A 144179-nucleotide genomic window follows, 5' to 3' on the forward strand; every position below is an offset into this window, starting at 1 on the left:
GGTACTTGGAGGCACATGATAAAATTGGCCGAAGTCAATGGTTTCTTTAAGGGAAAATTTTGCCTGACAAATCTGTTGGAATTCTTTGAAGAAATAACAAGAAGGAAAGCAATGTAGATCTCGGTGGATGTTGTGTACTTTTGAAACCCCCTAATACTCGGAGTTACACTTGGATTTCCAGAAGGCCTTTGACCAGGGGCCACACATGAGACTGCTTAACAAGTTAAGAGGCCGTGGTATTACAGAACAGATACTAGCATAGATAAGGCAGTGGCTGTTTGGCAGGAAGCAAAGAGGGGGATTAAAAGGGAGCATCTTCATTTTGGTTGCCAGTGACTAGTGGTATTCCACAAGGGTCTGTGTTGGGACTGCTTCTTTTTAAGTTATATGTCAATGACTTGGATGATGGAAGTGATGGCTTTGTGTCAAAGTTTGGAGACGATACAAAGGTAGTTGGGGGGGCAGGTAGTATTGAGGAAGTAGAGAAGCTACAGAAGGACATAGACAGATTAGCAGAATGGGCAAAGAAGTGGCAGCTGGAATTTAATGTTGGGAAGTCTATGGTCATGCACTTTGGCAGAAGGACTAAATGGGTAGACTATTTTCAAAATGGAGAGAAAGTTCAAAAATCTGAGGATTTGGGAGTCCTTGTGCAGGATTCCCTAAAGATTAATTTGCAGGTTGAGCCTGTGGTGAGGAAGGCAAATGTGATGTTAGCATTCATTTCAAAAGGACTGGAATATAAAGTCAAGGATGTAATGTTGAGGTGTTATAAAGCATTGGTGAGCCTTTATTTGGAGTATTTTAAACAGTTATTTTAAGCTCTTATTTAAGAAAGGATGTGCTGACATTGGAGAGGGTTCAAAGGAGGTTCACAAAAATGATTCCAGGATTGAAAGGCTTATCATGCGAGGAGCATTTGCTGGCACTGGTCTTGTACTCACTGGAATTCAGACAAACGAGGGATGACCTTATTGAGAGCTATTGGATGTTGAAAGGCTGTGATTGAGTGGATGTAGAGAGGATGTTTCCTATCGTTGGAGAGTCTAAGACCAGAGGACACAGCCTCAGAATAGAAACATAGAAACATAGAAAATAGGTGCAGGAGTAGGCCATTCGGCCCTTCGAGCCTGCACCACCATTTATTATGATCATGGCTGATCATCCAACTCAGAACCCCGCCCCAGCCTTCCCTCCATACCCCTGACCCCCGTAGCCACAAGGGCCATATCTAACTCCCTCTTAAATATAGCCAATGAACTGGCCTCAACAGTTTCCTGTGGCAGAGAATTCCACAGATTCACCACTCTCTGTGTGAAGAAGTTTTTCCTCATCTCGGTCCTAAAAGGCTTCCCCTCTATCCTCAAACTGTGACCCCTTGTTCTGGCCTTCCTCAACATCGGGAACAATCTTCCTGCATCGAGCCTGTCCAATCCCTTTAGGATCTTATACGTTTCAATCAGATACCCCCTCAATCTTCTAAATTCCAACGAGTACAAGCCCAATTCATCCAGTCTTTCTTCATATGAAAGTCCCGCCATCCCAGGAATCAATCTGGTGAACCTTCTTTGTACTCCCTCTATGGCAAAGATGTCTTTCCTCAGATTAGGGGACCAAAACTGCACACAATACTCCAGGTGTGGTCTCACCAAGGCCTTGTACAACTGCAGTAGTACGTCCCTGCTCCTGTACTTGAATCCTCTCGCTATAAATGCCAGCATACCATTTGCCTTTTTCACCGCCTGCTGTACCTGCATGCCCACTTTCAATGACTGGTGTATAATGACACCCAGGTCTCGTTGCACCTCCCCTTTTCCTAATCGGCCACCATTCAGATAATAATCTGTTTTCCTATTTTTGCCACCAAAGTGGATAACTTCACATTTATCCACATTAAATTGCATCTGCCATGAATTTGCCCACTCACCCAACCTATCCAAGTCACCCTGCATCCTCTCAGCATCCTCCTCACTGCTAACACTGCCACCCAGCTTCGTGTCATCCGCAAACTTGGAGATGCTGCATTTAATTCCCTCATCCAAGTCATTAATATATATTGTAAACAACTGGGGTCCCAGCACTGAGCCTTGCGGTACCCCACTAGTCACCGCCTGCCATTCTGAAAAGGTCCTGTTTATTCCCACTCTTTGCTTCCTGTCTGCTAACCAATTCTCCACCCACACCAATACCTTACCCCCAATACCGTGTGCTTTAAGTTTGCACACTAATCTCCTGTGTGGGACCTTGTCAAAAGCCTTTTGAAAATCCAAATATACCACATCCACTGGTTCTCCCCTATCCACTCTACTAGTTAGATGGGCATTCTTTTAGAATAGAAATAAGGACTAATTTCTTTAGCCAGAAAGTGGTGAATCTGTGGAGTCTTTGCCACAGGCAACAGTGGAGGCCAAGTCTTTGGGTATATTTAAGGCAGTGATTGATATGAGTAGTCAGGACAGGAAGGGATACAGGAAGCAGGCAAGAGATTAGGCTGAGAGAGATCTGCCATGATGAAACGGCGGAGCAGACTCGATGAGCCAAATTGCCTAATTCTGCTCCTATATCTTATGGTTTTATGAACTGAGAATGCTCCAGTAGGACTTCTGCATCTCTTTGCACGAGAGCAGCATTGCAGCTAACTTTTTCAGCACCAGATTTAGTGCTGGTCTGCAATGCTGTTTCACTGTCCCAGAGCTAGCTGCAGAGCAGTTTGCTGGCAACAACCCTTTTTTCCCCAATAGTTCGGAATTAGGTTTATTATCACAGATATATATTGTGAAATTTGTTGTATTGTGGCAGCAGTACAGTGCAAGACATAAAAATTATGATTAGTTACAATAAGTAAATAAAAATAGTGCAAAAGATGAATACATTGAATGTGTGTCTTCAGACTCCTGTATCTCCTCCCCTGTGGTAATGATGAGACAAAGACATATGCTGGATGGTGAAGGTCCTGAATATCAGGAACTGCCTTCTTGAGTTGCTGCATTTTGAAGATGTCCTCAGTGGTGGAGATGGTTGTCCCTGAGGTGGAGCTGGCTCAGTTCACAACTCTTTGCAGTTTCTTTCAATCCTGCACATTGGGGCTTTCAGTGACATAACCATTCAGAATGCTCTTCACTGTACACCTGGAGAAAATTGTGAGAGGTTTTGGTGACATACCATTACAATATTAAAATAAAACTAGAAATTACTTGAAGTAATCAACAGTTCAGACAGCATTTTTGGGAAGAGGTGAGAGTTCATGTTCCATGTCAAAGAACCACAGTTTATTGCAGACAGCCTAGTCCATGTTTCACCATATTAAAGTGAACCTTATCAAAATCTGGACAAATTAGTCACTAATTCATATTTCTCTCTTTTGAACACCATTTGAATTCAATAATATTCCTGCCTCTGTAACATATTCATGCATCATTAGGTTCTTACCTATATCTGACTTATTAGTAATCATTAAATCTAAAATGGCTAGCTCACTGAATGGTTCTATGACCTGTTGTTGTAGAAGACTACCTGAAACAAAGAATTCACAACCTTTGTGAAGGACAGTGTACCTGGTCTACTTATTCCAATGTGTATTTATCATTCCCCATTAAAATATTCTGCATTTGCAATACTGTTTCTAATCTAAATGCAGTGATCACTTTATTCGGTACAGCTGTACACCTGCTCGTTAATGCAAATATCGAATCAGTCAATCATGCGGCAGCAACGAAATACATAAAAGCATGTGGACATGATCAAGAGGTTCAGTTGTTGTTTAGATCAAAGATCAGAATGGGGAAGAAATGTCATCTGTGACTTCGACTGTGGAATGATTGTTAGTGTCAGGTGAGCTAGCTTGACTGTCTCAGAATCAGCTGATCTGCTTGGATTTTACAAAGAATGGTGCAAATAACCAAAGAAAAATCTGGTGAGCAGCAGTTTAGTGAGGGAAAACACCTTGTTGATGACCGAGGTCAGAGGAGAATGGCCAGACTGGTTCAAGCTGGCAGGAAGGTGATTGTAACTCAAGTAACCATGCGTTACAATAATGATGTGCAGAAGAACATCTTTTGAGTGCACAATACTTCAAATCTTGAAGTGGAATGGCTCCAGCAAAAGGAGACCGTGAACATATACTCAGTGACCACTTTATTGGGTATCTACTGTATGTAATAAAGTGGCCACTTGGTGTATATCTTTCAGTGCTTTAGACATTTGGGTTTACAAGTTTGAAGACACATGATTCAGTGGATATTTGTTTATTGGTAACATAAGGGGCTATAGATAGTGGAGTCTAGACAGTAACTGCTGAAGGAACTCACTAAATCAGGCAGGATCTATGGAGAGAAACGGACTGTTGACATTCTGGGCTTAGACTCTTCATCTCAACTGTACTTTGTGGACTTGCAGCTGAGTAGATTAATATCTCCTAAGAACCAAGATATTGCGTGTTGCTGAATGGACCTTGCCCACAAAATATGGAAGAGAGTGCAAGTAGAATGCAAGAACGTAGAAGTTTGTGAAGGAGAGGTTCTCTGGTATGAAATCAAAATCAGGGATCAGAAGGGTAGAAGTAGAGGTATCAGGTAAAGGCTGCCTGTGGGTTAGGGAGGTAGAGAGGCTGTGAGAGAGCTAGCTATTGTGGCTGGATAGTGACTGGGAAATTGTTACTTGGGAAAGGCTCAGTAATTGGGAAATGAGGATTGGTGATTGAAAAGGGTTCAATAGTTCAGTCAAGGGAAAGTTCAGTAGTTGGTGGGAGAATTATGGTTGTGGCCTGATGATGGGCATCCAGCCTGTAGAGTTTGGGGTCTCACTATCAAGGGTGGGTAGTGGTGGATGGTTGAGGACAAGGTTTAAGTCCTACAGCAGTGTGATTGACTGATGTTCTGAGGGCCCTTTTTCTGACCTGTGTTCACAGACATTGCAATTCACACAGAATTTTCTAGATTTTCTGTTTCAATTGTTCTTTATTTTGAAATTGAATCTGATAATTCACAAAAATGTGGCACTACATTGTTAAGGCCAAGTACAAACTCTGCCATAATTCATGTTCTGCGTGGGCAACAAGATACAATCTAGCATCACAAATGGGAGAAAATCTGCACACGCTGGAAATCTGAGCAACACACTCAAACCAACTGAGTAAAGGGAATAAAGTTGATGAGTTCAGCATAGGTGCAAGAAGCAACGCCAATGCAGTCGTCGATGTAGCGTAGGAAAATTGCAGGACGGTCACCAGTGTAGACTTGGAACATAGACTGTACACTTTCTGATTTCAGATACTGAGCATCTCTCCATAATCATTTGTTGCCTGTTTGTCTCTACACTTCTGTCTCTCACCTATCACAAGAGTGGGCCCAGTTTATTTTTATTGGCTGGTTATATATCCAAGGAATATCGACCAACCCCTCTCCGTGACCTTGCTCATTCATTTTTCCTAATGTCTGAAATTTTACCATGTAGGTAATCCTTGACTTGATGAGATGGGTGAAAAATGAGAAAATAACTTGGAAAACTTGACATCATAACCATTCCCAGTAAAATGGGAATAGATTTGAATGGTACACTGCAGGTGACCACTCACAGGTGAACATTAAAGGAGAGGAAACATTTTGTTGTTGAGCAAACAGCTGGCTCAGTGTGAGGGTTGCACAGTCACAGTCAATCAGAAAGTGAACTTAGGGAAACTTGTAATGATACTCCAGACTGAAGCAGAGACTGACACCATCTATTACAGCCTGAGAAGATCTCAGAGTGAATAAAACAGGAGTCGCAGTAATTTTCACAGCTGCAGGGTATGTATAGACAGCTGGGAGAATGGGATGTAGCTCACCCTGTAAGAAGTATACAGGTCACTGACTGCCTAGCGAAGCACAACTTCTTGATGCAGGAGGTTGGTGAATTTTGGTCTTCAAGCCCTCAGAGGGACAATTACAATCAGACCTTTAGCTTCTCAGTGGCCCAACTGGAGTTTCCAGAGCTTCCCCATCCTGAATTCCCAGGACCTACTTGTACCACCAAATGATTCTACCTTTCTATTCTCTACTGACAGCTCTGAACCTTAGCTTTAATAATTTGATGACCCTGATTTTCCCAGATGAGTGCATCAAGCTAAATGACAGTAGGTGTAAAATACTGTAGGTGTAAAAATGTGGCAAATGCTGAGCTCTAATTTATGAAATGGATGAGGCAGAGTGACTTAAAGCCAGGCTTGAAATGTGCCCCAAACATTCATCACACTAACTAACCCATAATTACTCAAGTTATCATTTTCTTCTCCCAAACTCTGTCAACGCTACATCAGAGACTGCATTAGTGCTGCCTCCTGCATCCATGGTGAGCTCATCAATTTCATCAGCATTTTCTCCAACTTTCAACCTGCCTTCAAATTTGCTTACAAGAGAAAATCTGCAGATGCTGGAAATCCAAGCAACACACGCAAAATGCTGGAGGAACAGCAGGCACGGTAGTATCTATGGAAGGGAGTACAGTTGATGTTTCGGGCCGAAACCATTTATCAGGACCTCCAGCATTTTGTGTGTGTTGCTCCATCTCTGACACCTCTGTCCTCTTTCTCAATCTTATACTGGGTGTTTCTGGAAAACTGGCTTGTTAGCCACTGGCTTGTTCACCTCTGGCTAACAGGCGCTGGATTCTGCGGTGATAATCCTACCTTTCTCCGGCTTCGTACATCTAAGGTGTGAACAACTTTGGTCCTACCAAATCTGTGAGGTTGGGACGTCTTGCCCACTCAAACCCCGGTTTGTGTGAATGCTGAATGATCTATGGCCCCCAGCAAGAAATAACAGGTCATACACTGCATTCCATTAAAAAGAAGTATATTTAAGAATGTTAATTTAAGCAAAAAGTTATTAAATGAAAGAAAGAAAAAAACATAAAGGGCCAATTACTGTTAAACAGTCAAGTGTGCACTTAGTTGGAGCTCTTCTTGAATTTACCTGTCACTCACATGCTGGACCCTTGGTCTATGTGTAAGCACACACCATCTTCTGAATGGTGCTCAAAATCCATTTCGAACAAATGGGTCTCCCACGGAAGTATTGGGTATTCCTTCTTGAAGCCATTCATCTGCACAAAGCACCTTGTGCAACAGGGACGGCACCCTTGGCCATCTTTCTCCCGCTGTCTCCTTCCAGCTCCTGCCAACAGAGACCTCTCCGCCGGCATCCTCTAGAACCTCCTCCCAAATCCACCATCCTGATTAGCTGACACCACATTCCTAAGTTGAATAACAAAGCTTCTTATCTCAGCACAAACCCAAACAAGCTGAGAGCAGTACAGACTGCTTTTACAGACCTGCTAAAATGAAATAGCTACAGTCTAGCAGTAAAAATCCTAACCAGGGTATTACACTCAAATTTACTTGGTCCATTTCTGACACCTCTCTCCTCTTTCTCAATCTCTCTGTTTCCATCTCTTAAGACAAACTATCTATTGATACATTTTATGAACCTATTGACTCTTGCAGTTATCTTGACTCTACATCTTCCATCTTCCCACCCTATCCTTTTTAAAGTTGATATTCCCTTTTCTTAGTTTCTCTGTCTCCCACACATCTGTTCTCAGGATAAGGTTTTTCATTCCAGAACATCTGAGATTTTCTCTCCTCCACCATTGACGCTGCTTCCATTTACATCTCTTTCGTTTCCCAGACGTCTGCTCTCATCTTCCTTGTACTATAATAGGGAGAGGGTTCCCTTGTACTTACCAACCACCCCATGAGTCTCCACATCTAGCACATCATTTTCTGTAACTTCTGCCATCTGCAGCGTGATCCTATTACTAAGCACATTATCCCCTCCTCCCTCCACTATTCTCTACTTTCCATAGGGATGGCTCTCTAGGTGACTTGCTTGTCCGTGTCCCTCTCCACTGATCTCCCACCAGGCACATATCCCTGCACGCAGGGCAAGTGGGACACCTGCCCTTACACCTCCTCCTTCACCACCCTTTCAGGTGAGGCAACCCTTCACTTGCAAGTCCATTGGGATGATCTACGGTATCCAGCGCCTCGTAGATTGGAAGAGTGCTTCATCGAGCACCTTGCCTTTTTCCGCCACAAAAGGCAGGATTTCTCAGTGGCCACCCATTTCAAGCCAGAGAATTTTACTCAGGGAGGAAAGGGCTAATTCAAAGGAGCATATTTTAGGTGCTTGGAGGGAAGTATAGGTGGGATGTCGGCGATAGGTTTTTTACACAGATAGTGGTATGTGCCGGAATGTGCTGCCGGGGTGGTGGTAGCGGCAGATATATTAGGGACATTTAATAGACTCTTAGATAGGCACATGGATGAAAGCAAATTGAGAGCTATGTGAGAGGGTAAGGTTAGATTGGACTTGGAGTAGGTTAAAGGGTCGGCTAACACTGATGGTTGAAGGGCCTGTACCCACTACGTTCCATCTTCAACGAATGATCCTGAGAGCAGGTCCCAATCCCGCAAAGAACTGAACTTAGCGGGTAACTCCAGGTCAGGGTCTTCAAAAGAACCTTGAAAAGGAAAAAAGAGATATCAAAGATAGAAATAGAGCTGTTTCCAAAGATGCAAGCAAAGGAATTGTTGTTTAGCGCTATCTTGACTTTGCTCCGCCCCTCCAAGTCAATTTTTTGATAACATCTATATTTCTTAAGCTCATTAACATAGTCATCCCAAATAACTATTCTATTTGGATTACAGTATTGTCTACTAGTTTCATCTGTCATTACTGTTGCTCAGGAAATAAACCTGGAGCGTGGCAGTTACGGAACTGGACGAGCACATTGGGAGATAGGGATCTAGTACTCACTGAGTTGCGGGGTCAGAGGCTGGAACTTGGGCAAAAATTAGACGAAGGGATAGAGGCGAGGTCACCGATATGGTTATAAGTGTAGGTACGGTACAGAACAGCATGGATCAAGTACATGCACTCTCAGAACAGCATGGATCAAGTTTCTAGCAATACTCCAAAAGACCTTTATATAGGCAGGGATGTGAGTGTTACAACAATTCCAGGTTTTATTTGTCATAATGTACAACCGCACTCAAACAGTACTTATTGCATATCAATTTGGTAAAAAATACATTTCTGTTGTATAATGCTGAGAACACAGCCTTATACAATACAATATCTTGGTAATATTTCTTCCTTTATGAAATGTGTATGTATAAACTCAACATGGTTATATACCAAAGTCCTTCATTGCATTTCTTGAAGGACAAATAGCATTGTATGTGGTTGAGTACAATTATTCATAAAACTAGAAACTTAATTGATAAAAATATTTTAACATTGACAAGGTGGTTCTGTACATATCAAAAATTGTTCGATTTGAGGGGTGGAAACGTCCTTTAGAAATCTCTTGATGGTTTGTGTGCTCGGCAGGCTGTGCTCTAAGTCACAGATTTCTGCAAATATTGTTACACTTTAAGTTTTGACAAATTATATTTTGCCACTTCGACAAGATTTAAAATTAAGTAAGATTGCTGAGGGTAAAGTCAGGATCTTTTTTTACTTTTGCACCTGAGTTCAATGGGAAAAGCCTCTCAATTTCCTTGTGAAAAGGGCTGTATTAATTTGAAGATAACCTTCTTTCATGCTTTGGTGAAAATAACATTGCAATCAAGTACTTTAATCTGAACTTGTGATAGTCATATGGATTCAAAGCCAGGGTTAAGAGATTGCTTGAGTTTGGATCAGTATAGATCTCATGTACAGTTTGAGCTGTAATTTAAATTTCATTCTCAGGAGCAGCCTCTTTCTAATCTGGAGAGGATAATATTGCTACGCTGGTGGCTGGAAGATACTTTCAGTCTTTTAGAGCAGGTGACATCGATTTCCCTCACTCATGTAGCACATAATAGTGCTGAGGCAATTTTTTGCTTATCCAGTAACAACAATGTACCCTTTAAAATGACAAAATTATGTTTTTTTTCTTGTGACTCATGGGGGAAAGAATATTGCGGGAAATGATTCTCAAGTGAAAGACGATATTTTAATACTAATAAGAATATGATATGTATTTATGAAGTCATTACGACATCCACTTTCCTTTGATTTTAACTTATAGTGGTGGTTGGCTTGGCAGAGTGTTAGTTTTCTAAGGCTCAGGGGAATACAGCAAAATACTCTACACTGTCCCTCAAAATGCTCTTAGGTCTGGTATAGCAACATAGAACAGCTGCTGACTGTAACTGCTTCCATGCTGCACCATCAAGCATGCCAGGTCAGGCACGGCATGCTATAGACACAAAGTAAAACATTAACCTCATTGCCTTGGGCCTGCTTTTTGCACTCTCTTGTAATATCCTACAATAAGCAATTCAATGTGTTTTGATACAGCACATTTGCTGGTTAGGGCGAGCATCAAGAAGTTGTATATGGGCTGCTCAGGATGCTCAGTCCGCATTAACTAATCAATGGAAAACTGATATTCTCCATTGGAATGATTTCCTAATTTGTATCTCAGCATTTGAAGCCAATGTTAAGAGCACCCCTTCAGAATGCACGGCCCTCCTCTCTCCCTGCACCAATTCCAACCTTACCATCGAACCCTCAGACAAAGGGGGTGCTTTTGTAGTGTGGCAGACTGACTGCTACTTTCCTAAGGCCAGGTGGCAACTCTCAGACACCTCCTCATATCTCCCCTTGAAGAGAACCCCACTCTGGACCACCAGAAAACTGTCTAACACCATCACTGACCTCATCGACTCTGGAGAATTCCCATCAACTGCCACCAAACTCATGGTACCCTCACCCCACACTGTTGCTTCAACCTCCTACCCAAGATTCACAACCCTGACTGTCCAAGTAGGCCCATTGTCTCTGCCAGCTCCTGCTCCATTGAACTCGTGTCCTCATACCTTGACTCCATTGGATCCCCCTGGGTTCAGTCCCTTCCCAGCAACAGCCATGGCACTTCTCATGCTCTTGATCTCCTCACTAATTTTTAATTCCCTGGCCCTGCCAACCTCATTTTCATGATGGATGTCCAATCCATACAGACTTCTATCCCTCATCAAGAAGGACTTGAAGCTCTCCACTTCTTTCTCAATAAAAGAACCAACCAGTTCCCATCAATCACAACCTTCCTCCATCTGGCAGAACTGGTCCTCACCCTCAATAGTTTTTCCTTTGGCTCGTCCCACTTTCTCCAGACTGCATAGAATAGTCCATGCTCCAAAACTTCTCCAGTAATACTCTCCAACTCTTCTTCCGCTACATTGAAGACTGCACTGGTGCTGTTTCATACACCCATGCTGAGCTTCTCCATTTCATATTCATTGCCTCCAACTTACACCCTGCCCAGAAATTCATCTGCTCAATTTCTGACACATCCTTCCCCCTTCTCGATCTCTCTGTTTCTATCTCTGGAGACCTCTCAACTGACATCTTTTATAAATCTACTGATTCTCACGGATATCTTGACTGTACCTCTTCCCACCCAGCCTCCTGTAAAAATGCTAATCCCTTTTTTCAGTTCTTCATTTCCGCCGCATCTGTTTCCAAGATGAGGCTTTGCTTTCCAGGACATCAGAGATGTCCTCCTTCTTCAAGGCTAGAACTTGCGGGTGTGAATTGGGATGATGTTTTTGCAGGGAAATGTACTATGGACATGTGGTCGATGTTTAGAGATCTCTTGCGGGATGTAAGGGATAAATTTGTCCCGGTGAGGAAGATAAAGAATGGTAGGGTGAAGGAACCATGGGTGACAAATGAGGTGGAAAATCTAGTCAGGAGGAAGAAGGCAGCATACATGAGGTTTAGGAAGCAAGGATCAGATGGGTCTATTGAGGAATATAGGGAAGCAGGAAAGGAGCTTAAGAAGGGGCTGAGAAGAGCAAGAAGGGGGCATGAGAAGGCCTTGGCGAGTAGGGTAAAGGAAAACCCCAAGGCATTCTTCAATTATGTGAAGAAAAAAGGATGACAGGAGTGAAGATAAGACCGATTAGAGATAAAGGTGGGAAGATGTGCCTGGAGGCTGTGGAAGTGAGCGAGGTCCTCAATGAATACTTCTCTTCGGTATTCACCAATGAGAGGGAACTTGATGATGGTGAGGACAATATGAGTGAGGTTGATGTTCTGGAGCATGTTGATATTAAGGGAGAGGAGGTGTTGGAGTTGTTAAAATACATTAGGACAGATAAGACCCCGGGGCCTGATGGAATATTCCCCCGGCTGCTCCACGAGGCGAGAGAAGAGATTGCTGAGCCTCTGGCTAGGATCTTTATGTCCTCGTTGTCCACGGGAATGGTACCGGAGGATTGGAGGGAGGCGAATGTTGTTCCCTTGTTCAAAAAAGGTAGTAGGGATAATCCGGGTAATTATAGACCAGTGAGCCTTATGTCTGTGGTGGGAAAGCTGTTGGAAAAGATTCTTAGAGATAGGATCTATAGGCATTTAGAGAATCATGGTCTGATCAGGGACAGTCAGCATGGCTTTGTGAAGGGCAGATCGTGTCTAACAAGCCTGATAGAGTTCTTTGAGGAGGTGACCAGGCATATAGATGAGGGTAGTGCAGTGGATGTGATCTATATGGATTTTAGTAAGGCATTTGACAAGGTTCCACATGGTAGGCTTATTCAGAAAGTTAGAAGGCATGGGATCCAGGGAAGTTTGGCCAGGTGGATTCAGAATTGGCTTGCCTGCAGAAGGCAGAGGGTGGTGGTGGAGGGAGTTCATTCAGATTGGAGGATTGTGACTAGTGGTGTCCCACAAGGATCTATTCTGGGACCTCTACTTTTCGTGACTTTTATTAACGACCTGGATGTGGGGGTAGAAGGGTGGGTTGGCAAGTTTGCAGACAACACAAAGGTTGGTGGTGTTGTAGATAGTGTAGAGGATTGTCAAAGATTGCAGAGGGACATTGATAGGATGCAGAAGTGGGCTGAGAAGTGGCAGATGGAGTTCAACCCGGAGAAGTGTGAGGTGGTACACTTTGGAAGGACAAACTCCAAGGCAGAGTACAAAGTAAATGGCAGGATACTTGGTAGTGTGGAGGAGCAGAGGGATCTCTGGGTACATGTCCACAGATCCCTGAAAGTTGCCTCACAGGTGGATAGGGTAGTTAAGAAAGCTTATGGGGTGTTAGCTTTCATAAGTCGAGGGATAGAGTTTAAGAGTCGCGATGTAATGATGCAGCTCTATAAAACTCTGGTTAGGCCACACTTGGGAGTATTGTGTCCAGTTCTGGTCACCTCACTATAGGAAGGATGTGGAAGCATTGGAAAGGGTACAGAGGAGATTTACCAGGATGCTGCCTGCTTTAGAAAGTATGCATTATGATCAGAGATTAAGGGAGCTAGGGCTTTACTCTTTGGAGAGAAGGAGGATGAGAGGAGACGTGATAGAGGTATACAAGATAATAGGAGGAATAGATAGAGTGGATAGCCAGCACCTCTTCCCCAGGGCACCACTGCTCAATACAAGAGGACATGGCTTTAAGGTAAGGGGTGGGAAGTTCAAGGGGGATATTAGAGGAAGGTTTTTCACTCAGAGAGTGGTTGGTGCATGGAATGCACTGCCTGGGTCAGTGGTGGAGGCAGATACACTAGTGAAGTTTAAGAGACGACTAGACAGGTATATGGAGGAATTTAAGGTGGGGGCTTATATGGGAGGCAGGGTTTGAGGGTCGGCACAACATTGTGGGCCGAAGGGCCTGTACTGTGCTGTACTATTCTATGTTCTATGTTCAAAGAACAGACTCTTCTGTCCTCTATTCATGATGCTACCCTCACCCGCATCTCCTCCACTTCACAGATATCTGTGCTTGCCCCATCTTTCCACCTCCTTAACAGCAATGGTGTTTCTCTTCTCCTTACCTACCACCCCATGAGCCTCCACATCCTATACATCATTTTCCGCAACTTCTGCTACCTTGAAAGGAATCTTACTACCAAACACATCTTTATCTGCCCGCCCCCCCCCATTCTCTGCTTTCCATAGGGATCGTTCCCTTCGTGATTCCCTTGCCCATTCCTCCCTCCCCACTCATCTCCTTGCCAGCTCTTATCCCTGGAAGTGACTATGTGTAGCAACACTTCACCTATGAATCTGCTGGACTCGTCTATTGTATCTGATGCTCCCGATTTGGCCTCCTCTATATTAATGAGACCTGTCGTAGACTGGGGGTCCGCATCATCAAGCTTTTCTGCTCCATCCGTCAAAAGCTGAACTTCCTGGTAGTCCAACATTTCAATTCCTATTCTCGCTCCTGTTCTGACATGTCAGTCCATGGCTTCCTCTTGTGCCATGGTGCGGTAACCCTCAGAATGGAGGATCAACACTTTATATTCCATCTGGATAGCCTCCAATCTGATGGCATGAACATAAATTTCTTCTGGTTAACAATAACTTCATTTCTCCTCCCCTCTTGTTATATTCCCCACTCTGGCCTCTGAACTCTTGCTACCTGCCTATCACCTCTTGCTGGTTTCCCTCCTCCCCTTTCTCCTAGGGTCCACTCTCCCCTTCTATCAAATTCCTTCCTCTCCAGCCCTTTACCTTCCCACCCATCTGACTTCATCTATCAACTTCAAACTTTCCTTCTTCCTCTCTCCCCACCTTTTTATTCTGGTGTCTTTCCCCTTCCTTTCCAGTCCTGAAGAAGGATTTCAACCCAAAGTGTTGACTGTTTATTCCACTGCGTAGATTCTGTCTGACTTGCTGAGTTCCTCCGGCATTTTGTGTATGTTGCTTTGGATTTCTGTCCTCTGCAGAATTTACTTTTCTTGATAACTTTCCAGTATCTTAGATTGACAATGAAACCCAGGACTGATGTTGAAAACAACTTTTGCAATAGTCCATTAGATAAAATATGGAGCAGAATTTTCCTCCAATAAGGAAAAAAATTAACCCTACAGATGCTGTATTAAATACCCCATGTGCAATATACCCGCAAAATGAAAAAAAGAACAGGCATAGTAAGTTTACACTTCTAAACTGCAAAGACATCTGGATGATCTGGTATTTAATGAGTTCATCTGGTCTCCTGCTTCTCACTGGAACTAGAGATAGCAATGATTGCCAGTCACGGAGTTGCCACTCATCTGCTTGTTAGATCATCACAGTTCACATTAAGCTGACAGTTCTCGGTAAAATACCATAATAATGTTGGAGTGAAATCAATAGTAGGTATTGACTCCTCCGAGGGGCAACTGATATGTACAATATCCATTCCATAGAGACAAAGCAGCTGCTGTTTTCTCTTTAAGTCCGGCTGTTTGACTACAGGTGAATGTGCTACTAACTAGCTCCACAGGATTTAGTCTATTGCAGTACTGTTGTCAATACATCTAAAACTATGCACAATGGAAGCGAATGCCTCCAGGTTAGAGTAAAGTATTTTCAAGTATCTGATGTTGGCAGAACACCCTTGCAGCGCAATTCATTCAAGTTAGGAAAACTCTAGAGACACTAAGAAATATCAGTCACAGGGAGAAATAAAGCACACTGAAAATATCAATCTCATTTCCGAACACTGGGGACAGAGTATATGTAACAGGAGAATATCGGAAGGTGGAGCAATAGTAGAAGGATATGAAAAACACAATAACATTGGGCAGAAAAATATATTGTATTCAGTCAAATATATTTCCTTTAATTATGTACTTGACCAGGTTCCAATCTAGTAGAGGGAAATGTATGTAATTTAAATAACTTCTTTTACAGAACTGGGATTACCATTTATTAAAAGTGCACAATAACAATATTCTGTAGCTACATTATGTAATGACTCAGCGATTGACCAGAAGATGTTCCCCTGCTGAAATGAATTGCTTCCTAGTACCTGTTGCTATTTTGGAGATCAGAAGTATATTGTACAACCATTAATGTGAAGCATTGATTTTCATTTGGGAGTTTTCTTACGACTCAGTGAAGAATGGCCTAGTTTTTGTGGTAAAATAAAATCATAAAAGCTTCAGATTTAATACTTGTTGTTACGTACCCCATAACTGGGTTGCCAAACCAGCAGAAATGGATCACTCAGTTGGAGTCTGGATTACTAGAACTAAGAAAGTTTTATTAAAGAAACAAGCAACACAGTAATCGAAAGGATAATAAATGCAACAGTTCAGCAATGATAAACACACATGTGCACAGAATTAAGATAACAGCATCAATCAAGCTCTATTGTCTAGGGATAAATGACCAATTTCAAAGTGACACAAAGTTCAGTCCAATTTAGTAGTTCAGTTCGCAGTAATCGTTGCCATGGCGATGGACAACGTGGGGGGAGAGAGAGAGAGAAAGAACGGGAACGACTGATCATTCAGAAACGGCTTCCACTCACAGACCGGCAATATTGCTCACAAGCAGCTTTCCGGGCGGGTCCTTTGTGATGTCACCTGAGGTCACCGACTGTGACCCCTCCTCCAGATGCGGTCGATCCTCTGCAGTGAACCTGGCACCCAAGCGAGGGTGGACACACACCGGGTTCCCGCTGATCGTACCTTTCCACCCTGTGCGTTTAAGGTCCGGTACTTCCCACCGACTCGTGAGAGGCGCACCGCTTCCAGGGTCTCGTTACCTCGGGTGTCGTGTGTGTCGCCTTAGCGAAACCTGTCCCTTTTTATCCCCCTGCTGGGGTATCGCCTGTCCATCACTTCAAACAGTTCAGGGTTCAAAGGGGGAGCCGCTCCAGACAGCTCTCTCTCCCGTCCCTTCATTACACATCTCCAGATCGCCTGTCCATCACTTCAAACAGTTCAGGGTTCAAAGGGGGAGTCGCTCCAGACAGCTCTCTCTCCCGTCCCTTCATTACACATCTCCAGAAGCTGCTTCATTGTTCCTTATCTCTCCTTCCCCCTGAGGACAGGTGGCAGACCAACTGCTGATGCCACTGATGCTAACCCAGGCCAGCAAACATCTTAATTTTATGTGTATTCTCGTCACACTTCCCCCCTTTAAAGATTTTTACCGGGAGGTAAAAATTACAAACATGAATACATTATTTGATACACACACAAATATACATCTTTATCAGCTATTTGGCTAACACAGCGAGTTTGAAGTTGTCAACACCTTGACAGACTGTCATCACATTTTCTGTCCCTTTTATATGTGTTATTAATAATCCCTTAGACCAGGCTCCAACTCAGCAAACTTCATAGTGGCCAAAAACACTGATGAATTTCGATCAATGTAACCTCTCATTTGGTTTTGTCCCAGACCACAATAACAAGGGTTGTCCCATTCCGACTTCGTTTTCTCTCACAAGGGCTTAGTAGGAGGGGGAGGGGTAGTGACCGCAGAGTTATTGCAAAACTTCCTACAGTACCCCACCATCTCCAAGAGCCTTCTGAGGGCCCTCTTGTCTGTCGGGGTTGGGAGGTCAGCGATAGCCTGCACTGTAGCTTGCATCGCTGCCAGCTGCCCCTGTGTCACCACAATTCCCAGGTAAGTGACCCTCGTGTGGCCGAATTCATTTTCTTCAAGGTTAACTATCAAGCTGGCTTCAGACAGCCGTATTAAATTGCCAATACACACCTCTGTGTTCGTCAGCCCTTTAGTCACTGAATTACTCATTATATACGGATGTTGTTTACTAGGCTAAACTATTGTAACAGACATCACCCAACGTCCCAGTTCTTTGCATCGCCTCGGGACAATCAAACCCACGGGCACGAGTCGTTTAATTACTCCTGCTAAAGAGTCGCTTTGTTCGGGGATTAAGGGAGAGACCTTATCAGTAGACCTGGCCAAAACAATAGCCTTCTCCCATCTGATCGATCCCACACTAATCTTTTCAAAATGGTTTTTTTCTCTTATCAGGGGGCCCCTAGCTTCATTGATATCCACGCTAACATCGACTAGGTTTGTTAGCATATCAAAAGCCGGTGACCGTCTCAGTTCGCGTCGGTCATGATCAATAACATCCTTCCTCCTGGGCAGTCGGTAAACCTCTTTCATGATTCCACCAACTGTTTCCTCCAGCACCGCAAAATGTCCACCGGGGGGTACCTCATGGGCCATGTTAAAAACCTCATCCCCATAACCCTTTTGCACCACCCCCCACTCCTCATCTGCGGGTACTGTACTTGATTTCCCTTTTTTCCTTAGCACTACGTCCTCCACACAATAGCCTACTAGTTCCCTTGTTAAAGCTGTGTCAGAGAGAGCTGTCTCTGCCAAAACCATCAGCCCCTCGTCTCGCTCCTGCGTCTGCACAAATTCTTTCCTGGCTACTGCTACGTCTGTCCCAGCTCCCTCACTGCCTCTTGTCTCACTACACTCTTTCTTTTCATTTTCTACCCTCTTCTCGTACAAGGTTGGCAGAAACGTTTCAGCTAAATTCACTACTGCGGTCCCGTGATGAACCTGTGAGTCCATGGGCGGGGCCTCAATGCTGGCAGGCTGACCTGTCAACCTCACGACTGGGAACACGATTCCCCCGGTGATGTCATTACCGAGCAAGACTTCCACGCCTTTCATCGGTAATTCGGACCTCACCCCGATCGTGACTAGTCCAGAGACCAGGTTGGTTTGTAAGTGTATCTGGTGCAAAGGGACTGACTCTGTCCCTTCCCCAACACCTTTGACCTCTACCTCCCCAGTCTGGGTCTCTGAGCTAAACTCTAATACACTCTTCAGTATTAGTGACTGACACGCTCCCGTGTCTCTCCAGATCCGCACTGGAACTGGTTTTAACCCCTCCTTCACTGACACTAATCCGGCCGAGATAAACCTCTCGCGCCCTTCCTGAACTTTGGCAGACCTGACCTTCCCTAGCGGTTCGCTTAACAGCTCGATACAGCCATTCAAAATTGCCGGTTTTCCTTTTCCCGTCTCCTTCTTTGGGGCAAAGCACCTGGACGTAAAGTGTCTGGCTTTCCCACAATTATAACAGACGACCCCAGGAGACTTCCTGCCAGACTGCTCCCAGTCTACCTTATCCTTCTCACTAGTCCCCGGTTTACTTTCTGACTTTTCCGGCGGACTCTCCCCGCCGTCCTGACTACCCTTCTGGTAGCCTTTACTCGGGGCAAACTTCATTTTATGCGTCAACGCATACTCATCCGCTAACTTAGCAGTTGCGGCTAACGTGGCTGCCTCTTTCTCATCGAGGTAGGGTCTCATACCCTCAGGGACACAACCTTTAAACTGCTCAATCAGAATCAGTTGTAGCAGTCTGTCATAATCCCCCTCTACCCCCTTTACGGCGCACCAACGCTCACAATATGTTTGCATCTCACGGGTAAACTCCGAATACGTGCGGTCCCACTGCTTCCTCGCATTCCGGAACCTCTGCCGGTATGCCTCCGGGACCAACTCATAAATCCTGAGGATGGCCTCTTTTACCACCTCATACCTCTGGGCATCTTCCTCGGACAAAGCGGACTAAGCTTCTTGGGCTTTCCCTTTCAGTACACTCCGAAGTAACACAGCCCACTTATCCCTCGGCCAGTCCTGACTTATAGCCACTTTTTCGAAATGGAGGAAGTACCGATCCACGTCGGTATCGTCAAATGGGGGAACCAGCCTAACCTCCTGGGTTGCCCGGAACCCTCCACCTTGGTTCGGCACGAGCCCCTGCTCGGCCCTTAACCTTAACTTCTCCAATTCGAATTCCCTTTCCCTCTGTTTCTCCTCTCTCTCCAACTGTCTGTCCCTCTCTTTCTCTTCTCTCTCCAACTGTCTCTCTCTCTCTCTTTCTCTTCTCTCTCCAACTGTCTTTCTCTCTCTTTCTCTTCTCTCTCCAACTGTCTCTCTCTCTTTCTCTTCTCTCTCCAACTGTCTTTCTCTCTCTTTCTCTTCTCTCTCCAACTGTCTTTCTCTCTCTTTCTCTTCTCTCTCCAACTGTCTCTCTTGTCTTTCTACCTCTCTCTCCTTCTCTTCTCGCTCCAACTGTCGTACCCGGAACTCGTGCTTGAGTCTCAGTTTTTCAAGCTGCACCTGTACCGCGTCTCCAGCAGGTTTTTCAATAGACACCACCCCCAGCTCGCCTTGGGGAAACACACCCTTAGATACATAGTGCTCTACAATAGCTCTGTGTATCTCCTCTCTCCTCATTGTCGACTTCACCTTAGCAAGATTCAACTGTTTGGCCACAGCTACCAATTCCGATTTCCTGGCATCCTCTAATGCATCCAAGGTCGGCGCCTTTATAAATTCCTCAGCCTCCATTTCTGCTGTTTGTCTTTTCTTTCTTTCGGGAATTTTAACCCAATCAATTTACTCTGTCCCAAATTTAGCGTTCAAAATCGTGGACGAGAACCCCACTTATGTTACGTACCCCGTAACTGGGTTGCCAAACCAGCAGAAATGGATCACTCAGTTGGAGTCTGGATTACTAGAACTAAGAAAGTTTTATTAAAGAAACAAGCAACACAGTAATTGAAAGGATAATAAATGCAACAGTTCAGCAATGATAAACACACATGTGCACAGAATTAAGATAACAGCATCAATCAAGCTCTATCGCTGTCTAGGGATAAATGACCAATTTCAAAGTGACACAAAGTTCAGTCCAATTTAGTAGTTCAGTTCACAGTAATCGTTGCCATGGCGATGGACAACGTGGGGGGAGAGAGAGAGAGAAAGAACGGGAACGACTGATCATTCAGAAACGGCTTCCACTCACAGACCGGCAATATTGCTCACAAGCAGCTTTCCGGGCGGGTCTTTTGTGATGTCACCTGAGGTCACCGACTGTGACCCCTCCTCCAGATGCGGTCGATCCTCTGCAGTGAACCTGGCACCCAAGCGAGGGTGGACACACACCGGGTTCCCGCTGATCGTACCTTTCCACCCTGTGCGTTTAAGGTCCGGTACTTCCCACCGACTCGTGAGAGGCGCACCGCTTCCAGGGTCTCGTTACCTCGGGTGTCGTGTGTGTCGCCTTAGCAAAACCTGTCCCTTTTTATCCCCCTGCTGGGGTATCGCCTGTCCATCACTTCAAACAGTTCAGGGTTCAAAGGGGGAGTCACTCCAGACAGCTCTCTCTCCCGTCCCTTCATTACACATCTCTAGACGCTGCTTCATTGTTCCCTATCTCTCCTTCCCCCTGAGGACAGGTGGCAGACCAACTGCTGATGCCACTGATGCTAACCCAGGCCAGCAAACATCTTAATTTTATGTGTATTCTCGTCACACTGTGTTTTTTATTCTCGCTAACATATCGGGTACTACAACATCCTTGACTGGAAGGGTTACACTGTACTTCTAATGCTACTCAGCCCTGCTGGTGAACAGAATTTGGTAAATTTCACACACTCACTGGTTGGTTCTGTCCAGTACAATGCTGCACACTTCGTGACTCTGGCATAAGATTCAGCTGTGCAATGTAAATATTCAGCCTACACAGTACAGTAATTAACCCTTCCCCTAGTTTCCCATCATAACCCAGTCTAATTTATTCCCTGACATTGAAAATTAATAAATCAAATATACATGAACCAAAAGGGTATTGTACACCAAGCTTCGAGCTCAACAGGGAAGCAAATTATTCAGGACTGTGATGCCAGGGTCAGGGCAAATCCTCCAGCCATCCATCACAGATTGATCTGGACTATTCCTCTTCTCACCCTGTCTCTTGCAAAAATGCCATTCCCTTCTCGCAATTCCTCCGTCTCCGCCGCATCTGCTCTCAGGATGAGGCTTTTCATTTTAGGACGAGGGAGATGTCTTCCTTTTTTAAAGAAAGGGGCTTCCCTTCCTCCACTATCAACTCTGCTCTTAAACGCATCTCCCCCATTTCACGTACATCTGCTCTCACTCCATCCTCCCGCCACCCCACTAGGAATAGGGTTCCCCTGGTCCTCACCTACCACCCCACCAGCCTCCGGGTCCAACATATTATTCTCTGTAACTTCCGCCACCTCCAACGGGATCCCACCACTAAGCACATCTTTCCCTCCCCCCCTCTCTCTGCATTCCGCAGGGATCGCTCCCTACACAACTCCCTTGTCCATTCGTCCCCTCCATCCCTCCCCACTGATCTCCCTCCTGGCACTTATCCGTGTAAGCGGAACAAGTGCTACACATGCCCTTACACTTCCTCCCTTACCGCCATTCGGGGCCCCAAACAGTCCTTCCAGGTGAGGCAACACTTCACCTGTGAGTCGACTGGGGTGATATACTGCGTCCGGTGCTCCCGATGTGGCCTTTTATATATTGGCGAGACCCGACGCAGACTGGGAGACCGCTTTGCTGAACATCTACGCTCTGTCCGCCAGAGAAAGCAGGATCTCCCAGTGGCCACACATTTTAATTCCACATCCCATTCCCATTCTGACATGTCCATCCACGGCCTCCTCTACTGTAAAGATGAAGCCACACTCAGGTTGGAGGAACAACACCTTATATTCCGTCTGGGTAGCCTCCAACCTGATGGCATGAACATCGACTTCTCTAACTTCCGCTAAGGCCCCACCTCCCCCTCGTACCCCATCTGTTACTCATTTTTATGCACACATTCTTTCTCTCACTCTCCTTTTTCTCCCTCTGTCCCTCTGAATATACCTCTTGCCCATCCTCTGGGTCCTCCTCCCCTCCTTGTCTTTCTTCCCGGACCTCCTGTCCCATGACCCTCTCGTATCCCCTTTTGCCTATCACCTGTCCAGCTCTTGGCTCTATCCCTCCCCCTCCTGTCTTCTCCTATCATTTTGGATCTCCCCCTCCCCCTCCAACTTTCAAATCTCTTACTCACTCTTCCTTCAGTTAGTCCTGACGAAGGGTCTCGGCCTGAAACGTCGACTGCGCCTCTTCCTAGAGATGCTGCCTGGCCTGCTGCGTTCACCAGCAACTTTGATGTGTGTTGCTTGAATTTCCAGCATCTTGCATCGCAGATTGAGATGATTTGCTTTCTGTCACATTGCTACCTTCACATGCAGCATAGTTTAACTCACAGTTGTAAATTAATTCACTCAATGAAGCAGTGAGCAAACACTAAATAATTGCAGTACCTCAGAAGCTCCCTGAATTATCATTTTGCAATTCTATATTACCAGGAATCCTTTGAAGTACATAAAATTAGAACTTTGTGTAGAATTAAAGAGCTGTAACACCACTTCTAATTCTAATATATTTCTAAATACAACACATCCAACATAATTCTAATAGATCCTTGTGTCAGCACTGTGAAATGCACCATAATTTTTTCAGTTGTTTCTGCCTTCCACAATCCATGTGTGATATCACTTAACTGCTGCGCTTACAAATGTGAGGAAAATGAAATTTTCAACTTGTCAATCATCTTTTCAATTCATGGCTAACCAGTTCTAAAATAGTCTAAATTTTCAAACAGAAGCCGACTTCTTTCCACCACAAAAGAGAGCTCAGGGTTTAATAAGCAATCAGACTGCAAGGCATCATTAGATTTTACCTGTTTTCTTAAATAACCACCCAGGTGGTTTCCTGTGTGTGTCCACATAGACTGATAAAATTACAAACCTTACGATCAGTGAGGGAAGAGGCCCTTGGGTGATTTTTAGCAACTTGGCTGTCTGCATCCTGCTATGTAGGCAAAGCTAAAATTGACACTACATAAAGATTATTCTTTCTAGATCATAAATTGTATTCATCATTAATACAGAAAATGATGGAAACAATCAAACGTTTGGTCAGCTTCTGTAGAGAGGGAAATAGATATAACTATTGAGAGTAATGGCTTTTCATCAAAAATGAATCTAATTATTTTGTAGAAGAACCTAAGACCATAAGACCATATGACATGGGAACAGTATTAACACACTCAGCCCCTCAGGTCTGCTGGGCCATTTCATGATGGCTGATCCATATCCCTCTCAAACCCAGTCTTCTGCCTTTTCCCCATGTTCCTTATTGCCCTGACCAACCTCCGCCTTAAATATACCCAATGACTTGGCCTCCACAACTGCCCGTGGCAACAAATCCACATTTACCACTTTCTGACTAAAGAAATTCCTCCTCATCTCTGTTCTAAACGGACATCCCTCTATTCTGAGGATGTGCCCTCTGGTCCTGGACTCTACCGCTACGGGAAACATCCTCTCCACATCCACTCTACTGAGGCTTTCAATAGTTGATAGGTTTCAATGAAATCACTGCCATTCTTCTAAATTCCAGTGAATAAAGGCCCAGAGCCATCAATCGGTCCTTGTATGATAAGCCTTTCACTTTTGGAATCATCCTTGTGAACCTCCACTGAATCCCCTCCAATATCAGCCCATCCCTTCTTAAATAAGGGGCCCAAAACTGCTCACAATACTCCAAATGAGGCCTCTCCTATGCCTTATAAAGCCTCAACATTACACCCTTGCTTTTATATTCTAATCCTCTAGAAGTGAATGCTAACATTGCATCCGTCTTCCTCACTGCCGACTCAACCTGCAAATTAACCTTCAGGGAATCCTGCACGAGGACTCCCAAGTCCCATTGCACCTCAGATTTTTGAATTTTCTTCCATTTAGAAAATAGTCTATACTTACAGTCCTTCTAGCAAAGTGTATGACCATACACATCCCGACACTGTATTCTATCTGCCACTTCCTTGCCCATTCTCCTAGTCTATCTAAATCCTCCTGCAGCCTCCCTGCTTCCTCAACACCACCTGCTTGCCTACCTATATTTGTATAGTCTACAAACTTGGCTACAAAGCCATCAAGTCTGTCATTCAAATCATCAACATAAAATGTAAAAAGAAGCAGTCCCAACGGTGACCCCTGTGGATAACCACTAGTAACTGGCAGCCAATCGGAGAAGGCTCCCTTCATTCCTACACTTTCCTTCCTACAAATTAACCAATGCTTTACCATGCTAGTGTCTTTCCTGTAGAGCCATGGGCTATTATCTTTCTATACAGACTCATATGTGGCACTTTGTCAAAGGCCTTTTGAAAACCCAAGTACACAACAGCCACTGATTCTCCTTTGTCTATGCTGCTTGTTATTTCCTCAAAGGATTCCAACAGATGTGTCAGGCAAGATTTTCCCTTAAGGAAACCATGCTGACTCTGGCCAATTTATTGTGTGCCTTGAAGTACCCCACATCCTTAATAATTAACTCCAACATCTTCCCAACCTCTGCAATTTTCCAATCCTCTGGAACTATGCCAGAATTTATTGATCCTAGAAAGATCATCACTAATGCGTCCACATTCTCTTCAGCCACCGCTTTCAGATCCTGGGGTGTACGCCATCTGGTCCAGGTGACCTACCGACCTTCAGACCTTTCAGTCTGATGGAAACATAGAAACACAGAAAACCTACAGCACAATACAGGCCCTTCAGCCCACAAAGCTGTGCTGAACAGATCCTTACCTGAGAAATTACCTATGTTACCCATAGCCCTCTATTTTTCTGAGCTCCATATACCTGTCCAGGAGTCTCTAAAAAGACCCTATCATATCCGCCTCCACCACCATCACTGGCAGCCCATTCCACACACGTACCACTCTCTGCATAAGAAAACTTACCTCTGATATCCCCTCTGTACCTACTTCCAAGCACCTTAAAACTGTGCCTTGAGTGTCTTATGGACTTGGACACCAAGATCCCTCTGATCCTCCACACTGCTGAGAGTCTTGCCATTAATACTATTTTCTGCCATCATATTTGACCTACCAAAATGAGCCACCTCACACTTATGTGGATTGAACTCCATCTGCCACTTTTCAGCCCAGTTTTGTATCCAATCAATATCCTGCTGTAACATCTGACAGCCCTCCACACTATCCACAACACCTCCAACCTTTGTGCCAGCAAATTTACTAACCCATCACTGCACTTCCTCATCCAGGTCATTTATAACAATCACGAAGAGAAGGGGTCCCAGAACAGATCCCTGAGGCACAACACTGGTCACCAACCTCCATGCAGAATATGACCCGTCTACAACGACTCTTTGCCTTCTGTGGGCAAGCCATTTCTGGATCACAAAGCACTGTCCCCTTGGATCCCATGCCTCCTTATTTTCTCAATAAGCCTTGTATGGGGTACCTTGTCAAATGCCTTGCAGAAATCCATATACACTATATCTACTGCCTACCATCGTCATGTGTTTAGTCGCATCCTCAAAAAATTCAATCAGGCTCGTAAGGCATGACCTGCCTTTAACAAAGTCTTGCTGACTATTCTTAATCAGATTATGCCTCTCCAAATGTTCATAAATCCTGCCTCTCAAGATCTTCTCGATCAAGTTACCAACCATTGAAGTAAGACTCACTGGTCTATAATTTCCTGGGCTATCTCTACTGAATTAAGGAACAATATCTGCAACCCTCCAATCCTCTGGAAGCTCTCCCATCCCCATTGATGATGCAAATATCATCACCAGAGGCTCAGCAATCTCTTCCCTTACCTCCAAAAGTAGCCTGGGGAATATCTTTTCCGATCCTGGTGACTTATCCAACTTGATGCTTTCCAGAATCTCCAAGCACATCTTCTTTCTTAATATCTACATGCTCAAGCTTTTCAGTCATCCCTACAATCACCAAGATCCTTTTCCGTAGTGAATACTGAAGCAAAGTATTCATCAAGTACCTCTGTATCTCCTCCGTTTCCATACATACTTTTCCACTGTCATACTTGATTGGTCCTATTCTTTCACGTCTTATGCTCTTGCTCTTCACATACTTGTAGAATGCCTTGGGGTTTTCCTTAATTCTGCTCGCCAAGACCTTCTCATGGCCCCTCCTAATTTCATTCTTAAACTCCTTCCTGCTAGCCTTATAATTTTCTAGATCTCTATCATTACCTAGTTTTTTGAACCTTTCATCAACTTTTCTTTTCTTCTTGACTAGATTTCAACAGTCTTTGTACACCATGGTTCCTGTACCCTACTATCCTTTCCCAGTCTCATTGGAATGTACCTATGTAGAACACCACACAAATATCCCCTGATCATTTGCCACATTTCTGCTGTACATTTCCCTGAGAACATCTATTCCCAATTTATGCTTCCAAGTTCCTGCCTGATAGCCTCATATTTCCCCTTACTCCAATTAAACGCTTCCCTAACTTGTCTGTTCCTATCCCTCTCCAATGCTGTGTTAAAGGAGATAGAATTGTGATCACTATCTCCAAAATGCTCTCCCACTGAGAGACCCAACACCCGACCAGGTACATTTCCCAATACCAGACCAAGTACAGCCTCTCCTCTTGTAGGCTTATCTACATATTGTGTCAGGAAACCTTCCTGAACACACCTAACAAACTCCACCCCATCTAAAACCCTCGCTCTAGGGAGATGCCAATCAATATTGGGGAAATGAAAATCTCCCACCATGACAACCCTGTTATTATTGCATCTTTCCAGAATCTGTCTCCCTATCTATTCCTGAATGTCCCTGTTATTATTGGGTGGTCTATAAAAAACATCCAGTAGAGTTATTGAACCCTTCCTGTTCCTAACTTCCACCCACATAGATTCAATAGACAATCCCGCCATGACTTCCTCCTTTTCTGCAGCCGTGACACTATCTCTGATCAACAGTGCCACACCCCCACATCTTTTGCCTCCTTCCTTGTCCTATCTGAAAGATCTAAAGCCTGGCACTCTAAGTAGCCATTCCTACCCCTGAGCCATCCAAGTCTCTGTAATGGCCACAACATCATAGCTCCAAGTACTGATCCATGCTCTAAGCTCATCTGCTTCATATATCTGAAAAATCTTTTCGCATTCTCTTTAATATTACTGGCTACCTTTCTTTCATATTTCATCTTTTACTTCCTTATGACTTTTTTAGTTGTCTTGTGTTGGTTCAATCCTTTAACTTCCCACTAATATTTGCTTTATTATATGCCCTCTCTTTTGCTTTTATGTTGGCCTTGTCAGCCACGGTTGCATTTTACTACCTTTAGAATTCTTCTTTGGTATGTGTTTTTGTTTGCGCTTTAGGAATTGGTCCCAGAAACTCCAATGATTGCTGCTGTGCTGTCATCCCTAATAGTGTCCCTTTCCAATCAACTTTGGCCGGCTCCTCTCTCATGCCTCTGTAATTCCCTTTACTCCACTCTAATCTTGATACATCTACCTTTAGCTTTTCCCTCTCACACTGCAGGGTGAATTCTATTATATTATGATCACTGTCTCCTGAGGTTTTCTTTACCTTAAGCTCCCTAATCAAAACCAGTTCATTACACAACACGCAATCCAGAATAGTTGATGCCCTAGTGGGTTCAACCACAAACTGCTCTAAATAGCTATTTGGTAAGCAATCTACAAAATTCTTTCTCTTGGGATCCAGCACCAACTTGATTTTCCCAATCTACCTGCATATTGAAATCCCCCCATGACTCTTGCAAAGTTGTCCTTTTGGTGTACCTTTTCTATCTCCCATTGTAATTTGTCGCCCATATTCTGGCTACTGTTCAGAGGCCTGTATATAACTCTCATTGGGGTCTTCTTTGTTGCAGAGAACAGGCGAACCCAACCTCAGGAGACTGGCACGGAGATAGAGTTAGGATGCAGACGAGGGCGTGAGTGTGGCGGGAGCTGAACGGCAAACAGGAGGGTGAATGGAAAAGCAGGAGGCAGGCAATACTTATCTTGACACTGAGAGACAGAGTTACACAGGTAAACCTCGGTACTGAAGTAAAACTTAGAATACACAATCTTAAGCGGCTGGGAACGTGAATTACCACACTGGCTGAAACAACGATGTGGTGAAGAGTGGATGCAAAGCCGGGATATTTATGCTGCAGGTCTAGATGAGAATCAGTTGTGCCGCAATCAAAGGGAATTAGGAGAATATGGGGAATTAACGGTCGGGACTGTGACACTTTTTACCCTTGCAGTTTCTTAACTCCACTTACAAGGCTTCTACATCTTCTGATCCTATGTCACCTCTTTCTGAGGATTTGACTTCATTTTTCACTAGCAGAGCCATGCACTCTACCCCACTGCCTATCTGCCTGTCCTTTTGATAGAATGTGCATCCTTGGATGTTAATCTTCTAACTATAATCTTCTTTTAGTTTTGACTCAGTGATGCCCACAACGTCATACCTACCAATATTTATCTCTGCTGCAAGATCACCTGTCTTACTCTGCACACTGCATGCATTCAAATATAACACCTTCACTCCTGCATCCATCACCTTTATCGATTTTGTCCCCTTTTTTACACTGCAACTCATCCTACTAGCTGCAATTTTGCTCAATCATCTGCCTATCTTTCCTGAGAGTGTCATTACGCACTGCTTCTGCTTGGAAACCAACACCCCTGTCCTCAGCCCTATCACTCTGTTTTTTTTTTATCCTCCTTCAAAATTAGTTTAAAGACTCCCTAACAGCTCAAGTAAGCTTGCCTGCAAGGATATTTGTCCCCTTGGGTTCAGATGTAACCCATCCTTTTTTTACAGGTCATACCTTCCACAGGAGTCCACAAATGATCCAGAAACCTGCCAGCCCCATTCACCAGCTTTTCAGTCACACATTCATCTGCCTAATCATCCTATTCTTACCCTAAATGGTGCATGGCACAGGCAACAATCCAGAGATGACTACCCAGGAGGTCCTGCTTTTCTGCTTTCTACCTAGCTTCCTAAGGATCTCCTTGCTCTAGGACCTCTTCACCTTTCCTACCCATGTCATTGGTGCCTATATGTACCAAAACTTCTGGCTGCTCACCCTCCCTCTTTAAACTTGATCTGATCTGAATCGTCCTTGACTCTCACACCTGGGATGACGGGGAATGGGAGGCCAAAGTTGATGAGACAGATTTGGTGTGAGATATAATATGTATTTAGCAACATGAGATTTATGGAGAGTGAAGAGCAGGAGCTCACCAAGAGAGTATTAGAAAAATCAAACCTGGAGATTGATGAGGGTATAGAAAAAAATTGAATGTGGAGGGAGACTATACTTATATAGAAATTTAACTTTATGAAAAATAATTTTTCAATCTGAGCAGCAATCCGTCAATGACACTTGGAAAGACTTTAACAATGACAAAGAATCCTCCTGCCATGAGACTGTTGTCTCTCCTGACATTTTGAAGAGATATTGTAAGAATTATAAAGTGTTTTAAGCAGTCAACAGAGGTATTGCAAACAAGAGAAAATCTGCAGATGCTGGAAATCCAAGTAACACACACAAAATGCTGGAGAAACTCAGCAGGCCAGGCAGCGTCTATGGAAAAGAGTACATTCGATGTTTTGGGCCAAGACCCTTCAGCAGGACTGGTATTAGTTGTGTTAATGATTGGTTTAGTTGTATAACATTTTACCATTTTTATCTTCTAGACATCTTTTTATATGTGAGCACATCTGGTTAATAATCTAGTTTGCAAAGGGTGGTCTTTTTTATTATAGTTGATGGGGGAAATTTCAGCCACATCAGTAGGAGGCATCACCTTCATGCATTCAAGAGAATGAAAGCCTACAAACATTCATGTAGATGCTCTGTCCATTCCCTCTCACCCCATTATCACGTTTCAGGCAGGCTATCACTTGCAGTTTCTTTCAGGCCCATGTGTTTCCAGCCACTTGCAGTGATGTAGGTCTCCAGTCAGAGAGACAACCATCTACTACTGCTTTTTGACTGCTCCTACAAAACCAATGTTGAATCCAATTTACTGCTTCATCCTGAATGCCAAGCAACTGAACCTTTTTGACTAGTGACCCATGCAGGTGTTTGTTAAAGGCCATGTAGTCTATATTCACTGTTTTCCCTTCATCAACTTTCCTGGTAGCCTCCTTGAAAAGCTCTAAAAGATTGGTTAGACACTACCTACAAAGCCATGTTGACTATCCCTAATCAGGGCCCATCTATCCAAATACATATATATCCAGTTTCTTAGAATACCTTCCAATAATTTACCCACTAATGACATCATGCTTACTGGTTTATAATTTCCAGCCTTACTCTTTGAGCTTCTCTTGAACAACAGAATAAAATTAACTATCCTCCAATCCTCCAGCATCTCACCTGTGGCTAATGACATTTTAAATACCTCTGCCAAGGTCTCTACAATTTCTTCATTGGCCTCCCACAGGTCTGAGGAGACATCTTGTCAGGCTCTGGGGACTTATCAACCCTAATTTGTCTCAAGAGGGCAAGCACTTTCTCTTCTATAATCCCTAGTGCTGTTTTGCTACAGTTCTATAGACTCTATGTCCAGCTCCCAAGTCAATGCAGATGCAGAAAATCCATTTAAGATATCCCCAGCTCTTTTGGTTCCAAGATGTTCACACTGATCTTCAGGTGGATTTATGTTGTCCCTTGCTAACCAGCAATCTCATTCCCTTTTTATCCTCCTGATTCCCCTCTGAGGGGTTTTCTTTCATTTCTTATACCAAATGCCTCATTTGTTCCATGCTGCCTATATTGGCTAGACATCTTCTTCTTCATCTTAACCAGGGCCTCAATATCCTTTGAAACCAAGATTCTTTAACTTGGTTTGCATTGCCTTTTATTCTAACAGTAACATAAAAATTCTGTACTCTTGTCAGGACTGCACAAGCAGGCATCTCTCAGTCTCTACCCAGCTAACAGGAGTCACCTGCCACTCATTTCCAACCCATGACCTACAGCTATTTAAACCCATCTCGCACTCACAGTCCATTGTTCACCCATCGAACCAGCCATCCTCAACCAGTTGCTCCTCGCCTTTAGTTAACTTGTTGCCTGTTATGGTTAGTACTGTTCTTTCTTGCTATGTGGCCCCTCATTGCATATTATTTTGCAGCTTACTGGTAAAGTATCATTTATTGCTAAATAATTTCTGCTGTTCTGCTTTTGGGTCAAGCTTCCTCTACAAATCCTGACATTGCCAATGGCACAGCAATCTCTTCCCTTGCTTCCCATAGTAACCTGGAGTATATCCCATCTGGCTTTGGGACTTATCAATCCTACTGTTCTTCAAAAATTCTAACGCTGCCTTTTCCTTAAGCTTGACATGTTCCACCATATTAGCCTGTCCCACGCAACCTCACATTCATCAAGATCCCCCCCACTGGTCAACACTGAAGCAAAGTATTCATCAAAGATACATCAATAAACCTCTATCAGATCTCCCCTATTTCTGTTGACTCCAGGCACATGTATTTAAAATGTCCTTATCTCCACGGGTGAGGTGCCAGAGGATTGGAGGACAGCTAATGTTCTTCCATTGTTTAAGAAAGACTCAAGATTAAGCTGGGAATTATAGGCTGGTGAGCCTGACATCAGTGATGGGTAAGTTATTGGAAAGTATCTGAATAGACAGGGACTGATTAGATGTAGTTTGTATACATGGTAGGTCATATCTAACCAATCTTATAGAGTTTTTCAAGGAAATTACCAGGAAGGCTGATGACAGTGAGGCATTGAATGTTGTCTATATGGACTTCAGCAAGGCCTTGACAAGGTTCAGCATAGGAGGTTTGTCTTGAAAGTTCGGTCGTTTGGCACTCATGATGAGGTAATAAATTGGATTGTCTTTGTGGGAAAAACCAGAGAGTGATAGTAGATGGTTGCCTCTTTGACTGGAGGCCTGTGACCAGTGGTGTACTGGGTCTGCTGTTGTTTGTCATTTATTTCAACAATCTGGATGATAATGTAGTAAACTGGATCAGCAAATTTATAGATCCTTGCTGAGAAGGGAGTTAATTCATGCCATAACCAACCTCTCAAAGCACTTCATCATCGTAGATGTGAGAGCTGCTGAACGATAGTCACCAAGGAAGATCACCCTACTGTTACCCTTTTGAAGCAGGTGGGAACTTCTGACTATGGCGACGAGAGATTGCAAATGTCTCTGAAGATACCCGCCAGTTAGTTGGCACAGGTTTTCATAACCCTACCAGGTACTCCATTGGGGCCTGTCGCCTTGTGGGGGTCCACCCTCTTGAAAGACAGTCTGACATTGGCTTCGGAGACACAGGTCAGATGGTCACTGGGTGCTGCAGGGATCCTCCTAACTGTAGGTTTATTCTCCTTTCAAAGTAGGCGTTGTGCTCATCTGTGAGTGATGCATCACTGCCATTCATGATGTTATGTTTTGCTGTGTAGGAAGTAATGGCCTGCAACCCCTCCTAGAATTGATCTGCATCTGATTCCACCTCCAACCTTGTTTCAAATTGTCCCTTTGCCATTGAGATTGCCCTTCATAAGTCACACCTGGTTTTCCTGTACAGTCCTGTGTCACCAGACTTGAATGCCACAGATCTTGCCTTCAGCAGACTATGAAATTCCTGGTTCATCCAGAGCTTTTGATTTGGCTATGTACAGTATGTTCACATCAGCACATACTCATCCACCCAGGTTTTAATGAAGTCAGTGACAATTGTGGCCTTCTGATTCAGACTCAGAGATGAGTCTCTGAATACAGTCCAGTCCATCGATTCAAGCCGTCCTGTAAGCACTCCTGCACCTCCCTTGTCCGCACCTTCTTGCTCCTCACTACTGGTGCTGCAGTTTTCAGTCTCTGCCAATACTCAAGGAGTAGAAGTACAGCCAGGAGATTGGATTTTCCAAAGTGTGGTTGTGGGATAGCACCAAACCTGGATCTACAGAGCACCTGCAACCTGATCTGCATCACCAGGGAGATGAATGAAAGACAGTGTTCAATACACCCACCAGCCACTACAAATACTTGCTGATGCCTTCCAGATTTTCCTTCAGAACAGCCATTTTCCAACCCTTCATCAACAAAATCCTCTGAGACATGCTACACAGGTATGTGTTCATCTACCTTGATGATATCCTCATCTTCTCCAAGGATCCCCAAGACCATGTCCGTCACATCCATTTAGTCCTTCAGTGTCTCCTTGAAAACCAAATGTACTGCAAATTCGAACAATACCAGTTCCACACCCCAGTCATTTCCTTCCTGGGTTACGTTCTTTCACCCCAACGCATAATGGTGGGCCCAGAGGAAGTGAGGTTTATCGTTGACTGGTCCTGACCACACTCCCTCAAACAGCTACAGTGCTTCCTGGTCTTTTGTAACTTCTACCACTGTTTCATCAGGATCCTCAGCCATATTACCACTCCTCTCACTTCCCTCACCAAACCACGTTCCTCTTGGATAACTTGGTCTGCTTTCGAGGAGCTCAAGAGATATTTCACCACTGCTCCCATTCTCCGCCATCTGAACTTCTCCAGTCATTTTGTGGTGGTGTTGGATGCATCTGATGTGGGCAGCTGGTCTCCCAGCGAGGACTGAATGGGAAGAAATGCCCTTGTGCGTTCTTCTTGCACAAGGTCAACTCTACCCAGCACAGTAGGAGTAGGAGATAGAGAGCTACTTCACCATCTCCTATCGACCTGGCTCCAAGAACACCAAGGTGTACACCCTGTCACAACAGTCTGTCCCAGCTGAATTGGGATCGACTTACGGCCCATCATTCTATCTGCACAGATCATTGTCCCAGTCATCAGGGATCTTAAGAAGCAGATCTTCCAGGTCCTACAGCATGAGCCTGCTCTAGCTGGCACACCTGAAAACCGAAAGTATGGGCCTTGCATTCTGAGCCTTCCAGTGGCTCACTCCTCACCTCTCTCCAGCCATCCAGGCGCACGATGGATCCCAGTTTTTCTGTGGGCACCAGTTCTGGTGACCCACCATAATCACAGATGTATGTCAATTCATTGCTGCCTGCCCTCAATGAGCCCAAACTAATTCCACCAACCAGTGGTCTTCTGAGATCCTGTGGCCCTTACCAGTCCTCCAATGTCAACGGTCTCACATCACCATAGACTTCATCATGGGTTTACCACCTTCCAGTGGGGCCACAGTGATGATGACAGTGGTAGAATGGTTCTCCCAGGCAGCCCACTTCATTGTCCTCCCCAAACTTCTGTCAGCTACTGAGATGGTGGACCTGATTTTCCAATACGTCGTGTGCCTCCATGGTTTCCCTCGGGTCACTGTGTCAGACTGGGGCCCACAATTTGTCTCCTGCTTCTGGCAAGCCTTCTGCTCCTTCCTCTGCACGTCAGTGAGTTTGCCATCTGCCTATCATCTGCAGGCCAATGGTCAATTAGAAAGAGCCAATCAGCAAGTGGAGAAGTGTCTGTGATACTTTGCCACCTTTAACTTCCCATATGGAAGAAGTATCTGCCATGTGCTGAGCTGTCCTGCATTTGTGCTACATGCCTCACCTGCCACAGGTATATCTCCTATTGAAGTGCTTCATGGTTATTAACCCCCATTATTCCTCACAGAGGAGCCAACATTAGAGGTTCTGTCCACCAGAGCCCTGCTTCACTGCTGCCAAATTGCTTGGAAGATGGCATGGAGGGCCACCCTAGCTGCCAACTGTTCCTATTGCTGCCAGGCTAAACATGCCAGCCTGGGGACTATATCTGAGTGTCCATCTCAGATCTCCCCCTGTGCACCGACTCCCGCAAGTTCTCACCCTGATTTATTAGTCCCTTTAAGGTTACCTATCGCGTCAACCCAGTCACTCACTGTTTCCAGCTGCCACTGTCACTCAGGATCTCACCCATCTTCCATGTGTCCTGCCTCAGGTCTGTTGTCCAAGGACCAATCAACACGCCTGAGCCTGCACACTGGGAGCCTAAGATGGTGGAAGGTGGTCCAGTGTACATGGTTTGCCAGTTGTGGCCTGGGTGTTCAGTATGTGGTTGACTACAAAGTGAACGGCCCACTTACAATCATCCCTTTGTCAGAAATCAACCTCACCCAATCCATAGTTGCAAGATCCTTTCTGATGCTGTCACAATTGGCCTTGCTTCAGTTTATAAGTAGTATTCCAAGATGGTGCTGAGCTGTGACCTCTGTTGTGACTGCAGCCCAATTTTAGTTGTTTTAATTGTATTTTGGGTTCATGAGAATAGTTTTGAAGACAGTGAGCAGTTTTAGGGGTCAACTTGGGGTCTGGAAACAGTAATGTGGGGGAACTGGAGAACACGGCAGAGTATTAAGTCTCTGCTTTATGTTCGAAGGCCACTGACATGGACATAGGACATCTGGGATGTCTGGTTAGATGTTGGAACAGCAGATGCGTGTGGACGGAAACTGGTTGTCCCTGCCCCCCAGGGCGAGTGAGTTGTCAACAGGTTCCAGAGACTTTGACTTCTGTGTGGACAGGACGAGTGAGGACCCCTCTGGGTTTGCGAACTAGTGAGACTGCAGTTCGATGGCTAATGTTCTGTGTCCCTTATCGGCAGGTCTGGAATTGGAGGCCTGTTTTTTGGTAGTTAAGCAGTTTAGTCAGCAGTTTCCTGGGTCAATGCCAAATCTGATGGCCTGTTTTTGGGTTAGAGTACAGTGTACGTGCATGGATGGGAAGGAGGAATGGGGCTTGTTTTGCTGTTGTTGTTGTGTTCTGTTTTGTTCTGCTGAGCAATGTGGACATGCTACATTGGCACCAGAACGTGTGGCAACAGCTGAGGACTTCCCCAGAACAACCTCAAGTGCGTTGGTTGTTACTGCAAATGACGCATTTCACCGTATATTTTGAATATAAGACCACAAGCTATAGGAGCTTGATTAGGCCACTTGGCCCATTGAGCCTGTTCTGCCATATCATCATGGTTGATCCATTTTCCTACTCATCCTAATCTCTTGCTTTCTCCATATATCCCTTCATGCCTCTGCCTTAATTATACTGTATCCAATCACTTGCCTGTGGCCATGAATTCCACAGATTTACCACCCTCTGGCTAAAGAATTTCCTCCTCATCTCCATTCCAGAAGGACACCCCTCTATTCTGAGGCTGTGTCCTCTGGCCTTAGACTCCCCCATCACAGAAAACATCCTCTCCATGTCCGCTGTATCGATCCATTCAATATTTGATAGGTTTCAATGAGGTCACCTGTCATTCTTCTGAATTCCAGTGAGTAGAAGCTGAGAGCCATCAAATGCTCCTCATATGACAAGACTTTCAATCCCAGAAACATTTTTGTGAACCTCATTTGAATCATCTCAAATGTCAGCACATCCTTTCTTTGATAAGGAGTCCAAAACGTGCTCACAACACTCCAAGTGAGACCTCACCAGTGCTTTATAAAGCCACATCATTACATCCTTGTTTTTATATTCTAGTCCTTTTGAAATGAATGCTATCATTGTACTTGCCTTCCTCACTACTGACTCAACCCGAAAATTGACCTCCAGGAAATCCTACACAAGGGCTCCCAAATTTTCTTGCACTTCAGATTTTTGAATTTTCTCTACATTTATAAAATAATTTATCCTTTTATTTATTTTACTATAGAGTATCACCATACACTTCCCAGCACTGTATTCTGTCTGCCACTTCATTGCCCATTCTCCTGATCTGTCTAAGTCCTTCTGTGGCCCTTCTACTTCCTCAAAACTACCTGCCTCTCCACCTATCTTTGCATTGTCTGTAAACTTGGCCACAAAGCCATTAATTCCGTCAACCATGTTATTGACATATAATATAAAAAGAAACGGTCCTAACACAGACTCCAGTGGAACATCTCTAGTCACCGTCAGCCAACCAAAAAAGGCTCCCTTTATTCCCACTCCTTGCCTCCTGCCAATCAGCCAATGCTCTATCCAGTCTAGTATCTTTCCTGTAATACCAAGGGCTCTCAACTTGTTAAGTAGCCTTACGTATGGCACCTTGTCAAAGGCCTTCTGAAAATCCATGTAGACAACATCCACCGATTTTCCTTTATTTATTATGCTTGTTATTTCTTCAAGGAATTCCCACAGATTTGTCAGGCAAGTTTTTCCTGCCTGCCTACCTGCCTGTCTGTCTGTCTGTCTGTCTATCTATCAGGTTATCTATCATGTGTTTTGATGCACAAGTGATAGCTAAACCAGAGTCTTGAATCTGGTTTCTCAACCCAAGGACCAGTCCTATCCTTCCCCATAATTATCTTGAAATATTTGGTGCAGGATCGTAGGAGCTGAGAACATGGAATAGGACAGTGTGTGAGCTTATAAAGGTTTATAAAACAATGAGGGGTATAGATAGGATAAATGCGCAATCTTTTATCCATGTTTGAGAGAAATTTAAAAGACATTTGAGGGGTAAGTTTTTCACGCATAGGGTGGTGGTTATCTGGAACCAGTTGCCAAAGGAGGAGGTGGGCTCAGAGGTACCTGAAGCACTTATAAGGTATTTGGGCAAATACTTAAATAGGAAAGATTTAGAGAGATATGGGCCTAGTACAGACAAATAGGATTAGCATAGATAGACATCAAGATTGGCATGGGTAAATTAATTCCAGGTCAGTGTCCTTCTGTGCCCTGCCTACTCTATTTTAAGTCCTATCCAAATGTAAAACATAATGATTGTACCTATCTGATGTCACCATATCTTCTGATAACAGGTTTTAAATAAATATGATTCTCTGTATATAAAAAAAAACTTTACTCTCAAATCCACATTAAAACTTCTTTCTCTCACCTTAAACCTATGTGTTTCTGTTTTGATATTCTCTACCAAGGGGAAAAGATTCTAATTACCCATCCTATATAAGCTTCTTATAATTTTACATAACTCTGTCAGGTTATCTCAGAGCCTCCTTCACTCCAGGGAAAACAAAACCAGCCTATCAAAACTTCCCTCATAATTAAAATCCTCTAATCCAGGCAACATTACATTGAATCTCTTCTGCTTTCTCCTAGCACTATAATTTTCCTTCCGTGTGACCAGAACTGCATGCATACTCTAAGTACTCCAATTCCTGACATTTTGAGAAGGTAAATAAGTTCATTTATCTAGTTCTTACGTAATTTGTTGGTTTCATTTATTTAGAAAACTTACTATTTAAATGATTTTTAAATTTGTTACATAGGTTTCAAATCTTGGGCAGAATGTCAGATTCCATTGTGTGCCTTGGCCATTGGCCTTTGGTGTATTTCAGAGATATGCTGCCTGAGGGTTATTCACTTCTGGAGTCTTGCTGTGCCCTGTTGAATGCTTCTCATATCTGGAACAGTAGTGGAGTGGGAAAAGGTGGGATTAATGGAAGATTGTTTGGCCCTTTGTATTTTGCCCAAGAATGAGCAGTGATTCAGCTCAATCGGTGTATTCTTTTTCAAACAATTCCCCAATTATAGCTTCTGGGACTCCAAAAAGACTTATCATTTCTAGGTTCTCAAACCCACCAAGAGAATATCAAGGGAGAAGGAACACTGTGGAGGGAAATCCCAATATGGTGGCTTGGTTGGGAAACCAGTGTTCAGGCATTTTCTCAAGAAAACCAATCTTCAAATAATTCATTAGTTCTGTCTTGTTGTTTTCTTAACTTGGTTGGTCTTGTTCAGATTTTGCATTAAAACAGGTGGATTACTGAATGAAATGATTGTAACCTTGTGTGCTGTAATACCAATGGATGTAATTAGGAAATTAGAACAGATAAAGTAGCCAGCTTCAAATAATGTGGTTATTCAATCACTGAATAATGTCATAAGAACTCATTACATATAGCTCCTATTTTAAATCTGATATGCAAATGAGGCTGCAGTCTTGTTGGAATATATGTCTATAAATTCAAGGAATTTATCCAGCCATGAAAAATAATTTATTCAGCTTCTACTAAGCTGTTCTAGTTCTTATATTTACAATTGCCCTATATGGCAATGCTGAAAATGTGAATTTTCAACAGAGCCTAGAATCTGGACCTGGCTTTCATAAAGTAAGTAATTTCAAAACCTATCAATCCAGTATTTATCCAGAAAGTGTCATTGTATACATTTTGAAGCTCCTTCTTAGAGGAGCCTTGCCCTCCCAAAAACAGTAATCTTCATCACATTCAATTTGTATATAATATAAAGACATACAAGAAGTGTCATTAATTGGATAAGAATCAAAAAATACTGCAGATGCTGGAAATCCAAAATCAAAAACACAATTTCTGAAAATACTTAGCAGGTCAGGCAACATCTTAGAAAGAGGAGCAAAGTTAATGCTTTTCCAGGTTGCCCAAGCATTGCAGCTTCCAATATTCAATATTGAATTTGCTAACTTTGAGCGACTCTCTTTGTTTTTTCTATCTGTATCAGGTCTGGCCATGTTCTGCCAGTCATATATCAATGATTTTAGATCTGTTCATCTGAGAAATTATATTGCAGGCAATCCAAAAAAGATTCTTAAGCTAATTCATAAAAATGAGAAGGTGATGCCTTTGGACTGGGTTGTTTTCTCTGGAATTTAGAGGAGTGTAGGAGGTTCTTATTGAAATATATGAGATCCTAACAGGACAGGACAAATAGATGGCAAGATTTTTTTTATTATGAGGAGAGTCTTGAATAAGGGAATATAGATTACATTATGTTGATTATTTTAAACTAAGGTATGTAGAAATTTCTTTTCAGAGGTTCGGAATCTCTGGAGTTCGCTACTTAATTCCTGTGACTCGCTCATTAGAAGGATTCAAACTGGAGGTGGATACATTTTTGAATATCAGGGAATTCGACATCTGTCAAGGAGGAGGAGTTGAATATTGCAGTTTATATTGAATGGTGGGACAGTCTTGAGGGACCAAGTAGTCTCCTCCTGCTTTTATTTTATTGTGTTCTTGTGTGCGCTGCAGACACATTGATGAAGGAAGAGGAGTAGATGTAGTGTATATGGATTTCAACAAGGCATTTGATAAGGTACACCATGCAAGGCTTATTGAGAAAGTAAGGAGGCATGGGATCCAAGGAGACATTGCTTTGCGGATCCAGAACTTGCTTGCCCACAGAAGGCAAAGAGTGGTTGTAGACGGGTCATATTCTGCATGGAGGTCAGTCACCAGTGGTGTGCTTCAGGGATCTGTTCTGGGACCCTTACTCTTCGTGATTTTTATAAATGACCTGGATGAGGAAGTGGAGGGATGGGTTAGTAAATTTGCTGATGATACAAAGGTTGGGGGTGTTGTGGATAGTGTGGAGGGCTGTCAGAGGTTACAGAGGGACATTGATAGGATGCAAAACTGGGCTGAGAAGTGACAGGTGGAGTTCAACCCAGATAAGTGTGAGGTGGTTCATTTTGGTAGATCAAATATGATGGCAGAATATAATATTAATGGTAAGACTCTTGGCAGTGCGGAGGATCAGAGGGATCTTGGGGTTTGAGTCCATAGGACACTCAAAGAAGCTGTGCAGGTTGACTCTGTGGTTAAGAAGGCATATGGTGTATTGGCCTTCATCAATTGTGGAATTGAATTTAGGAGCCGAGGGGTAATGTTGCAGCTATAATGGACCCTGATCAGACCCCACTTGGAGTACTGTGCTCAGTTCTGGTCGCCTCACTACAGGAAGGATGTGGAAGCCATAGAAAGGGTGCAGAGGAGATTTACAAGGGTGTTGCCTGGATTGGGAAGCATGCCTTATGAGAATAGGTTGAGTGGACTCGGCCTTTTCTCCTTTGAGTGACAGAAGATGAGAGGTGACCTGATAGAGGTGTATAAGATGATGAGAGGCATTGATCGTGTGGATATTCAGAGGCTTTTTCCCAGGGCTGAAATGGTTGCCACAAGAGGACGCAGGTTTAAGGTGCTGGGGAGTAGGTACAGAAGAAATGTCAGGGGTAAGTTTTTTACTCAGAGAGTGGTGAGTGCGTGGAATGGGCTGCCGGCAACGGTGGTGGAGGTGGATATGATAGGGTCTTTTAAGTGTCTTTTAGATAGGTACATGGAGCTTAGTAAAATAGAGGGCTCTTGGTAGGCCTAGTAATTTCTACAGTAGGGACATGTTCGGCACAACTCTGTGGGCTGAAGGGCCTGTATTGTGCTGTAGGTTTTCTATGTTTCTATGTAACATTTTTTTTCTCCTTTCTGCTGTTCTGATGAAGAGTGTCACATCTGAAACATTAACTCTATTTCTCTTTCCACAGATGTGGCCTGACATGTTAAATGCTTCGAGCATTTTCTGGTTTTATTTCATAAATTAAGTAGCAGAGGAAATGTTAAAACATTAAAAAAATGTTAAACTATTAAATTATCCCCAGCTTTGTCCCCTCCTGTAATGTGTAAATGTGTGTGAGTAGGAGGAGGGAGTATTTGGGAGTTTTAGGGGATTAAAGGACAGTCAGGTTCATTCTGGCTCTTAGATTTGAATACGTTCTCCCTTTTCCTAAGCTTTTATATCTGAGAACATGATGGAAGCAAATATGTAAATGGTGCTTTTCATCATCAACGAAAAATACCATTTCACTGAACTTTTAGCAAACAATTATGAAACTGGCCATGATCAAGAAACCATGGAGTAGATTTTTCTCTACTGCCATTGTAATAAGCAACAATTCATTGAATAACAGATTCAAGATAATGAAGATTGTGAATCTGTCACCAAACTGAATTTTTCATTTCATTTAAATAAAAGGAAAACCAGGACTCCACTGGAAGTGAAAAATTACCCCTAAAATAATTTATACTTAGTCTTCTATGTTCATGATTAATGCCAGACAGTAAGGACAAGAGCCCAGAAATTCTTTTGTATTGTGTAAAATTTATGTGCACTACATAATAACATTTTATAATAAAACCATTTCTGTTATAATCACTGCAAAATGACAGTGCGAATTGAGGAAATTCTTTTATGTACAGTATGCATAAATAGTGTAAGAACTGTTCTTTTGTTAGAGGACTAGGACCTTGGATGTTCATCAATATTAAACAAAAGGTAAGTTGCCAAGGAAGGGAGCTCAAAGGTAGAATTTTTTGAAGAAGAATCAGAAGATAGAACATAGAACATAGAATAGTACAGCACAGTACAGGCCCTTCGGCCCACAATGTTGTGCTGACCCTTCAACGCTCCCTCCCATATAAACCCCCACCTTAAATTCCTCCATATACCTGTCTAGCAGTCTCTTAAATTTCACTAGTGTATCTGCGTCCACCACTGACTCAGGCAGTGTATTCCAGGCACCAACCACTCTCTGAGTAAAAAACCTTCCTCTAATATCCCCCTTGAACTTTCCATCCCTTACCTTAAAGCCATGTTCCCTTGTATTGAGCAGTGGTGCCCTGGGGAAGAGGTGCTGGCTGTCCACTCTATCTATTCCTCTTAATATCTTGTATACCTCTATCATGTCTCCTATCATCCTCCTTCTCTCCAACGAGTAAAGTCCTAACTCCCTTAATCTCTGATCATAATTCATTCTCTCTAAATCAGACAGCATCCTGGTAAATCTCCTCTATACCCTTTCCAAAGCTTCCACATCCTTCCTATAGTGAGATGACCAGAACTGGACACAGTATTCCAAGTGTGGCCTAACCAGAGTTTTATAGAACTGCATCATTACCTCGCAACTCTTAAACTCTATCCCTCAACTTATGAAAGCTAACATCCCATAAGCTTTCTTAACTACCCTATCCACCTGTGAGGCAACTTTCAGGGATGTGTGGACATGTACCCCCAGATACCTCTGCTCCTCCACACTACCAAGTATCCTACCATATACTTTGTACTCTGCCTTGGAGTTTGTCCTTCCAAAGTGTACCACCTCACACTTCTCCAGGTTGAACTCCATCTGCCACTTCTCAGCCCACTTCTGCATCCAATCAATGTCTCTCTGCAATCTTCAACAATCCTCTACACAATCCACAACACCACCAACCTTTGTGTCGTCTGCAAACTTGCCAACCCACCCTTCTACCCCCACATCCAGGTCATTAATAAACATCACGAAAAGTAGAGGTCCCAGAACCAATCCTTGTGGGACACCACTAGTCACAACCCTCCAATCCAAATGTACTCCCTCCACCATGACTCTTTGCTTTCTGCAGGCAAGCCAATTCTGAATCCACCTGGTCAAACTTCCCTGGATCCCATGCCTTCTAACTTTCTGAATAAGCCTACCGTGTAGAACCTTTGTCAAATACCTTACTAAAATCCATGTAGATCACATCCACTGAACTACCCTCATCCATATGCCTGGTCACCTCTTCAAAGAACTCTATCAGGCTTGTTAGATACCATCTGCCCAATGAAGTTAAAGCCTTTCAAAGATGAACAGCAGCAGTTAAGAGGGGACCATTTACACTCTGGCTAAAATCGTGACCAGGAAATGAACATTGATAATACGGAGTTTTAGGAAAAGAGATAAAGGAATAGAAGCAACACACATCAAAGTTGCTGGTGAACGCAGCAGGCCAGGCAGCATCTCTAGGAAGAAGTACAGTTGACGTTTCGGGCCGAGACCCTTCGTCATGACTAACTGAAAGAAGAGCTAGTAAGAGATTTGAAAGTGGGACAGGGAGGGGGAGATCCAAAATGATAGGAGAAGACAGGAGGGGGAGGGATGGAGCCAAGAGCTGGACAGGTGATTGGCAAAAGGGATATGAGGGGATCATGGGACAGGAGGCCCAGGGAGAAGGAAAAGGGGGAGGAGGGGAAAAACCCAGAGGATGGGCAAGGGGTATAGTCAGAGGGACAGAGGGAGGAAAAGGAGAGTGAGAGAAAGAATGTATGTATATAAATAAATAACAGATGGGGTACGAGGGGGAGGTGGGGTATTAGCAGAAGTTAGAGATGTCAATGTTCATGCCATCAGGTTGGAGACGGAATATAAGGTGTTGTTCCTCCAACCTGAGTGTGGCTTCATCTTTACAGTAGAGGAGGCCGTGGATAGACATATCAGAATGGGAATGGGATGTGCAATTAAAATGTGTGGCCACTGGGAGATCCTGCTTTCTCTGGCGGACAGAGTGTAAGTGTTCAGCAAAATGATCTCCCAGTCTGTGTCGGGTCTCGTCAATATATAGAAGGCCACATCGGGAGCACCGGACGCAGTATATCACCCCAGTCGACACACAGGTGAAGTGTCGCCTCACCTGGAAGGACTGTCTGGGGCCCTGAATGGTGGTAAGGGAGGAAGTGTAAGGGCATGTGTAGCACTTGTTCCGCTTACAAGGATAAGTGCCAGGAGGGAGATCAGTGGGGAGGGATGGGGGGGGACGAATGGACAAGTGAGTCGCGTAGGGAGTGATCCCTGTGGAAAGCCGGGGGGGGGGGGGGAGGGAAAGATGTGTTTAGTGATGGGATCCGTTGGTGGTGGCGGAAGTTACGGAGAATAATATGTTGGACCCAGAGGCTGGTGGGGTGGTAGGTGAGGACCAGGGAAACCCTATTCCTAGTGGGGTGGCGGGAGGATGGAGTGAGAGCAGATGTGCGTGAAATGGAGGAGATGCGTTTGAGAGCAGAGTTGATGATGGAGGAAGGGAAGCCCCTTCCTTTAAAAAAGGAATAGAACATATGTGCCGTTGATTGAGCAGGAGTATGTACATCCATATTAAGTTATAAACCTAAAGGAACTAAGTCGTGGCAAAACTGGAGCTTAAAGGTCTCAGTAAGTCAAAATCCACACTAAAGCAAAGCAAAATTCAGTTTTCTTGGGAAGTACTGAGAATTATGTTGAAGTACCACAGAGCAACTTTGCCCTCGATTCTTTAGAATTCCAGCTGAAGGGGATCTGTTTCTTTAAATCTTCAGTCATATAATTCCAGCACACTGACAATGATTTTACTCAATTTGTCATTAAGTGAATACCCTATCTTAACATAGAGAGAGATATATATTTTCCATGTAGACAAAATTAAAATTACTTAATTTTTATCAGTATTGATGGAATTAGATGATTGCTGTCAAGTACTAACCTCTGGAAGTTTCATTCTACAGTTTAATTGACTGACTGCCTTGTAGGCAATGTCCCAACTATTGACAACTGAATGATCTCTTATAATCCTTTTGGGAAAATATGGAATCAAAAACTAAGGACATTCATTTGTGATTCTAGAAATAGAGGCTTATTAAGTAAATGGATTATTTTTAATGAGGAGGGAGATTATTTGTTGAGCTGACTATCCACTGTTTATGTGTTTCTGAAGCTCTCTCATATGTCAAATCACAGTTTGGGCATTTCAAGAGTTGATGGATTGTTCTCTGAAGGACATGACTATTATTTTAGTATGATTACAGAATCAAAACTTATCAAGAGGCCAAGGACAGAGTGTGTTAGCTTCAAGCAGGAGTCAGTCCTTTCCAATAATTTTCAACTTTATTTTTAAACTCAGTGTTGGAAACTCAAACTGGTTGTCAGTCTTCCCAATTATCAGATATTCTGCCACAAAACTTGATTCTTCAGTTTGAAATTTCAGTTTATTGCCAGTTTGTAACCTTTTCGTTTCAATGTGATACTCCTTTTTAAATGGCTGCAATGTAAATCTCTTATTTTTTCTATGTTATAGCAATAGCTGCAATTAGATGTAATTAATTACATGTTGCTCTTAGAGAGATTTATGAGGGATGTAATAAGACTTGCTGAAAATGATTTCATTTTCCTTACTTCTGTAAGCTCTTAGAACAAGGACAGAGAATTCAGTCAACTCAAGTCCACTGTTCTAATAGATCTTGTGCAACCTGTGTCCAGTTCCTTTAGTCTACTTGGGAAACTAAATAGCCTCAGAGAAAGACAGAAAAAGGAGTAATAGATCTGTAGCTTCTTCCCATAAGTATTATGCTTACCCACTTTCAGTTGCCTGAGCTGCTTGGGGTCAAAGAATATCTACATCAGGTTTAGCTGATGCCAACCAATAAAGATCATCGTGAAACAATGGATGCTATATGAACACCCACTTTTCCCCAGATGTTTTATCCAAAAAGCCTTTGCCAGGCTCAGTATACACTTGAGGTAGCCCAGGAGCGATGCCTCAGGATCCATCAGTTAGGATGCCCATAGTTTGTGCTGTTGCTGTCTTTCACACAACATGATGTGGCAGTGAGATGTGGTGGTCTGCTCATAGAATACGTTCCACTATCTGCAAGTGTGGAGGAAGATGATGAAAGAAAAGGCACTAGAGAATTTGGAGAAGGGGAAAAAGAGGTACAGGAGGTGCAGGAACAATGGAGAATGTGGAGGAGGCAGATGAGCTGGTAGAACAGGTAGATGCGGAAACAATTGAGATGTAGGAGGAAATACAGGGAAAGGAGGAGGTAAACTGGAAGGATGTGATAGAAGAGAGGTAGAGAAGGTATAGAAATAGGAGGAGCTGGTGGAGGAAGAACAGAAAATATCAAGAGGGAGAATGCAGAAGAGATAAAAGAGGAGAAGGAAGCAGTGGAGCAGATGGAAGAGATGATAGTAGAGAAGATGGACAGAGAAGTGGACGAGGATGCCACTGAAGAAGTGAATTAATAGAAGAGGATAACAGATGAGGAAGTCTGAGAAGTGAAGGAAGATGAGGAGGGAGTTGAGGAGAAGGTGGATGAGTACATAGAGATGAAAATTTAGAAGGAAGAGGAGGAAGTGGAAGCAGTCCAGATGGAGAAGAAGGAGGCAGTGTACAAGGTTGAGGTAGAGAAGTGGAACATCTCCTCAACTTTTCCTCCACCTCCTTCACGTGAAGGAGGTGGTGGAGAGAGGAGAAAGATCTGGAATAAATGGAAGAGGAAGTACGGGGTGGGAGAAAGACAAGAGAATGTAAGGTACTGAGGAAAATGCAGTTATCATTATTCACATTATTTCTCAAGATTCTATAGGTCATTACTGCAGGCTGCCTTTAGGTTGCCCTAATGGGCTGAGGTCAAAACTTCCTGAACAGCTAGCAGCTCACAACTATCATTCCATAAACAGCTGATACTCAATTAATTCATCACCTAGCAAGATTAAAATCGCGTGCCCGCTATCAACCCAGACTGGGAAAGATTGGAAATAAAAAGGTAGAAAATATGTAATTTTACAAAAGAACAGTAACTTAACAGCAATTTTTCACATACCCATGAGCATACCAATTGGTAATTACAAAGCTTTCCTTATTCTTTGCCTATTTCTTGTTCATGGAATTTTTGTTCTGTGAATTCTCATTAGAAGTCTGATCTAAATATTTCAATGTTCTTGGCTAAAACCCTTTAGTTTTGGGAATAATGAAGATTATTCCACTCACAGGGAAGACACAGAAAAAGCAACTGGAAATGGAAAGAACTGAGCACTGAAGAGCGAGGAAGAGATTTTCATATTTTCTTTCACCATCATTACTGTCACAAATCAAGAACTCTTTACTGGTATTCTACTGCTGAAGGCTAGAGAGGTGTGGCTAAGGTTTCCCATATTATTGTTATATTTGTTGATGTTTAGATCATGCACTGCCATAGTCAAGGAATGTGAGGACATATTTGATATGAGTTGGGGTTACTATCCATGGATAGAAATTTCATTATAATCTGTTGTGACATCAACATACTGTTGCATTCATGCCCTGCTGCTTGGAAGTCCTGACAGTTCATCTTATGTTTCCTACTACCACGCTGTGATTCACTTTATCATCAACGTGTCTCGGGGAACAGTGTCTATGACCGGCCAAGCAGAGATTGGAATATCCTCTGCCCTCTGACATGAACTTTGCAGCTGGACTCGCATGTTCTGATCTAGTTGGGTGATTAAATGAACTCAGCTGAAACTACCAGTTTAAAACCAGGCTCCAGCTGCTGACCGTCCAGGGCACTCTATGCTACTCCTCACTTGTAGCACCTTTACCTGGCTCACTGCCATTGTCACCGTCCTGCGAACAATCCCCTCTTGTACATGTACCCCGGTGGTTTCCATCAATCCACATCTGCACATTCATCACCAAGCAACGTTTCTTTCTAAGTTTGCTGGAGAAGACCCCGCCCTATAATGAAGCAAGGTGCTATTAGAATAAGTTGTCATCATTCAGCATTGATTGTGAAAACTCCAGCTCCTGAACTCCTCCAATTTCCAATTTTAAGGATTATTTATTTCATTAATTAGATGCCAGCAATTAAACCCATGTAGAATGACAATGCACTAATGCCACGGACTCATGCAGTGAACCAACTTCCAACAGCTCCCTGAAGAAAGTTGCCAGAGGTGGTGAGCATCAGCAGAAATCAGATTTCAGAGGTGTATCTAAAGTTGAGGAACTGTAGTAGTCACACTTCAAGAGTGAGTCAGAAATGGACATTTGTGGGTGGGATTGAGAGGGGTCATGATGGTGTCAGGTATCGCAAAGGTTGTACTATAGACTTCTGATGATTCAGAATGTGACAGTTACCCCTTGAGTTTATATAGAACAATCCGCATGGCCCAGTTAGCCTCTTTCCACAAAGCCCTAAAAATTATTTTCACTCAAATGTGTATGCAATTCCTTTTTGGAAGCACTGTTTATCTTACTTACATAAAAACTCTCAATGGAAAACTGATTTTCCTCACATCCCTCTGAATTTTTTGTTAGTTTCTTTGAAATTGTATTCTGCACAATAAACCATCATTAAGGGCGACCTTATAGCAGTTTATAAATTATGAGGGCCATAGGTTGAATATATAGTGAGACCCTTTTACCCAGAGTAGAGGATTCTAGGTCTAGAGAGTATAGATTTAAGTTGAGAATGCCTTCCTGCATTCTTTCTGATTAAAAATATATCACTTTACATTTGATTTGCCTTCATCTGCCTTGGAGTGTATTACTGTTCTACTTACCAACCTTCAATGTTTGATATAAAAACAGAAAATGCTGCAGATGCACTGCAGGTCATGCAACATCTTTGGAGCAGAACATAAAATAATGTTTTTGATGAGCAACCTTCCATGAGAACTCAGAAGTTCTTTTCTCCAAACTTGCTGTTGTCTGTAAATTTTGAAATTTTACATAGCTCACCCATTTCTAAGCTATTAATATTATAACAAAAAACACAACGCTGATGCTTGAGGAATATCTTTGTCTACCAACATCCAAAATGAAAAGCGGCTGTTCATCACAACACGAGAAAATCTCTAGATGCTGGAAATCCAAAGTAACACACACAAAATGCTGGAGGAACTCAGCAGGTCAGGCATCTATGGATAAGAGTAAACAGTTTCAGACCTAGACCTTTCACCAGTCCAGCAATTGTGTGTGTTGTTTCATTTATCACAACTCTGTGTCTTCCTTGCACAATGTTTTCATATGCTGTGCTCATCCTTTTATTCTATTTAGATTAGATTAGATTAGGTTCAACTTTATTGTCATAGTGCTGAGTACAGATACAAAGCCAATGAAATGCAGTTAGCATCTAATCAGAAATGTGAAGAATAGTGTTATTTACAAAATAACTGCGAATAAAAAGTAAGTGCTACAGCACACAAATATAAAAGTACTGAGACAGTACAATATGGATGCAATACTGCTCAGTGCTGCGATGTGAGGTTCAGCAAGGTCACAGCCTCAGGGAAGAAGCTCTTCCTGTGCCTGCTGGTGCGGGAGCGGAGGCTCCTGTAGTGCCTACCGGATGGGAGGAGAGTAAAAAGTTCATGGTTAGGGTGAGATGCATCCCTGATAATGCTTTTCGCCCTGCCTAGGCAGCGTTTATGGTAGATGTTCTCAATGGTGGGTAATTGGGTGCCGATAACCCACTGTGCAGTTTTCACCACACGCTGGAGTGCTTTGCGGTCCGATATGGGACAATTGCCATACCACACTGAGATGCATTTGGTCAGTATGCTCTCAATGGTAATCTGACTAACCAACCAATTATAAAGAACTTTGCTAAAATCTTTCTGAGAATCCTGAAAACGGTGTGTAGACTTAAATCATAAAGTGCAGAATAATAATATACACAATAATAATTTACCAATGTGCAATAATGATGTATGAAATAATAAAGCTTTGACTATTATGCTATAATGTGTGTTTTCCTCTAGCACAGAGATGAACTGTTGTATATACTTATTGCTTTTGGTAGGAACCTTCATCATCAAAATATCGAAAGTGCGTGGCAATTAGCACAGCTAGTAGAGTTGCTACTTCTCAGCTCCAATGAACCAGGTTTGATCCTAACCTCTGACATTGACTGCATTTGCACATTCCTCTTGTGGCAAGGATAATTAAAATGATCTCATTTCATCACTGTACATTTCTTTCAAACTCTATAAAGTCCATTCAAGCTTGCTCCTCTATTTCTTTTTCATTATTTGGTGGCAAATGGAACAGTGATTACACTTGGGAATGTTGGATGGTCGAGGTGGATATTGTGGGTTGTCAGTCAGAGAGCAGAATTATGGGAGGTTTGATTGCAGAATGTGTGATTGCTGTAGGGCTGCTCCTATGTGGGCTTGGGTAGATGAGGGGCAGGGGGGTACATACAGATAGGAAAGTTGTGCCTTTCTTATTGGACTAAAAACAGTTCTGGAAGTAGTTATTTCTGATGTCAGATTTACCAAGGTCTGGAAACCCAGACCAGCCGAATCTAACTGAAACAAGACACAAATACAGATATGGTGCATCATTAAAATAATTTCACGATCGGCACACCTCTGGACTGGAGCTACTGGCACCCAATTTCTTCTATTAAAAATTATGGTGTGTTGATGGCCAGCTGTGTTGAGTTTCAGACATTTTTAGTTTTATAATATCGCTCCACCATCAACAACACACCCAGCACCCTATCAATGGGGTTCACATACTTTCTTGATGATGAAATATTATCGCATTGACTCTGCTGATGTTGCCTTGGGGTTGGAGCTCCATGAGGAGCCTCCGCTTCTGAAAATCATAAAAGGAGACCATTTACCATGGGCTAGATGGGAGGACAACCTGTCCTAGCTCTACGTAGAACAATCCAGCTTGTCTCATACTATTAAGGATCCGGCCCGAACACTGGGTCGAAGGGCCTCTGCTGGCAGCTCTGGATCACGACAGTCCTTAATTTCTGTTTTCTTTCACCTGGCCATGTGGGTTCTGGCCCAACCCCTTTCCTTTTTTGGACTTCCTCCAATTACCTGCTTGTCTCCTCATTTGCACCCACCTGTGTCTTAATTTTCACTCATTACCCTGTCCATTTAAACCCTGCCTAGACTAGCATTCTCTGCCAGTTTGTCCCAGATTCTAACCTGTGTTGTCCTAGCCTGTTATTGTGACTTCTGCCAACTGATTTTGCCTGATTCTGTGTTTTGGATTTTGCCTGTTCCTGGACCTGATTTTTGCCTGTGTGCTCTGGATTGTCTGCCCTTGCCTGACTGCCTTTCCTGGTAAGACCTCTGCCTGCCATTTTGGATTCATGCCTGCCTTCTGTTTTTGAAAGACTGTTGCCTTTGAGCTCCCTAATAAATCCTGGTGAAAAAGTATTCATCAGTCTGCACTTGAGTCCCTCTGAAACCCAACAGAAGGAACTGGCCAAGATGGACTCAGTGCACCCCAACCAGGTGTGTGAGGCCCCCTCCTGACAGGGTGTGTTGTTAGGGAGACATGAAATGCGGTTTGCCTCTATCAACCAGTCAATGGAAGCCTTCTCCGCCACTCTGACCAGAATAGCCTCCCAGCTACAGCAGATTCAGCTGGCTCTGAGCTCTAATCTGCCTTCTCTTGTGGTGCCGTCAGCCCCACAGACTCCACACCATCCAGCCAAACAGAGCTCATGCAGATTGATCGTACCTGTCTGCCTCCTTTGGAAAGGAGGAGGAGAGTCAGTACCAACTCCTGTCTGTATTGTGGTCAGGCTGGTCACTATGTATCTACCTGTCCTGTAAAAGGCCAACACTTGCTTGTAAAGAGGGGACTACAGTTGAGCAGCACTTCCTTCCCCCTGGTTTCCTGTCACTCAAACCCTGCTACCTGCTTTTATACTGGCTGAAGGGAGGAGATGCACTGTTTCAGTTTTTATCAACTCTGGGGCTGAGGGAAACTTTCAGTTCCAGCTTTGCAGCCAATCTCGGGATGCCACTCTCCCGTCTGAAGCAACCCCTGGAGGCCAGCGGCTTCACCGGAGTGAAACTTGCCATGGTTATCCACTCTACAGCTCTGGTGAGTCTCCTCATTTCTGGCAATCACCAGGAGAGCATTGCTTTCCATGTAATAGATTCCCCCAAAGCTGATGTGTTAGGCCACCCATGGCTAGCTCAGCACGGTCCACACATTGATTGGTCTAATAACAGTGTTAAGCTGGAGTCCTTTCTGCCTAAATCATTGTCTGTGTGTTGCTCATACTACTCAAGGTCCGGTTCCTCTGCCTACAGAAGAGTTTCCTGATCTGTCCTCTGTACCCCCTGAATATCTGGACCTAAAGCTGGTATTCAGCAAGACTTGGGCCACCACCTTGCCCCTACGACTGCGCTATAGATCTCCTCCTGGGAACCTCGCCGCCTAGGGGCCGTCTGTATTCCCTGTCTCCACCTGAAAGAGAAGCGAGGGACGAGTATATCCAGGAGGCCTTGGCTGCAGGAATTATTGGTCCCTCTTCCTCCCAGCAGGCGCAGGATTCTTTGTAGCCAAGAAGGACGGATCCCTGCGTCCTTGCGTGGACTATAGAGGTCTCAATGAGGTCACCATTAAGAACTGCTATCCACTTCCTCTTATGTCATCTGCATTTGAATTGCTCCAGGGTGCTTCTATCTTCTCCAAGCTCGACCTCTGCAAGAGAGGGGGATGAATGGAAGACCGTGTTCAATATGCCATCTGGGCACTATGAATATTTGGTAATGCCTTTCAGACTTTCTAATGGTCCTGCTGTGTTCCAGTCCCTGGTGAATGACATCCTCAGATATGTTGAATCATCTAAGTATTTGTGTACTTAGATGACATTCTGATATTTTCTAGGTCCCTCTCTGAACACATCCAGCACATCCGTCGGGTGCTCCAACAACTCCTGGAGAATCAGTTGTTTGTGAAGGTGGAAAAGTGTGAATTTCACTGGAGTTCAACTTTGTTTCTGGGATATGTGATCAGCGCTGGAGGAATCCAGATGGACCCTCAGAAGATCAAGGTGGTAGAGGAGTGGCCACAACCCGCCTCTCCATGAGATATCCAATGCTTTCTTGGGTTTGCCAACTTCTATCGCTGATTCATTCGAAAGTTCAGCATTCTGGCTGTCCTACTGACTGCTCTAACCTCCAAGTCAAAGTTCACCTGGAATCCATCGGCTGAGAAAGCCTTTTCTGATCTCAAGACCCGTTTCACCATGGCACCTATCCTCCTTCAGCCCAATCCTACAAGGCAGTTTATTGTAGAGACTAACTCCTCTGATGTAGGAGTAGGGGCTATTCTGTCAGTGTTCAGCAGAGGGTGACAAGCTACACCTGTGCACCTTTTTTTTTCCCCACAAATTTTCACCCGCAGAACGCAACTATGACATCGGCAATCGGGAGTTATTGGCTGTTAAACTTGCTCTTGAGGAATGGTGGCATTGGCTTGAGGGAACGACTACTCCTTTTCTAGTCTGGATGGATCACAAGAACCTGGAGTATATCCGTTCAGCCAAATGCCTCAACTCCCACCAGGCCCAGTGGTCCCTGTTTTTTTTGCATGTTTTAGATTCACCCTGGCCTACCCGTCCTGACTCTAAGAACGGCAAGCCTGACGTGCTCTCCAGGCAGTTTCCAACAACCGACGAGGCGCCTGAGGTTACAACCATTCTCCCCAAGCAATGCCTAGTTGCTGCAGCACAGTGGGAGATTGAATCTGTGGTCCAGTCAGCCCAGCAGGGTGATTCTGTTCCTAGTGCCTGCCCTGCTAATCTATTGTATGTTTCCCAGTCTGTCCTCTCCCAGGTTCTCCAGTGGGGACACACCTTCAGACTGGCATGTCACCCTGGCATTAGATGCATGACAGCTTTCATCAGTTGAAGATTTTGGTGGCCATCCCTGAGGAAGGATGTTGAGAGCTTCATTTCTGCCTGCCCAGTCTGTGCACAGAACAAGGCCTCCAGTCAGCCACCAACTGGTCTCCTGCAACCCCTGTCTGTTCCTAGAAGGCCCTGGTCACACATTGCACTGGACTTTGTCACCAGAATCCCTTCATCTGATGGTAACACTACCGTTCTTACCATAGTGGATCGTTTTTCCAAATCGGTCCTCTTGGTTCCCCTTCCCAAGCTGTCCTATGCCAAGGAGACTGCCAACCTGGTGATTCAGCATCTTTTCTGTATTCATGGTCTCCCTGTTGAAGTGGTATCTGATAGAGGTTTGCAATTCACCTCCCACTTTTGGAGGGCCTTTTACAAACTACTTGGGATCAGGGTTAACCTCATCTGGGTTTCATCCACAGAAATGGCCAGACCGAGGGAACTAACCAGCAGTTGGAGGTGATGCTCCATTGTGTGACAACTCGGGAATCTTCCTCCTGGAGTCAGCAACTTCCCTGGGTCGAGTACACCATTAATTCTTTCCCTTCTGCTTCATCAGGTTTATCCCCATTCCAGTGCTGTCTTGGCTATCGATCCCCCCCCCCCCACCCTATTTGCGACTCAGGAGGAGGAAGTGGGAGTTCCCTCAGCTGAAGTTTGTCCAGAGGTGTTCACGGACCTGGAGACGAGCCCGAAAGGCGCTGTTTCAATCTACAGCCAGAATGAAGCAGCGAGCAGACCATCACCGCATCGAGGCCCCCTGTTACCACCAGGGTCAGAAGGTGTGGTTATCTTCGCGTGACATTCCCTTGAAGATGGACTCCTGCAAGCAGGCACCACTCTACATTGGACCTTTCCCCATCACCAAGGTGATCAGCCCTTTGGTGGTATGTCTAAAACTACCCCCTACCCTTCACAGAATCCATCCTACATTCCATGATTCAAGGATTAAGCCCTTTGTCTGCAGCCCCCTCCCCATCTCATCAATGGCTCTGAGACCTTCACTGCACCGAATACTGGATGTTTGACACAGGTTGTGGACTGCAATACCTCATTGATTGGGAGGGCTATGGCCCTGAAGAGGTGTTGGGTTCCTGCTCGAGATATCCTGGATCCCTCTCTCATTAAGGACTTTCATAGGAGCCATCCCATACCAGCAAGAAGGCTGTCTCGAGACGCCCATGGGGGGGGGGGGTTACTGTTAAGGATCCGGCCTGAACAGTGGGTCGAAGGGCCTCTGCTGGTAGCTCTGGATCATGACAGTCCTTAATTTCTGTTTTCTTTCACCTGGCCATGTGGGTTCTGGCCCAGCCCCTTTCCTTTTTGGACTTACTCCAATTTCCTGCTTGTCTCCTCATTTGCACCCACCTGTGTCTAATTTTCACTCATTACCCTGTCCATTTAAACCCTGCCTAGACTAGCATTCTCTGCCAGTTTGTCCCAGCTCTGACCTGTTGTCCTAGCCTGTTATTGCAACTTCTGCCAACTGATTTTGCCTGATTCTGTGTTTTGGATTTTGCCCTTTCCTGGACCTGATTTTTGCCTGAGTGCTCTGGATTGTCTGCCCTTGCCTGACTGCCTTTCCTGGTAAGACCTCTGCCTGCCATTTCAGATTCATGCCTGCCTTCTGTTTTTGAACAACTGTTGCCTTTGAGCTCCCTATTCATCGGTTTGCACTTGAGTCCCTCCGAAACCTGACAGAACGCAACACATATCCCTCTTGTCTGGTGTGATCCTATTGGGTGACGAATAGAACATTTGATTGGACTCTACTACTTTGTGAAGGAAACCTTGGATAAGCTTGATGTACATCAGTCTTTAAAATATTCAGCTTGTTGGTATTGCATTTGAAGAAAAATATTCAGATTACTAATGGATGCATGATGTCAGTAATGCTTCACTTGTGTTTGCTTTAAACTACAGACATTTACAGATATTCCTACCATAACAAGTATTTAATGAGCTTTCAATATGATTTCCAGAAATAATGAATGGACCTCCTGTGAGATCTTCTGAGACCAATGCAGGCAGTATTATTCAAATGGCATCAGTATTGAAATGGTAATTATATGGCAAACATTTCCTTTCTGTAATGTGTGTATGAAAAATGTAAAGCAACTGTTTAGCAAAGGATTCAATAATAAAACCGATTGTGCAAGAAGGAGCTGGAAAATGCCATTTTTTACTGCCCTTCCTTAATGATCATTGAGCTGAGTTCAAAAAACAATGGAGAAGGTACAAGAAAAGATTTGCAAATAAAAGAAAACACAGATAGCAGCTCAGCACAGAAGAGTATACCTTACTAGTGATCTGGTTGCATGGGGTTCATATGAATGAAGTATTTGGGTTGGAATAAATATTAAATCCACTGGTATGTATTTCTTCACTCAGAATATGGAACCCACCACAATATGAATTGTTCAAATTGGTTAGATAATTGGCAGAATAACATAGATGATTTTGAGAGAAAAATAAAAAAAAATACTTTGAAAGGTTGAGATGAAGTGCGTAGAATGCATGGAAACAGGAGTGGGGTATAAATATTACTAGAGATTAGTTGTATGCATTCTGTCATTGTGTTACTCTTATATTCAGGAACCTCATCAGATTAAGTTTTAAATATCTATGGAAAATTAAATTTTGAACCCTCCAAGTTCTTCTAAATTGTGTTACTCCTTTCCTAAAAATCATACCTTCCTTCCTTCACCTTCCATTCCACCTTTGATTGTTCAAACGAGATACAAAACAGAATATAGGTTCTGAAATGGTCAGTAATAAATAGTAATTAATGAAATATCTTCATATCAGATCCAAGGGATGGATTGACCTCCTTAAGGTGGATTTCCTGTATAATTCACTACCTGTATCAAAAAATGGTTAAGTCACTCACAATACTGTTCTCCACATATTCTTTGACAAATACCTTCTGTTATTCAAATACAGTATCTATCCAGACTTATTCACCCCTTTCTCTGTCATTACTTTCTTTATTAATCCCCTGCTCATATCTTCAAAAAATATAGTTTCTCAAACATCTAAGTACTTCCCTGTCATTTATTCTGTGAATAACATCCCACATAAGCCATTCACTGAAAGGTAGACACTCAACACATTATGAATTTCTTCTCCCCCTTGTTGCACAGAAAGCAGATTGCTCCAACCTATTAGACCATAGATAATCTTCCTAATCAGTCTCTGCAACAGAACAGTTTTCCAGTATATTCCATGGACATTTAATTGCAGTCTTTACTATCACTATAAATCTGTGCAAGCATATAACGCAAATTGATCTAACATTTTAATTGTCTTTGTAACATCAGGCCTCTATCCTCTGGAGGAAATCATTCCAAATAATTACAATGAATTCAACTTTAATTGTCAAGAGTAAAGAAAAAAAATACTAATCTCCTGCATGATTGCCATAAAATGTCCTAGGGGATTGTAGCGAAGCCAGCTAAGAACAACATGCATACTAATTTGCTCACCTGAAGAATTTATTGGACCTTCTACCCTTTTTGAAGATTATTGGAAGAAGATTTGTGAACCATTCTTGTAAAGTTGCTAAACACTTCTAGAAACCACCAAGAATTTTACAACTTACCTCTGTTTGAAGACTAACTGCTACTTGTGTTAACATTGCATAAACCATCACATCACTCTCATAAACACACACACATGATTTATTTACATATTCTTGTGCAATTCTGTAATACATATACAGCAATTGTAGATTCATTCTATGAAGTAGATTGGGTATTTTTGTCTAGATTTGGATCTATGGTGTTGCAGTTACATTTTAACCTGATGAATCTATCACTTCCTGACTCAAATTACTAATGTTCTGTGTTTCCCCTTTCTGCATTCCATACACAAATAAAACAACAGCCAAATAATCATGTTTTGATCATTTGAACAATGTGGACACTTGCAAACTTTCTTTCAGTCTGAACAAGTTATCTCTTAGTATTGCTGACTTACCAAATCAGATAACGTTCCTAATCATTGGATTTTAATGCTCTCATTTCCTCATGTTGCATAACCTATTTCCCTTTGCTTCTTCCCAGAAGGTTGTCGGGATGCTTGGCATGATTTTGCTTTTGCTTCTTGTAATAAATTTAAGAGTATTTGAAGTTTAGCATATGAATAACACCACTCATCCTGCTCCACATCTGTGGCAGTTTGCAGTCCCCATATTGCCTCATCAGTAACCTTAGATATGAGAGAACCAGAGCAAAAGTAAGTTTTCCTTGATCCTGAGGAACTGTCTAGACTAAAACACATTTCCATTTCCACTGTACAATCCATGGCTTTACACCTTTTGACCTATTGATCCAAATCCCTCCAGATGTTAAATATTGACTAACATGAACAACGATACATAAATTACCATCTGCAAATATTGTACAACATTCCTCCCCTAAGTCACATAAAGATTATAACCATGCACCATCAACTAAAGCCACAATCCTGTGACTGAGCTTGTCTTTGAAGGTAGAATTCAGCACCTTGTCTAAAAGTGAAGGGTCAGTCTCTATTGTGAGAGCTGTTGCCTGTTTTTTAAAATTACAGAATGAAAATCTGTGATTTTTCCAAGTATAGATACAATACAAAAAGGTGAAACCAAATGAATATGATATTTGAGCAAAATGGTTCCATGAACTCAAAACAAAGGAAGTAACTTGCATTAGTAAATGTATCACCTTTTGCAACTCCAGGACACCCTGAAGTGTTTTATAGCAAATGAAGGGCTTCTATGAAGTGAAGACTCAGCATTATGTAGGAAGGAGGCAGTAAAGATCTTCCTGCTTTTTTAAAATTTTCTGAATGGTGCAAACATGGTAATAATTGAGAAACTATGGAACAGAGAGGCAATAATCCATAAACATTATTTATTCTCAGCACTGTGAGAAAGAATTTATTAGTTGTGGGAGAAGAATTATTTTGAACATTATCTGTAGCTACATCATAAATTCATTCCTTAAGACATTCTCTGACACTTCAAGTGATATCGCTAGCACATTGTAAAAGAATAATTTCATTAAAATATTGAACCACCCAGCAACCAGTGGAATCTTTATCTCTTTATTCAATAAATCAAATTTTTTAATTAGTGTTCTTGTCCATGATATGACAGTGCAAACTATAGGGGGTGTAAGCCTACAGTGTTAGATTTTTTAGTTATGTCACAAGTATTGCTATTACATTATAAATATGTTATTTGTTTTACATTTTCTAAATGTTGAAAACTTTTAAACAAAGGAAAGCCAAAAGTCACTCAGGGGTCTGTATGCATGGATCGCTGAAAAATTACGAACAAGTGCAGAAAATAATCATAAGAGAATGGCTATGTTATTACAGCTCGCGGCATTCTGGACTTCAGAGTTCAATTTGGGCACTGCCTCTGTAGGAAGTCTCTGTATGTCCTCCCTGCGGAATACGTGGGGTTTCTCCATGTCTTTTGGTTTCCTCCCACAGTTCAAAGACATACTGGGTAGGTTATTTGGTCATTTAAATTGTATCATGGTTCGGTTAGGGTTAATCGTGTTTGTCGCGGGTTGCTGAGAAAGCGTAGCTTGAAGGTCTGGGAGGGCCTATTCAGGCTGTATCGTTAAATAACATTACAAAATAAAATAGAACGCTATCATTTTATTTAGAATACGTGTGCTAGAACTCACACTTTTACAAATAGTTTCTCCCTGCTATTACAATTGGCTGTATCATTCAAGTGGATGATCCAGCTGTCCTTAAAGACAGCTTCAAATTTTCTCAGGGAGATGAAATGATGAAATGCTATAATTTGTGGGAGATCTTGAAAAGTACATCTTGTTATGATGGACAAGAGACAATGCATCAACGCTACAAAGATTGGATATCTTTCTGTCGGTTGTCAGCCTTCTGTATGGAATAAGCAGCTATGATTGAAGTCAATTGAATCAAACTTTGATAAACTTCTATAGGTGTGCAGAGGAGAGTATATTGACTGGTTGCATCACAGCTTAGTGTGGAAACACCAATGCTCTTGAGTGGAAAATCATACAAAAAGTAGCATATATAGCCTGTTCCATTTCAGGTAATGTCCATCTCCCCCACCCCCCACCATGCAGGAAAGCAGCATCCATTATCAAGGACCCCCACTATCCAGGCCATGCTCTCTTTTCACTGCTGCCATCTGGAAGAATGTACAGGAGCCTCAGGACCCATACCACCAGATTCAGAAACAGTTACTACCCCTTAATCAGAATCAGAATCAGGTTTATATGACTGGCATGTGACGTGAAATTTGTTAACTTAGCAGCAGCAGTTCAATGCAATACACAATCTAGCAGAAAGAGAGAGAAAAAATAATAATAAATTAAATAAAACATAATAAATAAGCAAGTAAATCAATTACATATATTGAATAGATTATTTAAAAATGTACAAAAACAGAAACATTATATATTAAAAAAAGTGAGGTAGTGTCCAAAGCTTCAAAGTCCATTCAGGAATCAAATGGCAGAGGGGAAGAAGCTGTTCCTGAATTGCTGAGTGTGTGCCTTCAGGCTTCTGTATCTCCTACCTGAGGGTAACAGTGAGAAAAGGGCATGCCCTGGGTGCTGGAGGTCTTTAATAATGGACACTGCCTTTCTGAAGATGCTCCCTAAAGATGTCATAGGTATTTTGTAGGCTAGTGCCCGAGATGGAGCTGACTGGATTTACAACCTTCTGTAGCTTCTTTCGGTCTTGTGTAGTAGCCCCTCCATACTAGACTGTGATGCAGCCTGTCAGAATGTTCTCCACTGTACAACTATAGAAGTTTTTGAGTGTATTTGTTGACATGCCAAATCGCATCAAACTCCTAATAAGGTATAGCCGATGTCTTGCCTTCTTTATGACTACATCAATGTGTTGGGACCAGGTTAGATCCTCAGAGATCTTGACACCCAGGAACTTGAAGCTGCTCACTCTCTCCACTTCTAATCTCTCTATGAGGATTGGTATGTGTTCCTTCGTCTTACCCTTCCTGAAGTCCACAATCAGCTCTTTTGTCTTACTGACGTTGAGTGTCAGGTTGTTGCTGTGGCACCATTCCACTAGTTGGCATATCTCACTCCTGTACGCTCTCTCTTCACCACCTGAGATTCTACCAACAATGGTTGTATCATCAGCAGATTTGTAGATGGTATTTGAGCTATGCCTAGCCGCACAGCCATGTGTATAGAGTAGTGCAGTGGGCTAAGCACACACCCGTGAGGTGCGTCATTGTTGATCATCAGCAAGGAGGATATGTTATCCTCAATCCGCATAGACTGTGGTCTTCCAGTTAGGAGGTTGAGGATCCATTTACAGAGGGATGTACAGAGGCCCAGGTTCTGCAACTTCTCAATCAGGATTGTGGGAATAATAGTATTAAATGCTGAGAATTGTCAATGTACAGCATTCTGACATAGGTGTTTGTGTTGTTTAGGTGGTCTAAAGCTGTGTGAAGAGTCATGGAGATTGCATCTGCCATTGACCTATTGTGGCGATAGGCAAATTGCAATGGGTCCAGGTCCTTGCTGAGGCAGGAGTTCAGTCTCGTCATAATCAACCTCTCAAAGCTTAATCATCAGGCTCTTGAACCAGAGGGGATAACTTCACTCAACTTCACTTGCCCCATCACTGACCTGTTCCCACAATCTGTCAAGTCACGTTCAAGGACTAGTCATCTCACATTCTCAATATTTATTGCTTATTTATTTATTATTGTTATTTTATTTTGTATTTGCGCACAGTGGTTGTTTGTCTGTTCTGTTGTGTGCACTCCTTCATTGATTCTATTGTGTTTCTTGGATTTACTGTCTATGCCCACAAGTAAATGAATCTCAGGGTTGTATATGGTGCCATATATGTACCTTGATAATAAATTTTCTTTGAACTTAGAATATACTGTTTATGCTACAGGTTAAGAATGAATTCTCAGCAGGGAAAGAGAATCTGCATACATATGCCTGGAAAGCAGTGAGAAGTTGTTTATCGCCGAGGTTAATGCCAGTCCTATTACCTCAAGCATGTGTGTGGTACAGTATATAGTTTAATGATCCTAATACTCTACTCGCTATATCCATTACTCAGTTCACTGCAAACTCAACAATCACTTGGCTCTCAACACTCAACTTCTGGTTCATGTACATTCACTCACCTACATGAACTTTGCTGTGGATTTCATGTACCAGTTGGCACACACTGACATCTATGTACAGTAGCAATATCATCCAAACATAGTGCATGGCTACTCCCTCTTCTTTGAGAGCAGGATAGTGCTCATGACTCATGAAATGTAGTAGACAAGTGAGCCTATTTATTTTATTCCTACGACAAAGACATTTTCTACTGTCGTGTGAAAGAGGTCTCACATTTGGCTGGGAATACTTGCTTATTTAGATGAATCAACTTATAGGGTATCTTCCTAATCCTCCCTCTTTCATTGCACATTCTCTTCATCCAATAGCTCTTCTAATTCACAAAGGCAGAATTCTCCTACTGAGGTGGGGAAGATATGTTAGGGTGCTGGAACCAAGAGAAGTGGAACATCTAGATAAGATAAAGGAAGAGAGTTTAAGAATGAACTGAGGTGACATGGCCTCGATGAGTAAGATTAAAGAAAATCCTAAGGCATTCTGTAAGTATGTTAAGAACAGGAGGATGACAAAAGTGAGGGTAGAACCAATCAAAGATAAAAGAGAAAACATGTGTCTTGATATAGAAGAGGTGGGGAGGCATTTAATGAAAATATTGCTTCAGTGTGACCAGTGAGAGGGAACTTGATGAATGTGAGGTCAGCGTAGAACAGGCTAAAGTTCTGGAGCATGTTGAGGTTAAGAAAGAGAATGTGTTGGAACCTTTGTAAAGCATTAGGTTAGGTCCCTGATGCCAGGTGGGATGTACTCCAGATTACTGTGGGAAGTGAGGAAAGAGATTGCTGTACCTTTAGCAATGGTCTGTGTGTCCTCACTGGCCACAGGAGTAGTACCAGTTGGTTAGAGGATGGCAAATGTTACTCCTTTGCTTAAGAAAAGTAATAGGGATAATCCTGTGTCACGGTCCCGACCATTATCTCCCCATTTTCTCCTAATTTCCTTTGACGGCGCCACACCTGGTTTTCATCAAGACCTGCAGCATAAGAACCCTGGCTTTGCACCCACTAGTTGCCAGATCGTTGGTTTTGCCAGTGTGGTAATTATGTCTCCCAGCCGCTTAGGATTGCGTGTTCTAAGTTTTTACTTTACTTTATACTTTATTGTCACCAAACAATTGATACTAGAGCGTAAAATCATCACAGCGATATTTAATTCTGCTCTTCGTGCTCCCTGGAGTACAAATCGATAGTAAATATTAAAATTTTAATTTATAAATCATAAATAGAAAATAGAAAAGGGAAAGTAAGGTAGTGCAAAAAAAACCGAGAGGCAGGTCTGTATATTTGGAGGGTACAGCCCAGATCCGGGTCAGGATCTGTTTAGCAGTCTTATCACAGTTGGAAAGAAGCTGTTCCCAAATCTGGCCATACGAGTCTTCAAGCTCCTGAGCCTTCTCCTGGAGGGAAGAGGAATGAAAAGTGTGTTGGCTGGGTGGGCCGTGTCCTTGATTATCCTGGCAGCACTGCTCCGACAGCGTGCGGTGTAAAGTGAGTCCAAGGATGGAAGTTTTGCTTCAGTACCGAGATTTACCTGTGAAACTCTGTCTCTCCGTGCTAAGAAAAGTTTTGTCTGCCATTTTCTCTTCTATGCTCCATGTCAAGATAAGTTCTGCCTACCTCCTGCTTTCCTGCATTCCCTCCTGTTTGCCGTTCAACGTTCACGCCCGTGTCTGCATCCTAACTCAATCTCCGTGCCTGTGTCCTGCGTTTGGGTTCGTCTCGTCTGTTGCAACATCCTGGGAATTATAGATCAGTGTATCTTACATCTGTGGTGGACAAACTAGAGACATAGAGTCATCGAATCATAGAACATTACAGCACAGAACCATGTGTTTAGGTCCATTTAGTTTGTGCCAAGCTAGTAATCTGCTTCGTATACTGACCTACACCTGGACCATAGCCCTCCATACCCTTCCCATCCATGCACCCATCCAAATTTGTCTTTCAGTTGAAATCAAACCCGCATCCACCACTTTTGCTGACAGCTCATTCCACACTCTCGCTATCCTCTGAGTGAAGAAGTTTCCCCTTATGATTCCCCTTAAACATTTCACCCTCCACCTTTAACCATGACCTCTAGTTCTAGTCTCACTCAACCTCAGTGGAAAAAAGCCTGTTTGCATTTACCCTTTCTATACCCCTCATAATTTTGTACACCTGTATTAAATCTCCCCTCATTCTCCAACACTCCAGAGAGTGAAGTCCTAACCTATTCAACCTTTCCCAATAACTATTGGAGAAGATTCTTGGACACAGGATTTTTGAGCAGTTGGCCAATCATATACTGATTAGGGATAGTCAGCACCATGTGTTGGCCTTTGATAGTTGTGGGATTGAGTTTAAGAGCCGTGAGGTAATATTGCTGCTCTAAAAAATTGGTTTGACTGCACTTGAAGTATTGTGCTTAGTGCTCGTTGAAGGATGTAGAGAGAGTGTTGAGGTCATTTAGCAGGATGCTACATGGATTAGAGAACATGTCTTATGAAGGAAGGTTGAGCAAGCTCGGGCTTTTCTCTTGTGAGTGAAAGAGGATGAGAGACGGAGAGGTGTATAAAATGTTGAGATGACAGCTAGCACCTTTTTCCCCAGGATGGCAATGGCTAATAGGAGAGGCCATATTTTTAAGGTTGTTGGAGGAAAGTATAGGGGGGATGTCAGAGGTAGGTTTTTTACACAGAAGAATGGTTAGTACACAGAGGATGGTGTTAGAGACAGATGCAATTAAGACATTTAAAAGTTTCTTAGGTGCATGAATGAAAGAGAAGTGGAGAGTCTTGTGAGAGAGAAATGTTAGATTGATCTTGGAGTAGATTAAAAGTCAGCACAATATCATGGACCAAAGGGTCTGAACTGTGCTCTGCTGCTCTACGTGTTCTATGTATGTCCTAGAACTTAAAAACAGAAAATGTTAGAGAGACAGGTTAAGCCGTATATATGGAAAGAGTAATAGTTAACATTTCAGGTCTGGCAACCTTATCAGCACAGGAGTGTAGAGGTCAGTGCAATTGCTTTGAAATGCCAGCAATGGTTGATCGAGCTTTGATTCCCCCCTGTTGTCTGTAAGGAGTTTGCACATTCTCCCTGTAACTGCATAGGGCTTGTCCATGTTCCTCCAGTTTCTTCCCACATTCCAAAGATTTACGGTTAGGGCTAGTAATTGTGGTCATGCTATGCTGGTACGCAAAGCCTGGTGGCACTTGCAAGGTGGGCTCTCACAATCTTCAGACTGTGTTGATCGTTAATGCAATACGGTGCATTTCACTATATGTTTTGATGTTTTGAGGTACACGTGACAAATAAAGTTAATCTTTAATCTTATTTGAACTGAAAAAAAGAGAGGAAATTAATTTTGATGTGTTAGCTTAGAGGAGCTCATAAATCAGAAGGGAATGGAGGATAAAAGGAAAGTAAAGTCTAATGTCAGCCTCTGTGGTTTCTGGCTACAGTGTAATGGCTTCTCCATTTATTGTTAATGCTGTCTCCTCCATGGAAATTGCTTCCTATTCCTTATAAACTGCTCTAATATCTGTGTGCTCATATTTTCTTTAAGAGAAGAGAGTGTGCCAATGAGTGTTGTGCAATGTTTTGGTGATTTGCATATTAAAATCGAAGAGCTGGAAGTGTGATCAAGTAAGAGCTGGAGAATCACGTGAATACAATCAATATACCCTAATTGAGATTATTAGCGGGTAACTGACAGGACTGTGATGAAAAGAGTCTGACATAGTGGTGACTTTTGAAAGTTATTTTCTGACCTTGAGTGCATAGAGTTTTACAGCCAATATTCCCTCTAATCTGTAATGACCAGTGTGCGTAAAATTCTTGTGCAGTGCAATTTTTTTTGCCCAGTGACAACGGTGTGTGCACACTAAATTTTATATATAGAGGTATTCATTTTAACAGCTAGCAAATCACTCTCAACAAGAGCTTTAATTTCCTCTGGGTTTGATCATTTTCTCTGTCATTCATCTGCACTCTCACAAAACATATGAAGCAGGCCTGTAGCAGGTAATGAAGGATTTTCTTGCTGGAGCATTTGTGCACTATCCATATGTGATTTGCTAAATGCCACTTTAAAAACTCAAGTTTCCAAATATCACTCCACTTCATCCCACTTGCAAATTCTCCAGCAACATTTGTATCATGACAATACACGCAGGTAATATCAGTTTCAGTATTGTACTTAAATATTTTTCATAGCTGCACGTTCCTGACTTCATGAGCTTTCAGTGTAGCAGTTTCTACTGTTTCATTAAGCCATTAAGCCATTTTTAAATGAACAAGCAGTTCTTTTGTGCTTCACACTCTTTGGAATTCAGCATAGTGATATTACTTACTTCAACAAAAATAGTATCAATAAGCCAGTTTAAAAATCTGCAGACAAATTATCGAAAAGCCCACATTGTCAACGCCGTCTGCATCAGAAACCAGAAAAGGAAATGTGATTGTGTATGACCATGAAATACATTTAACATACCAATTAGGTAGAACATGACAACCTTTTGTGCACAATTTAAATTCCTTTGTGTGCTAGTAGCAAAAGGTGTGCGCGCGCGAGGGAACATTGATTGCAGCCATATCCTTGGAGCTAGTCTCTTAGAGCTTATTTTATTTTATACCTATTTCATCTGCTGTCTTTTGAATATTTTTTAGGAGAGCACCTGACTCTTGAAGACGGAAGGTCCAGCCCAAAACATCGACTGTTTATTCATTACCAAAGATGCTGTCTGACCAGGTGAGACAACACCTCCAGTGTTTTGAGTGTGTTGCTCTGGAATTTGAGCATCTGTAGAATCTCTTATGTTTAAGAATTATCCGGTTGTTCTCCTCCACCAAGGCCTCCATTATACAAAGCTGAAATCCAAAGAGTCTCTTCTGTATATGAATGAGTCTTCTCCGTGGATTGTCACCTTGTCGCGGTGGAGAAGCTTGTGTGGTCCTGTGATCCCGAGAGCAATGCCGTCTGGAGCTATGCTCCTGGTAGGGTCACCCACGGTGGTAAGGTCGAGGGTGAGGTCCCTGACAAAGAACAATTCAACCAAGACCTCAACGGTGGAACAGGCGGACGAAGTTACTTCACACTCAACGGCTGTGAAGGCGGATGAAGGCTGCAACAAATCCATCAGCTCCAATCATCGTGGTTTCCATGCCATTGGAATCAGTTGGTTGATTTGTGAAGTATCGTGTGCTTCTTGGAGTGCAACATCAGGTACACGTTAAACAAATACACGCACAGGCGTCTTCGCTCTGTGGGCCACTTCTTCAAGTCTTTTGGCGATTGGGGGTGGGCCACGGGAGCAGGCAATGTGATGGCTGGAAGCTCCTAGTCAAGAACCGGCACGAAAGCTGTGAGTACTTGATTCAGTCGCTCAACTTTTGGACAGAAGCAGGAAAGTTGTTCGGCAGCAGTATTCACATCTGAGCAGCCCTATTTAGGATCCACTCTGCTCACCCTGAACTGGGAAGGGGCTAGAAAAGGTGCCCTAAAAATAGTCTGCTTCACCCCATCCTGTCTGGAAAGCCGCGTCCAGAGGGATCACCACCATGCGGTCGAAAAACATCGAGAAGTGAAACTATGAAATTTGGAACCTGGAATATACGAACCCTGATGGATAACCCAACTCAGACCGACCAGAGAGGAAAACTGCCTTTGTTGCCCGGGAACTCCAAAAATTCAACTTTGACATTGTTGCTCTGAGTGAGACCCGCAGAGCTGGAGAAGGGCAACTAAAGGAAGAGCAAGGTCAATATACTTTTTTCTGGAAAGGACTTGATCCTGAACAACCGAGGTTCCATGGAGTAGGTTTTGCCATCCAAAACAGCCTACTTCAGAAGCTGACAGAGCAACCACTGGGAATCAATGAACGTGTCATGACTCTGCGAATCTAACTTGTCAAGAACCAACACGCTACCATCATCAGCGCCAATGTTCCAACTCTGGATGCTGAAGATGAAATAAAGATGAACTTCTACACCCAACTTGACCACGTCCTTTCCTCTGTTCCCAACAATGACAAGATCATTCTCTTGGGAGACATCAATGCCAGAGTCGGGAAAGATCATAGGCTCTGGACTGGAATAATAAGCAAGGAAGGAGTTGGCAAGGTCAACGCCAATGGAACACTCCTCCTCACCAAATATGCTGAACACAACCTGGTGATTACAAACACCCTATTTCGCCAGAAAAGCAGGCACAAAGTCTCCTGGCAGCATCCACACTCCAAACACTGGCACCTCATCGACTACATCATCGTACGAGCTCAGGACCAACAGGATGTACTGATAACAAGAGCTGTTACTGGTGCTGACGAGTGCTGGACAGACCATCGACTCATCTCGTCCACCATGAGAATGAAGATTCGGCCCAAAAGGAAACACCAAAATCAGAACACTATTAAGAAATTTAATGTTGACATCAGCCATGTACAGAAGTTCCAAAAAAAATCTTCAAGAACAACTGCCTCAACAAATCCCACCATCTGTAGAAGAACACTGGAATCCATTGAAGAATGCTATCATCACATCCTGCAAAGAAACAATTGGGATCAAGACGAAAAAACATCAGGATTAGTTTGATGATAATGACAAACTACTCCAACAACTCATTAGCGAAAAGAGAAAAGCTTTCATTACCTTACAAAATGACCAACAATCGGCTACCTAAAGGAAACACTATCAGGAACGCAAGGCTGCAGTCCAGAAGAGCACCTGAAACCTGAAAAACCAATGGTGGAGGAAGAAAGCTCAGGAAATCCAACAACTAGCAGACGCCAACGACACTCGAGGCTTTTTCAACGCAACTAAAGATATTTTGGGCCCATCCACGCATGGTCAAGCTCCTCTCAATAGCAAAGATGGTTCAACCATCCTGAAGAGCAATGCTGTCATCAATTTTAGATGGAGAGAGAACTTTGAAGGTCTTCTAAATCAAACTGTCTCATTTGACAGGAATGTATTAACAACATTCCAAAACAGCCCGTTGACGACTCCCTAAGCAAAATACCAACACTTGAAGAAGTCAAGGAAGCCATCAAAACCTTGAAAAACAACAAAGCCGCTGGACTCGATGGTACACCAGCCGAGGTCTACAAAATTGGAGGTAACCCACTTCATTACCAACTGCATCAACTTCTCATCAAGATCTGGATAAATGAAGACGTACCAGCAGACTTTAGAGACTCAGCAATCGTTACCATCTACAAAAGCAAAGGCGATCGATCTGAATGTGGAAATTATCGTGGAATTTCCCTGTTAGCAACAGCAGGAAAGATTCTCACCGGCATCATGAATAACCGGCTCAAGCCTTTAGCTGAGAAGATCCTTCCGGAGACACAAGCCAGTTTTAGACCATCATGTGGAGCAATCGACATGATCTTCACAATGCGACAACTACAAGAAAAATGTCGTGAACAACTTCAATCTTTTACAACTTCAACCTCACCAAAGCCTTTGACTCGGTATCAAGGGGAATCCTATGGGATGTCCTATCCACCTATGGATGCCCTGAAAAGTACATTCAAATCCTGAGACTCCTCCACAATGGCATGCTTGCCACAGTCATCATCAGCAACAGTAACTGTGAGTCTATTCAAGTTAGATCAGGAGTAAAACAGCGATGTGTGACTGCCCCAACTTTGTTCACCATCTTCATTGCGACAATCATCCACATTATCAAGGACCACCTACCCCCAGGAATCAAAATTGTCTACAGAATAGATGGCAGACTTTTCAATCTTGCCCGTCTCAAATCCAAAAAGAAGACATCCACGAGTTCCTTCATCGAGTTCCAATATGCAGATGACAACAGTGTTGCAGCTCTTTCAGAAAACCACCTACAACAGATTCTGACTGCTTTCAACTATGCATACACGAAACTTGGACTTATCATCAATTCCAAGAAGACTCATATCATCTATCAACCATCACCAATTGAGACAAATCAGATAGACCCATCAGTTCAACTTGGCGAAACAACCCTGGAAATCTTGGACCACTTTCCGTATCTTGGAAGTCACCTCTCCTCCAATGTCGACCTTAATGACGAGATCCAACATCGTCTTAAATGCGCTGGAACAGCTTTTGGACGACTCCGAACAAGAGTCTTTCAGGACAGACACCAAAATGTTAGTGTTCAAAACAGTGGTAATCTCAACGCTCCTGTAAGCATCAGGAACCTGGACAACATACCGAGTTCCATCAATGCTGTCTTCGGGACATCTTAAATATCAGCTGAGAAAATAGAAGAACCAACGTCAGTGTGCTAAATGAAGCAAAAACAATAGACAAACGACAATAGGTGCAGGAGTAGGCCATTCGGTCCTTCGAGCCAGCACTGCCATTCACTGTGATCATGGCTGATCATCTACAATCAGTATCCAGTTCCTGCCTTATCCCCATAACTTGTGATTCCGCTATCCTTAAGAGCTCTATCCATCCAGTTCTTGAAAGCATCCAGAGACTTGGCCTCCACAGCCTTCTGGGGCAGAGCATTCCACATATCCACCACTCTCTGGGTGAAAAAGTTTTTCCTCAACTCTGTTTGAAATGGCCTACCCCTAATTCTTAAACTGTGGCCTCTGGTTCTGGACTCGCCCATCAGCGGGAACATGCTTCCTGCCTCCAGCGTGTCCAATCTCTTAATAATCTTGTATGTTTCAATAAGATCCCCTCTCAGCCTTCTAATTTCCAGAGTATATAAGCCCAGTCGCTCCAATCTTTCGACATATGACAGTCCCACCATCCCGGGAATTAACCTTCTGAACCTACGCTGCACTCTCTCAATAGCAAGAATGTCCTTCCTCAAATTTGGAGACCAAAACTGCGCACAGTACTCTAGGTGTGGTCTCACCAGGGCCCTGTACAACTACAGAAGGACCTCTTTGTTCTTATACTCAATACCCCTTGTTATGAAGGCCAGCATGCCATTAGCTTTCTTCACTGCCTGCTGTACTTGCATGCTTGCTTTCAGTGACGGATGTACAAGAACACCTAGATCTCGTTGGGCTTCCCCTTGTAGCCCCCCGGCCACCCTCAGGGTTGCTCGGCTCGCTGTTGTCTAGGGAAATATCCCTCGGCCCTGCCAAACTGGGTAATTAGTTTGTGTGGATGCTGTGTGATGTACCCCACCCCGCCCAAATAACAGACAATACACCAGATACGATTAAATGATTTACAGTTTATAGATATTACTGGAACTATATAATTAATAGAAAATAAAATATAAAAGGAAAATAAAAGGCACCACACCTATCAAAGTTCAATCTCTTCATGCGCAAAACAGTTGGAGCTCAAGAACCTTCTTCTTCACCCTGCGACCCCTCGGACCACCTCGATTGGCCGCCTGGGACCAACGGTGGTTGACCAGACGCTCCACACAAGTCCATCTCCGTCTCCTCACCGAATGCCCTCCTCGGGGTCCGACCCCATTAGCGGACATCACAGCACCTGGTCCATCCTCTGTCTCGCTCTCCCGCCTTCTGCCCCAAAACCCCACGCGTACAAATCTCCCAGATACACCAAAATCATAACAACTATCCCAATTGGTTAATAGCATCCTCTTATCACCTCCTAACCCACAACAAGCTGCTAGCGCAAAGCTTTCTCAGCGTTTAACATAACAAAGAAGCATTCCCGATTATAACATAACAAAGAAGCCATTTGAATTAGCCTACACAGTAACATAAGAGACGAAACCCCCTTTCACCCTTTTCCTAACTTGACTCCATTTAGATAATAATCTGCCTTCCCGTTCTTACCACCAAAGTGGATAACCTCACATTTATCCACATTAAACTGCATCTGCCCACTCACCCAGCCTGTCCAAGTCACCCTGCATTCTCATAACATCCTCCTCATATTTCACACTGCCACCCAGCTTTGTGTCATTGGCAAATTTGCTAATGTTACTTTTAATTCCCTCATCTAAATCATTAATATATATTGTAAACAGCTGCGGTCCCAACACTGAACCCTGCGGTACCCCACTGGTCACTGCCTGTCATTCCGAAAGATACCCGTTAATCGCTACTCTTTGTTTTCTGTCTGCCAGCCAATTTTTGATCCATGTCAGTACTCTGCCCCCAATACCATGTGCCCTAATTTTGCCCATTAATCTCCTATGTTTGACTTTATCAAAGGCTTTCTGAAAGTCCAGGTACACTAGATCCACTGGCTCTCCCTTGTCTATTTTCATAGTTACATCCTCAAAAAATTCCAGAAGATTAGTCAAGCACGATTTCCCCTTCGTAAATCCATGCTGACTCGGACTGATCCTGTTACTGCTATCCAGATGTGTCGTAATTTCATCTTTCATAATTGACTCCAGCACCTTTCCCACCACCGACGTCAGGCTAACCGGTCTATAACTCCCTGTTTTCTCTCTTCCTCCCTTCTTGAAGAGAGAGAGACAACATTAGCCACCCTCCAATCCATAGGAACTGATCCTGAATCCATAGGACATTGGAAAGTGATTACCAATGCGTCCACGATTTCTAAAGCCACCTCCTTAAGTACCCTGGGATGCAGACCATCAGGTCCCGGGGACTTATCAGCCTTCAGACCCAACAGCCTATCCAACACCATTTCCTGCCTGATATAAATTTCCTTCAATTCATCCATTACCCTAGGTCCTTTGGCCACTATTACATCTGGGAGATTATTTGTGTCTTCCCTAGCGAAGACAGATCCAAAGTACCTGTTCAACTCGTCTGCCATTTGCTTGTTCCCCATAATAAATTCACCCGCTTCTGTCTTCAAGGGCCCAATTTTGGTCTTAACTATTTTTTTCCTTTTCACATACCTAAAGAAACTTTTACTATCCTCCTTTATATTCTTGGCTAGTTTACCTTCGTACCTCATTTTTTCTCCGCGTATTGCCCTTTTAGTTACAACAAGCATTGAAGCCTACGTCATCAAGAACCAATTAAGATGGAGCGGTCATGTTGTTCACATGAAAGACGAATGTCTGCTGAAACAAATCTTCTACTCCCAGCTTAAAAAAGGCAAACGTAAAAGAGGCGGACAACAGAAGGGATTCAAAAACGTCTTAAAGGCCAACATGAAGAAATGTAACATGGACATCAACAATTGGGAAACCAGTGCCAAGGACAGGAAACTCTGGGAAGCCATCATCTGAGAAGGAACAGCAACTTTCGAAGCCAACAGATGTGTAGGATTAGAAGAAAAGAGAAGAAAACAGAAAGAGAGGCAGGAACAACAAAAGCCCGATCTGCCATTTGGAACTACCTGTCCTGAATGTGGAAGAACTTTCAAAGCCAAGACTGGACTCATAAGCCACTTGAGAGCCCATAAGTAGATCAACAGAACGAAGACCATCATCCTCGACCTCGAGGGATAGCCACGACGATGAATGAGTAATTTGGCTAGGTGCAGTGACCCTTAATCTATCACACATTGTTGTATGCTAGCTACTGGTGCTAACCTCTGGGGTAATTAGAGCCAGAATTCATTCTAACAAGTAGGCAACCCAAATTTGGTCTGTTATACACACCTCTTCAGATGATACAAATTAATACAGCATCTTCACAACACGCTGGAGGAACTCAGCAGGTCGGGTAGCATCAGTGGAAACGATGAGTCCTGACGAAGGGTTCCGGCCCGAAACGTCGACTCATCGTTTCCACTGACGCTGCCTGACCTGCTGAGTTCTTCCAGCGCGTTGTGAGTGTTGCTTTGATTCCAGCATCTGCAGATTATTTTGTGTTTATAATACAGCATCTTGATCACTATGCCCCTTTTCAAAATTTATCCAAATTATCTTCTTTACAGTACGTGAAAGGATCGCCTTTCCATTAACTTGAATTGATGCTGTGCACTGCATGTTTTAGAAATGATTGTGTTTCAGAAAACAAAAAACAATTTACCAGATGTGCAGAGAAAACTAATAGGCACAGTACAGTATACATATTACTCAAATACAGATGCAAAATATTACTCAATATTTTAACTAGTTTATTTTTGAAGATATTTAAAAATGACATTTTTATAATTTGTTTCATTGTTTGTAATGAACAGTCCCAATTTGACAATTAGTAACTTCAATGATTCAACTCTGAAGCACAATTCTCATGTAAGCACAATTCAACTTTCACCAAATAACCACAAAGACAGACAACTATCAGGATTAGCGGTCCCTTCCCCATTCATTCCACCATGATCTTATTCCAAGCATAACAATCAAGGCTTTTTACAACCCCTCTTTGTCACTTGACTAAGATCAGCTAGAGAATTTAAATTCAGTAGCTACAGAAACTTAGAATTAAAAATCCTTCAGTGAGAAAGTTTAGCATCCTTACCTACTTCAGACTATCAAATCCATGAATGTGGTTAATATTTAATTACTCTTTGCAGTGGACTAGGAAGCCATTCAATTAAAAATGGATGATAAATACTGATCTTTCCAACAATGATCAATTTCTATGGAGGAATAATTTAAAAAAAACTTAACATAAGACCAGAGTAGGATCTTTCTGCTCCATATATGTCAACTGCAACTTTACTACCATCCTTTCTGAGAATTTCTGTTATATAGTTTTTTGTATGAATACTGTTGAGGGTATCTGAAGAGCTTTATAATGCTATTTATGATCTCTTCAGAGCCAGGTATCTACTTATCCTTTCAGGATATGATTGTTATTGTGCACTATTTTGGATTCCTGGTGTTTCCTCGTTTGCTCAGTATTCCTCAACAGGGATTACTGAACTTTGTGCAGCCACCCAGAATAATGTGGTATTGTTACGGCCTGCAGCGTATTGGAACCAGTCATCCACATCAAATTTCCTTTGTAAGGGTGTATTTTTCTCAGTGCATTTATTTTAAACCAGTTAACAACTGTTTTAAATGATGCAGTCAGGATCTGAATAAAAACACATTAAACAGTCTACTAAAAATAGCGCTACAGAAAATTGAATTGCTTACTTTTAACCAGCAAGTAAATTCCATATGCATACTGCAGAGAGCAATTCAAATAACAAATGCATGCATGCTACCACCATTTTTTTTTTGGAAATGGAATTTGCTTGACAGTTACATTCTCAATTATATCAAAATATTACCACTAACTGCAACAGCAATGTGGATGCTGGTGAGATGATAATGGTATATATGTCACTGGCAGCTATGCCCTTGTGATAATTTCACCTCCAACTGCACAGCAAGAATCTCATTAACTGGATGAGCCACTTGAGAACTGAACTCTTTCTATTTTGACTAACTATGGACGTGATTTAGCAGAAACTGCTACAGAAAGTATGTTATATTCTCTATTGATGTTGAAAATATGGATGAGAAGAGGAAAAAGTGTCAGTGCCATGATTTGACTTTCAATCATCTATTTTCTCCTCTCCTAGAGGTTATGCACTGCTGGGCAGCCAACCCTGTAGACACCAGTTGTACTTTAACATCACGGTCAAGTGACTGTTCTTCAAAATAAAAATAGTGAGTGGTGAAAAGGTGAGGATAAGAGAATGCATTAGCGAGGACATCATAAATGAGTTCAGACCAACTCGTCCTAATCTCTGTGCATGCATGCCTTCCAAACTGGGACCACTGAGAAAATGAGAAATGATGTCACCTTAGGACATCCAATCTGTTTTCTAGTCAGTGGAGTATTGCCGTAAACTAAGGAATGCAGAAGCCAATTTGTGCACGACAATTTCCCTTATAATAACATCCTGATAATCTCATTGCATAATGTAATTGAGGGATAACTTTAGCTGAATCTGCAGGATATCAACTTTGGGGAAGAAAGATAAACATGGAAATCCCTGCCTTTGTGTGTAATAAACTTGACTCCATAATCTCTCACAATGGTGGAGAGAAGCCTGCAGAGGATGACTGAGGACTAATTAGTGGGACTGAAATTATTGGAGAGAGGGGATTTGGGGGAAACGGAGAAATGCAATGAGCTGAAATGAAGATTGAAGAACAAGGTGAAGACTGTTTGTGATTGGGTTGTGCAGTGCATTTTCAGATATGACAGAGGAGGTGGAAAGATCAAGGTATCAGAGAGAAAATCAGGGGAGCCGGGAAGAAGATTGTGGGAAGAGTAGTCGTGATCTTTCAAGAGTCATTAGATTTTGGAATGTTTCTGGAGGATTGGAAAATTGCAAATGTCACTCCAAATAGGCTGAAAACATAGTTTCCTTAATGGAAAATATTGGCTAACAAATCTGATGGAATTCTTTGAGGAAATAACAAGCAGGATAGACAAAGGAAAATCACTAGATGTTGCGTACTTGAATTTTCAGGTGTTTTTTAACAAGGTGCTGCGCATGAGGCTGAATGCTGTGTACATATATCTATTGATGCTTCTGGACACATCTTCAGTGATGTTCCTGGAATCATCGGGTGTTTCGGGTCTTTCAACATCATACAACCTCCTCCAGGTGACCCAGCCGGGGCTGATCAGACCACAGCTTGTGTCCAGATGGCTAGCTACTTATGACTCCATGGCTCCCCTCTTTTGAGCCACAGCCATCTTGAGGGCCTCTCTGCCGCATCGGTGGTACTGTAGATGGCTCTCCTCTTCCTCTCTCCCTCGATGCCCAAAATGCTGAAGGCTCTAACTAAAGAATGGGCTACGAATCCACAGTGAAGTCATGTTAGCTGCAGGCCATTTGATCCGCGTCCTGTTAGACTTCATGTTACAGGGATCAGTTTGCAACATTTGGAGGTTCCAGGCACTATGGGGTGACTCCGGGTCTGACCCCTCCTTCGTCTCACCAGGTTGGACACCTACGCGTTGTGCTGCTCCTGCTCCCGCCAAACACTTCATCCTCGCTTGGTGGATCTTCAAGCCGCGATCGTTCTTGCAGATTTTGCCACATGCGCACTGCTTCCTCATACTGGGTCTGATGTCATATACAAGGTAAGAGCCTTATCTGATTGGCTGCTAGTGGTGTTCTGTAGTAGGGGTTGGTTTTGGGACTGCTTGTCTTTACGGTGTATGTCAATTATTTGAATGATAGAATAGATCAGGGTTCCCCAACCTTTTTGCACTGCGGACCGGCCGACCGGGGGCGGGGGGGGGGGTAGCCAACGAACAAGAGTAGCAGTCAAATGCATTGTTTACCCAGGAAGACTACAATGACCATGAAGACTTGCGCGGGCACCAATGCGCATGCGCGTCGTGACCCGCCGCCTCCCCCCCCACCCCAAGCAAATCCTTTTTGGCGATTCTGTTCGTGGGGGTGGGTGTTAATCACTACCGGAATATAGGTGATAAGTGGGTAATACACTCAATTTTGTTTCTAAAAGGGTTTATCTAACGAATTTAATATTAAACACACAGCGCTTATTTTCCTCGCATGGATATAATGATACGTCAATTATCAGGGGAGCTTGCAGTGTTGAACGAACTCCAGTAGAAGAGGCAGAAGCAGGTTCGATATGATCATTTGAAGAAAAATTGGATAGGTATATGGACAGAAAAGGAATGGAGGGTCATGGGCTGAGTGCAGGTCGGTGGGACTAGGTGAGAGTAGCGTTCGGCACGGACTAGAAGGGCCGAGATGGCCTGTTTCCGTGCTGTAATTGTTATATGGTTATATAGGTCACGTATAAGTCAATAGCATCGTAACATTTTAAGTAACGTTTGGATATTAAACGCATAGCACATATTTTCCCCGTGTGAATATATAAAATCATTGCAACACACCAATATCGCTGAATCAGCGGGAGCCCTGGGCTTGTTTCCCCGCAACAACACGGTCCTATCGAGGAGTGATGGGAGACAGCAATACTCGAACGGGGTTCCTGATGACCAGTCTATCCCGCAGTTTAATTTTTGTTGCATTCATTACAGAAAAATGTTGGAAATGAAAGCAACGTTTTCAGTGCTTTCCTGGCTATCTCCGGATATTCAGCCTTGACTTTGATCCAAAATGCCGATAGAGATGTTATGTCAAACATACTTTTCAGCCTGCTGCCATTTGCAAGCTCGAGGAATTAATCGCCTTCCCGCCCTGACACGGATGACGCGCAGGTCATGACCTCGCATGCGTAATAGCTGATCATGACAGAGAATGAGGAAAGGTGCAGCTGACCAAATCATATCGCTTCCTCGCGGCCCGGTGGTTGGGGACCGCTGGAATAAATGACTTTGTGGCCAAGTTTGTGGATGATCCAAAGATAGGTGGAGGGGGCATAGTGTTGAGGAAGCAGGGAGGCTGTAGAAGGACTTGGATAGATTAGGAGAATGGGCAAAGGAATGTCAGATGGAACGCAATGTCGAAAAGTGTATGGTCATGGACTTTGGTAGAAAGAATAAAAGCATTGACTATAATCTAAACAAGGAGAAAATACAAAAATCAGAATTACAGAACGACTTGGGAGTTCTTGAGCAGGATTCCCTAAAGGCTAATATGGAGTTTGGTTCAGTGGTGAGGAAGGCAAATGTAATGTTAGCATTCACCTTGAGATGACTAGAATATACTGTAAAAGGGTTCAGAGGAGGTTCATCAGAATGATTCCGGGAGTGAAAGAATTAACTTACGAAGAGCGATTGATGGCTCTGGGCCTTTACTCACTTGAATTTAGAAGAACAAGGAGGGATCTCATTGAAACATATCGAATGTTGAAAGGCCTAGATAAAATGATGTGGAGAGGATGTTTCCTATGGTGGGCGGGTCTAGGACCAGAGGGCGCAACCTCGAAATAGAAGGACATCCATTTAGAACATAGATGAGGAGGTATTTCTTTAGCCAGAGGATGGTGAATCTGTGGAATTTGTTGCTACAAGCGGCTGTGGAGGCCAGGTCTTTGGGTGTATTTAAGGCAGAGGTTGATATGTTCTTGACTAGTCAGGACATGAAAGGATTCAGGAAGAAGGCAGGGCAATGGGTTTGAGAGGGAAATGGATCAGTCATGATGAAATTGTGGTGTGGCCTCGATAGGTTGACTGGCCTAATTCTGATCCTACATCTTATGGTCCAAGAGGATGGAAAGATGATTGATGGTGTGGAGGCAGGTAAAAATGAGCATAGGCCAGGAAGAGATATGAGAGGCCAAGGAGGACACAAAGGAGACTAAAACTCAATTGTGGAGTTAGTACTCACTAAAAATATTGAACAAGCAGAAACATTTTGGGTGAACAATCCATCCTTAAAGTATTTCCCGACACAGGTCCAGGTAGGTGTTGCCATTTAAATAATGGTGCTACAAATCTTATTTCCCTGGTTAAGCCTTACCTTTGCTCTATAGGATTTTATAGTTCAAATTTCATATCTGCTTTGTTAAAATTGTACGTGATGTCAATAATGTTTTATGCTGAACGAGGTTGGTGCTCACACCTTGATATGTGTAATTTTTGGAACTGAAATTGGTTTATTATTGTCACATGTACTGCATACAGTGAAAAGCTGGTCTTGCATACTCTTCAATAAGATCAGATCATTATATTGAAGTAGAAGAAGATAAAACAATAACAATGCAGAACAAAGTGCAACAATTATGGAGAAACTGCAGTGCAAACAAACAATAAGGTTCAAGATCATAACGAGGTAGAACGTGTGTCAAGAATCCAACTTATTGCACTAAGGGGTTAATTACTAATCTTATAACAGAAGTACAGAAACTGTCCTTGAGTCAGTTGATATCTGCTTTCAGGCTTTTGTATCTTCTGTTCGATAGGAGAGGGGAGAAGAGAAAATATTTGGGGTGGATGGAGTCTTTGATAATGCTGACTGTTTGACCAAGGCAGCAAGAAATACAGATGGAGTTCACAGAGTGGAGGCTGGTGTCCATAGTGTGCTGAGCTGTGCTCACAAATCTCTGTAGAATCTTCGAATCACACGCAGAGTAGTCATGCCAAGCCAGTATGCATATAGAAAGGATGCTTTCTATGGTGCTTCAATAAAATTGTTGAGGGTCAACAGGGACATGCAAAATTTCATATATTCCTATTTGTGGAGGGCAATGCTACAACCTATATACGACTTAACAGGCTCATATTATTCAATGCTGTTTAGTATTTTCAAAAAAATTCTATTCAGTAGCGTGTAAAGTCACTGTTTAAATATAAATTTCTCCAAGGGCAAATTTGGTCTAAATTTTGAATAAAGGATGTTAATTAAGTTAACGCTCTTCACATTCCTTCTGTGACATCCTTATATACTGCACAGTCTTGAGGTGTGCATGTTAATTTGGAAACATGTCATTGGAAAATGCTACTTCTAACGGCAAGGCTCTCCATCAGTACTGTACTGGATGGTTTGAGGACGGTGTTCCAAAATGCCTCCAAAAGTATGGATGCAAAGGCTTTATTGAGACTAAAGAAGGCTATGGAAAATGACTGACATATTTCCCTGCATTTTAATTTGAGTTCTGTTTGCTTGCTTTTGAACTGGACCTCATATCAGGTAACACTCCCTGTCTACAGCCATACACCAGACCATATTCTCAGACCACAGTTTTGATTCCACATTTAAACGTATTCCTACTTCCTTGACTCAAGCCATGTTGGTTTTTATTCCTGTATGGTACATTGTCTCCTGGGTGCCAGGACCAGGGATATTTCAGATCAAGCCCTTAGAATTCTCAAGTGGGAGGTTAAAATGCCAGAAGTCATGGTCCATGTAGGTACCAATGACATGGGTAGGACAAGTGATGAGGTCCTGCCTAGGGATTTCAGGGAGTTCGGTGTGAAGTGAAAGGGCAGGACCACCAGGGTTGTGATCTCAGGACTGCTACTCGTGCCACGTGCTAGTGATGTGAGAACTAGGAAGAATGTGTAGTTTAATATGCGACTAAGGTATTGGTGTAGGAGGGAGGGCACAAGATTTTTGGATCGTTGGGCTCTTTTTCAGGGAAGGTGGAATGTGTACAGAAGGGACAATTTACACCTGAAATGAAGGGCGGTTAATATCTTAGCAGGAAGGTTTATTAATACTGCATGGTGGGGTTTAAACTAGAGTTGTGGGGGATGGGAACCAAAGTTCCAGAACAGTTAGTGGAGAGGTTGTGGAGGGAAATATTAGTAAGACTTGAGACAAAGTCAGGAATCAAAAGGTTGAACATAGTGTGACTAATGTCCTGACCTGCATATATTCCAATGCAAGAAGTATCGCAGGAAAGGTGGATGATAGTGCTGAAGAAGAGGTAGCTGGCTTACAAACAGAGGCAATATGTAGTGAGGAGAGGCTGTTGATAGGCAATATTACAGTCAACAGGATGAGTTGCAATGTAAAAGACGGATAAAATCGGAAAGGGTGACTACGTGACTGAAGATGTTGTATTTGAATGCGCGCAGTATATGGAATAAGGTAGGTGAACTTGCAGCACAGTGGCAGATTGGTACGTATGATCTTGTAGGTATCACTGAATCATGGCTGAAGCTTAATGTCCAAGGATACATTTTGTATTGAAAGGACCGGCAGAAAGGCAGAAGGGGTGGATTTACTCTGCTGGTAAAAAATGAAATCAAATCATTAGAAAGAAGTGACATAGCGTTGGAAGGGTTGAATCATTGCGGATAGAGCTAAGGAACAGCAAGGGTAAAAAGACCCTTATAGAAGTTGTGTATGGACCCCCAAACAAATTACAAAAGGAGATAGAAAATGCATGCCAAAAGGGCAATGTTACAATAGTCATGGGGGATTTCAATATGCAGGTAAATTGGTGCTGGATTCCAAGAGGGGGAATATTTCGAATGCCTATGAGATGGGGTTCGAGAGCAGCTCATGTTGAGTGCACCAGGGGATCAGCTATTCTCAATTTGGTGTTATGCAATAAACCAAAATTGATTAGAGAGCTTAAGGTAAAAGAACCTTTAGGGGAAAGTGATCATAATATGACCAATTCACTCTGAAATTTGAGGAGAAGCAAAAGTCAGATGTATCAGTATTATAGTGGAGTAAAGAGAATTACAGTGCCATAAGAGAGGAGCTGGCCGGGGGGTGGGGGGTGGGGCGTCACGTGATGACGTGGGATTGAGACGTGTAAGTCCAGCTCGCCCGCAACAAATCAGTAAACTACTGTTTAAACAAAACAAAGTTAATAAATATTTTCTGAAAACAATTCATAAACCTTGTAAGACTACTTTACGATATGCCTCCTAAACCGCAACAAAAGAAGTCTGCTGTTGCGAAGCAGCCGCGAGAGGGGAAGAAAAAAGGGCCTACTGCAACGATGGAGCCTTGGACTCAGGTTGGATCTCCTTCGGTAGAACAGGGAGCAATGGCGGTGGTAATGGGTTCTTCGAAGAAGGCACCGGAAATACGCATGCGCAAAGAAGAGTGCATGCGCAAATCGACACAACGCAAACTACAAGAACCGACAGCCACTCCAATTGAAAATGACTCAGAGTCAGAATTGGATTCTGCAGAGAACACAAATGAAGGAGAGGAGGAAGAATTGGAAGTGATTGGAAGTAAAGGAGATGATAGAGACATAAGAGAGGCTATATTGCAATTAACGGCTGAACTAAGAAAAGTAAGAGAAGAGCTTAGAGATACAAAGATGTGCTATAATAAAGTTATGGAAAGACAGGACAAAATGGATAAGAAGCTTCAAAAGATGCAAAGAGCAATGGGGCATACGAATGATAGAGTTGAAAAAACAGAAAATGATTTGCTTGTCTGGAACTCGGAAAGAAATCGACTCCTGGAGAAAGTGGACATGTTGGAAAATTTCAGTAGACGTAATAATATTAAAATTGTTGGTCTTAAAGAAGGTACGGAGGGAGAAAAACCAATAGAATTTTTTCAAAAATGGATCCCGGATGTTTTGCAAATGGAAGAGGAGGTTCGACCATTTGAAATTGAGCTGGCACATAGAGCTCTAAGACCAAAACCAAAAGATGACCAATATCCACGATCGATTTTAATAAAATTCTTAAGATTTCAAGACAAGGAAAGGATTCTACAGGCAGCTGCTCGAGCTGCCAAGGATAGAAAAGGGCCATTGATAATTAAAGGGAACAAAGTTTTTTTCTACCCTGATATAAGTTATGAACTTTTGAAGAGAAGGAAGAAATTTAATCCAGTGAAAAAAACCCTATGGGATCATGGTTATCAATTTAACAGAATTTATACAGAAGAAAAACGAAGACAACTTGTTAATAAGAAGTTACAATATAATACGCTTCAGACATATAGAACGGAAAAAGCAATTATAAGAACTAAACAAAGGTATTATGAGTTAGGTGAGAGAACACATAAAAATCTTGCCTGGCAGTTGCAAACAGAACAAGCTTCCAAAACAATAAATGCAGTTAGAACAAGGGCAAATAAAATATCTTATAAACCTCTTGAAATAAATGAAACGTTTAAAAATTTCTATTCTGAATTATATCAATCAGAATCCCAAAATGATGTTAATGAGATAGAAAGATTTTTATCACAAATTTCTCTTCCAAAATTGAATTTGGAAGAACAGAAGGGATTAGATATGCCTTTTACATTAAAAGAAGTTGAAGAAGCTTTAGGATCACTCCAAAGTAATAAATCTCCAGGAGAAGATGGTTTTCCACCTGAATTTTATAAAAAATTTAAAGATTTATTATTTCCTCTTTTTATGGAACTAATACGTCAAGCAGAAAAAATACATAAACTTCCAGAATCTTTTTCTTTTTTTTTACCTTTTCCATTTTTTTATATGTATAAAACTACAATTATTTATACATTCTTAAGTACACACTTTTTCAACAGCGATTGTAATAGTATTGCCAAAAAAAGACAGAGACCCTATGAAACCAACATCATACAGGCCTATTTCTTTATTGAATACGGATTATAAAATAATAGCAAAAATTTTATCGAATAGATTATCTAAATATTTACCAAAATTAATACATATGGATCAAACAGGATTTATTAAAAATAGACAATTGGCAGATAATGTAACCCGGCTACTCAGTATAATTCATTTGGCACAAAAAAGGGATGAGAAGAGTATAGTAGTAGGTTTGGATGCAGAAAAAGCATTTGATAGATTAGAATGGGATTTTTTATTTAAAGTATTAGAAAAATATGGGTTAGGAACATCTTTTATAAATTGGATTAAAACTTTAAATTCTAACCCTAAAGCTAAAGTAGTGACAAATTCTCAAATTTCAACACCATTCCAGTTAAAAAGGTCAACTAGACAAGGTTGTCCATTATCACCTGCTTTATTTGTACTGGCGGTAGAGCCATTAGCAGAACTAATCAGAATTGATCCAGATATTATGGGTTTTAGAGTTAATCAGGAGGAATATAAAATTAATCTTTTTGCTGATGATGTTTTGATCTATTTAACAAACCCACAACATTCGTTACATAAACTATCTTCTAGATTGGATGAATATGGGAAGGTATCAGGTTACAAAATAAATTGGGATAAAAGTGAAATTTTACCTCTTACTAAAGGAGACTATAGTCAATGTTGATTAGTAACCCAATTTAGATGGCTGGTAAATGGTATAAAGTATTTAGGTATAAGACTTGATAATGATGTAAAGAATTTATATAAATTTAATTATTTACCACTGTTGAAAAAAATTCAAGAAGATTTTGACAAATGGATGATACTACCAATAACATTAGTAGGTAGAGTCAATGTTGTAAAAATGAATATATTTCCTAGATTACAGTATTTGTTTCAAACATTACCAATACAATTGCCACAGAAATTTTTTCAAGAGTTAAATAAATGTGTGAGAAAATTTCTTTGGAAAGGTAAAATGTCAAGAATATCATTGGAAAAATTGACATGTAAATTTAGGTTAGGAGGGTTACAACTTCCAAATTTTAAAAACTATTATAAAGCAAATCAACTTAGATTTATTGCATCTTTCTTCGATGATCAAAAACCAGCATGGATTAAAATAGAACTAGATAAGATAGAAGAAAATAGACCTGAAGATTCTATATATAAATGGGAATCTAAATGGATACGGGAAAAGAAAGAATCTCCTATATTAACACATTTGATTGATTTATGGAATAAGATAAATGATGATAATGAAACACAGAAATCTCTATTAGCAAGGAGACCTTTGTTTCAAAACAGACTTATTCCTTTTACAATGGAAATCAACTTTTATATAATTGGTACCAAAAAGGGATTAAATTTATAGGAGATTGTTTTGAACGAGGTATATTGATGTCATTTGAACAATTAAAGGATAAATATAAAATATCTAATAATACTTTCGTTTGTTACTCTCAATTAAGGGCTTACTTAAAAGGTAAGCTGGGTCAAAGAATGTTTTTGCCAAAACCTAATGAAATTGAAATTTTAATTCAAAAAGGGAAAATTAAAAAATTTATTTCTTGTATGTATAATTTGATTCAAGAACAGACAATTAAACAAGGAACCCATAAGTCAAAGCAAAAATGGGAAACAGATTTGAATATTAATATTGATGAAACAAATTGGTCAAGACTCTGTCTTGACAGTATGACAAATACAATAAATGTTCGACTTAGATTAGTACAATATAATTTTTTACACCAATTATATATTACACCACAAAAAATAAATAGATTAAATTCAAATCTATCTGATAAATGCTTTCGGTGTAATCAAGAAATTGGTACTTTTTTACATTCTACTTGGTCTTGTTTTAAAATTCAACCCTTTTGGATAAATTTAAGAGTCTTATTGGAACAAATTACTGGAACTCAACTTCCACATAACCCTGTATTATTTCTATTAGGTGATATTGAAGGGATAAAACTGAAACTTAAATTGAATAAATATCAGAAAGAATTTATAAAAATTGCATTGGCAGTAGCTAAGAAGACTATAGCGGTTACTTGGAAATCTGATTCTTATTTAAGTATGCATCGTTGGAATAATGAAATGGCTAGTTCTATTCCACTCGAAAAAATTACTTATAATTTAAGAGATAAATATGTAACATTTTTGAATATTTGGCGCCCTTATTTACAAAAGATAGAATGGCATATTTAAGTGCTCCGATAAAGACCTTGGTCCCTTGGGGAAAGTAACGAATAATTATACCAAATTTATTTTGAATCCCATGGAGCATGTGGAAACCTTCCAACACCCAGGCGGTTCTTTTCTTTTTTCTCTCTTTCTTTCTTTTTAGGTAGGACTATATATATATATGGGGGGGGGGGAGGGGAGGGTTAAGGGGAGGGGGGAGGGTAGATTTTAACTTTTCATGTATTTTTTTTGAAAACTCAATAAAAATTATATTAAAAAAAAGAGAGGAGCTGGACAGAATTGATTGGAAATGAACACTGGCAGGGATGATGGCAGAGCAGCAATGGCTGGAATTTCTGGAAGCAATTTGGAAGGCACAGGATATATACATCCCAAAGAAGAAGAAGTATTCTAGAGGCAAGATGACGCAACAGTGGCTAACAAGAGAAGTCAAAGCCAACAGAAGTGCCAAAGAGAGGGCATATAATAAAGCAAATATTAGTGGAAAATTATGGGATTGGGAAGTTTTTAAAACCCACAGAAGGCAACTAAAAACTCATTAAGAAGGTAAAAATGAAATATGAGTAAGCTATCCAATAATATTAAAGAGGATGCCAAATATTTCTTCAGATACAAAAAGTGTAAAAGGTGACAATGGATATCAGACTGCTAGAAAACGATGCTGAGGGATAGTAATGGGGGACAATGAAATGGTGGATGAACAGAACAAGTATTTTTCACCTGTCTTCACTGTGGAAAACACTAGCAGTATGGTGGAAAATCCAGGTGTCAAGAGTCATGAAGTGTGTAAAGTTACCATTACTAGTGAGAAGGTTCTTGGGAAACTAAAAAGTCTGAAGTAAGTCACCGGGAGCAGATGATGTACACCCCAGGGTTCTGTAAAAGGTGGCTCAAGGGAGTGTGAAAGCATTAGTAATGATCTTTGAAGAATCACTAGATTCTGGAATGGTTCCAGAAGACTGAAAAATTGCAAATGTCACTCCACACTTCAAAAAAGGTAGAGAGGCAGAAGTAAGGAAACTCTCTGCCAGTTACTCTGATCTCAGTGGTTGGGAAGATATTGGAGTGATTATTAAGGATGAGATCTCAGGGTACTTGAAGGCACATGATAAAGTATTCCATAGTCAGAATAGTTTCCTCAATGGATAATCTTGCCTGACAAATCTGTTTGGAATTCTTTGAAGAAATAACAAACATGATAGGCAAAGGAGAATTGGCTAATTGGTGAATAGTGGAAATCAAGGGAAGCTTTCTGGTTGGCTGCCAGTTACTAGTGGTGTTCCACAGGGGTCTCTGTTGGGACCAACTCTTTTTACGTTATATGTCAATGATTTGGATGATGAAATGATGGCTTCGTTGCAATGTTTGTGGAGTATATGAAGATAGGTGGAGGGAAGTTTTGAGGAAGTAGGGAGGCAACAGAATCACTTCGACAGATTAGGAGAATGAGCAAAGAAGTGGCAGATGGAATTTTGTGTCAGGAAGTTATGGTCATGTTTTTGGTAGAATAAATGAAAGAGTTGACTATTTTCTAAATAGAGAGAAAATACAAAAAATTGCTGAGACACAAAGGGACTTGGGACTCCTTGTGCATGATTCTCTAAAGGTTAATTCGCAGGTTAAGTCTGTGGTAAGGAAGGCAAATGCGATGTTAGCATTCATTTCAAGAGGACTAGAACATAAAAGCAAGTATGTAATGTTGAGCCTTTATAAAGCACTGGTGAGGCCTCACTCGGAGTATTGCGAGCAGTTCTGGGCCCCTTATTTTAGAAAGGATGTGTTGAAACTGGAGAAGTTTCAAAGGAGGTTCACAAAACTGATTCCAGGATTAAAGGAATTGTTATATGAAGGGTGTTTGATGGCTCTGGGCCTGTATTCACCAGAATTTAAAAGAATGAGGGGTGTCCTAATTTAAACCTATTGAATGGTGAAAGGCCTTGAAAGAGTGGATGTGGAGAGGATGTTTCCTATGGTGGGAGAGTCTAAGACCAGAGAGCACAGCCTCAGAATAGAGGGGCGTCCTTTTAGAACAGAGATGTAGAGGAATTTCTTTAGCCAGAGAGTGGCAAATTTGTGGAATTCTTTGCCACAGGAAACTGTGGAAGCCAAGTCTTTATGTATATTTAAGGCAGAGGTTAATAGATTCTTGATTGGTCAGGGCATGAATGGATATAGACAGAAAGCAGGAGACTGGGGCTGAGAGGAAAATTGGATCAGCCTTGACGAAATGGTGGAGCAGACTCAATGGGCCAAATGGCCTAATTCTGCTTCTATGTCTTACGGCCATATGGCCTTATGGTTTAAGTAATTGGAAAAGCATGTTGAGATGGAGAAGGGACTTACATTTTCCTTTTCAGAGAGATCAGTAATCTGGACACAACTGTGTTGTTAATGATTATTTAGTTCATTTTCTGGTTACTAATAGCTAAGAACCACAAAATATTATGCAGTGATATTTCCTGGATTTATTGTTGGTAAATTAATATATTTTAATCTTCAAAAGCATTCAGAATGTGCTTACTAAAGTCATTATGCTCAAACAAATGCAATATTAAGAAGAACTCAATGACCTGTAATGGGTACAATTAACCAAGATTCTAATGATTATTTTGATGTAGGAGCTCTGGCAATTTTGTGGGTGGCCTGCTTCCAGCGCATCTTTGTAAATTGTGGAAACTTGTGTAACGCTCAGGGCTATTGGCTTGTGTTTGTCTCGGGGAAACCCTGTCCGCCCGCCAAACCGTGTCTCACGTTTGCATAGTTGCTGTGTAATGCACCCTGGTACAAACTCACCCATAAAATATCAGACAGCATACAAGGTACGATTTACAGATTACACTTTATAAATCTTACTGGAACTATGTAATTAATAGAGATATAATATAAGTGGAAATAGAAGGCGCCAAGCTTATCAGAGTTCAACCACTTTGTGCACAACCGTTGGAGCTCAATTAACGAGATCTTCTTTCCATCATTCGATCTCCTCGACCCGCCACCTGGGACAAACCACGGAAGCCATTTTATAATTAGCAGTTAACAGTTAACATTACAGTTAATATTACTGAGAACCCTACACCTGATTTTCTCTAACTTGCAAGTGAATAGGGAGATTTTAGTGTGAATTTACAGGGTGCTGGTGAGATTTAATGTGTAATTCTATATACTGCTTGGGACTCTATATTTTATTCAGAGCACTGGAAGCAGAGAACTCCATCATGTTGATTTGGGGTATGAAGGGGCTTGTGAAGAAAGATTCAGCATTTTGCTCCTATTTTTTTTGGATTTTAGAGGAAGAGACAGTCAGATCATTGAAACATAAAAGATTCTGAAGGGTATTGACAGGATGGATGTGGAGGTTTCCATAAATAGGGTGTATAGTCCCAGTGTCAGGAGATGCTCCCTATTTTGGATGTGTCCATGAGGCCAAACAGAATAGGAACAGGAACAACCCTTCTGGTCCATTGAACCTGCTCCAACATTCATGACGATCATGTTGACCTGAAATTTGTCTTTTCATGTTCCTGCTATTTTACCATAGGCCTTTATTCTCTCATGCTTAGAAATCAATCTTTCTCAGCTTTACCCCTAAGGGCTCTGCTCTCACACTGGTTTGTGGCTAGCGGTTCCAAAGACCTCAGAGAATAATCTCTTCCCATCTGATACTTAAGTAGATACTGCCTTATTGTTCTCCCAGGTATGAATCTTTAGAATTCTGTACACTGGAGAACTGTGGAGACAGAACAAATGAATGTATACAAGGCACTGATTCACAGATCTTTGTCCTACATGGGAGTTCAGCGATGTCAGGAACAGCATGAGAATGTGGTGTTGAGACAAAGATCGGATCAATCATGATCTTATTGAATGGCACAGCAGGTTCAAGGCACCAACTGGTCTTCTCATGTTCTTTATGTAATACAAACACAAATTCAAATGTATTAAATCCTTAGGTCTTAAAAGCAAGTAAATAATCATTCTGATGAAATCCACTCATGGCTATCTTCTCTGCTAACAATGGTTTTAATGGTGCTTTTAAGCTTTCCTCCAATAGCAGAATTTTTTTTTAATGTGAGACTGTTGTGGATTAAATAGGGGATTTGTGGAATGGCCAGGTTATAGCTATCTTGGTACGTGCAGCAGTAATGAGTCGTAAGCCACTTCTAATCCTAAACTAGCCATGCCCTAACAGGCTAACCAAAGCCTACAATGTCAGCACACATTCTTAGCACTATTATCTCTCCCATCAAACAGCAGTGTGTACCTCCACTGGAGACCGCAAGAGGTCTATGAGATTTCTGAAAACTTCCCTTAAGCTATCTTTAAGGCTGATTAATGTTTTGGTGGTGTCCCTCAAACAACGTTTGCTGAGTCTTTACGATAGCGTAGACCGGAGCTGCGACTATCTGACATGTTTGCCATGATTACACCAAAAAGGCCACCTCATTCCACATCTGCTGCGCATGTTTTCTGGACAGCTGAAGGTGATGGAAAGGCCATCCCTTCCACACTAACTAGCTAGATCAGCATTTCCATAAACAAACCTTGGGTCTCTGCCCACATTCACCTAACAAAGGGGATATTGTTTCAACGCAAAGCTATACATTTCTGCGCCTCCCTCTCAAAATGGTGCAGGCAACCTTTAAATCATGGGAACCCCACAAGATTTACCATATTCCAGCAGTGAAATTGCCAATAAATGGTGCAAACAGGCTGACTGCTTCCTTTGACATTAAAATGAGGCCTGCTCCAGAAAAAGTTATTCAGGCTTTTCCCGTTATTACTAAAGCGTTGCTGCTACGCCAACTTCTGCCCACTCTTTAAACATGAAAAGTTAGCCACTAACCTTTTAAAGATCTATTTTAATGCAAGTAAATCCTTTAGTACTATCATATTATGGAAATGTAGGGATTCTTTAGTGAAAAATATTAAAGAAAATAAACACAAAAATACATTCTAGACGTTCTTTGTTCACACTTTCAATAGAGGCCTTAACTCATTTGAAACAAAAAGGTTAATGCCTGCATTAAAAAGGAGGATAAATGAACGGAATACAGATGAGTTAAGTGTTTCTGTACTTGCAGCTTATTCCTAGACAGCATTTGGTCTTAGTAGCTAGTAATTTAAGATTTAAACTTCTCAACATCCAATATTTTAGTCTTTTTGATATCTAGGAAGTTATCAAGATAATTCTTTCTGAAATACCTTTACTTAAATTAGTGATTCATACTGAGCTACTTTTAATCAAGGCTAATGGCTTGATGCATTTATTTGCCGTTGTCATGTATGAAGCTCAAGTTTAAGTTTATTGTCACCTGACTGTGTGTGTGTATATGTATATATACATATATATATATAAAATCAAATGAAATGACATACTTCCAGATTACGGTTCACCCACAATATGTATATCACACACAGCACATAAAACAAAACTTTATTGCAAATACGTTAATATAATTCAAAATGCATGTGAGGTATGCAGCACAGATGAACACTAAACAGTAAACAGCTCAATAATTCAGCTTCAACCTTTTCAGCAATTATTACTACCTCTCCTTAGTTGTGGTTTCCACTGTATGTAAAATTGGTTCTCATTCAAAAGCTCAAAGCTCATCCTGTGAGGATCAATGGCAGGGTGAGATTCAAGTCTGTGACTTTCAAGAGGCAAAGGAAACCTTTTCCTGCTTCAGTGTGTGAACTTCAGTTTAATATGTCGGAAGTGCAATGAAGATAACTGAACTTGATCTAAGGCTGGAGGGCAGTAAAACACAAAGTGAGAGAGAATTTAACTTAGGAATTCTGTTCTAGTTGTCTTATATTTATGTGATGGGAAGAATGCTGATATTTTATGTTATTCCATAAGAACTCAGCTGCAACGTTGACTGCTGAATGCACATTTAGAAGTCTCACATTGTGCTTCACAGATCTACTGATGTTTGCAAGGAGCAACTGGGCGAAGAGCATCCTGTGGATGTTGTTTACCATACTTTGTAAACACATTTAGCATAATCAGCTGTAAAAGACAATAAAGCTGGTTAGATCAAAGATTTGTTTTGGAAATACAAACCAGAAATGATAACAATAAAAGTCTTGTATCTCGGAGTGCTGACAAATAACATGAATGAAGAAATTACAAAAGTTAAAGATATCTATATTTCCAATATTTCTCAACCACTTTACACTTGGTGTTGGTCCGTTTTGACTCAAGACCATAAGACTAAGACATAGGAGCAGTGTTAGGCCATTCAGCCTCCAGTGTTCCATCAGGGCTGATTTATTATCCTTCTCAACCCTTTTGCAAATTTAGGATTGTCATATATAAAATTAGTTAAATATTATATTTTTACTTACTGACTTTTTAGCCGGGCTGGGCTGCTGTTATTTAAACAGGCCATGAGTTACACTTAAGGTAGATTATTATAACTTATACTTAATAAATGAACATATAATTTAGTCATCTGTTCATTGACCATTTTAAAAGAAGTGCTGCACGTAAACAGATCAGTTGCCACAAAAATTGGACAAAGTTTGCCATATCTTTACTTTAGATGACTACTGAAATAAATATCCATGAGGTGGGAAGAGCAGGCCATGTGATTTGGCAAAATCATCACTTTTACACCCAATTTTAGGCTGGGAGGACAGAGGGTTAGGTGTCTGAGATACGGTGTTAGAACAGATGGAGTATAACATTATAATATAACCATGTAACAATTACAGCACGGAAACAGGCCATCTCGGCCCTTCTAGTCCATGCTGAATGCTTACTCTCACCTGGTCCCATCTACCTGCACTCAGCCCATAATCCTCCATTCCTTTCCTGTCCATATACCTATCCAATTTTTTTTTAAATGACAAAATCAAACCTGCCTCTACCACTTCTACTGGAAGCTCATTCCACACAGCTACCACTCTCTGAGTAAAGAAGTTCCCCCTCATGTTACCCCTAAACTTTTGCCCTTTAACTCTCAACTCATGTCCTCTTGTTTGAATCTTCCCTACTCTCAATGGAAAAAGCCTATCCATGTCAACTCTATCTATCCCCCTCATAATTTTAAATACCTCTATCAAGTCCCCCCTCAACCTTCTACACTCCAAAGAATGAAGACCTAACTTGTTCAACCTTTCTCTGTAACTTAGGTGCTGAAACCCAGGTAACATTGTAGTAAATCTCCACTGTACTCTCTCTATTTTGTTGACATCTTTCCTATATTTCGGTGACCAGAACTGTACACAATACTCCAAATTTGGCCTTACCAATGCCTTGTACAATTTCAACATTACATCCCAACTCCTATACTCAATGCTCTGATTTATAAAGGCCAGCATACCAATAGCTTTCTTCATCACCCTATCCACATGAGATTCCACCTTCAGGGAACTATGCACCACTATTCCTAGATCCCTCTGTTCTACTGCATTCTTCAATGCACTACCATTTAACATGTATGTCCTATTTTGATTAATCCTACCAAAATGTGGCACTTCACACTTATCAGCATTAAACTCCATTTGCCATCTTTCAGCCCACTCTTCTAACTGGCCTAAATCTCTCTGCAAGCTTTGAAAGCCTACTTCATTATCCACAACGCCACCTATTTTAGTATCATCTGCACACTTACTAATCCAATTTACCACCCCATCATCCAGATCATTAATGAATTGACAAACAACATTGGACCCAGTACAGATCCCTGAGGCACACCACTAGACACTGGCCTCCAATCTGACAAACAGTTATGCACCACGACTCTCTGGCGTCTCCCATCCAGCCACTGCTGAATCCATTTTACTACTTCAATATTAATACCTAATGATTGAACCTTCCTAACTAACCTTCTGTGTGGAAACTTGTCAAAGGCCTTACTGAAGTCCATATAGACAACATCCACTGCTTTACCCTTGTCAATTTTCCCAGTAACCTCTTCAAAAAATTCAACAAGATTTGTCAAACATGATCTTCCACATACAAATCAATGTCGACTGTTCCTAATCAGACCCCGTCTGTCCAGATAATTATATATACCATCTTAAGGATACTTTCCATTAATTTACCCACCACTGACATCAAACTTACAGGCCGATAATTGCTAGGTTTACTCTTAGAACCCTTTTTAAACAATGGAACCACGTGAGCAATGCACCAATCCTCCGGCACCATCCCAGTTTCTAATGACATTTGAAATATTTCTGTCAGAGCCCCTGCAATTTCTACACCAACTTCCCTCAAGGTCCTAGGGAATATCCTGTCAGGACCCAGACACTTACCCACTTTTATATTCCATAAAGGCGCCAGTACTCCTCTTCTCTAATCATCATAGTTTCCATAACTACCCTACCTGTTTCCCTTACCTTACACAATTCAATATCCTTCTCCTTAGTGAATACCGAAGAAAAGAAATCGTTCAAAATTTCCCCCATCTCTTTTGGCTCCGCACATAGCCATCCACTCTGATTCTCTAAGGGACCAATTTTATTCCTCACTATCCTTTTGCTATTAGTGTAACTGTAGAAACCCTTTGGATTTATTTTCACCTTACTTGTGAAAGCAACCTCATATCTTCTTTTAGCTTTTCTAATCTCTTTCTTAAGATTCTTTTGACATTATTTATATTCCTTGAGCACTTCATTTACTCTATGCTTCCCATATTTATTGTAGATCTCTTTCTTTTTCCGAACCAAGTTTCCAATATCCTTTGAAAACCATGGCTCTCTTAAACTTTTAACCTTTCCTTTCAACCTAACAGGAACATAAAGATTCTGTACCCTCAAAGTTTCACCTTTAAATGACCTCCATTTCTCTATTACATCCTTCCCATAAAACAAATTGTCCCAATCCAGTCCTTTTAAATCCTTTTGCATCTCCTCAAAGTTAGCCACTCTCCAATCAAAAATCTCAACCCTGGGTCCAGTCCTATCCTTCTTCATAATTATATTCAAACTAATGGCATTGTGATCACTGGACCCGAAGTGCTCCCCAACACATACCTCCATCACCTGACCTATCTCATTCTCCAACAGGAGATCCAACACTGCCCCTTCTCTAGTTGGTACCTCTATGTATTGCTGCAAAAAACTATCCTGCACACATTTTACAAACTCCAAACCATCCAGCCCTTTTACAGAATGGGCTTCCCAGTCTACGTGTGGAAAATTAAAATCTCCCACAATCACAACCTTGTGCTTACTACAAATATCTGCTATCTCCTTAGAAATTTAGATAGATAGATAGATAGATACACTTTATTAATCCCGAGGGAAATTTGGTTTCGTTACAGCCGCACCAATCAAGAATAGAGCGTAAATATAGCAATACAAAAAATCCCAACAATCAAACAACAAAATGCAAAACTATGCCGGATGGAAAATAAATCCAGGACGAGTCTATTGGCTCAGGGTGTCTGACCCTCCACGGGAGGAGCAGCACATTTGATGGCCACAGGCAGGAACGACCTCCTGTGCTGCCAAGTGTTGTATCACGGTGGAATGTGGCCGAAGTCCAACAGTAAAAAGTTCGATATCCAGTCTGCAAACATGTTCCTCGATCGTAATATACCCCGGATTGCACCATCCGTTGTTAGCCAGATTAGTAAGCACCCCACTGCTTCATGCCGCTTACCGCTCTCGGTGCACTTCCGGTCAGCTGGAACGGTATTACCCACCGAACTCTTCTTCTCCAAAAGTCTCTGTTGTCTCGACCCGGTCCTCTTTCCTCGGCTTTGTGATCCCCCTATGTGTGTTTTCCTCCGGATTTCAGCAGGGGTGTCTGCCGCTCTGTTCGCCAGCCGACCGGAATTTGCTGGTCCGTGAAATACACAATGCAACCTTGCTTCTGTCCTGCGTGTCGGGATGTAACCATTTCCAGCGCTAAAGAAAACCCAAATAAAACTCTCTCTACCAGCATATTAGAGAGGGTTCAGCTTCGACGTGTTACCATGAGAAAAAAATACAAAAAGTAACATAAATTAAAAAGTAAGAAGAAGAAGATAAAGAATAGATCGGAACGGTTGTACCAGGCTGCATGCACGACTGGCGCATGCGCACTAGAGTGAGTTATTTGCTCCTCCAATTCTCGCTCCCCATTAGGTGGTCTATAATACACCTCTAAAAGCGTTACTACACCTTTCCCATTCCTCATTTCCACCCAAATAGCCTCCTTAGACGAGTCCTCTAATCCATTCTGCCAAAGTACCGCTATAATATTTTCTGTGACAAGCAGTGCAACACCTCCCCCTCTCGCCCCTCTGATTCCATTACACCCGAAGCAACGAAATCTAGGAATATTTAGTTGCTAATCACACCTCTCCTGCAACCATGTTTTACTAATAGCTACAACATCATATTTCCATGCTCTAAGCTCATCCACCTTTCTTACAATGCTCCTAGCATTAAAATAGATGCATTTAAGAAACTCTCCACCTCTTACTCTCTGTTTATCCCTAATGGTGCAAACAACTTTATTACCTTTTTCTTCCTTCTCCCCTACATCTTCGGTCTGAGTGCTCCCATTCTCCGTCACCTGCCTATCCTCACTCACACACTGTCTACTAGCTTTCTCTATTTGTGAACTAACCTCCTCTCTCCTAGTCTCTTCAATTTGATTCCCACCCCCCAACCATTCTAGTTTAAAGTCCCCCAGTAGCCTTCGCAAATCTCCCTGCCAGGGTATTGGTCCCCCTAGGATTCAAATGCAACCTGTTCTTTAGGGACTACCTTCGCAGTCCTTCTTCTCAACTCCCTTCCTAAGTCCCTATATTCTCCTTTCAGGACCTCTTCCCTTTTCTTACCTATGTCATTGGTACCTATATATACCACGACCTCTGGCTCCTCACCCTCCCACTTCAGGATATCTTGGACGTGATCAGAAACATCCTGGACCCTGGCACCAGGGAGGCAAACTACTATCCAGGACTCGTGACCCCATAACTATCGAGTCCCCTATTACTACTGCCCTCCTCTTCCTTTCCCTACCCTTCTGAATTACAGGGACAGACTCTTTGCCGGAGGCACGGCCACTGTTGATTCCCCCAGGTAGTCTGTCCCCCCTCAACAGTACTCAAACAGGAGTACTTATTGTCAAGGGGTACAGCCACTGGTATAATCTCTAATACCTGACTCTTTCCCTTCCTCCTCCTGACCGTGACCCACTTGTCTGCCTCCCATGGCCCCGGTGTGACCACCTGCCTGTAACTCCTCTCTGTCAACTCCTCACTCTCCCTGACCAGACGAAGGTCATCGAGCTGCAGCTCCAGTTCCCTAACACGGTTCCTTAGGAGCTGCAGCTCGGCGCACCTAGTGCAGATGTGGACGTCCGGGAGGCTGGGAGACTCCAGGTCCTCCCACTTCCAACACCGAGAACAGCAAGCTGCCCTCACACTCATACTTGCCCCTTTCCTCAAATAGCAGGAAAAATTGAAAACCAAACCTACTTTACCTCTCCTATTTCCACCTAAGCCTGTTGAGCCAAAGCCAAAGCCCTTAAGCCTTCACTCTGTTCCCGGCTCACTCCGCTGCCCACAAAACAACGCTGCCTGTTGTAGAAGGCTGTGTTCCTTTTAAATCTTCCGCGCTTCACTGCCTGATGTCACACGCCTGTGCAGTCCCGCCTCTCTGAATCCCGATGAGAAGAAGAAAATCAAAATGTCTCCAGTAATCCAGCATGCTCAGGACTTTGGTGGTGCCAGTTTGGAAGATATCTTGAACAACTGGAAATTATTTTTATTAATACTCTAACACATATTTATTTCACCTCTTTTAGATGGTACTACAGTACATTTTACAGTGAACTCAGCATGTGAGCCCAAGGAATTTAATAAGAACCTAGGAAACAGGGCCACAATCTGGTTAAAGGGAGTGAACCAGATGCTGAAATAATGGGACTTTTCCATAACTGGATCATGGATTATCAGATTTTCACTGTAGTAGATTTCTCAGATATAATAACAAAGATCTAGCATTGGTTCTGGGATCTTAAATTTATCAAAAATTGGATGAAACGTGTCAAATATTCTCAAAGTTTTTTTTCTTCTGGTTAACATGCCAATCTGTCACCTTCAAGTAGCCAATAATTTAGTTTTTAGCTTATCTTATTGAGGAGCAAAACAATGCAGTATACTGCTTTTTGTATGCTTTCATCCCTTTTCCATTTATGCCCACGTCACTCTGTTCCCCCTGGTATTATTTAGATGATGCTGTACATCTGAATTGGATAAACTGACCAGGGCCTTCACTGTAAACATTATGGAGCTACCAAATTGGCATTCAAACTTACTCAAAAATATACAGAATTTTTAACATTCATTCTTATGGTCCATGTGTTTGCAAGACCAACATTTGCTGGCTTTACAATGGTGATTGTGAACTTCCACCTTGAACAATGGCAATGAAGGATTAGTGTTACTGTTCCAAGTCACTTTTTGGTAATCATCAGACTTCCAGTTTTGGGATATTTTGCAGACATATTTTTAAATTTTCACCAAATTTTGGAGAAATGTTGGTAATATTTATTTGGCAATATGTAAGCAAGCTTCGCCAAGAACACCTGTCAGAATCAAGTTTATTTTTTCTTGATGTTTTCATCATCTGGAAGTACAAAGAGCAGTAGTACAGAAACAAGTTTAACTTTGATTGTTGCACAGAGGGATCATTTTAATTTTATAGGAAGCAATATGCCTACAGATTACTTCAATGGTTTCTAAAATCAGCCAAGTCCTCAGTCTATAGAGAGAACTTGATGGATTGAAATAAGGAAAAAAATCATTCTTTTAATGTTTTCTCATACATTATTGTTGATCTGTTCCTCCTACACAAGTGTTTATTGAATTCTGCTGTTTTAAAACTTTCCTGATAATATTTAAAGAACCTTAAGGGGTAAAAAAGAGAAGGTATGCTTTGGAATCAAAACAGCGTTAACAACTAAAGTAGAATTCAGTAAGCCCCAGGGCTCTAGTACTGGTGTTACTTCTTTGTTTATTTTGGCACAATGCTGCTATTTCCCTCTTCCATTCTAATGAGCGCAGCATTCTACTTTCTGTTAGGTTGGTGGACAAATGTGTGCATAAGGACTCCCAGGAGACTGCTGATGCTGGAATTTGGACCAGCATACAAACTACTGGGGGATCTCAGTGGTCAAGTAGGATCAGTGGAAGGAAAGAAATAGTTGATGTTCCAGGTGAAACTCTGCGTGAAGACTGAGATATCAGATGGCCAGCATAGACAGGAGAAGCAAAGTGGTAGGAAAGGGTTCCTGTCAGATTGGCGGACAGAGGAGTGTAAGATGTCAGGCACATATAGGGGAGATGAGTAGGGATAGAGCTGGAAATCTGTAAATAAGCTTAACATATTGATAAGGTTGTGCAGGAGCAATCTGCTCAATGGGAAGGTGTCAAGATTAATATATAAGCACAGAACCCAAGAGATAAGTCTGCCTTACAAGAGCAATTTATGTAATGATGAGATAGATAGAATTATGAAAACATAAGTGAAAATATAGATCAGTGTTTCCCTATCTTTTTTAGCCCAATGCCCCCCTATAACATCTTCACAGTTGCCAACGCCCCTCTTAGGCACAATATACTTTGCAGCACCCCCATAAGTGTAAAAACATGTCTACCATATGATAATATGAGAAAAATGATTCTGCTTTAAATATTTAGTTGTCTTTAAACCTAGCTTACACAGTACCTTTGCGAAGTACAGCAGCTTCAATATCAATGTGATCCTTGAGCTTGATGGTTTTTAGCAAGAGTTGAAACATCTGGTTCAAGTTGTGACAGCCAAAACCATATGTCCCCTTGTGTAGCAATGTCCAAGTAGTTTCTGTTGCTTGTGAAAATGTAGTTCACTGCACTGAAGCCTATTATAACAAGGTAGGAGGATGGAAATGCAATGAAGAGCAGTTTGGCTCTTCTCCAAAGACCAGGAAACTTTGTATGACAGTGTAGCCACATGCCACAAAAGCCAACATTTTTGGAAAGCATTTTTGCTTCTTCTTCATTCTGAATTTAGATACTTTCATCTCGCAAGCTCTCTTCCTGAACTTTCTATAGGGGCACAATTGACGGCATCCTGACTGGCTGCATCACTGCATGGTAAGGTAAATGCACTTCCCTCAATTGCAGGACTCTGCAGAGAGTGGTGTGGACAGCCTAGCGCATCTGTGGATGTGAACTTCCCACTATTCAGTACATTTACAAAGACTGGTGTGTAAAAAGGGCCTGAAGGATTATTGGGAACCCGAGTAACCCCAACCACAAACTGTTCCAGCTGCTACCATCTGGGAAACAGTGCCACAGCATAAAAGCCAAGCCCAACAGGTTCCAGGACAGCTTCTTCCACCAGGCCATCAGACCGATTAATTCATGCTGATACAATTATATTTCTATATTATATTGACTGTCCTATTGTACATACTATTTATTATAAATTACTATAAATTGCACATTGCACATTTAGACAAAGATGTAGCGTAAAGATTTTTACTCCTCATGTATATGAAGAATACAAGTAATAAAGTCAATTCAATTCAAATTCAATTCCACCTTGCAAAGAAATGGGTTAATTACCCAGTCTGGAATTTCCAGATTGTTCAGATCCTTGAATTGATTCTGAAAATCCTTCTTCAGTGACGGCAAATGTAAGCAGTACTCTTGCAAATCCCTGTGTGTGAAAGAGAGAGCCATTCTTTCCATGCAGGGAAACTGTGAGAACATTCTTCTCCCAGTGTTGTGCTTATATATTTCCAATCTTCCGATAAAAGTGGTCACTGCACATTTTGCCTGGATTAAATTGAAATTCTCACACTGCAGGTTCATATTTAGAATGTTTATTTTGTCATACAGATTGACTAGGTATGTCACATCTCCACGTTGAAGTTCAATCATATTTCCAAAGCTCTTGTCGACTTTGAGCAAAAATTCAACCAAAGTGTCAAAAAGATCAAAGAAATGTTTTAAGCAGCAGCCTATTGACAGCCAATGCACTTCAGTATGAAGAAGCAAGCGTTCAAACTCTTCATCATTATCCTGGCATAACTGGCAAAATATTCTGCTATTTAATGGATGAGCTTTAATTTTGTTGATAGCAAATAATGTAAGAGTCATGCTTGAAAAAAGTTGCTGGCTGAGGCTTTACTGCAATGAACTTCACAGCAGATTGCAAAAGGAACTTCGAAATTTCTTTTTTCAGAAATGCCACTAAACCAGCATGACAACCTGTCATGAAATCATGTTCCTAATTGGAATACTTTTACCCTCAATATATATTTTGAGCTCATTATCCATTAGTATTTGTTTTTACCTTTTTACAAAAGAGAATTTCTTCATAAACATTTCCATTTTTGATAAACCGTACATATGCCATTAGCAATGCCTCATTGTCTCGCACAATTGACTCATCCAGTTGTATCCCAAATTCTGTTTTTGTGTAGCTCTGTGCATGGTTGATATTCAACGTCTTCACTCATTTCATCAATGTGATCTGCTACAGAGTTATTACTCTCAGAGCAATTGATTTTAAAATACTGGCATCCATTTTGAGAACAGGTGGTGAGCACATGATACTGCAGGCATTATTAATCTTCCACCAATTATATGAGATTTTCCATACCTTACTATCATTTTGGAAATGTTATAAGAAGCAATGAGACCACTATCAAAGTCATTTTTAGCTTTCTTGGCAAATGACTTGAGTGTGAAACACTTTCCAAATGCTTCTTTCATCTTCTGGAACTGAGCAATACCATAAGTAGCCTTTTCAGGATGTCTTTTACAGAAGTATTCCTGCAATCTTGATGGTTTCATGGCTTCATTAGACAGTACAGTATTACAAATAAGACACACGGGGCATCACTGATTTGACAGGAATGGAAAAAACCATACTACAGGTATGTAACGTTGTATTGATGTACTTTCGGTAGTTTCTGTCTCTTAGCTGGATTAGAATTCAATGCTTCACCATCTTAAGACTCACTGAAGATTGCACTGAACATATTTATCCAATATTAATTGGACTAAATAAAATAAAATATTAACACAAACTCAGAATGCCTATCGGACGTTGACAATGGCAGCGAGTTGACATGGATAGATCGATAGTAGGATGGTGACACGCAAAGGAGCAGCAAGACGAAGATGATCACAGCAGCAAAAATTACATTGGCAAAGATTGAGATTGCAACCTGAATGCCAGTCAGGATAGAGCCGGCGTTCAGCAAACTACCGTTATACTATTCCAGTTAGCATGATTCACCAATCATGTAAGGTCTCATAATCCCCAAAGATAGTTGTTGGCCACATATATGAAGCCAAGGGTCGACAGATTCACAGATTCGCTCTATTTCACCATTTGGTTCCAGCCAGCACCGTATTGTTGCATGACCTATAGAGAAAGTCGAGAAAGTGTACTTAACTTACCAACTTTTAAATTGCTGGGAGTCAAGAGGAAATGTTGGGAACCCTGTTTGCTAACTTATGCATCCCCAATAATGTCTTTTGATTTGGTTGGTAAGTTTGGATGAGATTATTGAATTTCAGATGTGTTGTGATGACAAGTGCTCACAGCCTGCAGAGCTATGGTTCTTCCTGTGATACAGTGCCTCATATTTTTTTGGAAGTGCCTTCTCAAATAAAGACGAGGCCAGTCCTCAAGTTAGAAAGCTGCTTACTGCCCCCTCAAGAATCTTGAACACCCCCAAACAACTTCTATTTCCCCAAACGCTCCTCCTAGGACACATAACCACCCTTGTGGGGAATCATTGATATAGTTGGATCACTGGGTGACTGCACCTCTCAATGGATAAAGGAAATGGAGGAAAATATTGGTGGATGGCAGGTAAATGGCTGTACTAATATATCGTTAAGACGACAGCTTATTGCATAGGTAGTAAAAAAAACCCAGATAGAATAGAGGATGCGAACTGGATAGTTTCCTGGATCAACAGAATGATAATGGAGAAATTTGATTCATTGGTTAATTAACAAATTAAATGATTAGTGGATTGATGAGATAGAAATACATTGGTGGATGAATTGCATGAGAAGCATTCTTATTGGCATTGTATGGGTGGATGGATGGTATGGACAAATACGTGGATGGAGACATGGGTAGGTGGCTGGGCAATGCATGGATAATACTATTTGATGATAATTCCTGATAAGAGAGCTGGAGATAGAATTAATTAGTGGTGTGATAGACCCATGGAGGTTTGTATGAACAGCTTAGTCAGTGATTGGGAGGTTCCCCGGTGGAGTGGTAAAATGCTAGATTAATAGGAGATTGCTCCTGTGTACGAATACTTGAAGGGGATATAGCTATATTTTCACTTATTTTCCATACTTCTGATCTTAGAGCCTTGCTTTGGTTAATGGATTCTCATTTCTGTGGCTGATTAAAATAGTATCTACTATTTTATCAGCCACTGCTCCCATTGAAAGATAAATCCTTCCCCTATTATGTCTAGCTGGTGAAGCATATTCTCATATGCCCCATGTGAATTACTAATCTGACTGCTGATAACTGTTTAGCTTTCATACTGTGGTAGAGAGTGTACCCAGAGGCACCGTGAGCCGGAGATCCATAATATTACATTCTGATGAAGGTGTTTTTACCGAGAAACAATTAATGTTAATTGTGGACTTCGAATTATTAAGTGTTGTCAGAATATAAATATAAAAATAGCTTAATTTTCTGCATTTCGTTTACTGTGTGTCTGCAGCGATTTGGAATGATTTCTTTTTACTGAGCATTCATGTGAAATTAAAAAATATATTAACTGTTAAGATGCCAAATGCATATGACTGTACTGTTGTTGAAAATTGTAATTTTTTTGCCATTTTTCACTTTAGGCAATCTCAGCTTTTGCAGCTTTTGCAATGTGGTATTAGATAGCTCAGACCTTTCAGCAGTCAGCTGCAAAAAGGTGCAAGTTTAAAATGATGAAAACCTCTTGAAAATTTAGAATAGCTGATATTTAGTTTTGTATTTTCATTGGATCATGGTAGAAGAGTACTTGTCACTTTATCGTATGCCCATGTTTTAATTAATTTGTGATACGGTGCCAATATCCCTGAGCTTGATGCTCATCTATGTCCATAGCATAGGGACAAATCACTCCATCTGTTGTCCTACTTGGTTGCTTGACCTGCTAGATCATTAATCACTGTATGACTATTGTCCTTTTTTGGTAGAACCTGGGTGAACCTTTGTGTCACTTTAGGTAAGAGCTTTCAGAGCAACACATTTTTCAGAGCCAATACAAATTCAGGAAATTATCAATAACACTTGTTGCTCTTAATAAGAATTTTTTCCTTGAGAACTGCAGCAAATGCATTACCATTAAATGAAGATGGTGGGGTGGTAATAACTCAAATAAAGTTTTGCTCAAATTCTACAGAGCTCTGCAGAGACCACATCTTCCACGTTCTGAGCAATTCTGAATCTGAGAAAGCATATTGTTGCCTAGGTGTCATTTCCATCACCAACAATAATCACCTTAAAGTGGAACAAACATCCTTAAGGTCCATCTCACAAAAAGCCGAATTGCTCTCTTCTGCCTTTCAAAATTCAAAGTAAATTTATTATTAAAGTACATTTATGTCACCATATGCAACCCTGAGATTCATTTTCAAGCGGGCATAAAAGAAATACAACCAACCAATGTGCAAAAGATAACAAACTGCAAAAACAGAAAAAAGAGAAAAAGAAGTAATAATAATAATAAATAAGTAATAAATATTGAGAACATGAAATGAAGAGTCCTTGAAAGTGAGTTCATAGGTTGTGGAAACAGTTCAGTGATGGGGCGTGTGAGGTTGAGTGAAGTTATACCCTGTTGTTCAAGAGCAGTGAATGTTGAGTGGTAATAAAGTTGTTGAACCTGGTGTGTGGTTCCTGAGACTACTGTACTTTCCTCCTGATGGCAGCAGTGAGAAGAGAGCATGGCCTGTGTAGCAGGGGTCCTTGATGATGGATGCTGCTTTCCTGTGACAGTGCTCCATGTAGATGTGCTCAATGGTGGGGAAGGCTTTACCCATGATGGACTAGCCCATATCCACTACATTTTTAGGATTTTCCTTTCAAGGGCATTGGTGCTTCCATGCCAGGCTGTGATGCAGCCGGTCAACATAGCTGTTAAGGTTTTAGATGACATGCTGAATCTTGGCAAACTTCTGAGGAAGTAGAGGCATTGTGTGGTTTCATCATAATGACACACAGATATCTAAAATGATAACACCAATGAATTTAAACTTGCTGACCCACTCCACCTCCTTTGGTTTCCTCCCCCTGAAGTCTATAATTGGCTTCTTGGCCTTGCTGACATTGAATGAGAAGTTGTTGTTGTGACACCACTCAGCCAGGTTTTCAATCTCTCTCTGATATGCTGCTTCATCACCACCTTTGATTCAACCTATGGCAGTGGTGTCATCAGCAAACTTAAATATGGCTTTGGAGCAATGCTTACGCTCACAGTCATATGCATAATGTGAAGTTGGACTTCTCAAAATCAGGTTACACCAGAGAAATTCATAGATTTGTGTTATACAGATCTTACTGTCGAGCAATTTCAGGCCGAAGCCAATTTTCACAGCAAAATGTTTCAGATTGCACTGTCAGCACAGGGAAGGAGATAAAAGTTTTTGCTGGGCGTATCATTACATCTGGCAAGTTCCTACGCTGTGTGTGCATCTCTATGCATTACTTTCTAGGATCAGTTTGCATGTGGACTCCAATGCAAAGCTACCACAAACATCTGTTGTCACAAGAGTATTTGTCATTTTGGCCAGCCTGTGGCATTGCTCTGACATTGGAAATTATCAAAAGAATTAGCATCTCATTTTGACCAAACTAGAGCACCATTAAGAGGCACCAAGAGCTGATACAAGTTTCAAAACACTAAGTGAGCCCTCTCTACTTCATCAGCAAACACAGGTTTCTTAAAAGCACACATATCCAACAATTGCTGTATAATGCAAACATGCGTGTTACCATTGTGCTGGAATCTCCTGCAGACTTTATCAGCAAGATGAACAATTATAGTCAGAACAGACCTTGCAGTGAATAATCTAAAGAGCACCATGTACTGCTCATGCACAGAATATGATCAACTCCAAATAAACATTGAACCTGTGGAAAAATAGCTCAGGTAATTTCCACGCAATATAAATGAGGAGACAGAAATTATCACAAGATGGACCTGACATGAGAAATCATGTGCCTGCAGCTGGACACTAAGCCATCTGAGTCAATGGTGCACATCTGAATGCACATCCAAAGAGAAGATTATGAGAAGTCACTTGCTGCCATTACATATTCATCTCTTCATAGGAGGCAGAATTCTGTTTGGGAGAGATTCAAGTTTTAGTGAAGCACTAGAGAAAAGATATTCAACCTCCAAGACCAAGGAAATATTCCACAACTTTCAGTACAGGAAGTCTGATAGGTGTGCTCCCATATTTATGGAGGCTTATGGAAGATAAGTAGTGAATGAGTGGCACGAGAAGTGTTTGCGGACCTGGGTGACTTCTTGAAGTTCATCCATGAAATAACTTAAATCCCCTGTTCTCATGTCTGTTTTTCTTTTCCCTTTCAAGGTGGCTGGGTCCCCGTGGGAGTCTGTGATCTACAGCTATTCTCAAACAGAAATCTTCATGGATGGTCTTGACGAAGGGTCTCGGCCCGAAACGTCGACTGTACCTCTTCCTATAGATGCTGCCTGGCCTGCTGCGTTCACCAGCAACTTTTATGTGTGTTGCTTGAAATTCCAGCATCTGCAGATTTCCTCGTATTTGCATCTTCATGGATGGTGGGTTTTAGCTCCTCGGAACCTGCTGAGTGGCCTGCATTTCGGTATCTACAGGAGTGTCTAGCAAGATTAGCGCCTTCGGGATGTGGCCTTGTGTGACCCTGTGGATGACCTGATTCCTCACCAGTGTCGCTGACTGAAGCATCACGGGAGATTGGAACCGAGACAGCAGGTACGGCTGATAGAGGATCGATCTATCTATCTATCTATCTATCTATCTATCTCTCTCTCTCGTTCTCACCCTCTCGCGAGAGAGAGAGAGACAGAGATTGCTACTGATTCTCGAGTGGGGAGAAACTGAAGTAAGCAATGCTGCAGGCTATAACATTGCAACAGCTGTTGCAGGAGCGATCTCTCTCTCTCCCATGTTAGTGAGAGACAGGGCCTGTGGGACGTCGAGGTGTTGGGATGAGCAGTAGTTTTTGATGGACTATATATTATGGTCTCTGAGGACTTGCTCTTGCTTGCATGGTGGGTGGAGCTGATGCTTTCTGCTGGAACAAGTGAGGGGAGGCTTGATGCTTTGCTGCTGATTGAGTGTGGGAGTGAGGAGGGAGGCTTTGGGGTTCCAACACTTTGGTGTCATTCATTTTTTTCTCTGTTTTGTGGATGTCTGCAAAGAGTAATGGTTTCAGGCTGTATACTGTATAGATTCTCTGACATTAAATTGAACCATTGAATATCCACATGAAAATAGAAGCCACACCCATTTTCCTTAATCATCAACATATGTAGAAGGTGGCTGAAAGTAAACTGCGTTGTTTGGAGAGCCACGTATCGTGTCACACATAAAGAAGAATGACTTGACAGTGTCTATTGTAGCCCATACTGAAGCAAGATGGTGAAGCAAACACTAAGCCATGGTAAATCGCAGTATAAAAGGTGAAACATGTCATTATTTGCTGCCTTGGCTGGTAGGAAATTCTTCAGTAAACTGGATTTATCCTTCACATACCAGCAGCTGGTTTAGATATAGAACCAAGAAAAACCACAAAGGCTGCACAAATATCATCACTTGCCTACGGAATTTCAAAAGTACTAGGCACTTTGCAGCTTTCCATGGACCAGATTTTGCATAGGCTCAACCATTCCTGTAAAGATCAATGGAATACCTTGACAATCAAGTTGATACTCATGGTCTGCCCCTGACCCAAAGCGAAGTTATTGCTATTGTTAACATATCTGGACCAACTAAAATGGCAGAACTCAGGTTATTCTTGGATTTGTAGAATTAATCATTTATCTATGTTTGGATAAATAGCAGTTGAGGACCAAAAAGATATTGATGATGAAAGCATACAATCACTTAATTTCATACTTATGGTCAATGGTTCTCAGCCAATGAATTTACTTCTGAGGAATGGTTAGTGCTATATAATATGTAATATAACGGTTGATTAGAGACAGAACAGTGTCATTTTATTTATTCTTGCCACTGTAAAGTGTACTCAGTGTCTAACTTGCAAACGCATGATAGAAGAGAAAAGGAAACTGAAAAGGAAAAAAGGTGAGGAGGCAAAAAAGGTATTAAAACTCCCAAACCCATTTAGCCATTTAACAACAGTTACTGACACAGTAACACTGATCTGGCAAGTAAAATTTCCCCTAAATGACATTAAATATTTGAATATTTAATCAACGTTTTCATCTCAACCAGCAACATTATCTTATTCTCCCTAAGCTTTTTGCTGGATCTCATAGTAAAATAATTTCACCTCAGATTACTTAAAAAAAAAATTGACCACTTTTCAGAAGTAAACTCTTTGGCTGTAAACACCTTGGGAAATCCTGAGGAATTGTAACATTCTAGATAAATATATTATCTTTCTTTGTTTTCTTTATGTGTGTGTGTGTGTGTGCTTACTTGACCAATGTATGTTTAATGACAGGAGTCAGCCAGGGCTGTGTGATGTCGGTGATAATGCTTAACTTGGTGATTGACTGAGTTATGAGGCAAGCAATGAAAGGTAAGCAGAGAGGCATGGCTGGACTCTATTCTCTACTTTAGAAGACTTTGTTGATGATCTCACATTACTATCACATACACACCAGCACATGCAAGAGAAAACTCAACACCTGTGTACCATTGGTGGACAGGTTGGACCCAGACACAGCCAGCAGAAGCCTGAGACCATAACCCTCAATGTAGAGTCTCCTCCTTCCGTCAAGTCATATGGCATCACCTTACCCAACACTGACAGATTCACCTACCTGGGCAGCATCATTGGCAGGATGGAGGCACCAAGGACAACATTGAGTGCAGACTCAGAAAAGCTAGAGACACCTTCAGATCAATGAGCAATGAATGGGGATCAACCAAGTACAACATCCACATGAAGCTGAAGCTGTACCAGTGCTGTGATCTGCCCAAACTCTTGTTCAGAGGGGGTTTACAAGGATGATCGTGGCAATGAAAGGGTTATCATACAAGGAACATTTGATAGCTTTGGGTCTGTACTTGCTGGAATTTAGAAGGACGAGGGGGGATCTCATTGAAACCTTTCGAATGTTGAAAGGCCTAGACAGAGAAGATGTAGAAAGGATATTTCCTATGGTGGGGGAGTCTAGGATAAAAGGGCACAACTTCAGGATAGAGGGACGTCCATTTAAAACAGATGTGGAGAAATTTCTTTAGCCAGAGGGTAGTGAATTTGTTACCAAAGGCAGCTGTGGAGGTCAGGTTGTTGGGTATATTTAAGGCAGAGCTTGATAGGCTCTTGATTGGACGTAGCATCAAAGGTTATGGAGAGATGGCCAGGGAGTGGGGCTGAGGAGGGGAAAAATGAATCAGCTGTGATTGGATGGTGGAGCAGATTCAACTGGCCAAATGAGTTCACTCAAAGGTCAAATATGAGGTGCTGTTCTAGTTTGTGGTGTGCCAGTGTGCCTCACTCTCCCAGTGGAGAGGGCCAAGGATGAACCTAACACTGAGGCTTTATAAAGCATTGGACAGACTGTGCTTGGAGCATTGTGCGCAGTTTTGGCACCTTTTCTAAGAATAGATGGCGAAGATCCAGAGGACATTTACGAGAATAATCCCAGGAATGAAAGGGTAAATTTATGAGGAGTATTTGGTGACTCTATCTTGTACTCACTGGAGTTTAGATGTATGAGGGGGGATCTCATTGAAACCTATTGAATATCGAAAGCCCTAGACAGAGTGCACTTGCAGAGGAGGTTTCCTATAGTTGGGGATGATATACTCTGTGTCCTCTGGTCCAAGGGTGTCAAAGCTTGCAGGAGAGAAGGCATGAGAACAGTGTTGAGAGGGAGAATAAATCAGCCATATTGGAACGGCTAAGCAAACTTGATGGGCTGAATGGCCTAATTCTGCTCTGATATCTTAATGTTTTATGGTTTAAGGATGGACAGGTTGCTGTAGGAATGGGAAGATGAGATGAAGTGGCATGCAGGTGAATCTACATGACTTACCTTGTTAAGTTATGTTATAAAACATCTTTGGTCTTTTATGTTATAAGATATCCTTGATCTGCTATCAAGGTTTCAATGTGGTCATCCTCTATGTTGGTAATACACTCAGACTTCAAAATGCTTCATCTTACATTTACATGTGGTGATACTAGAGGTTGTTTCGACAATGCTGGATATTACCATGGATCCATGAGGACGGTACGTTGTGAGCCCAACACCTGAATTCAGACCAGCGTTTTGCAGTAGAAACAGAAGACAAAATCTGTCATCAACTACAAAGACATGTTATGCAGTTGCAATATGCTGGGTGCATAAATACTTACTTATCACCACAAGTAGACTTAATACAGAACTTACAAAGGAAATCAAGTGATCTAAGACTGGGGTTTGTTGTGGAGGGAAGCCTAGGGATGGCTGGAGGGTTGGGGATTTGATTGCTGACGGTGAGGGGGCAAAGACAATGATGGGAGTGGAGGATAGTATTGCAATTGGAATGGAATGCTAACTGAGTTATGGCTTTGCAAAAGAGCACAAAATAAAGAGTCTTGACATCAAATGTCAACTGTTTATTTCCCTTCATTGGTGAGCTGTTAAGTTCATCCAGCATTTTATTTGCGGTGTAATCTTTAGTCAGGGAGGGTTTTGAAATTACAGCTTATAATCATTTTTTCTGGCTGAGAGCTTGCAGTAGGAGGGAAATCAGTAGCTGTGTGGGCATCATTGATGTTTGCAGTGGTATCTTAGTTGTCAGGGTTGAATGTCTTATTGCATCAGGTGGGATTTTGGGGTTTGGTCAAATACTGTATATTTTGGAGGCTGGGTGGGTTTTGCTACTATGGGCTGGGACCCCCTCAAGCAGTTCCCTTGAAGTCATGTAGCAATAGTTTCTCAAGCAGAAATGAAAATGCTGGAACTAAGCACTCAGACATATCATTGAACTTCTCGCATCCAGGATCTTGGACTATTAGATGATTGGTGGACCCTGGAAAGAAAACCACAGATTTTGTGATCTTGTGTTTAACATTCATGATTATTATTCATGCTTTACTTTTCATAGAAATTGCATTGACTAAAGATCAAAGGCTTGATATTTCATAATCTAATTTCTATGCAAATGTGAGCAAAATTGGTGAATTTGAGACACAAATAGACAAAGATATGGCTCAGGTTGTAGCCTGAACTAAACAAGCCTTGTTACAAATGTTCAGAAGAGATAAAATAAGGGAATAAAGGCACCAATGGCAAAGTTAATTAAATATTCTGTTATAGTGTTGGATCATAAAGGTGATATAAGGGATTTGTGTAAAACCTGTTTATTTGGAAATATGGAAGAATAGTTATTCTATTGGGAGTATATAGGCAGCCAAATAATGAAAATGAGATGGAAGAAGAGATATATAACTAATTTAAAGTAATTCCAGGAAGAGAAGAACTACAATGTGATGTGATTTTAATTATACACAGATAAACTATGTACAAGCAATATAAATGCCAAAGTAAAGAAGTTGCCCATAGTACTACTACTCCTGTTTTCTTCATTCATTCTTCTTGCCTTTCTAATATCCATAGATGTGGAAGAAATGTAAGGGGACTGGAAGATTGCCAAGAGGATAAAACAACTGACTACAGGCTAGTATATCAGTATAATATCAGTAAAGGCAGAAAAGAACAGGAGGTCATAATACAGGATATGATTAATACTCAGTGAGATAAATGGATTAAGTGAAGGAAGCCACAAAGAGTTCTCCAAAGAAATACAAAAGTATATTAAAGGCAATGCAATACATTTCATGTGCATGATATTTCCAAGTCATTTCCCAAGGTGCTAACTAGGAGGTGTATTTGTTAATTTTATGGGCACAGTGTTTCATTGTAGATAGTAGTCAGTGAAAGATTTATAGGCAACCTGGTGTATGTTAACTGTAGCTTACTTGAGGCTGATGCTGGTATCAATGCTCTTTCAATATATATATAGTCTGCAGTTTGGGTGTTCCACAATACGCAGATATAAAGATGACACATGGTTGTAAAGAAATCAGAATGCAACTAAGAACGCACATAAACTCATGTACACTATCTCACTATTTTCCCCATTTCGCACTACTTTTTAAATTTAATTTTGATTTATATTTCTTATTGCAAATTGTAATTTTTCCATGATTACGTATTGCGATGTACTGCTGCCACAAAACAACAAATTTCTTGACCTGTACCAGTGATAGTAAACCTAATTCTGATTCGTATTCTGAACTCCATATTTTGAAGGTGTCCTCAATGCGGGAGACGCTGGTGACCAAGGAGCTGACTGAGTTTCCAACTTTCTGTAACACTTTGCGATCCTGTGCAGTGGCCCGTCCATACCACGATGCAACCAGATAGAATGCTCTCCATGCTACATCTGTAGAAATTTGCCAGTATCTTGTTGAGGCAGCTCACCCTGCTCTTCTTGGGCACTGAAGTGGCTACAGTTTCTTATGTCAGCCCAGAAAAATAATAGCTTTTGGGGATATTTTTGGCCTGGAGAGATGAGGAGCAAAGAGCTTAAATGGTGTGTGGTTAGCCCACTGTTCTACTCTCTCTACAGCCATGACTATGTAGCTAGCCACAGCTGAAATGACATCTACAACTTTGCTGATGATATAACTATTGTTGGCAGAGGTTAAGAGGCTTTGGGGTTCTAACGTATTCTGCCATTTATTCTTCGGGTTTTTTCTGTTTTCTGGATGTCTGTGAAGAGTAAGGATTTCAAGTTGTATGCTGTAAACATTCTTTTATATTAAACTGAACCATTGAACCATTGGTATTAAGCACAGTGTTAAGCGGTGACATGGAGCACATGGGCAACATCAGAGAAGGGGAAAGTGAAAATTGGGATGCTGGACATGGGATGCTTAAAGAGCATGGCCTTGATGCATTTTATGCTATCTTTGAGCTGACTATTCGGACTGCAGTGTTTTAAACCACCATAAGTATTCAACTGGAAGATAGAGGGAAACTTTGTACACTACGATATTCCACAGTAATGTTATTGAAATCAGAAGTCTGACTCACTGAATTCCATAAGTAAAATGTGAATCATACCTCAGGCATATTCTGGGTTGACGAGGTCCCCTGAGAAGGATACAGCTACATAAATTAGAGATGAAACTGAATTTTTCAGTGTTATCTTTCAGTTGTCCTGGTTTTCTTCTTCCTCGCTGTTACCAATACAGGCTTGCTGGCAAGCTAAGGTCTGAGGAAATCTACCTCCATCAATTCCACTTCAATGGAGAGGCAACAACAGACTTGTTTGAAAAGAGTGCAAATAGTAATTAATGTTCCCATAGCAGTGAATGGTGATTCCTCAGGCCCACTTCCAGTTTCCACTGGACATCAGCCTTTTCAGGTAGCTTGCATTCTGCAAAGTGCATCAAGCGAATCAATGCCATACTTTTCACAATAATAAATCACCTGCTCACTTTCATAATTAAACCAACATTTCAACCTGGCTGTTAAATTTTAGTTTGATTACATTCTCAAAATTTCAGGTGTTATTAATTAAACACATGGGCAACAAGACTCTCCAAACAATCACACTGCCCTATGAACCACAAGTTTTTAAAATTAATTTAATAAATCAGGTGAGCAATCATAGCAACAAAATATTAAATAGATCACAACTAGATCTACAGGCAATACCGTAATGCTCATAATTGAGTCAATTAAGTTGGCAAATTTCACATCACATGCCGGTGATAATAAACCTGATTCTGATTCTGATTCACTCAAGCTGCCCAGATGTAAAGGTAGTAAAGGTATAAAGATGGAAATTAGGTGATTCAACCTAACTATTATAACAAACTTTTACAGGACTTCTGTCTATCCTAAACCTTCCATATTTTTCACTTCACCAAGTGTTATTAAGGATTGGTGATGAAGCTTCTATTTTTGACCTTCCTGGCACTGTTTAAATGTGTGAACAATGAAATTAGGACAGGACCAGAGATGGTCTGAATGGGTGTCAAGTTCAATGCTCTTTTTTATTCAGACTAATAGTTAGTGAAACCTGGAATTCTGAAGCCAGCATTTTGGTTACACTAACATTTCCCCAATTTTTCTCCATCAGACAATATGCATCCATTGTGAACTATTAGAAATTGTACATGTCCTCAAATTGTACGTTCAGGTAACGGTTACAAAGTTTGACACAAATGTTTGTGTAGAGTACTTGAAACCTTCTACATTCAGACTGGATTGCCAATTCCCCAAAAGTCCTCTGCTAATTTATATAAAGTATTGTAAATAATATACAGTTGTGTACATACATCTATTGATGCTTCTGGACACATCTTCAGTGATGTTCCTGGAATCATCGGGTGTTTCGGGTCTGTCAACATCATACAACCTCCTCCAGGTGACGCAGCCGGGGCTGATCAGACCCCAGCTTGTGTCCAGATGGCTAGCTACTTATGAATCCATTGCTCCCCTCTTTTGAGCCACAGCCAAAAAATTTTATGTAAAATTTTATGCATGTAATATTTGGAGTATATTTTGGCTGCTGTATTCTGATGCAATTCTGTGATCTTATTTTACAAATTGGTAACATTTTGCCACTATGCTCTTGTTGCCTGATCAGTACCTGCTGTTTCCTTTGCTCTAGCTGACTTCAATCATCGTTTTGTTGTTGTTCCTTCTCGCACATTGTGGTGCATCAGACGGCACTTTTGCTGTTTCCGTAGCACTTCACTCTTTATTATGAGGCCGAGTTGCTAGCTTGACACTCAGACCAGCATGGTTGGAAGGCGTGCAAGGAGCCGACTGGATTTGAACATGGGACTGTTCCCCTCGAATTCTGGTGCTGATGCCACTGGCCAGCCCAATCACTGATTTATTTAGGGTTAAGTGACTCCCATTTGTTGTATTTCAGATAGTATGTAACAGAGTCCTTGAGTCATAGAACTCATTGCTCCAATCAATAATTTTTATCATGCACAGGACTATCATTGGAAAGCCGAACACAGAGTCTAAGTCTAATGTAATAATCAGACTAAATAATCATATGTCATAATTGTAGCCCCCGTTATGCCTCAGGCTCGCTCAGCTCACTTCTGACTAGGGGGAACAGCCTTTGGCCCCGCCAAATTGGGTAATCAAGTTTGTGTAGATGCCATGTGATGTACCTCACCCTGCCAAATAACAGACAGTACACCATATGTGATTAAATGATTTCACTTTATAGATCTTACTGGAACTATGTAATTAATAGAGATACAATATGAAAGGAAAGTAAAAGGTGCCAGACTCATCAAAGTTCAACCACTTCGTGCACAATCGTTGGAGCTCAATTAACGGAGTCTGCTTTCCACCATTCGATCCCCTCTGACCTTCTCAACCCGCCGCCTGGAACCAACCACGGTGGCCGACTGGAGAGCGTCCAGCACGTCCTTCCTCTTCAGTTGTCCTCCAGAAAAGCCCTGAGCCTCGGATTCCCTCATGGGTCTATTCCTCACCCAGCTTACAGCATTGTGTCTCCTCTCTCTGTCCCCATCGCGTCTTCTACCCAAAGCCCGCGAAAACAATAGCTTACAGATACACAAGAAAGAATAACATCTATCCCAATTAGTTAGCAAATGAATAGAAACATAGAAACATAGAAAATAGGTGCAGGAGTAGGCCATTCGGCCCTTCGAGCCTGCACCGCCATTTATTATGATCATGGCTGATCATCCAACTCAGAACCCAGCCTTCCCTCCATACCCCCTGACCCCTGTAGCCACAAGGGCCATATCTAACTCCCTCTTAAACATAGCCAATGAACTGGCCTCAACAGTTTGCTGTGGCAGAGAATTCCACAGATTCACCACTTTCTGTGTGAAGAAGTTTTTCCTAATCTCGGTCCTAAAAGGCTTCCCCTCTATCCTCAAACTGTGACCCCTCGTTCTGGATACAATTCTCGTTATCAGTAATTATAACCCAAACATGCTGCTATAGAGAACCATTGTCTCAGCAGTTAACGGTACAGAGAAACCATTTTATTATAACATAACAAAGAAGCCATTTTATTAGCCTTAGCAGTAACATAAAAGAAGAAACCCCTGACACTATGAAATACATCACCCACCCTAGACACTCTCTCTTCTCCGCTCTCCCAGTGGGCAAAGGATACAAAAGCCTGTAGCATGTACCACCAGGTTCACAGACGGTTTCTACCCACTGTTATCACTCTTGAACAGGCTTATTGTTTGATAAGATGTACTTTAGCCTCACAATCTACCTTGTTATTATAGCATTTTTAAAATTTCAGTAATATTTGAGTAATATTGTAAATACGTTGTATGATTAAGCATTCTTTGTTTACATAATTCATTACGGGTTATATGTAAGAAGTACGTGAATGGCATACGTTATTATGTCACCACATCATATGTGAGCTCCTTACTTAAAAAAAGGGGGAAAAACATCTAATAGGCAAGTATCCTGGCTCCTGTGTTTTTCTTTTAATTAATTTCTAAAGCTAGAAAACATAATAGTAGCAATGAGGAAGTTCTAAGATGAACCCAAGATGACTATCTACCTGTAGAAGCACAGCAGGTTTTTCTTTAGAAGGGGAAGAGACATTCAAATTAAAAAAAGCAGAAAATGGACAAAATTAACAAGCAGCGAGTAATGACATGGGTTCATAAAGAATGATAATAGTAATGGACTGGATGATAATAGTAAGTTAGAAAAAGCAGAAATGGAAGGCTACATTGGAGTGAGAGATATTCAATTGGACAACAGACAACTGGTTGATATATACTGAATGAATTGAGCAGTATTTTGAAGCAAATGAAATTGCTGAAAAAAAAAACAAGTGCTGGTATTGCTGAGTGAAATAGGGGGAAAAATATAGTTTGCTTAAAATTTTAACTGCTCCAACCAAACCAGCTGAAATGAGCTTTGCTGATATCATGAATGTAATACAGGAACATTTTGAACCAAAGCAATTGTTGATTGCAGAATGCTTTAGTTTTCAGAAGTGAAATCAAAAGGAAGGAGAGTCAATTTCAGCTTATGTGGCTGAATTGAAGAAATTATCCAAGCATTGTCAGTTCAGTAATGGACTTAATAATGCACTGAGATCCAGGATGCCAGCCTAAAAAATGTACAAAATTAACCTTGCTTGTTGTGTTTTTTCCTGTGCCATGGTATCTTTTGACCTCTTTACGCATCTTGTCTTCTTAAAACCTATCATTTTGTCAACTTGTTTTCTATTTGTGATTAATTTCCAAAGTTTTTCAAAAAAGAATATCAATGTTACCATGTCAGAAAATGCTATCTGCATATTTTCTAGAAGCTTTCAATCTTCTACCTAGCTTCGAAGTAAGACATAAAATTGTTATAACTGTTTGTGAATCAATAGTGAGAGCTCAGTTAGATTTGGTTGTGATAGATTTTGGTACTGACACACATCATGTTGGCAGATCCAGAACTAATTAAACTAATGCAAGCCTAGTGCATGTAAGACTAGCTAAGATGGTTCTGACTGTATGAAATTTGTACAGTATCTACATGTCTATAAGGGTATCCTCTGGGCTCTGGCTTCCTCACACATCCTAAAAAAGTGTGGGTTAGTTGACTAATTGGCCATTGCAAATTGCCTTCTTGTGCAAATGAGTGGTGGAATCTGGTTGTAGTTGATGTGAATGTGGGATAATAAAATGGGTGAGGATAGAATTAGTGTAAAAATGAGCACTTGAAGGCTGGTGCAGGCAGGCCTTTTTCCATGCTGTACCGCAGGGGTGGCCAGCCTTTTATGTTCCATGCGTAAATTTTTTCACGCATGAGTTCAGATGTGCCATGCAACTCTTGTACCCCCATTCAATTCTTGTAAAAATATGTTAATATAGACATATTTAGCATTTTTACATGATATATTGATTTAATCTAAAAAGAAGATAAATATTACTTACCTTAATTTAACAAATATATTTTGTCTTCTTTTGATTTCTTCCTTTTTCTTAATCACATACTCTTTCCGTAACTCAGACCCAAGCACTAGCTTCAGTTTTCCTTCTATTTCAGTCTGATGTTGTGCTTTATAGTGTCTATTAAGATCATGTCTTCTATTATGTGAGAAAGTAGTTTCACAAGCAATGCACAACGGTTTTCCTGACGGACCCTCTATAAATAAGAACTTATTTTCCCACTGTTCATTGAATTCATGCTTACTATCACTTTCTGCATTTCTTTTGCTCATTTTCTTTTGCACTGTGATAGGTAACTGAATGTAAAAATAAGGCTTAATTTTCGAAAAGTACCAAACTGCAAATGTTCACAAAGGACGAACAAAGCACAACTCCGTATCACACGAGTGTCAATTGTAAACTGACTGGCCAAAGCCAGTGACGCACCGCTGGTGCAGATGCCTGGTGCCTCAGGATCAAACAGGTATCAAACGTGTATTGAACAATTATGGAACAACAGCAGAACAAAAGTCCTTCTTTCCTAGTTTGACTCATTGAACATTTTTTAAAATTGAAAACAGATTAATGTGAAAGAAGATAACATTCGCCAAAAGATGTGCACTGAATAATAAAATTGCTAAAAATAATTGCTAAGTTTTAGATTTATTCTCAGTAAAACCCATTTCTAGCTCTAAGCTCCTTGAATTCCTGCTATAGATTTTTTTTTATACAAATCGGTTTTTGGTTAATACTTTTTGCATGAGTAGGCTTACTTTTTTATTATTATCACTGGGGTGCAATGCGCCACTTCTAATCATCCAATGCACCACTTCTGGCACATGCGCCATAGGTTGGCCATCCCTGCTGAATCTGTTTATGGCTGCATGACACCAAAATTGGTAGTGGTTCCTATTTGATGCTTCTTTCTTAATACTGAAGAACTTATAGTCCTGAGTCATTTTCTCTGCTTCTTTGATGAACAGGCATTGTGTGAACTCTTTGTGAGGACCAAATCAGATATATTTTGTACACTTAACTTCACAAGACAGCAATCCAAATGTTTCTGTTGCTATGGAAATATAAAGTGAAAGAAGTATACAATATTTCAGGAATCCATGTTGCTATGGAGATCAAGTCAATGGGGGTACTGGATTGTGTTAGAAGTTTGAATCTGCCACAAATGCAGTGAGTCATGTCCCTTGAATTTCTATTTTGAGTCATTGCTACAGAAAATTGTCACTAGAAACCAAAACCCTGATGTTTTGTTTCTGGTGGAAAGTCACAATTGTCGATGGAGATTGAAAATCATCATCTCTCTTCCAGTAGAGCTGGTTAAGATGTAAACAACTAACTCAGCCTTTCCACTGTCTCGCATAAAATTTAGGCACAAGTATCTTTGGTCACAAAATATAAAATAATTACAAACATTTTTTGAGGATCATAAGCATGATCTAACTGCTTTAATAACTGAACGGGAAAAGAAAGCATAACTTGTAATTGCACAAATCATCAACAACTTATCAATAGCTATGAAATCTATGAACTATGAAGGATTTCACCATATGAAAACTTCACATCTCTGAAATTGCATTTTCTAAAGTCCTCTGAAGCCTGTCTGTATGCCCTACTGTCAATAACGTTTTACTGAGAATTATTCTTTGCAGCAATACTTGCTTTATGTTGTTTTGTTGCAGTATCAAATACATTCCAAATTAATCTTTAGGAAACATTGTTACTGGACTTGAATGCCTTGAAGGCCAGCTATACACATAATTATAGAATATAAGTCTATTGAATCTATGAATAAGTTTACAAAATCATGCATCCAATAACTTTTATTGCCCTTCAAGAATAGTTGCTGGGAAATATAGAAGCGGTCCATTTTTCAGGAGACAAAAGAACTGGCAGATGATGGAATACTGAAGAAAAAAGAGAATGCTGGAAGAACTCAGTGAGTCAAGCATGTTGAGATAGAGGCTGGTGGGTAATGTGGAACCAAATAGTTAGCAGATAATGGGCAGGTGGAACCAGGTGGGGAAGGTGTGGGAAAAGTGAACAAAGGGAAAAGAAAACTGGGTGGACAGGTGAGTGTGTATGGGGGTAGAGCAACAGGGGTGTGGGATACCTGAAATTGGAAAATTCAAAGCTCATTCTATCTATCATGCCATCTATAAATCTGCTGATGTCACAACTATTGTTGGCAGAATTTCAGATGGCGATGAGAAGGTGTACAGTAGCGAGATATATCTGATAGCTGAGTGGTATTGCAGCAACAACATTGCACTCAATGTCAGTAAGACCAAAGAATTGATTGTGGTCTTCAGAAAGAGTAAGATGGAACACGCACCAGTCCAACACATCGATGCAGCTACAAAGAACGTATGACAGTGGCTATATTTCATTAGGAGTTTGAGGAGATTTAGTATGTCACCAAGGATACTCACAAATTTCTACAGACGTAGCATAGAGAGCATTCTATCTGGCTGCATCACTGTCTGGTATGGAGTTGGGGGAGACATTGCTCAGGATCAAAATAAGCTGCAGAAAGTTGTAAACTCATTCAGCTCCATCATGGGCACTAGTCTCCCCAGCATCCTGGACATCTTCAAAGAGCAATGCCTCAAGAAGGTGGCATCCATCATTTATGACCCCCATCACCCAGGACATGTCCTCTTCTCATTAATACCATTAGGAAGGAGGTACAGAAGCCTGAAGGCACACACTCTGATTCAGGAACAGCTTCTTCCGCTCTGCCAACAGATTTCTGAATGGACATTTAACCCACGTATACAACCACACTACGTTATTTGCGCTACTTATTTAATTTACTCTCTGACTCTCTGCAAAGACGTCGTGCATATGGTTCATACTGTAATCCTGCTGCAAAGAACAATTATATGATGTGCCTGTTTTGTGACAACACTGACTGGAATAAGTGAGGTGCATTCCTACATGGAAAAAGGCCTGGCATGTCTTTCCTGATCTCCTTGAAGCTCCTTTTTGACCATGGTGATTTATTTACACAGCAGACCTAAGACAAGGATGACAAGGTGAATGAGGAAATAAAGGGAAACTAATGCCAGACACTAAGAGCTCAACGCTGCAGAAAGTCTAAAGAAGTACAAAGTATAGAGGTGAAATTACAAGGCAACATGACAAATTAGTTACAAGCAAAATCAAAAAAGATCTAAAGATATTTTATAATTTATCAAGTTGCAATTATATCAGAAACAGTAGGGTCGATTAAGGATTAGAACAAAAATATATGTGAGGAGGCAGATGTTCTGGGAAAAAATTTCAGTGAAAAACTTTGTGGTTATTTGTATAAAATTGAAGAGATATGTCAACTGTGGAAGTAGTAAAAGAAGGAAAAGCTTATAGAAAACATGTTAAAAGAGGGAAAATAAAGGGGTGTAGCATCTTTGGATAAATCTATACCAGGCAATAGAAAGTTCTGACCATCAGTTTGCAATTATTACTTGTTACAGGATTGCTGCAAAAAGCGATTGGAGGAATGCTAACATAATACTATTCCTAATAAAGGTGGAAGAAATAATGCTAGGTAGTTTACTGGCTCATTAGTTTAACTTCAGTGAAGGTCAAATTATTGGAATCAAATCTGGGTTACAAAGACTTTCACTTGGCAAGGTAGAGATTAATGAAAGAGATTAAAAATGGATTTATTAAGGGAGAGTTCAGTCTGACCACCTTTATTGATTTTTTTATGAGGAGGTGACAAGGTTAGGATATAAGAGTGGTGTGTTCGATGTAGTTTACATGGATCTTGAAAGTAGGTTACAAAAAAGGACCCTGGTCAGACCCCACTTGGAGTACTGTGCTCAGTTCCGGTCACCTCACTACAGGAAGGATGTGGAAGCCATTGAAAGGGTGCAGAGGAGATTTACAAGGATGTTGTCTGGATTGGGGAGCATGCCTTATGAAAACAGGTTTGAGTGAACTCAACTTTTTCTCCTTGGAGTGACGGAGGATGAGAGATGACCTGATAGAGGTGTATAAGATGATGAGAGGCATTGATCTGGTGTATAGTCAGAGGCTTTTTCCCAGGGGTGAAATGGTTGCCACAAGAGGACACAGATTTAAGTGCAGGGGAATAGGTACAGAGGAGATGTCAGGGGTAAGTTTTTTACTCAGAGAGTGGTGAGTACGTGGAATGGGCTGCTGGCAATGGTGGTGGAGGCGGATACAATAGGGTCTTTTAAGAGACTTTTGGATAGGTAAATGGAGCTTAGAAAAATAGAGGGCTATGGGTAAGCCTAGTAATTCCTAAGGTAGGGACATGTTTGGCACAACTTTGTGGGCTGAAGAGCCTGTATTGTGTCGTAGGTTTTCTATGTTTCTATGTTTTTGTCTCACATGGCATGCTGGCCAAACAAGCATAAGTCCATGGGATTTAAAGGAAAGCGGGAAAATGCCTCAGTGACAGAATAGAAACTATAAGAGTTGTAGAATGTGTTGGTGCCTGGAAAGCTACTTCCATTGGATTTCCCAGAGTTCATTTGCACTTGTCTTTTATCTGTGTTTGCCATTTCTCTACCTTTTTCTTCCCTCTCCCTTTTGCTGTATTATTTACATGTTGTGGCCCTTTTAGCGTCACTCAGACTTCACAATATTAGCTACACATTGCACATACAGCAAAGCTTAAATGACCAATCAATGGCTACATCATTTTAATGTATTACCAACCATCCCATTGCCCTTCTCTACCCTCTCTGATACTTAGACTAACCTGCTTCGTCTCCTTACCAGGTGTCATGGTCTTCAACCTGAAACATTAACTGTTTCTCTCTCCGCAGATGCTGCTTGACCTGCTGAGCTCTCTCAGCATTTTCTGTTTTTATTTCATATTTCCAGCATCGCTGTCTTTTTATTTTTAATACTCAGCCCATGTTCCAGCAGTGTCTGTATTTTATCCATCGCATTCATATATGTCATTGCTGGCCAGGATGTACCGTCGGACAACGTGGCATCTCCTGCTTGTTATATTGGGAACAATGGCATATGTGAATGAGTTGAAGAATCATTCCCGACAATATAACGGAGGGGCAAATGAAGGAAATATTGAGAAAACCTAAAATAATGTGGCACACAGTACACATAAGTAATTCTTATGATTCTTAAATAATGAAAGGTGAAAGATATGCAGAATTACATCTATCTAAGCTATTAGAAATAGCTGAAAGCTACAGTATATGTTTAGGACAAAGAGCCAGACACAAATTGAAATAATTAACGAGTGCATTGCTTCATTAAAGGATTTATACCCACATTAAAATTTTGTTACCTTTTTAGACTGCACCTTTGTCAATACGTTTGCGTATGGACTGGTAGATGATTGAATTTAATCAAAGCTATTGAGCACACAAAACGTGACACTTAAATTTGCATGATTATTTTCTGAGTCAATGGAACTACACTGAATAATGCAAGAAAATTTTGTTCTTTACTGCTATGATTGCATTGAGAGATCCAAAGAAACACTAAAGGCGACAGAACTGTGTCTGAGGTCTAGTGGTGAGTCAATTTCCGTCAGTTGCTCTCACTATAATAGATATCACTCTCCATAATCTTGTCAATTTAGAATAGTCAAGTATTTCAGTTCTCTGAAAACGGATCTATTTTGACAGGGTATATTGACCTTTTCTATGCCCCTAATGATATTATATATTTCCATAAAATTATCCCTCATTCTTTTACACTCCACTGAAAATGTCCCAACCTGCTGAACCTCTCCCAATATCTCATCCCCTTAAGTCCCAGCAACAACCTTGTAAATCTCCTTAGTACTCTTTTCAGCTTAATGACATCTTTCTTATAGCAGGATGACCAAACCTGATCACAATATTCTAAATGAGGCCTCACCAATGTCTTGTACAAATGCAACATAACACATCAACTTCTATACCACTTCTATAAAGGAGGTTCCCAACTTGGGGTCCACAGACCTCTTGCTTAATGGTATTGGTCCATGGCATAAAGACTTTTGGGAACCCCTGTGTTATATTCAGTGGCTTGATCAATGAAAGCCATTGAGTCAAAAGCCTTCTTTCTCATCCTGTCTTCTTGCAATATTACTTTCAAGGAACCATGCACTTGAATTCCAAGATCCCTCTGTTCTATGATGCTCTCCAGGGCACTACCAATGATTTTTAATCCCCTACTCAGATTTGTTTTCCCAAATTCAACATCTTTCAGTTATTTAGATTGAACTCCATTTGCTATTTGTTGAACCACTCATCCAGCTGTAATCCTGATAACCCCCTTCACTATCAATAACATCACCTATTTTAATATCATCTGCAAACTTACTAACCACGCCTTGTGCATTCCCATCTAAATAATTGATACAGATGACAAATAGTAATGGGTCTAGCACCGATTCCTGGGCAAAACCACTAGCCACAGACCCCCACAATCCAAAACAAATCTGCCATTGTCCTCTAATTTCTGCTATCAAACCAATCCTGTATCCAATGAGCCAGCTCTTCCCGGACTTCATGTGATCTAACTTTCCTGAACAGCCTACACTATGGAACTTTATCAAAGGCCTTACTAAAATCCAAATAGTACACATCTACTGCCTTGTTCTATTTGACCTTCTTGGTTCCTTCAACTAAAACTCAGTCAAAAAATTCATAAGACATGATCTCCTATGCATAAAGCTGCACTGAATATCCCTTATCGATATATATGCATGTATATCTGATTCCTCAGAATCTCCTCCAGTAACTTACATAACCATAGATGCTATGTGCCTTGGTCTTCAGTTCCCAGGTTTCAGTAAAATAATTGTCCAGAGGAAGAGTTTTAACCTGAAATTTCAACTGTCTGTTTCTTTCCATTGATGTTATATGATCTGCCGAGTTCCTCCAGCACTTTGCTCAAGATACAAATGGTCTAAGATTTAGAGACACATCATAGTTGAGAATTAAGGCATCTGGCGCCATTATAGCATAGATATAACAAAACGGTCCCTTTGTCTCAAATTTATGCACAGTACCACAAAGCTACCTGAATGCCAGCATCACTAAAGATGGCCAGGGTCACATCTGATGGGCTGACAGTCACCTTTCCATCTTGTCTTTATATCAAAAATGTGGAAAACATAGTGGATTTTTATTTCAAGGTGGAGTCTCATTACTGATCTCTTCCACATGGATATTTGTATTCAGATTGAATAAAGGCTCACTGAATCCATTCTCTGACTGGTTTTACATCCATAACCGTACAGTATGTGTAACATCTTTCAAAACAAAAGGGTTGATTATCATCCAGTGCATTGACATGTGAACTGATATTTCTCCAGGCTGTTAGATGATAAGCCATGACACTCCAAGTTCAGATGAATACTGTCGATGAAAAACGACAGCAGAGTGTAAACCTTCCTGCTTGCATACATGTCATTAACACCACGTTACTGTCAAGGAAATTTAGACTGTGATAAAAAATCAATACCTCACTGAAATGATTATTGCTTGCACAGGAAAAATGTTGGTGATTCTAGCAGCAAACATAAACTTTCAACATCAGTGCTGGTTCAGCAAATTTGAGTTTCCATCCACATGAATGGGGCCAGAACTCGGAATTACATTTGGTAAAGTTGATGTCTATTCTTTTCCCTTTAGAAGCAGGTGAGGAGGAGAAAGTTTCATGCCTTCAATTCCTTAATACAAACATTAATCAAAGTATTGGATTAACAATGTGACCAAGCACCTCCTCAGAAAGGGAAGTGAGGAAAATTAACTGTCTGTTTTTAGACATGTATAATATTCAAATCCGCAGAATTAGCTTGGCTAGGCCTTCAGTCTGAGCTAACAGGTCATGATATTATGGCCATCAATTAGTTGTGGAATATTTAACGTAAGTATCAGTCCACAGAAAGAGAAACAATAGAAAGGCAGACTAAATGAAGACTTGATTTTCTTCTCTCTATGCCCGTCTGCCACCTCATCTGGAGGGTTGTATTGAAGCTCCCCCCAAAAACTAATTATTCTTTGAAGGGACTAGTAATTGTTCTCGCACCTCACCATCCAATTGATCAAGGCAAGAGAGCTTTCTGGAATTTTGCAGCAGAATTATAATTCCTCTTCCCTCCCTCACCATCAACAAGCTATATCATTGATAACTCCACCCTGAGACTCAACAGTGAAGAATTTTGACCGTAGTCAGTGAAACCGGTGAGGATTACAGCCATTGAGGGATTGAAGGCTCCAGACAAGTGAGAACAATGCCAACACCTTCTGAGGAAGATCAACCTTTGCAATCAGCAGAGAACAACTGGACCCTGGTGAAACCTGTTCCTTCCCTCGGGATTTGAATTGATAGGTAGTACACTGAACTTAATCAATAAGGGTATTGAATATACGAGTTAGGACACTATGTTGCAGGTGTATAAGTTATTGGTGAGGCTGCAGTGTCCCAGTGATGTCCTTCTCGGTCTTCATTTACTGAGATCAGCGAAGGTGGATTGTGTCTCTGTACTGCCAGCTTGCCTTCCCATAAACGCAATGTTGTGTACAGGATAACCTGTGGAGACTGCCACAGGAACTACATCAGAGAGATAGGATGTAAATTCTCACTTGTTTATGGGAACACAAACTGGCAGTATGGAGACATGATCCACTGACGCTGATATTGGTACATGTAGACCAAGAAGGATATCACAGAGGTTCTGGAGCAAACAAACATGATGCAAGTATGAGAATTTTTAGAAGCATGGTTCTCTTCTAATAAACCTGTAAGCAAACATATTGAAATAAACGCCATCTATGAACCTCTAGGAGACAAAGGAATGTGAGCCAATAGAATTCCAAGGTCAATTGAAGGCGTGGCCAATCATGACCGAGGCAAAAGAATGGGGGCCTATGTATATGTGAGTACACCCAGAGAGAAATACCAACAACTGTGCACTGAGGATGTCACCTTGATTGGTGACGCAATGTCTGCAAACTAATTGCCAAGCACGGCAAACACCACAACATCAAATGCCTCAACCCGAGCTACCAATTTTCACCACCAATATAGGGGGCATATATTTAATGTGAGAGTGAAAGACTTAGAAGGGACTTGTGGGGTAACTTTTTCACACCAAGGGTGGTGAGTATATGGAATGAGCTGCCAGAGGAAATGATTAAGGCAGATATGATAGTATCATCTCAGAAGCCCTTGAAAAGATATATGGACGGACATTGCATTTAAGGATATGGGCTTAATGCAGTAAATTGAAGCAAGCTGAGGGAGCAATCTGCCTAGCATGAACTGGTTGGGACAAAGGACCTGTATCTATGCTGTATTGCTCTATAGATCCATAACTCTCCAAGCTAAAGGTTGTATGATTACTACAGTGTGTGTGTGTCTGTCTGTGCGTGTGCACGTGTGTGTGTGTGAGAGCGGCTGTGTGGTGCAGTGCAGTTGCTTTTGCACTGGGGTCTGACTCTGACTTGTATCCTTTTGCTTTCCTCAGGAGTATTTGATATCTGGGTAAAACACACCTAAATGGATATTGGACCCAAGTAGGAGCCATAGCAATACTGTAACCAGTGGTACATCTGCACGGAACTGTCATATTTGTATGCAAGAATCCCAGCTTCATGAAAGTCATACCAGCAAAAATTAAAAGACTGCTTTTCATGTTGCAGCCTGTTTTGGAGACATCAGAATCAGAATCAGGATTATTATCACTGACATACTGTATCTCCCTTAAATTTTCCTTTCTCCTCTTAAAGCTATGTCACCTCAGCAAAAATACCATAATAATCTGCCCTACTAATGCCACATAATTTTATATACTTCTATCAGGTCACCCCCCAGGAATCAATCCAAAAGTCTTCATTTTCTCCTTAGAGGTAATACTCTCTAATTCAACCAACATTGTGGTGAATCTTGTCTGCACCTCTACAAACCCTCTGTATACATTTCATAATGTGTTGAACACACGTGCACATAATACTCTTTGCCAGAAGACCATAAGACATAGGAGCAGAATTAAGCCATTTGGCCCATTGAATCTGCTCTGCCATTCAGTCATGGCTGATCCTTTTTTCCCCTCCTCACTCCCATTCCCTGGCCTTCTTCCCGTAGCCTTTGATGCCTTGTCCAATCATCAACCTAACAGCCTCTGCTCAATGAACTGGCCTCTGCGGCTACCTGTGGTATGAAATTCCACAAATTCACCACACTCTGGCTATGAAATTTCTCTGCACCTCTGTTTTAAATGGATACCCCTTTACTCTGTCCAGGCCTTTCAACATTCAAATGGTTTCAATGAGATCCCCTTTCATCCTTTGAAATTCCAGTGAGTACAGACCTAGAGCCCTCAAACGTTCCTTGTATGATAACCCTTACATTTCCGGAATCATCCTTGTGAACCACCTCTGTATCTTCTCCAATGCCAGTATATCTTTTCCTAGATGAGGGGCCCAAAACTGTTCATAATGCTCAAGGTCAGGGGGTGGTGAGTGCGTGGAATGGGCTGCCAGCAGAGAGTGGTGAGGCAGAAACAACAGGGTCTTTTAAGAGACTCTTGGATGGCTACATGGAGCTTAGAGAAATAGAGGGCTATGGGTAATCCTAGGTAATTTCTAAGGTAAGGACATGTTCGGCACAGCTTTGTGGGCTGAAGGGCCTGTATTGTGCTGTAGGTTTTCTATGTTTCTATGCTTCTATGTGAGGCATCACCAGTGCTTTATAAAGCCTCAGCATCACTTCCTCTGGACCTTTTGAAAAGAATGCTAACATTTCATTTGCCTTCCTCACCACCAACTCAACCTGCAAGTTAACCTTTAGGATGTTCTTCACAAGGATTTCTAAGTCCCTTTGAATCTCAGATTTTTGGATTTTCTCCCTGTTTAGAAAAAAGTCTGCAAATTTATTTACCCAAGTGCATGACCCTACATTATCCACATTGTATTTCATTTAATACAATGAAATACAACATGTGAAATGAAATAGAAGTGACACACAAAAAAATACTGGAGGAACTCAGCAAGTCAGTGCCCTGAAGAAAGGTGTCAGCCCGAAGTGTCAACTGTTTACTCTTGTCCATAGATACTCTCTGACCTGCTGAGTTCCTCCTGCATTGTGTGCGTTGCTAATGTAAACTTCATACATGTGCAACTTTCTTTCACTCAGAAACAAAAGTGATTTTTCAGCTTCTTGAAATCCTGAACGACCCACTCAAAATGTTGGAAGAACTCAGTAGGTCAGGCAGCATCTGTGGAGGCAAATTAACAGTTGAAGTTATGGGTTAAGACTCAGTCTGAAATGGCGACTATTTATTTCCAGCATTTTGTATGTGTAACTTTTATACTTAATACTGTGACCAATGAAGGAAAGCATACCATACCCGCATTCTATAGTGATTGGCCTCATCAGCAACAATGATGAGTTGGCATACAGAGAGAAAGTAGAAAGGCTTGTCAAATGGTGCGAGAACAACAGCCTGAGGAATGTGGACTTCAGGAAGGCACAGGTTGATCACTCTCCATTATGCCTCAATGGCTCTGTGGTGGAGAGAGTGAAGAGCACACACTTCCTTGGTGTGCACATAACGGATGATCTAACCTCATACCATAACACCACCTCTCTAGTCAAGAAGGCACAGAAGCGTGTGCACTTTCTGAGGAGACTGAGGTGCACAAGGCTCCTTACTCCATTCTAACAACTTTCTACAAGAGCAGCCAGTGAAAGTGTTCTGTCTGGCTGCATCATTGTGTGGAACGGAAGCTGCAAGACCCTACAGAGGTCAGTAAAAACTGCCCAGTGGATCATCGGGGTCGCTCTCCTCCCTGTTTGTCTGGAGATTTGCAGATGAAGCATTATTGAGGATCTCGACCACCCATCCGACAATCTCTTTGACCCACTACCATCAGGAAGGAGATACAGAAGCATCAGGACTTGGGCTGCAAGACGGGGTAACAGCTTCTTCCCTCAGGCTGTTAGACTAATGAATACCCTGCCACCAGTGATGTCACGTCAATTGGACAGCCAGCTGTTTACTGTTTATTATTTACTTGTGCTGTGTACTACATGCAACTTAAATTATATTTTATTAACGTATTTATTGTAATATTTTGGTTTAAGTATTGTGTGTGGGCATGTGGCCAAGTGGTTAAGGCATTGGACTAGCGGCCTGAAGGTCGTGAGTTCGAGCCCCAACCGAGGGAACGTGTTGTGTCCTTGAGCAAGGCACTTAATCACACATTGCTCTGCGATGACACTGGTGCCAAGCTGCGTGGGTCCTACTGCCCTTCCCTTGGACAACATTGGTGTCATGGAGAGGGGAGACGTGCAGCATGGGCAACTGCTGGTCTTCCATACAACCTTGCCCAGGCCTGCAGCCTGGAGAGTGAAGACTTTCCAGGCGCAGATCCACGGTCTGGCAAGATTAACGGATGCCTTTTATTGTGTGTAATATATGTTTAGTGGCTGCACCGTGGTCCGGAGAGGCATTGTTTTGGTTGTGTGTACAGTATGTACAGTCAGATGAGAATAAACTTGAACTTGTACTTGAACTTTAGACCCTATCGACTTGAAGTTATGGACTTTTACTCCAAGCTGCTTCTGTACATCAATGCCTCCAAGTATCCTGTTATTTACTGCATACTTTTATTTCCAAATTATCTCCTAAAGTGCAATACACCACTCACGGCCTGATTAAATTAGCCTTTACTCCGCCCATATTTCAGACTGATTTCTATCTCACTGTATCCTTAAACCTTCCTCATAATCCACAACTCCACCAATTTTTGTATCATTGCAAACTTAACTTAAACTTATCTACTCTGTATCTTTCCATTAGGAACATAATTAAATGTCAGATCATTCCTGCATTTCTAGAAAATACATACCATGAAATAAAATCTCTCTAGATTTGTACAGCCTGCAGAAGATATTCAATCTGAAAATGAAGTAAAACGCATAAGATTATATTTACCCCTGTGACTTCTTCTTCATGGCCAGAAAATTGACAGTTCATTAAATAAGAGCGGGCTACAGGAAGGTACCAGTGAGAATTTGTTTCGGACCTGCCTTTATAATATCCATCAGTGTTAAATGGTTACTATAAATGGTGGAAAATTTGATTGACTTGGTGTTCATGTTCACTCAGAGTGTCAATAGCCACAACCTTCCATTTGTCTGAAAGGATATTGAAAATTTAAAAGAGTGGGTAAGGATATGGCAGATAGAGTATCGTATGGAAGACTGTGAAGTCATCACTCTGAATCAGGCTTAATTTCACCAACATACGTCAGGAAATTTGTTGTGGCCGGCAACAGTTCAGTGCAATACATAAAAACACTATAAATTACAATTAGAAATATATATACAATTAATTAAATAGTGCAAAAAGAGAGCAAAATAGTTTTATTCTGTTTAGAGATACAACCTGGAATAGGCACTTATGGCCCTTCAAGCTGCACCACCAGCAACCCATTGATTTATATGACAGTTTTTTACAATGACCGATGAACCTACTAGATGATACATCTTTGGACTGTGGGAGGACACCGGTGCACATGGAGGAAACTCATGAATCCACCGGGAGGATGTGCAAACTTCTTACAACTGATATCGGAATTGAACTCCGAACTTCAACACCCCAAGCTGAAGTAGTGTTGTGCAACTGCTATGCTACCATGGGGCCCTAGTGAGGGGTTTTCATGGCCTGTTTCATTGTCCGTTCAGAAATCTAATGGTGGAGGGCAAGAAGCTGTTCCTAAAATCTTGCATATGAGTCTTCTGGCTCCTGTACCTCTTCTCTGATGGTAATAAAAAAGAAGAGAGCATGCCTTGGGTGATAGGGTTCCTTAATGATGGATACCTCAGTTTTCAGGAATTGCCTTTTGACTATTCCTCAGTATTGGGGTAGCCAGTGGCGGTGATGGAGCTGGCTGAGTTTGCAGCTCTCTGCAGCTTTTTCTGATGCTGTGCCATGGCCTCTCCATATCAGATGGTGATGCAACCAGTTAGAACACTCTCTGTGGTAGATCTGTAGAAATTTGTTTGTCATTGGTGACATACCAAATCTACTCAAACTTCTAATCAAATATCGCCACTGACGTGCCTTCGTTGTAACTGCATCAATATGTTAGGTCCCGGACAGATCTTCAGAGACGTTAACACCCAGAAACTTGCGTGTTAGATGTTACTCTCCAACGCTGAGAGGCTTATTGCCTACCTCAGCTCTCTGACACAGCAGCATGACCTTTCCAGAGAATCTGAGTTGTTTTTGACAAAGTTAAACTTCTAATCAATATTCCTTACTTAGATTCTTGATGTAAACAGGTAATCAATGAGGTCTTGTAGGCCCATGTTTAATCAACGTAAGACAAGTGTTATGTTAATTGGCCTGGATCAAAGCAGATAGCACTGGCTAAATTATTTGCAGCATTGTGACAGAGTCTAAGGAAGCTTGCAAACTAGACAGTTTTTGTTACTTAGTACATCAAACATCATCACAGGTATAGTTGATCAATTTATAGTCGGGATATTTGTCTACTCAGAGAGCATTAAGTTTGATGTGAGTGGGATCTCTTTCTGCAGAAGCCTCTAGACCATCAGTGTAATTTACTTTGTCCCAGGAAACGTATCTGAAAAGCATCACATACAGATAATATCGATTAGTAGCAAAACAGTATAAATGTTAGAATACATTGAGGATTGTTAGGAATGACAAGGAGAATGACAGAAAATGGGGTGATGGAAAGAAGTACTAGAACTCTTTCCTCAATCTATGCTTTCTGTGATGGATGACTCATTCATCTCCAACTCATTGGTATGTTCTTTTAGTTCATAAGAATTGTGCCTGTGTTTGTAGCTTATAAATCTTTTGTAATTCAGATTTTTTTCTATAAATCTGAAATTCTTTTGCATTTTAAATGTGTGTTAAGAACTATTTTCTAAAATTAAACACATATCCATTAATAAAATAAACTGTTTTTAAACTACTTTGTCAACTGGAAGTATGTCCTTCTTGGTAGGGAGGGAGAACCCACCACTCAAAGAGCATCTAGACCTTGCCACAGAGACAAGACAAGGAAGTAAGCTGATAAAGTACGTTGGTACAATATAATTTCCCAATAGTGAGGTTACCCATAGATACCTATTTGGGTAGGGCTTAATATCCCCTTTTGAGTTTAGGGCTTTGTGGACAGTGAACCCAATATTGTCACACTTGATACTGCTTTCCCTTTCCACTGCTGACTCCTCAATGAGGACTGGTACATGTTCCCTTGACTTTCTCCTCCTTATATCCACAATCAGTTCTTTTGTCTAGGTAGTCTCTAGCCACTTGTTATGAACATTGAATTCTCCAACTTCCGATAATTCCCTCCCCTCCCTTCCTCTATCCCTATGTCACTCTGCCCCCTCCCCCAGCTGCCTATCACCTCCCTCATGGTTCCACCTCCTTCTACTACCCATTGTGTTTTCTCCTATTCCTTCTTCATCTTTCCTGCCTATCACCTCCCTGCATCCCCTCCCCCACCCCTTTATCTCTCCCCTTGCTGGTTTTTCTACCTGGAACCTACCAGCCTTCTCCTTCCCACCCTCCCCCCACCTTCTTTATAGGGCCTCTGCCCCTTCCCTCTTCAGTCCCGATGAAGGGTTCCGGCTTGAAACGTTGACTGATCATTTCCCTGGATGCTGCCCGACCTGCTGAGTTCCTTCAGCATGCTGTGATCAGTTCTTTTGTCTTACTGGCATTTGGTGCAAGCTTGTTGTTGTGACATATCTCAATTAGCTGGGAGAAAATATTTCTGCACCCAAAGAGTGAAGAATCTTTGAAATTCTGTATCCAAGTATGCTGTAAAGACTGAATTGCTGAATGTATGCCAGATAGAAATGGGTAGAATTTATGATCTTAAAGGAATCAAGTGAAATGTGGCAAATTCAAAAAAGTGATGCTGAAGTAAAATGCCAACAATAATCTTACTGAATTGGGGAACAGCACAAGAGACCAAATGGCCTATTCCTGCATGTATATGTATATATGTGTATATATATATATATATATATATATATATGTGTGTGTGTGTGTATATATATGTAATCTCATTATATTTCCAGAAATAAAACTGAAATAATCAAAATGAATAAGAATAAGCACAGGGGACAAGGTGATTCCATACTACTTTCACAGGTCCTGGCTTGTCAGGCTGGATGCTGGCTGTGGATCAAGCTAGTGAACTATTACATTACAAAATCTTCCCTTTCTCATGTGTGATAGAGGGGGAAATACTGTTTTCATTTCAGTTTTCAACAACAGCTATTTCTATTTGATTTGTTTTCCCACTTATATTGTGCTATTTGATCAAAAGAAAATAGCTTAGCAATGCTGAATTTATATCCGAAGTATCTGCCTTTCTGGAAAAGCCTCTCAGTCAATGTCCCTACTGAGTTCCAAGATCAGCAGAAGCCTTATGTCGTATCTCAAGAGCAGCTGGGGAAGCAGTAAAGAGTGAACGTAATTGGAAGGACAGAGAGGAGGGCAGATGGCTGCTTCCAGAAATTCTTGATGCACTTTTAAAAAGAACTATTTTAGTTAAGAAACAGGTTTGGTTGTGAATATTTTATGGTCTCCACAATTGTGTAAAAGTCTCATGAAATATGCATTGTGGACCCATTAAAGAACTAAAGAAAGATGGGATATTTTATGCTGGTGTTGAAATAGCACTTGGTTCATGCAGGGGTGGGGATACCAGTTACTCACTACCCCCATTTCATGGAATATGTATACAAAATAATACACTTCTAGCTCACTTACCTTATTTCAACAACTTGACCCCAGCCAAAGGAAGGCAAATTAACCTCCTGATCCAAAGAGGGAGAGAGCACTGTCAAAGACATCAATTCACTATGAGACACTGAACGTTTATTTTTTTAAATCTAATTGGTGTCAAAAAGCTGCTCTGAGGTATTGACCATACTGCGGCAACAAAGAGACCATGCTACTCTGCTAGAGGAAGCAAAGAGCATTTGACGTGCAAGCCTCATAAGGGTTATAGGGTAGATAACACTAGTGTCTCAGGTATGGTACATAGGATGGCTCTGTTCTTTGCCTTGACCTCTGTTCTAGGATTTTGTAATCTGCAGGCTCTGCCATGGTTCAAAGGCAATTCAAACCTCTCACCAAGGTGTTCACCTGTCTCTCACATGGTGCCCTCTCCTCCTCAGTTTTCCTTTGGTAATCTGCGAACAAGTTGTGGTGAAGAATAAGCAGGCATCCAGACAAAGTATGTGCTCCTGTATTGTTCCAAACATTCTGGAAACTCTTAAAGCTCAGCAACCAATCTTAATTTGCTTAATTATATATCAGACTTTTATATATATTGGGGTATTGGGCAAAATAATTCCTCTCATGCAACCCCAACTTTTCACCATTTCCTATTATTAGAACCCACTAATCACCCCGGGTCTCGCGTCACTAGTGGATAGATTGCCTTTTTTCACTTTCTATTCATTCATCTTCGTTAGATTTTTGCTGTCCAACTGCTGTAAGTATCTATCTGTTTTACTTTTGTTTCTGACTCTTTTCTTCAGAGATTTATACTGATTTTCTGCAGGTTTCTGAGTCCGTGTGCTTAATTATGCCCTTGCTTACTTTATTCCTTCTCTAACTTCCATTAATTCACCATTTCTCTTTACCTTGCCATACTTCCCCTTGCATTTTGTTTTTGATTTTCTTACTTTCTTATCTCTATTTAGATGTCCTTCACCTCTTTTTGCATCAGGTATTTGTGCCTCATGATCTATGACCACATGCATATCTATCTGAAAATGTTTCCTTTTTGAACAGCTAGGTGTCATGAATATCTGTTTGTGTCTTTTGGGGTCTGAGCCTTTTACTCTTTATAAGGCACGTGTATATTAGTATTCAGGTGCTTGTGTGTGAGCGTGTGCACTTGCATATGCATGTTCATGCTAGCTTGTGCAATAATCTTGTGTATTCAATCTTCAAGGCTTTATTTTGTATGACAAGACGCACAACCTACTCTCCCTACCCATACAGTAGGTGGGAATTGAAATATTTATTACTGGCTGTCTGATCCAGGGATGTAACAAAACAGAATATCTTGTTTTGTGTTGATCTATTTCTTTACTTGAATTGATACCTTAATGTAATGGCTGATGTTATCCCCTCTCTCTAAGTTACGACCTCTCACTACAAATTCATGACTAGCTTGTGTACCAATCCACCAGTGGTCTGGTGATGCATATCTTTTGATAATTGGCTTGGTCACCCTTTCATGTCTTCTCAGTTGAGAAGTTGCTCCTTTAAGGCCAGTATTTATTTTCTGTCTCTTCAACTTTGCATTCTTCAAACTTGTTGAAGCAAAGGTTTTCAGTTCCTCTAGTATTCCCTTCATCTTCATTCCTGATCTCTATACGTTCATCACTGAGTCCTTTGATTGCTAATGGAATGAGATATTTGTGAAAGCCTTTACACTGCAGCTGACTTTCCCCTTAATGTAACTGAACTCATTCTTGTAACGTATTTGGAATAGCTTTGCTTTCTCAGTTGTTTCTTTCAATCACTTTGATCCAGAAATTTTCTAATACATGGACATTTCAAGGTCACCATTTTTATTGTTGGTATATTGCAGACGGGTTCAGTAGCAAGGGTATCAAGTTCAACTATGAGGCCCTTGCACATTATCTTTCATGTGTCTGAGGGTGGGATTGCGGTGGGGTGGGGATGGGTGCACAATGCCGAGTTGGTGATATGCCGGTTTGAGAGAAGATGCAGCTGGGAGATGACCCATGGATGGTGGTCGGGTCTGATTAGAAATCTTGAAGGCACAAGAGACTGCAGATGTTGGAATAAACTACTGGAAAAGCTCAACAGGTCAAGCAGTATCTGTTCAGGCAAAGGGATGGTCAACATTTCGGGCTGAGACCCTTGTATCAGGACAAAGCTGGACTTTTGAAGTTCAAGCAACACACACAAAATGCTGGTGGAACGCAGCAGACCAAACAGCATCCATAGGAAGAAGCACAGTCGATGTTTCGGGCCGAGACCCTTCATCAGGACTCTTTTGAAGTTCAGTCATAGTTTGGAATTATGGGGGGTGGGGTGGTGGGGAGAGTGTGATGGTAGGTTTATAACATCAATATAGTCTGGAGAAGGCAGACATTGTGAAGAGGGAAACAAGGGAACCAGGAGTCTGATTGGGGTTGGATGGAGTGTGAGCTGTTGATTAGGGCCTGAGGCTTGGGAGAGTTTGCTGACTGGGACCTGAAAATGGGTCGGTGGTAAAAGACCAGGCATGTTCATGTCATCATCCAAGGATCTTCATGTATGGGCTGTTGTAGACATAGGATATTCCTATGAGAGCCAATAAATGACGAACTTAAATGCCTAACTCCGATTCCCTGCATCTGTCAAGGATCTAGTCGGGTACGCTGACTTTTAAATGTTGCTGAAACAGAGGCAGAAGTTTAATTAAAAGCTAATTGCTCTGGAATGGTTCCAATTCTGAAGGAATACTGTATGGAGAATGAGAGCATTCTGTAGGGACCTGGCTGGGAAATCATGTCTTCGCGGCAAGTGTGATTTGCAACCAGAAATGCCTGGTTAAGTTTCTGGAACAGTGAGATATTTCTCAATATATTTCACTTCTGAAAAAATTGATGTTTCATTCATATAAGCTCATGTAAAAACTGTACTCTGCATCTGAATTCTCAGGCCACAAAGTTCCCATCCCCTTCTTATGACTGCCAGGACTGATCTCTGGCTAGTGAATTTGGTTTTCCACTGACCTTTGTTCGGGTGCTCCTTGTCACTTTTGTTTTGCCTTCCAAGTCAAAGTTCCATGTTGATATATTGGGAAAAATAGTACTGCATCGCAGAAGTATGTGGAACAGGAAGGTCATAACATCAGTCAGTGTGTAAGGTTCATTTGAAGTCAACGTGAAACTCAGCGATGCAGCAAACACCATATGTTCAGCTCACACAGAAGATTCAGTGTTCAGCAAGATGGAGAACCTCCCCTCAACTTATCCCCCACCCCCACCTCTTACTTCATACCCTGCTCCACCTCATCTATTTCCTGTCACTCATGACTTTTAAAGGTATCATTAGTTACCTGCAGATTTCCCGCTGATTAGCTCATGGTGCGTTCATTGGAGTAAGTCAGCTGTTAGCTTTTCTCCAGACTTTCTAGTCTAGCAGCTCCGATGACAAGACTGGTTTTGCAAATAAAAGTGAACCTGCCAGGTGGTCTTCAGCAGGATGCTATTGGTCACAGATAAGGTTGCTCTGGTATTAATTCCATTGGGAATACAGTGTTAGCGGGGATGAAGAAAGGCACGTGGAATACTAAGACTATAAGATGAAGGGCTCACAACACAAAATGGTACCCATCAAGAGTGCCTGTAGGGACATCTTTTAAGTGCTATCGTATGTGCTTGGAAAATTTCTGTCCTCAGGAGGTAGGGGAGTTCCTTCCTCCTCTTCATCTCCCGCAGAGGTCTACAGTGCTGGAACTGGATGTCTGTTTACCTATTATCAATCATGTGCAGTCATGACATACAGAAAGCTGCTTCTACCTATTGGGTCACTTACAGTGCATCTCCCTATTTAAAAAGTCCGGCTTTAATCAGTGCAAGCTTGATCTCTCTCTAACTGTTATTAAAGCTGCCGCTGATTAACGTGGCAATAAATAACATGGTGTGTGCTGGGTGTTCTTTGGCATCATGATATTGTCCCGCCAACATAAATTTTGCACTGGTCAAACTGACACAGGGTTAATCACATTTTATGATCTGAGCACTTGCTCTTAATCCCCTTTTGATCATTGACTCCATAAGATTCACACTCCTCTTTTTTATTAATTTTCCTTGGATGTTGCATTCCACTGTCTCGTTGCTCTGTATCAATTATTATTTTCTACCTGTCCTATCCTTGTGGTCTCCCCTTTTTCTCTTTTTTTATCATTCAAGTTTACCATCATCTTCTCTGTCTTGTTCTGTTAGAAGCTGTTTCAGCTGATTGTTTTGTTCCACTACATCTTTCTTGAATATGTATTTTTTGTTCTCCATTTTTGTTTCTCATTCTGTGATTGCAGCTCCTTTGTTTGAGAAAGGTAGCGAGGATAAACCAGGAAATTATGGGCCAGTGACCCTTACATCAGTGTTAGGAAAATTAATGGAGAAGATTCCTACAGACAAGACTTTCTTGCACGTGGAAAAGTATTAACAGTATGCAAAGTCAACATGGCTTTGTGCAGGGTGGTCATTTTTACAAAGTTGATTGAGCTTTTTGAGCAAATGATGAATATGACTGAAGAGTGTTGGCCAGTGTCAGCAAAAAGTCCAGCAAATTTCTACTGACTAGTTGCATCACCATCTGGTATGGAAGCATCAATGTACTGGACCAAAAAAGATTCAAAGGACTGCAAACTTAGCCAGCTCCTTCATGGACACTGTCTTCCCCACTATCGAGAATTCTTACCACCCTCCGGTCAAGATGGCGCTTAGGTACAATGCTCCTTCGGTTGACATCTTCTGGATAGGTCATGGAATCATATATTTCACTTCTTTTATGTCTTTTAGATTTGTTTTTCATCTTGGATGTGATTGTGGAACTGCTGAAATCTGTGAGCGCTGTTTGGAGGTCGTTTTTGTATTCCAGTGTTCTGCAGTCTCTGGGAGGCAGAGGCAGCATGTGCAAACCTCAAAGCAAGCAGGCAGTGGGACGGCTGCCAGATGCAAGCCAATGTTCAGCTCCATTTTGTCGATTAATGCTTCTGTTGTTTGGCGATTAAAGTGACAAGGGAAACTGAAACATCAAGGCGAATGTGGAAGTTTGGAAATAGTTTGGGTGCTTCAGTGCTCTGCAGTGTCCGAGAAGATCCCAGGAGACAGAGGCAGTATGTGTGAACCTCATGGAGGGAAGGTAGTGGGATGGGGTGCAAGCTGATGTTTGACACCATTTGAGTAAATAAAGCTACCATTGTTTGGTAATTAAAGCAATGAGGAAGATTGAAACATTGAGGTGGGTGTGGAGGGTGAGTACCAGCTGCCTGTCCTTTGATTGTTGAGCAACATACATCAAAGTTGCTGGTGAACGCAGCAGGCCAGGCAGCATCTATAGGAAGAGGTACAGTCGACGTTTCAGGCCGAGACCCTTCGTCAGGATTGTTGACGAATTTTTGATTGTTGAGGATCGCTCTGCTGTGCCACCGGAGAGAGGACAGCCTGCTGCTGTGCCCAGAGAATGTTACCCAGATTTTTTGCATTTTGGATATGGACTTGGACTATAGACTTTATTTGGTCTTATAGGTTTTTGAATTCTGAACTTTTCACCTGATCTTTCTTGTTATTTTGTGTGGGGGTGGGGGTGGATCTCATTTTTTTGTGCAGAGAGGAGAGATTTGGGGGTTGATGATTGAGCTGCTTTTCTTTTTGTTCCTGGTTTCATTGCTGTCTGGAGAAGAAGAATTTCAGATTGTATACTTCGATAATAAGGAACCTTTGATCTTCAAAAGGCGTTGCTTCAGGAAGTCAGCATCCACATTAAGGACCCTTACCATCCAGGGCATCCCCTCTGCTCTTTGCGATCAACAGGGCGAGGTAAAAGCGTCTGAATACACGCATTCAACATTTTAGGAACAGTTTCTTCCCCTCTGCCATCATCTTTCTGAACAGTCCATGAACCCATAAACACGACCTTACTACTTTGTTCTCTTTTTGCACTACTTAATTATTTTTTATATTTCATATTATAATTATGATATATTTGTGTATTTTACTGTACTGCTGCTGCAAAGCAACAAATTTCATGACATATGTCAGTGATAATAAAGCTAATTCTGATTCTTCTTCAGTGGATGTTGCCTGCATAAACTTTAGCCCAACATTTGGCAAGATCTTATTGTAGGCTGGTCCAGAAGATTAAGTCACATGGGTTTCTCTGTGAATTGGTAAATTGGAAATAAAATTGGCTTGGTCATTGAAGAAAGAGGGTAGTGGTGGAGTGTTGTTTCTTGGACTGGTGTTCTGCAAGGATCAATGGTAACAATTTTGTTGTTTGTAATGCGTATAATATGTATATAATATGCATATATAAATAGGCTGAAGGGTAGTGTTGGAGTGTTGTTTCTTGGACTGGTATTCTGCAAGGATCAATGGTAAAACTTCTGTTGTTTGTGATGTATATAATATGCATATAATCTTCATATATAAATAGGCTGATGGGCCCGTTCCTGTGCTGTAATGATCTGTTCGATGTCGCTCTCTATGTTTTTCTTTGTATCTTGTTTTTTACCCTCTCTGTTTTGATGTAGTAGTTGCCTAACTTTTATTGATGTTTTGCCTGACAGGATATGGTGTGCTGCCTGAAAATGTGAAACAAATCAATCAAACAACACAGCAATTAGCTAATAATGGAGTAACTGGCCTTACAGATGGAGAAGGCTTAGTGCCAGTATTAGTTACACTCTCTGCAATTCAGGTAATGTTGCACATCATCACATGTATGTGTATATATCAAGGAAATTAGAGATATTATTTGTGAGATGTACAACAGCAAGCAATATAAAACAAAGAACTCATTGAACGTTTTCTTTACAGTAGGTAGGTATCCTGTGGCAATTCAGTACTGGCTGTTTATTACAGTATCAATCAGATGGTATCAAGTATGTTATTAAAGTATCATGCACTGACATGTTTAGCATGTACAATTAATGCAATCAGGGTTTGTGCTGCAGAAGTATTCAGAGTAACTCTTACTGATATCTAATGTTGAGGAGACTGAGCTTGGTTTTGCTGGATTGTGAACAAACCACATGCTATCTGCTTTCCGTTCAGTCCATATATAAAATAGGGTTCACAAATGGGTAAGATATGGGCCGGTTCAGCTCACTGGTCCACGGCGTTCACTCAGCTTTGTGCTGAACTATGCGTCTGTGGATGGATTCTCTCTGTGGCCTGCAGTTCAGAACTCTATTTGCTTGCATTTATTGTTTGCATGATTTGATTTCTTTCTCTCTGCAGATTGGGTGTTTGACAGTATTCTTTTTTTTAATATTTTCTTTTGGGTTTCTTAGTTTTGTGGCTGCCTGTAAGGACGTGAATCTCAAGGTTGTATAATGTTTACATACTTTGATAACAAATGAACTTTGAACTTTAAATTACAGCTAGGATTGATTGACATAAGTTATAATAAACTCATAAATAAGGTAATGCTGCAGACAGGGAAAATGATTTCTGAACAAGAACAAATTACTATTCTAACTGGTGATACATAATGCGGTTACCTAAACTTGCAAAAGCACATCTGACAAACTTCATTAGAAAATGTCATTACATCATGTAGAGTGATGAAATTAAAAATATATGTAGTTACTGTATATACTGAAAATAGGGAAGCAATGAATAACTGCAAGGTGAATGATGATGAAATGTATATTGACTTCTCCAGTCATTGCTATTTTCAATTTTTTGGAAGTTTCATGCAGAAGGTAATTTCATTCAAATTAGAATTGCTAGAGTTGGATGTTGAAATTTGTGTGAGACAATAACCTGTGATCAACAATAAATTTTCAATAAAATCTACAAATAGGCAGAAAAAGAGAGCATATAATAAAAAAGACTAAAATGATTTATAATGGAACACTTGCATTCACAAATGATACATAAATAGCTAAACGTGTTGACAGATTTAAGGTGCTTGGGGAATGATAGCAAATTCAGCACTCCTGATTTCCTAACAAATATTGCATGATTTGGGCAATGATCAGCAGAGCTGAGACAAGAGCTAGGCTAGGGAGTGACTTTCTGCCATTACATTTGGTGGACAGCAAATCTTCAACTCTGTACTAAACCTGTGATATATCCAGTCTTCTTCTGTCAGTTCTGCTGTACATGCAACAATTATGCACATATAAAGTAGCAACTAACATTGCTAAGCAATGCAGAAAACATGGAGGTAAATAAAAGGAAGAGCAATATTTCTTAAAGACTAACTAGAAGATTATTTCCCAAGTTTTCAAGTTTATCTTTTACTCCTGGCATTTGTTTCAGTTTGGTACCTTTTGTTGTGGGGTTTCCATTTAACTCTGCTTTCCCAATCCTAAATGGTCGAAACTCCTCACATTTGCAACTGAGATTCCTAATGTCATGCAATATAAAACTGTCAATATCCATGGCAACTTTATCCCTTATTTATTAACTTGCAGTATGGTTCTTAGGAAATAGGAAACCACTTCACATTAACTTACTGCCACTGGAGGAAGGGAACTTCATCACAAGTGTATGGATCCATATCAGGCATGACTGCAAAACTGCATTGAGTCTGGTTCAGTTTTCAGACATTGGCATGGAAACTGTCGGATTAGATAACGCAAGAGTGGATTCAGTAGGGGCATGACTCTGTTCTCCTCACTGAACAAAAGTTTTGTTTGTACAGTGCTAAATGTCAGTCTGCATTTCAAGTCTTTTTCTCGTAAAGCCATCAGCACCAACTGTTATCTGATGAAGACAGTCTTCATCTGCTGGGACTTAGTTGCAAAGTAAATCCTTTTCTTTTGCACTAGAATGAACTTTGTTTCGATTCAATTC

The sequence above is a fragment of the Mobula hypostoma genome, chromosome 10, assembly GCF_963921235.1.
Source record: "Mobula hypostoma chromosome 10, sMobHyp1.1, whole genome shotgun sequence".
NCBI lineage: Eukaryota > Metazoa > Chordata > Chondrichthyes > Myliobatiformes > Myliobatidae > Mobula > Mobula hypostoma.